We start from the raw sequence: 144179 nt of genomic DNA, 5'->3' as shown, positions 1-144179 counted from the left end.
TGTCTGCACGGAACCACATACAGTCAGGTACATAAATATTGGGACATTGATACAATTCTAACATTTTTGGCTCTATACACCACCACAATGGATTTGAAATGAAACGAACAAGATGTGCTTTAACTGCAGACTGTCAGTTCCATGGCCAGGTGTGTGTTATTCCCTCAACATCCCAATTACAATGAACAGATAAAAGGTCCAGAGTTCATTTCAAGTGTGCTATTTGCATTTGGAATCTGTTGCTGACAACTCTCAAGATGAGATCCAAAGAGCTGTCATTATCAGTGAAGCAAGCCATCATTAGGCTGAAAAAACAAAACAAACCCATCAGAGAGATAGCAAAAACATTAGGTGTGGCCAAAACAACTGTTTAGAACATTCTTAAAAAGAAGGAACGCACCAGTGAGCTCAGCAACACCAAAAGACCCAGAGGACCACGGAAAACAACTGTGGTGGATGACCGAAGAATTCTTTCCCTGTTGAAGAAAACACCCTTCACGACAGTTGGCCAGATCAAGAACACTCTCCAGGAGGTAGGTGTATGTGTGTCAAAGTCAACAACAGAGAAGACCAGAGTTAATACAGAGGGTTCGCCACAAGATGTAAACCATTGGTTAGCCTCAAAAACAGGAAGGCCAGATTAGAGTTTTCCAAACGACATCTAAAAAAGCCTTCACAGTTCTGGAACAACATCCTATAGACAGATGAGCCCAAGATCAACTTGTACCAGAGTGATGAGAAGAGAAGAGTATGGAGAAGGAAAGGAACTGCTCATGTTCCTAACAATACCACCTCATCAGTGAAGCATGGTGGTGGTAGTGTCATGGCGTGGGCATGTATGGCTGGCAATGTAACCGGTTCTCTTGTATTTATTGATGTGACTGCTGACAAAAGCAGCAGGGTGAATTCTGAAGAGTTTCTGGCAATATTATCTGCTCATATTCAGCCAAATGCTGAGGAAAAATGCCCCAAGAACAAGCATCAGGAAAAATGACCCAAGAACAAGCAAGAACTGAAGACAGTTGCAGTAGAGGCCTGGCAGAGCATCACCAGGGATGAAACCCAGCGTCTGGTGATGTCTATGCGTTCCAGACTTCAGGCTGTAATTGACTGCAAAGGATTTGCAACCAAGTATTAAAAAGTGAAAGTTTGATTTATGAATATTATTATGGCCCATTATTTTTGGTCCCTTAACGAGTGGGAGGCACATATGCAAACTGTTGTAATTCCTACACCGTTTAACTGATTTGGATGTAAATACCCTCAAATTAAAGCTGACGGTCTGCAGTTAAAGCACATCTTGTTAGTTTTTTTCAAATCCATTATGGAGGTGTATAGAGCCAAAAATTTTAGAATTGTGTCGATGTCCCAATATTTATGGACCTGACTGTATATATGTTTATGGATATATTGTAATTATTGATTTGTACACGTGTATCTTTTTATCTTTTGTATTTATGACTCAACAGATGGTTACATTTTATGTATTGAAATGATCATGTGACACTTTGTTAATGATGTGGGTGTATATATTTGATTTACTGAGTCCCTTGTATTGCTTGAGAAAGGCTCAATTGTAGAGCCGAAACATTGCCACACCATGGGTGAATAAAACATTTGGATTTTTGTTTTATCCTGTGTTGGAATGCTGCTCTTCTTTTGCTAATATATATATATATATATATATATATATATTTGTGGTCCTGGCTACGGCGCGAAGCCTGGTATGTGAGTCTGAACCTAATCTAACTAGGTGGCTAGTGGTGTGCCCTTAGCCACGTGACGAGGGTAGGCCAAATAAAGGGGGCAAAAAATGTGAGTAGGAAATGGTTATTATATAACCCTTTTATTGTAGATGGTAGCATTACAGTACTAAGTCGGAGAAAGCTCTGGCGATCTCAGCTTTTGGATGCAGGATGTACTGTGAGAAACAAGATGACTTCCATCGACCCATTTTGCGTATGATGTGAGCCGGGACCCCGTGTTTAGTGATGTCCCGAACTATTCGCCGGCGAACATAACTTGTTCGCGTTCGCCGCGGCGGGCGAACATATGCGATGTTCGGTCCGCCCCCTATACATCATCACTGAGTAAACTTTGACCCTGTACCTCACAGTCAGCAGACACATTCCAGCCAATCAGCAGCAGACCCTCCCTCCCAGACCCTCCCACCTCCTGGACAGCATCCATTTTAGATTCATTCGGAAGCTGCATTCTCAGTGAGAGGAGGGATGCTGCTGATTCAATAGGGAAAGCGTTAGCTAGGGCAGTGTTCTGTGTCCACAGACTCATTTGCTGTAAGGACAGCGTCCTGACAGCACCCCAAAAAGCCCTTTTCAGGGCTGGTACATCAGTCTGCTTTTTTTATTTTATACATATATATTGCAGTTGCCTGGCTGCCCGTTTGTGAGAGGCTGCAGGCTCAGTCACAGACAGCACTGTGTGCACACCATTCATACAGGGTGTGACAGAAAATACCTGGCAGATAAAAATAAATTCTATTTAATATTTTTCTGTGATATAATCACATTTGCAAGCCCGTGTGTGTCAGGCCCACACAGACTGTATTGTGGCCACTGGCTAGTGGCTAGGCCTCCACTCATACCGTTACAGGGTGTCACTCACTCAAATACCTTGCAAATAAAAAAAATCTATTTAATATTTTTCTGTGATATAATCACAGTTGCAAGCCAGTGTGTGTCAGGCCTACACAGACTGTATTGTGGCCACTGGCTAGTGGCTAGGCCTCCACTCATACCGTTACAGGGTGTCACTCACTCAAATACCTTGCAAATAAAAAAAATAATATTTAATATTTTTCAGTGATATAATTACATTTGCAAGCCCGTGTGTGTCAGGCCCACACAGACTGTATTGTGGCCACTGGCTAGTGGCTAGGCCTCTACTCAAGCTGCTTTTTCCATCTCCCGGTTCCTAAAATCAATTCAGTTTGGTGTATCAGAGTTTGGTCTGTCACTGTGAAGGCAGTCGAAGGTACCCGGCCAAATTTTTTTTTCACAAAAGGCAATCCCTGATATGGGACGTAACAGGGATTAAACTGATGAGAATAGTACTACAGAAAATACCACTCATATCGGGTGTGACAGTAAATTGCACGGCGCAGACGCAGTGATCGTGGCGTGGATTCAAACAAGGGGGAAGGAGCCAGCGTTTTTTTAACCATCTCCCCGTTCGAAAAATCAATTCAATTCACTTTTCGGGGACCCTTGGTGTTGTACATGGCTGGGTGGAGGAAGAAACCTTCAATGACATCAACGGGACATGGCTAGCTTGGTATCCAACCTTGTGCAAATGGGAAGTTTGCGGTTGGGCAAATGGACTGTTTGCGGTCGTTTGCGGTGCATTAAAAGGGGAGTTTGGTCTGTCAATGTCTGTGAAGCGGGCGTAACCCTTACACTACCTGATCGATACAACATCATACCTGATCGTATACACAGAATAAGACCGGCACTCGGATATAGTTGAAGAAAACTGCTTTATTCAAGCATTAGACGGTCCAAAGCAGAGAACAAATGAATAGATTAACAGCGACACGTGTTTCGGCTCTATGAGCCTTTGTCAAGCCTAATACATCTATGTAGACTAGAGATTTACATAGTGCGCCGTATCTGACGCTGAGAGCGTGGTGAGGTCACATCACCATGACTACCAGTATCAACAAATCATTATGTGCAGGAATTCATGTCATTCCTGCACCGGATCGAAATAAAAAGGTATGCTACAATGTCATGACATTGCTACAAACAATTGACACATACTTGAATACTTTGTGTATATATCACCCCATTATGTGGGTATTCTAGACATATATATAGCTATCAAATGAAAAGGTATATTGCAATTTCATGACATTGTTACAAACAATTGACACATATTCAAATGCTATTACATATATATATAACAAGGTTAGATGAATCGATCCAATAGGGAAAGAGAAAGGAAAAAGGAAAAGCAGGTGAGCTGTCAGTGTGAGACTGCTGAAGAAAATTATATATATCACAATTCATGTAGAATAGAATTACATATGACAGTAAACGCTGGCTGTGATCTTGAATTTCTTCTATTTTGGCTTCTATTATTTTTTCTGAGACTATAAAGAAAAAACTATCATGAAAAAATATACATTTTTTGTATATATATATATATATACACACATATACCTAAAAAGGAGAAAAAATAGGAGAAAAAATATTATTCACAGGAATGCATTTAAATCGTACTCTCCATTGAGACCTCTGGGCTCAATGGTCTGTAAAGTATGTATCCAAAAACTCTCACGTTTTTTGAGCATGAGAATTCTATTGCCACCTCTGCGTGCTGGCAACACTTGCTCAATAATTTGAAATCTCAATTGAGATACATTGTGGGAACATCTGTCAAAATGAAGGGGAACCGGCAATAGTAAAATTTTTTTCCTTATTGTAGATTTATGGTTACTGAATCTATCCTTCATTCTGACAGACGTTTCGCCAATGTATATCAGACCACATGGGCACTTTAGTAAATACACAACAAAATTGCTGTCACAAGTAAAAAAACCTCTTATTGGAAACTGCTTCCCAGTGTGTGGATGAGAAAAAGTTTCACCTCTAATCACAGCTGAGCAATGCACACAATGCAAACAGGGAAAAGTTCCCTTTTTTGGAGTGGATAGAAAAAGTTGACGTGGCATAGTGGAACCTCCTATGTCTGCTTTTACAATGGTATCACGAATGTTTTTCGTTCTCTTATAGCAGATCATGGGAGGTTCCCTAAATTCAACAATATCGGGATAGGCCGTACGCATAATTCCCCAGTGCTTATTGATGACATGACGAAATTTATTAATGAAAGGATGGTATTTGACAATAAAGGGTAAACGTTTACCGGCCCTGCTATGCTTGTGAATAATTGGGCTACTACATTTTTGTAATTCCTGCTCTAGAAGTGGCCTAGGGTAGCCTCTTGTTGCAAATTTTTGTGTCATCTCACTTAATCTGATCTGTCTGATGGGTTCATCTGATACAATTCTCTTAACCCGCTGAAATTGTGAGTATGGTAGAGATTTCTTGACAAAAGGTGAGTGATTACTGGAAAAATGTAACAAACTGTTCTTGTCAGTCTTCTTTATGTACAAATCAGTGTGAATCTGATTGTCTTGACCTTTAATCACCAATGTGTCAAGAAAATTAATCTGTGTTAAATCACTTTGGATCGTGAAGGACAATTCTGGCCATATGTTATTCATTTCCTGAGCAAAATTGTGTAATGACTCGATGCCGCCCCGCCATATGCAAAAAATATCGTCTATAAAACGACGCCAAAATATGCAATGCTGTATATATAATGGGTTTGTGTATACAAAATTTTCTTCAAACCAAATCATATAGCTATTTGCATATGGCGGTGCGGCATGCGAGCCCATCGCGGTACCCCGCTTCTGCTGGAAGAAGGTATCCTGGAATAAAAAATAATTCTCTCTTAACACCAATTCAAGTAATTGCAGAAAAAATTCTCGTTCATGTACCGTGTATTGAGATGATTCCAGGATACATTCAACCGCAGTTAATCCTTTAGTATGTTCAATGGATGTATACAAACTGCATACATCCATTGTGACCAGAAGGTCTCCTGTCTCAAGATGTAATTCATTAATGCTAGACAAAAAATGATTAGTGTCTAACAAAAAAGAATGAGAATTCTTTATCAGAGGTGTTAAAACCTTCTCAATCAACATAGCTGGTGCAGACAGTATAGATTCATTAGAGGCCACGATAGGTCGACCAGGGGGCGCTGTCAAATTTTTGTGGATCTTTGGTAAAGTGTACAGGATAGGAGTAACTGGATATTGATTAATCAAAAATTGACACAGCTTCTCCTCGAGACCACATCTGTCCTTATATTTCTCTATAATTAATATCAATTTACGTTTAATTTCAAAAACAGGATCACTATTTAAAGGACAATATGTATCTCTATCAGAGAGCTGTGACAATATTTCAGAGATATAATAATCCCTATCAAGTAAAACAAGTGAGCCCCCCTTATCAGCTGGCTTAAATATAACTGATTTATCATCAAGCAAAGAACGCAAAGCCTGTTTTTCTGCTACAGATAAATTATGCGTAATAGTCAACTCCTCATGTTGAATCCCAGACAAAATAACTTCAAAATCTCTCTGTACCAAGGATATGTAGGTCTCAGTAGGGTGATATGTTTTTGGAGGTTGATAACTGCTTTTGAGTCTCAACCCAAATTGACTCAAAGATAATCCTGTATGACTAGATGATTCTACTGGGGAGACCGACATATCCTGGGAAGCAAAGTGTGCTTTTAATCTTATGCCTCTAAAAAAACGTCGACAGTCCATGTCAAACTGAAAAGTATCAAAGGCCTCAGTTGGACTAAATGATAATCCTTTTTCCAATAATTGTATTTGTAACGGTGTTAAGTTCTTAGAGGATATGTTATATAACAAAGTCTCCTTCATACCTGGGACCTGGTTGTCATCGGTAATTGTCCCTCTCTTGTGATGGCGTCCTGCTCTCCTGGTATTTTTCCTCTTCGGCGTCTTTGTCCTAAAAAAGAAGCCGATGGTCGAGAGTCTATGTTATAATCACTGCCAGATCCTGATGATTGGGAACCTGCTCGTCGTACAAATCGTCTTGTTAAAGGAACGGCTGTGCCCGATGGATCCTGCCACCTGTAGACTCTGTTATTTTGATAATCCTCTAGATCTCTGGTATATTTCTTGCGCTTGGTGATTTCAATATCCTTTTTTAATTCACTGCAATTTTTATCAATCTTCTGTTTCAAAGCCACCAAATCCTCAGCAGTTAAAGAGTCTTTTAATTGTTGTTCAATTGATGTTATATGTGCCTTTGTTTCAACAATTGATGCATTTAAATGTTCAATAGTTAGTACCATTAAATCATGGGAACATTTATTTAATATGTTGGCAAATTGAGTACAATACTGTAAATCCTCACAGAAAAAAGTCGGTCTCAAATTCACCCTCAAGCCACGAGGAATCCTCTGTTGTCTGCAGTATTCAGCCAGCGTAGCTGCATGCAGCTCCCACGCTATCAGCTTCCTTGATTCCTTTTCCCAATCTCTACTGCGTATCTCAGCAGGTGGAGTTTTAAGGAAATCAGTATTGGTCGTGACCTCCGACACAATTTCTCTTGCTCGTTCCTCTGAGTATGCAAATTACATATTTTGAAATGGTTATAAATGAAGGTGCTCGTACCGTATAGCCAGGAAATCCAATATAATGAAGTACGGACGGCACTCCTCGTCTTAAGACGAGGAGTGCCGTCCGTACTTCATTATATTGATCGTATACACACACTGGATGTTTTAAACCACGTTGTTCAAAAAAAAATTAAACTATGTAATTTTCCATGGGAGTTTTGCCATGGATCCCCCTCAGGCATGCCACAGTCCAGGTGTTAGTCCCCTTGAAACAACTTTTCCATCACTACTGTGGCTAGAAAGAGTCCCTGTGGGTTTTAAAATTCGCCTGCCTATTGAAGTCAATGGCGGTTCGCCCGTTCGCGAACATTTGCAGAAATTTGCGTTCGCCCTTCGTGAACGGAAAATGTTATGTTTGCGACATCTCTACCCGTGTTTGGATGCGGCGGAGGTGGCTCCGATCCAGAATGAATGGCCCGAGATGGCCCGGGGGTCGAACCCTAAAACTGATGCGAGGCTGCGCATGTGTTTGATGAACTGCGAGGATAAAAGTGGCCGTGAAGGGAAAGGAAGGAGAGGGCTGGCTGGAGAACGGTCACCCAGGGTAGTTAATAACCTGTTGAGGACGGTCACAGGGCACCAAGGGTTGGTAGTAGGGAAATATTCAATGCATACAGGGGGCTCCCATTTGCGAGGTTTTGGAAATGGGTAAGGTGAAGATGAAATGCTCGTTTCTGCAGGCGAGTTGGCATAGTACGGGGCATGCATTGTGAGGGGAGGTGCTGGTGAATTTCCCGGGCCGGAGAAAGCTGTAGAAACTTAGATAGAGGGCAGTTTTGAGAATGCTGCTTCTGAATGGGTCAAAAGGACTGCCGTCTAGGGAGGATGAGATTTTCCTGAACAAGTCCCCTGAGATGGGTTGCCTGGAGGGTTCGGACTTGTTTGAGCTCTTCTGAATACCCCGCAATGTGGCTTTTATGGCATGGGAGGAAAAAGTTGAGTTGCTGTCTGGATGACAGATCATGAGGTGATGCTGGACCCCTGACAAATACAACCTGATGGTACTGTACGAAAGGTGTAGGTCTTTGTGGCAGTATGCCAGGAAAGCCATGATGAATGTGACTTCGCTCGTGTTGCCCCTAGGATGAAGGTGAGAAAAAACCTTGAATGCCTTCCAACCTGACTGGTAGTTCCTGGTGGAGTTCTCGGACAGGGACTTGCGGATGAGAGACTGAGCCACTGACATGTGCCTGTCTAGTCCAAGATCAGGGAGCCGAAATCCGTGGGGTTATCCCGACTATTTCGGCTTGTGGCATGATCTGAAAAAAAAGGTTTAGATTTAGGCGAGACAATGCATCTGCGCAACGTTCCTGATGCCCTGGATGTGGGCACAAGAGATGTGGAAGTTGTATTTTAGAGCTAGCCAAGTGAGTTTGCGTAGGAAGCGCATAACCTTGGGCGAGCTGAACCTGCCTTTGCTGATGATGTCGACTACCATGCGGTTGTCAGTGATGAAGGATACCGCCATGTTGCTTCATTCTTTGCCCCAGACTTGCGCGGCCGCCACGATGGGATATAACTCTAGGAGAGGGGAGGACTGAATGGCCTGAGGGTCCGAGTGGATTTGGGAGGGCCAGGAGTCCGCGAACCATTGGTGGCCGAATAAGGCACCGAACCCGACGGATGCGGCCGCATCGGAATACACGGTCGAACAGGTGGGACTCCAGTGGGGACGAACAGGGAGATGCCGTTCCATTCTGATAGGAAGACCCTCCATATGGCTAGGTCGGCCAGGGCTTCTCGGTCCAGCTGAATCAGTGAGTCTTGCGTTGTGGCTGTAGGCAACAATTGGAGGAGTCTTGACATGAAGGATCGACCCTGTGGCATGATACGGGTGGCGAAATTGAGAGAGCCCAGCAACGACTGTAGGTTGCCCTTTGACATGGTCCTGGATCCTACGTGAGTGGTGTAAGGGATCATCTCTTTTCAGGGGGGGTCACACTCACAGATATCTCACCAGACAAAGGATTTTCATGTCCAAACTTTGCATTTATTTTGACAGTCTTCTTATAAAGGATAGTCCAGTTATACATCACTGGGTGGGGTGAGGTTCCCGCACCACCAACACTTAAAACACAAATAAACTCCTGCCCGTCTAGGTGCTACCTAAACAAAATACGTCCCTACCTCACTCACTCATACAGCTCAGTTCACACATGGACATTATATGCGGCTTTCCTCAGCCAACATCAATACTGCAACTCCAGTACCTTTTGGGGGAGTGTGGCCCAGTAGTCCTCCAGACGCTGGGCGTGCAACCCTCGTTCTCTAGGTGTCGCTAGGTCCTCCAAAACTCAGGCTATTCAAAGCCTTGTGGCCCCTCAGTCCTCCTGACTGAGACCACACACACAGCTTCTGCTTCACAAAACAGTCTCGCTCTCCCTCCTCAGACTGACCTACTCTGAGGCACTTTATGCAAGCCTGATTACGACAGGCCTCACCTGCGATCACCTCAGGTAAAAAGGAAAACCCATACTGGAAGGGTGTGGACTGGGAACTCCCTTTACCAAGCCTAGCCACCAGTCCAAGTAAAATCCAGCCCAGAAAATTTATACAAAAATGTCTCAGAAAACTATGCTTTGCTGAGACAAATGCCACTCTCTGGATTTTATCTGTCTCACATATCTAAGGTACCTGAAGTAGGACAACAAACCTTCCAGCACTGTTCACATTACCACAGTGGAAATGGACGTTTGGAGCCTGACTAATTTGTCCTCTGGGAGTCTGGCCTCCATTCTGCGGGTGTCTAAAGAGATGCCTAAGAAAGTGATGACCGTGGAAGGGCCATCGACCTTCGATGACGCCACTGGGACCCGTAAAGCGGCGAAAATGCTGAGGAGACTTTCCAACCTGTCGGGCACATGGTTGGGGTTCTCGACCAGTAAGAAGTCGTCCAGGCAATGGATTACTCTAGGACAGTTGCCGTGGTTTACCAGAATCCAATGGAGGGCCTGGGCGAACTGATTAAAGAGCCAGGGGCTGCTCTTTGACCCGAACGTGAGGCGGGTGGCAAAATAGAACTGGTCCCTCCATTTGATTCTGTGAAAATCGTAAATCAAACGCTTTTTATTGGTGTTTCTTTTGCTGACCAGACCGATGGGGCTTACCCTATAGACCTGGAAAGGAGGTTGGGAAAAGGGGCCTATAATGAATCCCTTCTTCAACTCGGCCTGCAGAAGAGAATCCACCGAGGCCAGGTCCTCCATGGCTGACACGAGGTTAAGGGACTCCCATGAACCCCGGGGTAAGGTGACGAGACCGGTGTGGAAGCCTACAGAAAAGGCGGACTGCAGGAATTTGACAAAGCCGGGGTTGTGGTGGGTTTTGAGGAGGGAGACAAGAAGAGGGACATTGATGTCAGCTAGTCAGCTTTTTGCCGCGCGCTGGGAGCAGGAGGATTGAGGTTGGGCCCGAAAGCAGGTGGAACAGATGTGGAGCGCCTTGTTGTAATTGTTGCACAATTGATTTTTTCCTAGGAATACTATAGGGGGGCCTAATTTATCCAGGAGCAGACCTGGCTTTTGGGCAGCTGAAGTGCTGGGCTGCTGTTTGGGCTGGGAGGTGACGTGTGAGTTTGGGCACCAGTCGGACGCGTGCAGTACTGACTGGCAGTTGGAGCAATACGGGGACCTGAGACCGGCAAAATGTCTGCAGAAAAGCTCCATATCTTAGGATGCCCAATTGGTGACATGCTGGAACTGGGCGAGGGCTGCGGTTGCCTTCGCCGAGAATGACCGATGGTAGTCGTAATAGGCGAATCCTCTGTATTTGTACCCGAGCTCCGTGACCCTATATAGGTATGCGTCAAGCTCCTCCCTTCTGGCTGGCTGCGCTGAGCAGATGATGTCCCGATACAGGTTGAACGCAAGCACAAACTCTGGGATTGAGAGTTTTTTGTTGAGTCGAGTGTCTTAGGCCTTCAGTACCACAGACACATCGCCGCATGCGATGGTCCTATTTTCCACGGTGTCATGAGTGAAAATAAGGACCGCCGCCAAATTGACAACCCTGCGCAAGTTTTTGGGAACAAAAAAGGAAGGAGCAATCTCGGGGGCCCCGGAAAACCTACCTGGGGAAGGAGACCGGGAAGTGGAAGGACCTGGGGACCGACTGCTGGGAGCGGAAGGTGACCCGTCCCTGCTTTCGACTGCCTGGAGTCTGGTATTTATGTCGCAGATGGAACTGGACAGGTTGTTGATGGTGGCGTGCAGTTGCATTAGGGACAACTGGATCGTCGACATGGAGACTTGCTCCGTGGACCCCGTGGATGGCTCCGGAAACAAAAGGCGATCTAGTTTGGCCTTACGGGCTGTGGCCGAATGGCGTATCTCTCGCTTGTTCAGTTCGGCGATCATCTTGGGGATTGTCCAAGTCCGGTAGGATGAACGGTTTGCTCGCTCCGACACCGCAGACTCTACGGTTGACAGAGCGTCCTTGAGGTCGGAAACGTGAGACATGTTTTGAGCTGAAAAACAAAGAGGGACATGATGGAAGCTGGAAGGGGATAATTGTGGGATAGGCGCGGGCGGTGCTGCCGGAGAATGCTCGTAGCGAGGTGGAGGGACTTCACCTAAAAAGAACGGTATATGTTGCCATGATTGGCTATGCCGGGAGGCCGAAATAACGAATCGTGCCTTCTACTTACCTGGAAACGGGTACCCACGGGTTAGCTTAGCACCTGAAAGAACAAGACCGTACATATTGACTACATGAACCGTGACTGACACGTGACCAGATGTTCATGGGGTATGACAGTACTGGTGCCAGAAATGAAACGTGTGACTGCTGCGGAGGCGGGCACGGTGTGGGGAATGTGCGGAATGGGCGGAACCAGCAGCATGGAGGCGGTAGTGGAGCATGGACCATGAACCATTGACTGATGGAAAGACTAGCAACAGCGATCCTGGGGGCCGGAGCCAGAGACATGTGAACAAGGGCAAGGAATGGTCCAGGGCGTAACTGGTAAGGATGACTGTTGGGAAACGTGGGGCCTGGGCGTACCAGGCCAGGAGGTTCGTGTGAGAATGCGTGGTGCGGCGCACCAGCGTGAAAAGACATGGGTTGTGTGACCCGAGGAGAAGACAAAGAGAGAGGGATAGGACACAGGAAATAGAAACGACAAATGGAAAGGAGGGAATACAGGGCGTACCTGTGGTGAGACGAGGGAAAGACCCCTGACAAATGGGGCGGGGGGGGTGGTACCTGAGCAACGCAGGCGGGTGGGATTGACATACAAGAAAGAGAGAGGAAAGTAATGTGAAGAAGGCAGGTAGTTCCTGCGGACAGATTATGGAAGATGGACGTGTTGAAAACCTGTGGGTATTTTATTTATTTTTTCGGAGAGGTCTGCTGTGCTGGATTCGACATGCGGTTGGAAGCTGCTAATCGGCAGTGCTGGCCAGACTGGGACCAGAGTGTTCATGGCAGGCACCCTGCGCATGAACATTCCGGAAGGACAGATATGATGTGGAGCACTTGACAGGACTGCTGCACCGATTGGAGACAGGGCGAAAATCTTGTCGCGCCCGTGGCGGAACCTTCAGGCAGCTAGAGACTTCCCCCTGTCACAAAAAGCATGGCGGCCACCACTTAACCGGAATGAGTGACGGCAGCCATGCGGACGCTTGCCGTGACAGCGGATGCCCGGGCAAGATCCAGAGTTGATGGGAGGATGTGACAACTCTGAACTGGCGCCTGGCAGCGGGGTAAATGGGATGGAATGCAACTGTTTATTAAGGCAGTTAGACACACTGTATAGTACCCACGACCCTGGCGCAACTACCAACCACTGGAACCAATGTCGCACCAAAAGGGGTTCTCACAGACCATGAAAACAGGCGCCCCCCCTTAAGCAGCGCCCCGCCCGTCCACGGGACGCATGCGGTACCGGCGGAGCGACCACAGGACAGGTGCAAGTTATGGACGAGCGTGGGCCCCCTGAGGAGCCACCGGCACCCATGACCCCAGACAACCCGACAGATGGGGCACCATGAATGGATGCAGCCGGTGAGCAGAATCAAATGACGGACAGCACAGGTTAATGGCCTCCTGAAAGGCAACTGTCACGCTGATGCAGCTAAACAGGTTAAGCTGCTGGACATAGCAGAGCTGTGTGTGTGGAACATCCAGCCCTGCTACATCTGGGGGTGCGTCATCACCCCAGTGCGCAGAGCCCGATTCGTGGGGTCCAGCGCAGGGCGGTCTAGCGCCGCCGTGGGTGACGCGCAGGCTGCGTGTGGACGCAGGCAGAGCCGGGGTCCCGCGCCTGGAGGGCGGAGCTGCATGGCGGGGGGACCCGTGTCTGGATGGGGGACGACGCTGGGGACCCTGGAAGAAAAATAACTATTCCTGAGCTCCGAGGTACTGGGAGCACGCCCGTACCGTGACGGCGGCTCACGCCGACTTCTGGCTCGCCGCGCGGCGGTCACGTGATGCGCTCCACGCTGGAGCACATGACAGCAAGGCGGAAGCAGTGGGAGAGGCAGAGGACCGGACGGGTTGCGGAGGTACGGCAGCGGGGTGGACAGGAGCTGGAGGGGGGTGAAAAGGACACCGGAGGGTGGGCAACTTACCTAAGAAGCGGCGGGTTCTGGTGCACAGAATCGCCGCACGTGCGGGCAGCTTGGCCAGAAATGAAAATGACCGGTGCAACTCCTCCTACCAACGTGAGGTGAGAGAGGACGAGCACCATGTGTGCTGGGCGGCGGGGCTTAAGAAGCCCCCTATGCCCCTCTCACAAAAGCAGGCTGAAATTCAGCCTGCTGAATATATATAGAAATCAATTTTATTTAGGTAGTGTTAGTGTCGATTTTTGCACGCAACATTTTTGTTTGTGCGTGCATCCTGCAAATTTTTTTCAAACTTTTTTTTCTACTGCTTTTCTCTGTATTTCAAATTTATTACAAGCCCCTTCACTTGTGAAAAAATAACACACTCCTCACACTAAATAAAGGTATACATTTTTCACCCCCAATAAAATAAAAATGGCTCGTCCGTCCCAACGAGTATACTCAGCTGAAGAGGCATACGCCTATCTTGCCTCCGATACTGAGTCTGCCAGTAAGAAGAGAAAAGGAGAAGAGGATGACACTTTCCTTTACCACCTCTAGAAGGTGCCCCAGAACAACAGCTGAAGCAGCCCCCCAAAGTGAGCCCATATAGACCCCACCCCCTGAGAATTATCAGCCCCAAATTCCGGATTTTGAGGGCAGCTCCACAATACAGATAGACTGTGTGGGCTTCACTGAACTAGATTTTTTCTAAATCTTCTTCTCAGAAGATTTTGTAAATTTAATGGTGGCCCAAACCAATTTATATGCCCAACAATTAATTGCTTAGAATCCTACATCACCATACGCTAGACCCCTAGATTGGACCCCAGTAAGTGCAGCAGAGAAGATGAAGTTTTGGGGACTCGTGCTGCATATGGGCGTTGTAAAGAAGCCGAACATTAGTTCGGACATTTTCTACCAGACTTCAATTTACAGTAACACCATGACCTGGAAGTGATTTGAGACAATTCGGAAATTCCTAAACTACAACAACAATACACAGTACCCACCCCATAACGACCCGACATTTGACCATCTGTTCAAGGTTAGGCCTGTCCTTGACAACTGTAACACCAGGTTTGCTGAGGTGTACAACCCTGATAAAAATGTCTGTGTAGATGAGTTCCTATTACTTTTCAAAGGGAGGATTAGATTCCGCCATTAACAAATGGGCAAGATATGGCATTAACCGCCTCCGGACCGCCTAACGCAGGATTGCGGTCCAGAGGCGGTCAATTCATTCCTCCTTGACGCTCGTGAGATGACGCGCATAGCCGGCCCGCGCATGCGCATTGCGGGACCGGCAGAAGTCAAAGGAGGAGTTCGTCACCAGCCTGCCAGCCAATGATCATCGCTGGCAGGCTGGTGATTTTCGAATCACAAGCCAGTTAACACATTATATTTATAAATATAATGTGTTAAATGGCTTCTGTGCTCCTCTGCTGGTCCTTTTCGTCGGTTGGTCCCAGCAGAGGAGCACAGATCACTGTAAGTGCACAAACACCACACATTTAGCCCCAGATTACCCCATCACCCCAATTAACCCCTTGATCACCCCTGTCAATCACTAGTAAAAGGGAAAAAAGTGATCAGTGTAAACTGTCACTTTTTTTTTTCACTAATATTGACGGTTAGGTTTTAGGTTAGTTTAGGCCCCTTTGTTAGGTAGTTAGCGTCGGTTAGCGCCCAGGCCACTGCACCGCAGTCACTGATTCGCTGATTAGCGTATCGCTAATCAGCATTGGTACTTTTATAGTATCTGTAAGTGATCAGAATTGATCTCAGTCAGATCTATAATAGTATTAGTTGGTTTTTGTAATCACTGCACAACCACTTTACCAGCGCTGCGGCGATAAAAAAAAAATCAGTTTTGATATTTTTTATCAATCGCAGCGGCCTCCGGTACTTCGCTAGCCTCCCATTTGTAATACAGGCTTGCTTTTTTTCTTGGGTAGTCTCAGGGAATACCCCCTAAATTTAGTTGACCAAATGGCAAGTAAGGGGTATTCTTCTGAAGAGGCCTACAGGCTTCTGACCCAGTCGGATGAGGAATGGGAACCCTCATCTGACGAATCCAGCGGGTCAGAATACGAACCTGTAGAAAGCAGTGGCAGTCTGACCCAAAGTTCGGACTGATACCACCAGGTGTACCTGGCCCCGTGTTGCTAGACCACAGGTTGCGCAGGATCCGCTTCAAGGGCAGCAGAGTGGGGCTGGCGCTGTCGGATTACATGGTGAGGCATACACCAGCAGCACAGCCCATCCTGGTCCTAGTACCAGCACTGCCGTAGAACATGGTGAAGTGGCGAGCACCAGAAGGGCAGTTGAAGCTGGTACGGTGACACATGTATTAGTTCCCCCGCACAGACAGGCCCGTAGAGCCCCTAGAGTCCCTGAGGTGCTGGCAAACCCTGATTGGCAGCCCCCAACTATAGCCGCACAAGTAGTTCCCCCTTTCACCGCCCAGTCTGGAGTTCGGGTTGAGAAAGCTCAGATCGGATCGGCACTGGGGTTTTTTGAGCTGGTCTTGACTGCGGAGCTCTTGGACTTAGTTGTGGCAGAAACAAATAGGTATGCCACTCAATTTATAGCCGCCAACCCGGGAAGCTTTTATGCCCAGTTTTTCCAGTGGAAACCCGTCCAAGTTTCCGAATTTAAAACTTTTCTGGGCCTTCTCCTCAACATGGGCTTGACAAAAAAGCATGAATTGCTGTCATATTGGTCCACGAACCCAATTCATCACATACCCATGTTCTCTGCTGCCATGCCCAGGACGCGATTTGAGACCATCCTGCGTTTCCTGCACTTTAGTGACAACAGCACTTCTCGTCCCAGAGGCCACCCAGCTTTTGACCAGCTCCACAAAATTTGGCCCCTCATAGAACACCTTCACACCAAATTTGCAGATTTGTATACCCCTGAGCAAAACATCTGTATAGACGAGTCCCTGATACATTTTACCGGGCGCCTTGGCTTCAAACAATACATCCCAAGCAAGTGTTAAATTTTATTCTATATTTTGTATATCTAGGATTGTAATGAGTTAACTTTTTCTACTTCCAAGTGCCCACCCACCCCCCTCTTTGTTCCAAGACTGGAGAGGAGAGAGAGGGGGGCAAAGGGCTGTGCTGTGGGAAGTGTCTGATTTCTCATCTTTCTACAGGTGTTCCATAGAGTGTCAGGCATTGCCTTATACATGAACAGGTGGAATGCGTAAGCCAATCATATGGCTTGATGATATGTATATATTATTCACTGCCTATAGAGAAGCACCTCTTTGAAGTGTCACATATGACGTAGGCAGTATTCTTGTTAGAATAAACTCCATTACAAAATGGCGATGGTAACCAGATGTTTACATTAGTTCACATTCCAAAGTGGTACTCACTGCGCAGATGTTGAAGTGTTATCTCTGTTTCTCTTATCACTTTTTCCTTTTTGACCAATGAAACAATGTTTTAGCCTCAGAGAGGAATGCCCTCTTCTGAAGATTCAAATACGCTTAGCCCATGTAATAAAGTGAGAGATTGCTTTGACCAACTTCTGTGTCAGTGTCCAGTCTCTCAGCCACGCGTGGATATTAACCCCTGGGGGGGTACATTGATCTGGAACACCAGATTGTATCTAAAATGCCCTAATTTAGGGTGGTTTTAACACAAGCGCACCCGGTATGGGGTCAAATTGTATAAGCTCTGTGAAAGGGCCACAGGCTATACGCACAAATTTCGAGTCTATGAGGGTAAAGTTCAGACCCTGGAGCCGGTCGGTTGCCCTGACTACCTGGGGAGCAGTGGGAAGACAGTCTGGGACTTGGTGTCACCCTTATTTGGCAAGGGGTACCATCTTTATGTGGACAATTTCTACAAAAGTGTGCCCCTCTTCAGGCATTTCGCGACCTAGTTGCCGGGGCTTCCCCCAACGGCTCATTGCCATCCGTCTTGCAAGGAGGGAGACGGCTGCCTTCTGTAACGAAGAACTGCTCGCGGTGAAATGGAGAGACAAGTGTGACGTTTACATGCTCTCCTCCATTCACTCAGACACGACAATACAAATTAAGCGAGCAACCCGTGTCATTGAAAAGCCCCTCTCGGTGCACGACTATAATTTGCTCATGGGAGGGGTGGACTTCAATGACCAGATGTTGGCTACTTATTTAGTGTCCCCCTGCACCAGATGCTGGTATAAGAAGGTTTCTGTATATTTAATTCAATTGGCTATGTACAATAGTTTTGTTCTCTACAGTAAGGCTGTGAGAACAGGATCCTTCCTCAAATTTCAGAGAGATCGTCGAGAACCTCCTGTATCAAGGAGGTTCCATGGCCCCATCCACCAGTGTAGTAAACCGTCTACACGAGCGACATTTCCCCAATGTCGTTGCTGGTACCTCAACCCAAGCGCCACCCCGAAAAAGATGTCGTGTCTGTAGCAGGAGTGGAATAAGGCGTGACACCCGCTATTTCTGTCCTGACTGCCCTGACCACCCTGACCTATGCTTAGGAGAGTGTTTCCGGAAGTACCACACACAGGTACACTATTAGCATAGGGATTGCGTCACATAGGACAGGCACACAGGGCTCTTAGGGCCCTTTCACTCACAGCTGCTGCAAACCTCTCTTTTCACCTGGGACAAAGTGCATAATGTACTTCGCCACATCTCTGGGCGATTTGCGCTTTGCACATTGTCCCATGGGGAAGGAGAGGTTTGTCCTATAAAGGAAAAAAAAAGCAAAACAAAACAAAAATCACCGGTAAGCAAAAAAGTTAATGTTCTGTTCCAAAAGTTCTATAAAGTTTATAAAAGTTAGTGTTCTGTTCAAATGTTATATAAAGTTAATGTTAATAAATTTATTGCGTTGCGGCCTGTTTTTTTTTTTTTTTTTCACCTTCTAGGTGGACCAACTGATGAACCAGCTGCAGCACTGATGTGCATTCTGACAGAAGCATTGCGCTGCTGTCAGATTAGAGTTGTTGCGATACCAAATTTTTGATTCGGTTTCGATACCATGAAAAAGTATTGCGATACTTGATACCATTCGATACCACGCAAAAAAAAAATAAGCCACGTGCATTCCACATTTTTAAAAATGGCGAATCGCGCAGTTTTTATTTATTTTTTTCTGTTCCGGCATTCACCACCTAGATTTTTTTTTATATTTTAATAGTTTGGACTTTTCTGACGTGGCTATATGTAATATGTTTATTATTTATATATTTTATATGTGAAATTGGGAAAAGGGGGTGATTTATACTTTATATTTTGGTGGGGTTTTTTTTTACTTTTTTTTTTTTTTTACACTTTTTATTTAATAACTATTTCCCCCCTTAGGGGCTAGAATCTGGGATCTTTCATCCCTTATCCTATTCAGCCTGATAGAGATCTATCAGGGTGAATAGGACTTCACACTCTCCCTGCTGCTCTGTGCTTTGTGCACACGGCATCAGGGATGTTACCATGGCAACCAGGGCTTCTGTAGTGTCCTGGCTGCCATGGTAACCGATCGGAGCCCCAGGCTTACACAGCTGGGGCTCCGATCAGAAGCTGCCACTGCACCACCAATGAGGGGGAGAGGAGGGGAGAGGTCCCTGTGGCCACTGCCACCAATGATTTTAATACTGGGGGGTTGAGAGGGGGCGGCGCACTGTGCCACCAATGATTTTAATGGGATGAAGGGTTGAGGGGGGGGGCACACTGCACCACCAATGATAATTACCCCTTTATACAGGAGGCGGGTACTGGCAGATCAGCGGCAGTTAACCCCTTAGGTGCCGCACCTGAGGGGTTAACTGCTGCTGATCGCAGCTCCCTGTCAGGGGCAGGGTGCCGGCAATGCGATTCTGCTGCCGACACCTGCCTCCTGTATTATGTGTTAAAGACTGACTACTTTATATGGGACTCCAGACTTTCACTATTAGGCTACACAGAGCGGCGCCCAGCGATGTCTCAGCACTCACCATTAGTCCTGGATGCCGCTCCGTTTGCCCACAGTGTCCCATTACTGTCTCCTCTCCTGCTCCACATGCTGCTGATTACTATCGGAGCGATGGGAGGAGACATCAGCTTCACTAGTGGGCGTTCCTTCTTCCTGGCTGTAGCGCTGTCCAATCGCAGGGCAGGGAGAAGGAACGTCCACTAGTAAAGCTGATGTCTCCTCCAATCGCTCCGATAGTAATCAGCAGCATGTGGAGCAGGAGAGGAGACAGTAATGGGGCACTGCGTGCGAACGGAGCGGCGCCCTGGACTAATGGTGAGTGCTGAGACATCGCTGGGCGCCGCTCTGTGTGGGAATAGTCCTATCATTGGTGGCGCAGTGCGCCCACCCCTCCTCCGCCCCTCTCTTCTCATTGGTGGCGCAGTGCGCCCGCCCCTCCTCCGCCCCTCTCTTCTCATTGGTGGCAGCGGCAGCAGCACAGGGGGGAGGGAGGACAGCTTCCTTCTCCCCGTGCTGCTGAGAGAACATGAGCGCGCCGACAGCAGTGCGCTCATGTTTAGAGATACTAGGCTGCGCAGAAGCGCAGCCCAGTATCGAAAAAACTGAAATCTCAGTATTGTATCGATACCGGGACAAAAGTATCGATTGGGTATAGAAATTTCGATACCCGCAACAACCCTATGTCAGATTACACAAAAGTCGGTATATGCGGCGCTGCAAGACGAGATTTATCATCTGCAGTAAAAAAAGATACGTTTGCCGAGGCATATGAGCTGAGGGGCGGTGTTCATATGCTTTGGCAAACACTTTGTATATATATAAAAAAAAAATAAAATCCCGGCAATAATTTAATCATCCACATCGTTCGACGTGAATGGAGAAATCTTATGCTCTGGCAGATGCCTTTCCCCTCCTTTTTTTTTTTTGTCAGAGATTTTTTCATCCACATTGATCGATGCGAATGAAGAAATCTGTGCCATTCATTTTTTCTTTCAGCCCAGAGGCTGAACGAAAAAAAAATAATCTCATTACCCGTATGCTCAATATAAGGAGAATAGCAGAAACTCCTAATGCTGGCCATACATGTAATGATTGCGGAGACCCTCAAATGCCAGGGCAGTACAAACACCCCACAAATGACCCCATTTTGGAAAGAAGACAGCCCAAGGTATTCGCTGAGGGGTATATTAAGTCCATGAAAGATTTAACTTTTTGTCCCAAGTTGGCGGAAAGGGAGACTTTGTGAGAAAAAACAAAAAAAAATCAATTTCCGCTAACTTGTGCCAAAAAAAAAAAAATCTTCTATGAACTCGCCATGCCCCTCATGGAATACCTTGGGGTGTCTTCTTTCCAAAATGGGGTCACATGTGGGGTATTTATGCTGCCCTGGCATTTTAGGGGCCCTAATGCGTGTAAAGAAGTCTGGAATCCAAATGTCTAAAAATGCCCTCCTAAAAGGAATTTGGGCACCTTTGCGCACCTAGGCTGCAAAAAAGTGTCACACATGTGGTATCGCCGTACTCAGGAGAAGTTGGGCAATGTGTTTTGGGGTGTCATTTTACATATACCCATGCTGGGTGAGAGAAATATCTCTCTAAAATGACAAGTAACAAAGCAGGGAGGGTTAACAGCCAAACAAAATGCTATATTTATTGCCCCGATTCTGTAGTTTGCAGAAACACCCCATATGTGGTCGTAAACTTTTGTACGGGCACATGGTAGGGCGTAGAGGGAAGGGTGCGCCGTGTGGTTTTTGGAAGGCAGATTTTGCTGGACTGGTTTATTTCCACCATGTCCTATTTGAAGCCATCCTGATGCACCCCTAGAGTAAAAACTCCATAAAAGTGACACCATCTAAGAAACTACACCACTCAAGGTATTCAAAACTGGTTTTACAAACTTTGTTAACCCTTTAGGTGTTGCACAAGAGTTATTGGCAAATGTAGATGACATTTTAGAATTTCAATTCTTTGGCATATTTTCCATTTTAATCAATTTTTTCCAGTAACAAATCAAGGGTCAACAGCCAAACAAAATGCTATATTTATTGCCCCGATTCTGTAGTTTGCATAAACACCCCATATGTGGCTGTAAACTACTGTACGGGCACACAGTAGGGCGTAGAGGGAAAGGTGCGCTGTATGGTTTTTGGAAGGCCGATTTTGCTGGACTGGTTTATTTACACCATGTCCCATTTGAAGCCCTCCTGATGCACCCCTAGAGTAAAAACTCCATAAAAGTGACACCATCTAAGAAACTACACCACTCAAGGTATTCAAAACTGGTTTTACAAACTTTGTTAACCCTTTAGGTGTTGCACAAGAGTTATTGGCAAATGTGGATGAAATTTCAGAATTTAATTTTTTTGCCAAATTTTCCATTTTAACCAATTTTTTCCACTAACAAAGCAAGGGTTAACAGCCAAACAAGACTGTATCTTTATTGCCCTGACTTTGCTGTTTACAGAAATGCCCTATATGTGGTCGTACACTACTGTACGGCTACACGGCGGGGCGTATAGGGAAAGAAGCGGCGTGTTGTTTTTGGAGGGCTGATTTTTATGGACCAGTTTATTTACACCGTGTCCTGTTTCAACCCGCCTGATCAGGGCCGGCCTTTGGGGTGTGCGGGCTGTGCGGCCGCACAGGGCGCCATAGCAACAGGGGCGCCGGGCGGCCGACAGCTCGCAGTGTAATATGTGGCAGGCGAGGCGGCACTTGTGTTCTCCCAGCCCCCTCCCCTGTTTGACCTGATTCCCCCTCCCCTGTGTCAGTGGCGGATGCAGGGGGGGGGGCAACAGGGCAATTGCCCCCCCCCCCGAGCTGGCGGCGGCGGCTGGGCACAGGGAGATGAGCGCTTCCATTGTGGAAGCGCTCATCTCCAGTCATCTGTATCGCCGTCCTCAGGACAGCGATACAGATGCCTGCCTGTGCTGCGGTAGGGGAGGGAGAGGCGTGTCCCTTTCCCTTCCTCTGATAGGCTGCCGGCCTAGTGCCTGCAGCCTATCAGAGGCCGGCGCAGGCGGCGCGATGACGTCATCGCGCCGCCTGAGCCATACAGCTTGGGACACAGGCCAGAAGAGGCCTGCATCGCATCACTGACATGGAGGTAAGTATGTGTTTTGTTTTATTTTATTTATTATGTACAATACTTTTACTGGCGGGGACTGTTATTACTGGCAAAGGGGGGCTGTTTGTTATTACTGGCAAAGGGGGGGCTGTTATTACTGGCGGGGGCTGTTATTACTGGCAAAGGGGGGCTGTTATTACTGGCAAAGGGGGGGCTGTTATTACTGGCAAAGGGGGGGCTGTTATTACTGGCACAGAGGGGCTCTTATTACTGGGGGCTATTACTGGCACAGAGGGGCTCTTATTACTGGGGTCTGTTATTACTGGCACAGAGGGGCTGTTATTACTGGGGGCTGTTATTACTGGCACAGGGGGGCTGTTATTACTGGGGGCTGCTATCAATGGCACAGGGGGGCTGCTATTACTGGCATAGGGGGCTATTATTACTGGCACAGGGGGGGGCTGTTAATACTGGCACATGATTGGGGGCACTATAGGGGCATCTACTGAGACCACAAAGAAGGGGTATTTTATATGGTCTCTCTGTACAGTACAATTTTATACTGGGACACATGGTGGGTACTATGGGAAAGGGGGGAGAGGAGTACTATGGGGTCATCTACGGGGGGCACTAAGAAGGGGTATTTTATACTTGCAAATTATGGGGGACACTGAGGGCATCTACTGGAGCATTTTATACTGGTACATTATGGGGGGCACTAGGAGGAAGGAGGGTGTGGAGCACTATGGGGTCATTTACTAGGGGCACTATATAGGGGTATTTTATACTGGCACATTATGGGGCACTATGAGGACATTAGCTCAAATGGGGGCATTACAAGGGGGTATTTTTTGCACTGTCACATTATAAGGATAATTATTACTACTGGGGGGGCATTATGGTGGGCTTTATTACTCCCCCATGGTATGACCCCCTAGTAGCAGCACCAGCCTCTCCCTGCTCTGCTATCCCTTTGCCCCTTCTCCAAATACTTATTATGAAATCTTTCTCATTAGGATAAAACACCTCATCAGCTCCACCGAGCCCCCGGCCAAAGTGTGGAAGTGGCGTCCGAGATCCCCAAGGGCCAAGCCAAGTAACTGTAAGTTTTCATGTGAAATATGTTTGTTATACACATATAGCATACACTGTGCCACACAATATTTTATTTATTTTTTTGAGGGGGGGGGCGCCACAAGGTTAGCTCGCACAGGGCGCCTGAACACCTAAGGCCGGCCCTGCCCCTGATGCACCCATGGAGTAGAAACTCCATGAAAGTGACCCCATCTAAGAAACTACACCCCTCAAGGTATTCAAAACTGATCTTACAAGCTATGTTAACCCTTTAGGTGCTCCACAAGAGTTATTGGCAAATGGAGATGAAATTTCAGAATTTCATTTTTTTGCCAAATTTCCATTTTAACCCATTTTTTGTCACATTGAGTAGTGAAGTCCTTCCGTATCCCCCTCCTGTGACACACTCTGCACTTGTTTTGGGTCCGTCCCTTCTTTCCAGAATGGGGGACCACACCTGGAAAGTGGTAACAGTAGTATAGAAGTATATGACGGCTCAACTGTTCAGTGAAATGGTAGAGGTGCTAGTCTGCTGTTTTGACTCACCCAGTCAAAGGAAATAATAGAAATAGTAAAAAAAAGTAGCAGGCACACTCTTATTTGGTATAAAAGTTGTAGAATTTTATCATTATATTTAAAATAGGTTAAAATCTGGTATAGATTGTAGTGTTTTTCAAGGGAGGTGGTGGGTGAAGATGTGGGGTGGAGGAAGAGTGGTGATGGTAATGGGATATCCGGATACTAAGGCTGGTTTCACACGGGCGTTGCGGATTGGGGCCGGATGCGTTCAGTGAAACACGCACTATTTTGCAAGCAAGTTCAGTCAGTTTTGTCTGCGATTGCGTTTAGTTGTTCAGTTTTTTCCGCGCGGGTGCAATGCGTTTTGATGCGTTTTTCACGCGCGTGATAAAAAACTGAATGTTTACAAACAACATCTCTTAGCAACCATCAGTGAAAAACGCATCGCACCCGCACTTGCTTGTGGATGCAATGCATTTTTCACGCAGCCCTATTCACTTCTATGGGGCCAGGGCTGCGTGAAAAACGCAGAATATAGAACATGCTGCGATTTTCGCGCAACGCAGAACTGATGCGTGAAAAACAACGCTCATGTACACAGATCCATTAAAATGAATGGGTCAGGATTCAGTGCGGGTGCTATGCGTTCACGTCACGCATTGCACCCGCGTGGAAAGCTTGCTCGTGTGAAAGGGACCTAAGTGTGTGCACCAGATAGATTTGGGTTTGGGTTAGTGTGTGGTAACACTATTAGAACATTCCTCTTGTCCTTATATCTGACCAGTAGCATGTTTCCACTGGTAAGGGCACGGGTCTCACCCCTGGGGATAGGTACCTGGAGGGGGTGGGCAGGGAGGCCGTGATGATTTTTCCGCACGGTCCCACAAGCGGACATGGATCTGGCAGCAAGGGACTGGAACAAGGGGATACTAGTATAAAAGTTATCCACGTACAGGTGGTAACCCTTATCTAGCAGTGGGTGCATAAGGTCCCACACAAGTTTCCCGCTAACACCCATAGTTGGGGTACATTCTGGTAGTTGAATACGGGAATCTCGCCCCTCATACACACAAACTTGTAAGTGTACCCTGAGGTACTCTCACAGAGTTTGTACAGCTTCACGCCATACCTCGCCCGCTTTGAGGGAACATACTGGCGAACAATGAGTCTTCCCTTGAACACAATGAGAGACTCATCAACCGCGACCTCCCTTCCAGGTACGTAGGCCTCCAAAAATTTGGCCCTGAAGTGATCACTGACCGGCCTGATTTTGTACAGGCGGTCATAGGCAGGATCACCTCGGGGGGGAAATGCTGCATTATCTGCATATGCAGGCATTTCCGGATGGAGTCAAACCGGGAGCGTGTCATGGCTGTACTGTAGAGTAGGGTCTGGTAGAGGACTTCCCCACTCCAGTACAGCCTGGCACTAGGTTTTTTGACTAGGCCCATGTGCAGCACGAGGCCCCAAAATGTCCTCATCTCGGATGCACTGACCGGGGTCCAGCCACCGGGCCTAGCCAAAAAGAAGCCCGGGTTTTGAGCGACGAACTGTTGGGCGTACAGGTTCGTCTGCTCCACCATTCGATTTACCAGTTGGTCACATAAAAAATGACTAAAAAAGTTGTATTCAGTGAAGCTCACTGTGTAAATCTGGATTCCTGGTTGTCCAACAAAATCAGGAATCACAGGCTCAAATCGCTCTGGGGTACACCAGCCAAGTTCACCTGCAGGGGGCTCAGGTGGACTGACCTGGTGGGCCGGAAAACTAGCATGAGCCCCAGAGCTGCTCGTACTAGGGTGGGCCACAGGGTCCCTAGCATGGGGGTCCTCTCGATCCGCCTGGCGGCGTCTCCGCCGCCTTGGAGGTTCATCATCGCTTGATGATGAGGATGACGTGGATGACAAAAGGAACGTGGGGTCATCCTCGTCCTCACTGGTGCTTTTAGACTCGGAGGCAAGGAGGGCGTATGCCTCCTCGGCCGAGAACGTCCGACGGGCCATAGGGGAGTGTGTGTCTGCATGTGTGTGTGCGTGCAAATCTTTTTTTAGGTGTGCATGTGTGTGGGGGCACGGGTGTTCCCGGACTTTTCCCTAAATCTAACAGGAAAAGAAAAAAAAAAAAAAAGAGAGCCCCAAAAAATGTGAAAAAAAAAAAATTCGAACTCGCTGATCAGCCGTCCGAAGCTGAACAGCGGTGGGGTGGGCGATGCACTAACAGTGGCCGGACGTGCTGGCCACTGTCAGCGTACGCAAAAGAAATAAACTTGTGCCCCCAAAAAAAGGGTGAAGGGGGAGGAGGAAGCTGCAGCACCCCTGTGAGGGTCTAGGGTCACACAACTGTGCTGTGGACCCCAGACACCCTAAGAGGATGATGCAACAGTAAAAACTTTAACTTTCCCTAAAGTCTCCCTGCCTGAACTAAACCTTTCCCTACCCTGTCCCTAAGCTACCTTTTAGTGCCTGATGGCACTGTGGAGGATTCAAAGAGGGGGTGCTAGGCACAGATCAGGGGGTGCACTGTGAAGATCGGGCAGCAGGCTCCTCTCTCTGCGAAGTCCAACGGCCGAATGGAGGAGGAGAGGAGATAACGGGGGAGTTAACCGCCGCCCGTGCAGCCAATCAGAAGAGATTCTGTGAGGTGATGTCACCATCACCTCACAGGATCTAAGGATGGTGATTGGTGGTGTATTATCACACCACCGTTCACCATCCTGTTCCGGGTTATCAGGTCACCAGAGACCCGAATAACCCGGAAACGCAGCAACCCGCAGGTCTGAATTGACCTGCGGTTTGCTGTCATCGCCAATGCGCAGAGGTCACAGGACCCCCCTAGGCATTGTGCCAGAGTGCCTGACAAATTAATTTGGCAGTCACTCAGTTCCGATCACCGCCCGCTGCGCTGATTGGAACTACACAGGACGTACGGGTACTACCTGTGTCCTTAAGTACCAGGACATCAGGGCGTACCTGTACGCCCTGTGTCCTTAATGGGTTAAAGAGGACCTTTCATCTGGCAAAACACTGTGAACTAAGTGTCATGATCTGTACAGCGGGGTCCAGGGATCTCCCTGCACTTACTATTATCCTTGGGCGCTGCTCCGTTCTCCTGCTATGCCCTTCGGTATGTTCGGTCGCTTGGTTATAGTAGGCAGAGACTTAGGGGACTTGGTTATAGTAGGAGGAGACTGCCCTTATTTTGCTTGGCGTCTCCTTCTCCCAGGCTGTGAGCTCTGCGCTGCGATTGGCCAGCGCTACAGCCTAGGAGAAGGAGACGACCAGGAGAACAAGGGCAGTCTCCTCCTACTATAACCAAGTGACCGAACATACCGGAGGGCATAGCAGGAGAACGGAGCAGCGCCCAGGGAAAATAGTAAGTGCAGTGAGATCCCTGGGCGCCGCTGTACAGATCATGACACTTAGTTCACAATGTTTTGCCAGATGAAAGGTCTTCTTTAGGCCATCTTTCCACCAGCTGAAGCTCAACAGAAGATGGGTGTTGCAACAGGACAACGACCCAAAGCATAGAAGTAAATAAACAACAGAATGGCTTAAACAGAAGAAAATACACCTTCTGGAGTGGCCCAGTCAGAGTCCTGACCTCAACCCGATTGAGATGCTGTGGCATGACCTGAAGAAAGTGATTCACACCAGACATCCCAAGAATATTCAGCAATACAGCAAAGCAGCCCCAAACCATGACGCCCTCACCACCATATATCTGTAAAGAATAAATCAAGGTAACTTAAAGCAGACAGGGATGTGATGTTTATTAAAAATCCTTTTGAGTTTCTCAGACACCCCAGCTAAATATGGGATAACCATATTCTTGCGTCTGTCATGCTTCTCGCCCTCACTGGTAGTCTTGGTGCTCTTTCTTCTCCTTCCTTATGTTTTGACAAAGGCCTAATCTGGATACCAACAAGTTTTAAGTGCCCCTCTGAGGTGTTTGAATTCCTTCGCCTTGGCCTCTGTACTGGTGGGGATTTTCTCTGCCCCACCACCATACTTCACAGTTGGGATGAGGTTTTGATGTTGGCGTGCTGTGCCTCTTTTTCTCCACACATAGTGTTGTGTGTTTCTTCCAAACAACTCAACTTTGGTTTCATCTGTCCACAGAATATTTTGCCAGTACTGCTGTGGAACATCCAGGTGCTCTTGTGCAAACTGTAAACGTGCAGCAATGTTTTTTTTTTTGGCCAGATGTGGCTTCCTCTGTGGTATCCTCCCATGAAATCCATTCTTGTTTAGTGGACACTACAGGTGTGTGTGCTGTAAATTTGTAATTAGTGAGAGGCCTCATGCACACGACAGTATTTTTTCACGGTCTGCAAAAACGGGGTCCGTAGGTCCGTGACCGTTTTTTCGTCAGTGGGTCTTCCTTGATTTTTGGAGGATCCACGGACATGAAAAAAAAGTCGTTTTGGTGTCCGCCTAGCCGTGCGGAGCCAAATGGATCCGTCCTGAATTACAATGCAAGTCAATGGGGACGGATCCGTTTGACGTTGACACAATATAGTGCAATTGCAAACGGATCCGTCCCCGATTGACTTTCAATGTAAAGTCAGGAGTCCCTATTATACCATCGGATCAGAGTTTTCTCCAATCCGATGGTATATTTTAACTTTAAGCGTCCCCATCACCATGGGAACGCCTCTATGTTAGAATATACTGTTGGATATGAGTTACATCGTGAAACTCAGATCCGACAGTATATTCTAACACAGAGGCGTTCCCATGGTGATGGGGACGCTTCAGGTTATAATATACTAAAAAACTGTGTACATGACTGCCCCCTGCTGCCTGGTTAGTTAACACATTGGTGGCCAGTGCGGACGCCCCCCCCCCCTCCCTCCCCTGTAGTTAACTCATTGGTAGCCAGTGGGCCCCCCCTTCCCTCCCCTGTAGTTAACTCGTTGGTAGCCAGCCCCCCCCTGTTTTTAACTCATTGGTGGCCAGTGCGGCTGCCCCCCCCACCCCCCCTGTAATTAACTTATTGGTGGCCAGTGCGGCCTGCCCCTCCCCCCCGTAGTTAACTCATTGGTGGCCAGTGGGCCCCCCCTCCCTCCCCTGTAGTTAACTCGTTGGTAGCCAGCCCCCCCCCCCCTGTAGTTAACTCGTTGGTAGCCAGTGGGCCCCCCTCCCTCCCCTGTAGTTAACTCATTGGTAGCCAGCCCCCCCCTCCCTCCCCTGTAGTTAACTCGTTGGTGGTCAGTGGGCCCCCCTCCCTCCCCTGTAGTTAACTCATTGGTAGCCAGCCCCCCCCCCTCCCTCCCCTGTAGTTAACTCGTTGGTGGTCAGTGGGCCCCCCCTCCCCTGTAGTTAACTCATTGGTAGCCAGTGGGCCCCCCCTCCCTCCCCTGTAGTTAACTCGTTGGTAGCCAGTGGGCCTTCTCCCCTCCCTCCCCATCCTAATTAAAATCTCCCCCCCTATCATTGGTGGCAGTGGAGAGTACCGATCGGAGTCCCAGTTTAATCGCTGGGGCTCCGATCGGTAACCATGGTTACTTAGCAATTTGTAGAAGCATCATACTTACCTGCGAGCTGCGATGTCTGTGTCCGGCCGGGAGCTCCTCCTTCTGGTAAGTGACAGATCATTAAGCAATGCGCCGCACAGACCTGTCACTTACCAGTAGGTTACTTTACACCTGTAGTGTCCACCATCAGACAGGGGAGGGAAGAAACCCCATAACTAGAGTGTGCCCCCCAACTGGGGTTTCTTCCCTCTCCTGTCTGATGGTGGACACTACAGGGGTGTGTGCTGTAATTAGTGAGAGTCTGATTATCTAAAGTTAAAAAGAGATGCCAGCAGTGATAAGGAGGGCGCCCCTTCCTTCTTTTGGGGGGCACACTCTTGTTTTGGGGTTCCCCCACCCCTTCTTATATGACAGATTAGGGGAACTTTTACACTTGCGGCAGGACGGATCCGGCAGGCTGTTCAGCCTGTCGGATCCGTCCTGCCGCTATTTCGCTGGACCGCTCCTCTGTCCCCATTGATTATGATGGGGATGGAGGCGGAGCTCCGGAGCAGCTCATGGCGGTGGGAGATCTAGGATGGGTGTTTGGGTGGGAGCTCTGGAAGGAATGATGGGAGGCCCGATAGATATGTGGGGGTGGGAGATAGGGGGAAGCCATGAATGTTTTTTTGCTATGGGGCCCATGCATTTCTAGCTACGCCCCTGGAATACCCCTTTAAGTTTCCAGGTCTTCTCCCATTTTCCGGTAGACATGCCGGTTAGTGTTTGGGAGGATTATGGGCCTGCGTTGCTAATGGTTACAGCACCTCGCCCAGCACTGAATGATGGCTGACAGGAAACCTCAGGTCTGCGAGGTAACAGCTGCCGGGCACAGAGAGGGCACTGACCAGACACATACAAGGAGAAGGGACAGCTGGAATAAGGACGGGACAGCTGCCGGGGAAGAGACAGCCCAGGAGGAGGGGGGCGTCTCTTTAAGAGGCGGAGGAGAGGGAGGAACTGGGAGAGACGGGCAGAAACAAAGGAGAGAGAGAGAGACTTACAGGAAGCAGAAGAGACGGCAGCTGGACACGGGGAGTAGTCCACGTGGGGAAGAGACAGAGACTGAGCACGCCATGGAGGAGACCGCTGTCTGAGAAAGAGGCTGTCAGACCCTGGAGAACTGCAGAAAAGACTTCATTGTGTTGTGAGTGACCCGGAGAGCCCACGTTATGGACTGGCGGAGGACGTCTCAGTGAGTGTCTCTTCTCCCGGTGACTGTCACTTTTCCGTTCTTTGCAGAAGTGCGGGCCGCCTTTGTTTGCTCGGCTGTCACTCGACCTCTCTCACTCCTGTTCCCCCGAGCTGTCTCTTATTTCCATGGCCGCCCTCAGCAGCCCAGGCTCCGGCCCCCATCCCACGTCCCCCCGGGTCTACTTCCAATCCCCAGGAGAGACAGCTGTGGAGCCGGAGAGACGACACCCGGGCAAAGTGACAGTCAAGTATGACCGCAAGGAACTGAGGAAAAGACTGAGGCTGGAAGAGTGGATCCTGGATCAGCTGGTGGGGCTGTATGACTGCCAGGTGAGGGCAAATCCAGCCACCCCTCATGGGGGAGTGCCCCCCTCCCCCTGGCACACACTTCCTAGTAATTAGATGAGCTAATCCCGGGCTGAGGAGTCAATGAGATTAGAACTGGCCATATCCTAGGACAAAGGGGGAGCTCAGCTGGCACACTGGGTGGGCATGGCTGTCTAATTGATATGCCCCCCTGGCCTGGATGGTATTGGATGTGGCAGGGGGTGAGGCGGCGGCGCTCTGATGCCACCCCGAGCCCCAGGAACAGCTGAGGACACCTGTCGTCAGCATGTGACAGCCATAAATCGGGAGACTGAGGCGGGGTGGCATCACATTTACAGGAGAATTCTCGAGAGATCAGATTGTGGATCTGCCCATACACAAAGCTCTGACGTGATACAACCGCTTACATAGCAACTTCCCTCATCATGGCCATGATCTCATCCTGCTGGGGCGGGAATCCCAAAATCCCAGCTTTTTCCCACAGACCAGCAGACCCCGGGCTATAGGTTAGGATCTGTCAGAAATCCGCATCGGGACCATAGGGGCCCGTTCACACAGAGTATTTCCTGGGCTTAAAATAAAACCTGATGTGAAATGCGCATCTGTTTTATTTTATTTTTTATGTTTTTTCCTGATGTGTTTTTGGCATGGATTTTCATTTCTGCCCATTTGCTATGGGGATTCTGGACACAGAAATGGCGGACAAGGCTCTTGTTATTTCCATGGTGCAGTTTATAAAACCGCAGGTGGAAAAAGGCGTTATTTGAATTGACATGCAGATTCCCCATTGAAATCAGTGGGGAAGGTCTGCATGCGTTTTGGTTGTGGAATCCGCTCCAAAAAAAAACCACTTTTCTCATCAATGCAGGCACATATGACCATGGGACCAACACGGGTGCCCTCAGCCGCCAAGTGCACGTGTCATGGGTGCAGATCTGCTGACTGAGGCCTGTAATGGGAAACAAGAAACAAAGCTTATTTAAAAGTGCAGAGACAGTGGAGGGTTGGCGACAACGTAGATGTCCACGCTACATTGCTACAAGGGGGCAGCCAAGGCCCAGCAACAGATGGAGCATTTCCTGGCTAATGTTCCACAAGAAACTGCTTTCATAGCCATTCCCTGACCCTGACATTATCCGCAGGCTTCAGGCATGTTCCAGTCGCTCTGTAAGCGCTTGTTATGGGCAGTACTTGTGCAGTATAACTTATGGCTAACCATGTGAGGTCCTCTGCCCGTGCCTAGGCTATTCAGACGTAGGGGCCGTGCTGCCATGTGCGTGTTGCAGTTTTAGGGTACTTTCACACTTGCGTTTTTCTTTTCCGGCGCTGAGTTCCGTCACAGGGGCTCTATACCGGAAAATAACTGATCAGGCATATCCCCATGCATTCTGAATGGAGAGTAATCCGTTCAGTTTGCATCAGGATGTCTTCAGTTCAGTCGTTTTGACTGATCAGGCAAAAGAGAAAACCGTAGCATGCTACGGTTTTATCTCCGGCGAAAAAAACTGAAGACTTGCCTGAATGCCGGATCCGGCATTTTTTTCCATAGGAATGTATTAGTGCCGGATCCGGCATTCAAAATACCGGAATGCCGGATCCGTCATTCCGGTCTGCGCATGCGCAGACCTTTAAAAATGAAAAAAACGGATCCGTTTTGCCTGATGACACCGGAAAAACGGATCCGGTATTGCAATGCATTTTTCTGACTGATCAGGCATTTTTCTGACTGATCAGGATCCTGATCAGTCAGAAAAATGCCTGATCAGTCAGAAATAATGACATCCGTTTGCATACAGTTTGCCTGATCAGGCAGTCAGTTCAGGCAACGGAACTGCCTGCCGGAATCAAACAACGCAAGTGTGAAAGTACCCTTATTGAGCATCACCTGTGCTATAGCTGCAATTCGCTGCTATACTGCTTGCAGTCTTTGCTGCATGGTTATCGCCACAAGGCATTAACGACGACATAACCGCTATGTGTGAACGTACCCTAAGCCTAGGTTCATGCGTCCGTATACTGGATGTGCGTTGAGGTCCACTCTCGGGATGTGGTGTGTGTGTGGTACTGGACCACATTCACACCACCATGTTACAGTATACAGTACAATAGTAATTCACATGTGGCAGCGCTCATAACGTTCCTGAATATCTATATGTACGGGTTGCTGGGAGTCTGTGGATACGTGAGTGTGACTGAAGGAAAGTCGTTTTTGCACACAATAGAATTACCAATAGAGCCGTACTTTACACTGTCTAGGAATACTAACCTCGGGCTACATGCACACGACTGTGCTGTTTGTTGCGGTCCGCAAAAAACATAAGCCGCCTGTGTGCCTTCCGCAATTTGCGGAACGGAACGGGTGGCCCATTGTAAACATGTCTATTCTTGTCCGCAAAACTGACAAGAATAGGACATGCTATATTATTATTATTATTATTTTTTTGGGGGGCCTCGGAACAGAGCAACGGATGCCGAAAAACGGTCGTGTGCATGAGGCCTTAGGGGCCGTTCACACTGTGGCTTTTTTAACCCTTTCCATCCTCCCAGCTGCTGAGCTCCTACCCTTCTGTGAAGCCGTGGTGCCCTTCTGTGAAGCCGTGGTGTTCACTTCTGGGTGTACTGAAGTCACTGGAGGCATCATAGACAGCGAGGAGGATGGAAAGGTAAGTATCATCTCCTCCACTGTCCCCAATGAGTGCTGGCACCTACATACAGGCCACAGCCCATGGGCTAAAACACACTGCCACCAATGATGCTGGACCTCCGCACAGGCACCAGAAGACATGTCTCGTCCTGTCAATCAGAGGGGAGGGCGAGTACACAGAGCACCAAGGGGTGTAGCAGTAGAGGTGCTCCAAGTGCTCCAGCTGGCCCCCTCGTGCTCGAAAGAGGTACCGTAATTTACATGAATACAAAAAGTATTATACCATGGCAGCTATTAAACCTACAGACAAAAGAAGGGTATTATTTTACTCAGCATGGTCAACCCTATCAGGCAATATGCCTGGTTTAATAGGGTTGGTCATGCTGACAGATTCTTTTTAATCAAGACTTGATGTAGAATTTCTTCATTTGTTTCCTATTTATGATGCATTGGGGCAATACAAATGGTTGGTAAAGGGAACATATGCTTTGAATAGAAGTTTTTGCGTTGACATTGTTACCTGTAAGTCGCATTAAATTTGTAGCATTACCGCACTGCGACCACAGGGTTTATGAGGATCCAGGCCGTGTCCAACCTTCTGACCATTGCTAAGAATCCTGCAAACACGTTGTCTATGTGGAGGTGAGGGGATCTCTGTGTCCGGGGAGCAGGGACGGAGTTTACTCCATTCTTCGAGGTGTCAGGCGCCATAGATCTGACATCACTGACTTCTGTATACATCAGTGTACACCCGTCTGACTCCAGAGTGTTAGGAGCGCTGCTCTTGTCTATGTAATACTGCCTGAGATGTTTGCTTACACTATGATAGACGTGGTAACGTAGGGCATACATACAGTATTCAAAGTGTTCAGGAAACTCTTAACCCTTACATTCAGTTTGCACATTCTCTGCTGGTGCGTCTCGCCTGTCGCCTACCACATCCGTAGAAACGTACAAAAGTCATGCAGTTAGTGGCTCCTGGTGAACACAGAAAATACATTCACTGCCTTAAAGGGGTATTCTGACCTTAAACAACCCCTTCTCATATGGGAGCTGACATCGATCAGCAGTGTCTGGTCACATTTAGTATTACATGGCGTCCGTTCAGATTGTTTGCGGCCAATCTGCAATAGCCCAAGCTAGTAGGGCATAGGGAAAGGGGTCGTCCACAAGGCATATCTCCTCCAATGGGAATTCCTATTTCTCCATCGTTGGACATGTTTTATCTGTATGAGGTTATTATATTTGTGAAATTCTGCAGCAGACAAGAGCTCTGTGTGGTCCCAGACATAAAACCAATAAAAAGGGGGAAGCAATTCAATTTCTTAGCAGAGTTGTTTGCTGCATATATGTGGCCCATTGGTGACGACACGGTCTCCTGCAGAGCTCTGCCAATGTCCCCCTCGCAGAGCAGCGAGCAGACAGCTTTTCTGTAAGGGCAGTGTGGGCCTATATCGTCACACAGCGGAAATGCTCTTTAATCCCCTCTCTTAATTTATGCATCCAATGTCATATTCTCATGTCGGCGTACTACAGACTGCTGTAAATAGACAATTAGACTAGAAATCAAACCTGAATAGTGGAATGCTGTTATATCCAGTATTGCCAGTGGCTATAGCCACCAGTGAGAGAGCCTATTGAGGGCACCAGCAGTATCATCCTGTCATACATTGTCTTTGTATTGCTGGCCACATGACTGACGGTGCGTGTGCGGAGTCTCATCAGGACACATTCTCTGTCTGTGAATGTGTTTAGCTAAACAGTCTGATGCTGTAAATGCTTTAATGAGCTGAGGAGTCGCGTCACCAGCATCGCTTCAGTCTACACGTCACACGGTAAGGCTACTTTCACACTAGCGTTCGATCGGATCCGTTCTGAACGGATCCGATCATAATAATGCAGATGGAGGCTCCGTTCAGAACGGATCCGTCTGCATTATTTTAGCATATAACAGCTAAGTGTGAAAATAGCCTCGTACGGATCCGTCCAGACTTTCAATGTAAAGTCAATGGGGGACGGATCCGCCTGAAGATTGAGCCATATTGTGGCATCTTCAAACGGATCCGTCCCCATTGACTTACATTGTAAGTCTGGACGGATCCGCACGGCCAGGCGGACACCCGAACGCTGCAAGCAGCGTTCAGCTGTCCGCCTGTCCGTGCGGAGGCTGAACGCCGCCAGACTGATGCAGTCTGAGCGGATCCGCTCCATTCAGACTGCATCAGGGCTGGACGGCTGCGTTCGGGTCCGCTCGTGAGCCCCTTCAAACGGAGCTCACGAGCGGACCGACGAACGCTAGTGTGAAAGTAGCCTAAGACAGACAACAATGAATAATACATTTTCTAGATGTAATTTGGTCACTGAGCGGCATAAAGGGGCTCTGTGGATTATGGGACTGGCCCGTACAGACAACCCCCTGTGCCACGGATCATGGGTACTTGTCCTGTCCCCTGCCGAGAGCTCTGCTCAGTGATCACGATTATTGTATAGTGTTGGACTCATAGGGTACCTGCACATAAATGCAGATTTTAAAACACAAAATCTGCACCAGATCTGTGCCAAAAAATGTCATTAATTACTTAATGCTTTTGGTGCAGAGTTCATGCGCATGTTCCACAGATCATCCCCTTGCATTGAAAGGGGTAAAATCTGAACACAAAAAGTTGATTTCAAAATCTGCCCAGAAGAAAAAGACGGCTCCGGCCTCTACATAACCTCAGCGTATCCACAGCCAGTCTAAATCTATGCCAGCTTCCGTGCTGGCATAGATTTGGAACATTTTCTATAGTTAAAATAGAAAATGATAAATGAGACAGGCCTGACTGCCCGCCCAGGCCACACCCCTTTTGTAGATCTGGCGCGAACGGGGAAAAGTCGCAGATTGAGGCGCAATTAACCTTTGCACAGCAATCTGTGAGAGGTATACGCCAGAAAACTGGCATATATGAGTTGGTAAATGACCCCCAAATTTTAAATTAGATTTGTTTAATCTCATACTCTTTGCTGGTACCATATTACACTGCGTTTTTTCTGTGCAGAAAAAACGCACATAATCCACACAGTGTGCAGGTGGCCATAGAGCTGTTTTAAGCTCAAAAGCAGCCTGACAATGCATCCAAATAGTCTGTTCAGCAATTGCCTTTTTTTTTTTGTTGTTGTTGTTGCATGATTTCCTTTTTTATAGGAAAAGGAAAATATATACCTCTCTCTGGTGTCACTATCTTGTAGAGGTGTGTGGAAAAATACATTCGTAAAAAATGCCTTGCAAAAACACACATAAAAATGGCACACACATGTGAATATCTAGGACAAAAACAGAAAATGAGGGAAAAAATGCCAAACCCAGAATATGGCGCCATTATACCCTTCCCCCCACAAAAAAACTAGCAAAAAAAAAAAAGCACCTCAAGTGTTCGTGCCATGCTTAATATTTCCCATAGACTTCCACGTAACATCTGGAGCCGGCATTTTTGCCAGTAACAAAATGCACCAGAAATTGTAAAACTCCCTCATTGCTGGGCAGTAGTTAGCCTTTACTCAGATATTTTGGTGGATTCCTCCTAGCATAGTCTTTACCGCCACAGAGCTGACTCATCGCCACAGGAACTCCGAGGGTCAGCTGGACAGATGTGAACCTACTCCGACTTGTCGTCTCCTCTCACCACATCAAACCAGGGTGGAACAGGAGCTCACAATTCTGTACATATGATTCGCCCACTAAAAGTTCTATTTAGTAGGTATCTGATAATTAGTGTGGCTACTGTTATATTGGCATTTTTGTGTATTAGCCACGTTGTTTATATGGCACTGACATATTCTTCAGCACTGTACATAGAATGTTATCCATCGCAATCAAATTTCTGCGAGCTCTCTGCCTGCTTCAGCTTCCTTTAACCTACTGCGCATGTGCAACAAGATGTCACTTGAGCACCCGCACGGTCTCCTCTGCCAGCGCCAGATTTAACCTACTGCGCATGCGTAACAAGATGTCACTCGAGCACCCACATGGTCTGCCAGCTCCAGATTTAACCTACTGCGCATGCGTAACAAGATGTCACTTGAGCACCCACATGGTCTGCCAGCTTCAGTGCAGCACAGTATGTTAAGTGAAGCCGGCGGAGGGATTGCAGACTGTGTGGGTGCTAAAGTGACATCTTGTTGCGCCTGTGCGAGATTACAGTGCAGGGTCTGCTTGACGTCAGAGGAGCTGGGAGGGGACTTCAGGATGAGGGGAGGTGCGGGGCTCAGGCAGAATAGGCGCAGCTCCACTAACCGCTAGGGCAGGCCTTTGGGCTCTTTTTCACAGGTAAATAGCATAAATATAAAATATCAGATGTGAGGATCACTTACATTATGTGGAAATGAATAACGTACTCAGCTTGTATTCTATAGAGCTGGATATGGTTGTAGTATCGGGCCATGTGTGCGGTGATCAAATCTGCCATGAATAACTTTAGACAAAAGAGGTTACAGCCAGCTCACCTATAACATCCTGTGTAACGGTGCACGGGGCGGACCCAAGCCAGTCCTGATGTAGATCCACATGAACAGAAAAGAAGCTCCAGAACCAGAGGTAGACGTTTCAACAATCCCGGTCTTTAGTCACCAAAATATTCCAAATAGATACAGCAAACAGTGGCACTGGTTCCCACTTACTCCCAATAGATTTACGTGTTTCGAACAACAGTGTTCTTAGTCATAATAACTTTACCCACTCTCACAAGTAAAATGGAGAATATCGAAAGTCCCACTATATGTTCTACAGTGATGTCTGTGTATTACGTGGCCGCCCGTCATTCATCCACATCCAGGCTAACCTTTGAGTAATTTGCACTTAAACAATTGTATACGTTTTTATTTTTTTATTTTCTATATGTTTTCTGTAGAATACTGTCCATACTGTGACAAACCATTGCAGTAAGTGAATGTGTTCATTCCATCCTGCAGCCTACAAATCCATGACTACAGGGGTCCGCCACCGCAGGGACCTGCATTAGAACCCTGGAGAGGACTTCCTTAAGGGAAGAGTCTGTAGAATGATTCTTGGAGAAATCTGCTCCCATCTCCCTTGAATAAGTGATTTTTTTTGTCCTGCATTTCTGGGACCCTTTGAACATGTGACGATCACTCCACATATGCTTTGTCTCTACCTTCAGCATACTGTGCTTCCTCATCCGAAGAGATTAATGGGTTTTGTGTCTGTTGTTACAGGAAGAAGAAATCCCAGAACTGGAAATTGATGTGGATGAATTACTAGATATGGAAACTGATGAACAAAGGGGAGAGAGGGTAAAGGTTAGTGGTTGGTGTGCATGGCTGAGTGCACCGTGTGTCGGCATTGACCCCCCCCCCCCCCCCCCCGGCTCTGACGTCCCTCTATTGTTTCTTTGCAGGAACTTCTTAATGAGTGTTACAAACCAACTGAGGTGAGTGTACGGCGCTATGTTTTGTGTGTGTCTACATTTACAAACCTGTTGCAGTACTGGCCTTGCATTTTTTTAAAGGGGTATTCCTACCAGAAGTATTTGTCTAGTAGACAGGTCATGAATGCTAAATTAGTGGGCTCTAACAGCTGGGACCCCCCACCAATGGCCAGAAGTCACGACCTTTCCACCTTTCTCCACTTTGATCTTATTGAACTTGCATTGAGACAAAATTCTGGCACACAAGCTATGCCCCACATTTATCAAGTGTTCATGTTGGGACGTCAAAAGATGCGGACAGCACACCGTGTAGTTCCATTCCGCTCCGCCGCAAAAAAGATAGAGCATGTCCTATTCTTGTCCGCAAAATGCGGAACGCACACAGCCGTTATCCGTGTTTTGCGGATCCGTAATTTTCAGACCACAAAACGCGGTCCCATGAACGCACCCTTAAAGGGGTTGTCTTACTTCAGCAAATAGCATTTATCATGTAGATAAAGATACAAGGCACTTACTAATGAATAGTGATTGTCTATATTGCCTTCTTTTGCTGGCTGGATTCATTTTTGCATCTCATTATACACTCGTTTCCACGGTTACGAACATTCTATAATCCAGCAGCAGTGGTCGTGCTTGCACACTATAGACAGAGCGCCAGCCTATGCATACTCTTTTTCATATGCTTTTTCCAATATTTTGCAATTACGGCAACCACTGCTGGATTTCGGGGTGGTCGTAACTAGAGATAAGCGAATTTCAGGTTATGAAATTCATTCACGCTTCGCTTACTGGTAAAAGTCGAATTGCTTTTCCACGGACCATAACGCAGTTCTATGACTGAATGCATAATGGAACGCTTTATGGAATGAATAACGGAATGCCTCCTAAAGGCATTCCGTCATAGAATTGCGTTATGGTCCGTGCTAACGGAATCCATAACGCAATTCACCTTTTACCAGTAAGCTAAGCGTGAACGAACTTCAAAATATCAAATTTGCTCATCTCTAGTTGTAACCACAGAAGCGAGAAGTGTAAATGTGATTGTAAAAATGAATAAAGCCAGCAAAGGAAGCAATATGGACAATAACAATACATTAGTAGGTGGCTTGTATTAACTTTCTCTACATGATGACTGCCATCTGCTGATGTGAGGCAAACCCTTCAAGTTGCAGCACCGTGTACCACACAAGGTAAGCAAACTAATGGGTGGTATAAACAGACTACACAATCTAAAGATGCATGAGGATAAACCGTTGCAGTAGCGATTGTTCATCCCTGTACGGACGGGATGCTTGCTGCATGTAGATGCAGTTTAATGAAGGTTACTGACTACCAGCCAGCCTACGGTAAGTATAGGGTGCTATTATAGGACAGTTTGTGTAATGACTGTGCTCCTTACTATATAGTACTATATGGTTGTAGATATAATTCTGGTACTCCCTATAGAGCTGTATATATAGTTATGGTGCCGTTTGTTTCACTATAGGACTGTGTGTATGCAATGGCTAGGCTCCACATATCACCATAGGGGTGTATATGAAATGGTCATGTTCCATGTTTGACTAGAGCTGTATAACAGGGTTGGGGAGCTCTATCACATTGTCTTCAAGGGTTATTTTATTGTATTTTTCCATTGACATCGTCTAGGCTCATTTACATATTTGTTCTCAATCTTCCCCTGTTATTGGGCTATGTAAATGGGAACTAGGGCATGCTTCTCTATGACCAGATCAAATAGGGCCCTAGAATATGTCAGGACCCAAATTTTCTGCTACACTAGAGAATTAAGAGTATTGTTTGGTTCGGTGGCTGAATTCCTTAATAGGATGAATGATATACTCCGTCTTGAAAGGGGGTGTATGTAAAGAGGAAGTATGAAGCCAAATTTGCAGCAATTTGGGATAAGTGGTTCTCAGCGGGGGCCGAGTCCTCCTCCCTGGGTCTGTATAGCCTTCCCTTGTGCTGGTGGGGGGGCGGACTGGGCAGGACAACAGTATTTGCGTAGGAGTTGGATATGATAAGAATTGAACCAGGTTGGACTGAAGAGTGATCCAGGAGCCCTGACTAAGGCCTCTTTCACACTTGCGTTGTCCGGATCCGTTGTGTACTCCATTTGCCGGAAGTGCCCGCCGTATCCGTAACACCGCAAGTGAACTGAAAGCATTTGAAGACTGATCTGTCTTCAAAATGCGTTCAGTGTTACTATGGCAGCCAGGACGCTATTAAAGTCCTGGTTGCCATAGTAGTAGTGGGGCGCGGGGGAGCAGTATACTTACCGTCCGTGCGGCTCCCGGGGCGCTCCAGAATGACGTCAGAGCGCCCTGCGCATGGATGACGTGATCCATGCGATCACGTCATCCATGCCCTGACGTCACTCTGAAGCGCCCCGGGAGCCGCACGGACGGTAAGTATACTGCTCCCCCGCGCCCCACTACACTTTACCATGGCAAACAGGACTTTAGTGTCCTGGCAGCCATGGTAACCATTCAGAAAAACCTAAACGTCAGATCCGGTAATGCGCCGAAACGACGTTTAGCTTAAGGCCGGATCCGGATTAATGCCTTTCAATGGGCATTAATTCCGGATCCGGCCTTGCGGCAAGTGTTCAGGATTTTTGGCCGGAGCAAAAAGCGCAGCATGCTGCGGTATTTTCTCCGGCCAAAAAACGTTCCAGTCCTGAACTGAAGACATCCTGATGCATCCTGAACGGATTTCACTCCATTCAGAATGCATTAGGATAATCCTGATCAGGATTTTTCCGGCATAGAGCCCCGACGACGGAACTCTATGCCGGAAAAGAACAAAGCAAGTGTGAAAGAGCCCTAAGTGGTTAGGTATAGTTATGGACAGGCCCTACATACATACATGAGAGAGATATAATTTTACCGATTGTCAGATGGAAAGTTTGATGAGATGTGATAAGTTTATTACAAATGGCGGATCGTCTCTTCGCTAGGGGGTGTGGGGATTGGGAGTTTATTTTTTATGGAGGTTTAAGTAATGGCTCTGTTAGTAATATAGCAGGTCAGATAAATGACAATTTGTAAATAAGGAGTCCCTGTTTGTATAATTAAAAAAAAAGCAGTTTTAATAAAAACTATCTGATTTAAAAAAGAGCCTGGTTTGGTAAATGGTTTGAGGAAACCTGTCCATGATATGTGTGTAACAGAAAGGGATACTAATTACCGTTCTTCATCCATCAGGCCTTTATATCTGGATTACTGGAGAAGATACAGGGAATGCAGAAGCTGAGTACTCCTCAGAAGAAGTGATTGACTCATGGAGACGGTGGAACATGGCACCTCCCTGTCATCCTGGTAGAAGTGCAGAATCGCAGGGTCAAGGGCTCCTCCTGCACCCACGGAGTGTGTGCAACTGTTGACAGTCTACTTAGAGGGGTGATGCAGGGGAGCCTTTTTTATATGACTATTTTGTAGAAATCTTTTTTTAACTAAATAAAAATGTAATTAAGTGTTATAAGAATGTGTGTCCATTCTTACTGCGCCGCATTTACAATTTCTGATCTCCCATCATCACAACAAACCTTATATTTTGTTGAATGTCTCAAGAGGCCACTGCCTGGTGATGGCACCCAGGAGACACGCAGAAAACGAGGCACTGTAAACATAAGTTTGACACGTGACACAGTTACTCCACTGCAACCACTGGGTTGTGCTGAAGCCCTGGCAACTAGAAAGTACATTGACTGTTAATGCTTATCTGATCATGAAATTCATAGAAAAGTGAAGCAAATTCCATTGAAGTACAGCAGATTTTTATGGCTATACAGCTCATAATTGTCTTTTTGGGGTAAAAAAACAACAACTGTGGCATAATCATAAAGTGGCCAATGGGTGGTGTAAGGGAGAGCGTTGTTGTGACGATTTGCAATACGAAGAAATCGCGAATGCGGCCTTCACCTGCATACAAAGAGTTAAAATCTTTTTTAAACCCAGAAATAATTTAACTTTAGGTTACTGCTCACAGATCAGAGGTACAATTAACACCTCCTTGCCAAAGACTCTTCCTGCCCTCATGCCAGGTTAAGTACCCATCAATCTGACAACCTCATAAAAACTCCCTTTCTGTAGTCTGAGCGGCTCCAACCCAGCATAAATCCTCACACCTTAAGCCTTGTCTGAAAGCTTCAAAAGAAAAGGACAGATCTGTATCGGACAACGGGATGACACAGTTAGAAAGGTAAATCCATTGCATAGATCTCATATTTTTCCCATATTTCACTCATATTTCATAGGATAGAAAAATACAAAATGAATAATCTCTTCAGAAATTGTTCAGATTATTATAACCCACCCTTCAGGAAATCCGCCAGTCATTCGAAGATTCCCAATCTGAGATATAACGGTTCTCAAGCACACTGTATGGTCTTCCAGTCATATTTGGTATCAGATGATGGGTAAAATTGTACTGATTATACATATCAACTCTATTTCTTGATCTGACTTACGGGTACGGAGAAACTGGCAAAGCAAATATTCTGCCAGATTTTCTCCCAATGGGGCAAAGGACTACCCCTGTTCCAATTACACCAGGCTGGACCTGTACGTGTCATAACCACGCCCCACTTCAGAATGGGTAAAAACAGTGACACACTCAGGTCCTTCATCTACCATCTGACGTCGACTAACATCACGACCGCCCGCGTTCTTCATCTACCATCTGACGTCAACTAACATCACGACCGCCCGCTGGACGCGGGCACCCTGCCAACTTGGATTATTTCTTCAAAGACTTTTTCTGGACTTTACACACACATCTATTCCCTTCCACCTCTTGCCCATTTCTAGCCAACCAATCTGTTTGACTGGCAGGTATATTTATCTGTCAGTTTTAATGTATATATTTTTTGTGTGTAGTTTTTAAAATAAAATTACCGATTTAATCACTCCAGTTTTGCCCTTGTTACTTGATTATCTGGTCTATGCTAAGAACTCTGTCCTCAGAAGAGACATACTACCGCATTGTTTTATTTTTTATAAATTGTTGATGGGTTAGCTAGGTTGCAAATAACAGTTTCTTCCCTTTAGGATTAGCTAGCCGGGGTCTCTTCACCCCGATTCAATAAGAAGGGTGGTGGCAGCAAATTCATTTGATTTTCAGCGTGAAATCAATAATTTTATTTTTCCGATTGTATCATGTATGGGCACACCAACCAATCTTGAATGTCTACTATGCTCACAGTGGATTCGCCACCAGAAGTCTCTAGTGGACGAGACCTGTATGGCAACTGTGGCATATTACGACTGAATTGGCGGGTGGTTGTCACAGCTGTCTAGTATGCCAATGACTGAGCCAAGTTTTTAATAATTTTCAAAAAGTTGCAATTAGAAAGTTTTACAGTCTTTAATAACTAAATATTTAAAGAGGCTCTGCATGATCAACCCTATTAACCCCTTCACACTATTCGCCATACATGTACAGCGGATATCTGGTCTTTAACCCCTTAAGGACTCAGCCCTATTTCACCTTAAGGACTTGGCCATTTTTTGCAAATCTGACCAGTGTCACTTCAAGTGCTGATAACTTTAAAACGCTTTGACTTATGACACTGGTAAAATGAAGTTAAAAAAAAAAACATTTTTATTTATAAAAAATAACAAATTTACCAAAAATGTGTAAAAAAAATTGCAAATTTCCAAGTTTCAATTTCTCTACTTCTATAATAAATGGTAATACTTACAACAATAGTTATTACTTTACATTCCCCATATGTCTACTTCATGTTTGGATCAATTTGGGAATGATATTTTATTTTTGGTGGATGTTACAAGACTTAGCAATTTAGAAGAAAATCTTGAAATTTTTCAGAAATTTTCTAAAAACCACTTTTTAGGGACCAGTTCAGGTCTGAAGTCACTTTGTGAGGCTTACATAATAGAAACCACCAAACCACAAACATGACCCCATTCTAGAAACTACACCCCTCAAGGTATTCAAAACTGATTTTACAAACGTCATTAACCCTTTAGGTGTTCCACAAGAGTTAATGGCAAATCGTTTACAGAAACACCCCATATGTGGTTGTAAACTGCTGTACGGGCACACGACAGGGCACATGGCAGGGCGCAGAAGGAAAGGAATGCTATACGGTTTTTTAGATTTAGATAGACAGTTTTTTTTTGGACACCATGTCCCATTTGAAGCCCCCCCTGATGCACCCCTAGAGTAGAAATTCGAAAAAAGTGACCCCATTTCAGAAACTACGGTATAGGGTGGAAGTTTTGTTGGTACTAGTTTAGGGTACATATGATTTTTGGTTGCTCTATATTACACTTTTTGTGATGCAAGGTACCAAGAAATAGCTTTTTTGGCACGTTTTTTTTTTTTGTTATTTACAAAATTCATCTTAAGATAACAATGAAAAGTCAGTCCTGTGTCCCAACACGGACGATTACTTGCGCTGCTGCTGGTTCCGGAGTAGTGTGGTAGGTAATTCACACTGGAGATGCAGATAATGAAAGTTTTGGAACCGCGCTGCTTGAGACTATGTTCCCCGGTCAACAGTGAATAGCACAGGGCACCGGCCCCTCTCCTCTTCACCCAACAAGATCCGATCTTCCACAGACCTTCTCCTCTACAGGGTTTAAGAAGATTGGCAGAATAGTGAAGCACCCTTTTGCAAGATGGTTTAAAAAGTTTTATTCTACTCACAAGAGTTAGTAGACAAAAGGCATATAGTAATATTAAGACCGTCACGTTCCTGCCCGACCCGGGTTTCGCTGCCTTGCTTCTTCAGGGGGCAGAGCCTAATGCATTGAAATTATGTCACAATTCTGGATAGGTTATCAATAGTTATCTCCTGAAAAAACACTTTTAAATACTTTGTCTGCTAGGATTATTCTACCATGATTCCCCAAGTGGCTCTTGGAATCGTTGCTCCATTATAATTCCCGCGGCCTAGTAGAGGGCAACAGGGAAACTACAAAATGGCCTCATTGAGGTGAATGAAACAGAGGCAAGTAGAGTCACATAAGGTTTTGTTCACACGTAGCAGATTTGTTGCAGAAATTCATCTGAAATCCATCTGAATGGGATTTGCAAAAATCCAGGCACATACTACAGAACCAACCCCATTTAGTTGTAAAGAATGGATTTTCCAGTCACAAAAATTTCTGCAACAAATCTACCCACATGTGAGCATGCCCCAAGTCTGGCAAAAGCAGATTGAGAAGGGTTGGACAAGTTCTGAAAAAGAAGATGAAAAGGTGACTGGTGATCTTCCATCCTTTCTTAGCTAATTCTTCACCGATTCTGGCACAATTTTTTCTTCTATATCTTCTGATTGCTTGACACAACCCCTTAAGCCTACAAACTATCAAAGCTGCACAGTATATAATCCTCAATCCCGAAAGAATTTTGTAAAATACACAAAGGCAAATTAGTATTTTGACCATATCATAATTTTTATGCATGTTTTTCAACTCTAAGTTGTATAAACCTGAATGCTTATTGGATTAAAAAATATCATGTGGTGTGTATTTGTGTAACGAGGGAGGGTGTAGCCTAAGGAGATCAAGATATATCAAGGTGTGCATAATTATAAGCCAGCTTGTTTTCCTCTTGCAAAATGGGCCAAAAAAAGATTTAATTGATTCTGAAAAGTCAAAAAATGTAGCACTCTTTAAATTGCTAAGACAATGGGGCGTGATCATAGAGCCATCAAATGTTTTGTTGCAAACAAGACAGATAAGTTGAAATGTCAAGACTGGGCCAAGGAATATCTGAAGACAGATTTTTTTCCCCAAAGGTTTTATAGACTAATATTTACATGGCCACCTTCATAACCTGACCTAAACCCTATTGAGAACTTGTGGGCCCTTCTTAAACGGGAGATTTACAGTGAAGGAAAACCTCTCTGAAGAGTGTCTGGGAGGCTGTGGCTGCTGCTGTACAAAAAGTTGATCAACAGATTTTGAAACTGACAGACTCCATGGATGGAAGTTTCATGACCGTCACTGAAAAGAAGGGGGGCTATACTGGTCACAATTTTTTGGGGAAATTTTGAGTAGTTTATTTACTATTCTCACTTTAAAGGGATTCTGTCACCTCTTTTTACCCTATAGAGCTGCAGACATGCACGGCTAGATCGCCGCTAGCATGTCCGCAATATACCTGTCCCATATCTCTGAGTGATTTATTGAGTTTAAAAAATGATTTTATACACTCACCTAAAGAATTATTAGGAACACCATACTAATACGGTATTGGACCCCCTTTTGCCTTCAGAACTGCCTTAATTCTACGTGGCATTGATTCAACAAGGTGCTGATAGCATTCTTTAGAAATGTTGGCCCATATTGATAGGATAGCATCTTGCAGTTGATGGAGATTTGAGGGATGCTCATCCAGGGCACGAAGCTCCCGCTCCACCACATCCCAAAGATGCTCTATTGGGTTGAGATCTGGTGACTGTGGGGGCCATTTTAGTACAGTGAACTCATTGTCATGTTCAAGAAACTAATTTGAAATGATTTGAGCTTTGTGACATGGTGCATTATCCTGCTGGAAGTAGCCATCAGAGGATGGGTACATGATGGTCATGAAGGGATGGACATGGTCAGAAACAATGCTCAGGTAGCCCGTGGCATTTAAACGATGGCCAATTGGCACTTAGGGGTCTAAAGTGTGCCCAGAAAACATCCCCACACCATTACACCACCACCACCAGCCTGCACAGTGGTAACAAGGCATGATGGATACATGTTCTCCTTCTGTTTACGCCAAATTCGGACTCTACCATTTGAATGTCTCAACAGAAATCGAGACTCATCAGACCAGGCAACATTTTTCCAGTCTTCAACAGTCCAATTTTGGTGAGCTCGTGCAAATTGTAGCCTCTTTTTCCTATTTGTGGGGTCTTCTGCTGTTGTAGCCCATCCGCCTCAAGGTTGTGCGTGTTGTGGCTTGACAAATGCTTTGCTGCATACCTCGGTTGTAACGAGTGGTTATTTCAGTCAACATTGCTCTTCTATCAGCTTGAATCAGTCGGCCCATTCTCCTCTGACCTCTAGCATCAACAAGGCATTTTCGCCCACAGGACTGCCGCATACTGGATGTTTTTCCCTTTTCACACCATTCTTTGTAAACCCTAGAAAGGGTTGTGCGTGAAAATCCCAGTAACTGAGCAGATTGTGAAATACTCAGACCGGCCCGTCTGGCACCAACAACCATGCCACGCTCAAAATTGCTTAAATCACCTTTCTTTCCCATTCTGACATTCAGTTTGGAGTTCAGGAGATTGTCTTGACCATGACCACAACCCTACATGCATTGAAGCAACTGCCATGTGATTGGTTGACTAGATAATCGCATTAATGAGAAATAGAACAGGTGTTCCTAATAATTCTTAAGGTGAGTGTGTATATATATATATATATATATATATATGTAAATCAGCCGTGTAAGGGGCTGTGCTAACCATTCTGGAGCCCAGCCACGCCCCTTGTAAAGGAGCCCAGCACCGCCTGTATTGTACTGCATTGAGTCTGTCAGTGCATTACATTGACAGCATGGAGGCTGGGTCTCAGGCTTCTGTAGGAGACAGGCAGTAGCAGCAATCGGGCCCCAATCACTGCAGAGCGGGAACCTTTTTCATTTAGTTACATCATTCAGTACACTAATAGTTGCCCAATGATTTTGCACATATTCTCCTAAGAAAGCCAAAAACTCACTTTTACTTTCTTAAATATTCAGGTTTGAGCTTTATTACCATTTTGGATTGACCGAGAGCACTTTAGTTGTTCAATAATAAAATGAATCCTCGAAAAAACAACTTGCCTAATAATTGTGCACGCAGTGTATATTTAACATCTTAGCAATCCTTTTTGGAAAATTCTATTCGCTAATGAGGAGTCAGGGGGTAGGGATGAACGAATCAACTTTGGATGAAACATCCGAAGTCGATTTGCATAAACCTTTGTTTTAAGGTGAGAGCGTTCCACTTGGAACCAAACCCGAGTAGGGGGAAATGTTTTTTTACAGTAGAAATCAATTTATGAAGTTATTAAGCGAAGTCTTGCAAGGCTTTGAGAAGTAATAACTTCGACTCCTCGGAGCCAATACATTCTAATACTGTAAGAAGCACTCATTCCGTACAGCATTGAAAACAAAATTACTTACCGGTAATTCCCTTTTCATTAATCCTCCATGAAGGCATACCATGAGAGATGACCCACCTCCAACCAGGTAGGGACAGGAAGTATAAATTTGACCCTCCTTCGGCTCTTCCTCAGTGTCTTTCCGGACCGAGAGCCTAGAGAGTCTTATCCTCAGATATAAAGAATTATTATATATAATTTCTTCTTGTCTGTGGAAATTTGATACCACTTTGGGAAGAAAAGAATTGTCCAATCTGAACACAATTCTGTCTGAAAACACGATGCAGAAGGGTTCCACTATCTTTAGAGCTTGAATTTCACTTACTCTACGTGCTGAGGTAATTGCCACCAAAAATAAAGTCTTTAGTGACAAATATCTCAGGGAGGTTTCTGACAGGGGTTCAAAGGGGGCATTTGTCAGACCTGATAGTACTAAATTGAGGTCCCAAGGGGAAACTGTATGTCTTAGAAGTGGTCTTAACCTATCTGCCCCTCTCAAAAACCTAATAACCCATGGGTGCTTTGCAATTTTTTCTCCAAATACAGCACTTAATGCTGATATGTGCACCCTTTATGTATTTGGACGTAATCTATTTTCAAAGCCTGACTACAGGAAGCCTAAAACTGCTTGGACCGAAAACTTCTGGGAAGAAGTTTTTTTTGAACACACCAACTGCAGAACTTTCTCCAAACTTTGCGGTAAATTTTTGAAGTTACATCTTTTCTGCTGGCTGACATAGTGTCGATAATGGCTTCTGATAGAACCTTTGACCTAAAAATGATCCTTTTAGGTTCCAGGCTGTCAGATGTAACCTTTCTATTTTGGGATGGCAGATCGGACCTTGAGACAATAGATCTTGTTTCCAAGGAAGAATCCATGGGCTCTGGACTGACAAAGTCTTCAGCAATAGGAACCAAGTTTTTTTCAGCCATAGAGGGGCTATTAGAATCACATGGGCCCCGGCTAGCCAAATCTTTTTTTTAACCCTGGGAATTAGCTGAAGAGGGGGAAAGGCATATGTCAGTTGAAAATCCAATTTTCGTCTACCCCTATATTTCTGTCGAAAGGATTTAGGGAAAAGAACTTTTTTATTTTTGCATTTATTGCTGAGGCAAATAGATCCACTTGTGGAGCCCCCATAATTCTGTGATTTGGAGAAAAACCTGTTTCTCTAGGCTTCATTCTGTTGATTTTAAAGAAGTTCTGCTTAAGAAATCTGCTTTTATGTTTTGGGACCCTTTTAGATGTATAGCTGATAGGGATCTTAAGTGAACCTCCACCCAGAAGAATTTTTTTCCGTTAACTGGCTCAATGCTAAACTTCTTGTTCCGCCCTGATGATTTAGGTAAGCGACTACTGTTGTATTGTCTGTTCTTACCTGCACGTCTTTGCTTTGTATGTAATGAGCAAACGCCTTTATTGCTTCCCAGACCGCCGTCAACTCCCTTTAATTTGAAGAGAGATTTCTGACTGTCTGACCATTTTCCTTGAGAAGAGAGAGGAGACCAGTGCGCTCCCCATCCCCAAAGGCTTGCATCTGTAGTGATAATAATCAGATGTTCGGGATTCCATGGAACTCCTCTTAACAGATGCTCTGACTGCTTCCACCACTGCAGGGACTGAATTACTAGCAAAGGGATTTGAATTTCCCCCTCTAGTAATTCCGGACTTCTGTCCCAACACCCTAATATCCACTGTTGTAGGATCCGAGTGTGGAACGGTGCCCATTTTACGGCCGGGATGTATGAGGTCAGGGAACCCAGTAGCTTCATTGCCTCCCTGATTGTACATACAGATTGGTTCTGAAATTTTGTCCCTTTTTCGCTTATCCCTATTACTTTCTGGGTTGTAAGAACTGTCTCTTGACAAGTAGAATCTAGACGGACTCCTAAGAAAGTTAAATTCTGAGATTTTACTTTTTCCAGTTTATTAGCCAACCTGTCTGATACAGTGTCTAACAAGTTAAAAACAAATTGCTTTCCAGTGCCTGTTTTGAGTTGCCTACTATCAACAGATCGTCCAGGTAGGGTATAATTAGGATGTTTCGCCTTCTTAAATGAGCCACTACCTCTAGCATTTCTTTGGTAAACACTCTTGGGGAGGAGGTGATTCCAAAGGGAAGTACTTGGAACTGGAAATGACATCGTTTTCCCCCCCAAAAGACTGCTATGTGGAGACACTTATGGTAATAAGCATCTTTTAGGTCTATTGATGCCAAAAAATTTCCTTCTTGTAACAGATTTATTATGGATCTTATCGTCTCCATTTTGAATCTGACATATTTTATGAGTTTGTTCAGGCTCTTTAGGTTTATTATTAATCGGGATTTTCCATACGTTTTTTTTTTGTAGTTTAATAGTAGCCCTTTTTTGTTGTGAGAGGAACCGGAATAATGGCTTTTTGAGTCAATAGATTCTGAATCCCCTTCTCCAATTTTCCTTGTAAGACGGACGATTTCTGGATTGGGGTTATTCTGAAAACGTTTGAGGGAGGAGAAAGCTAAAAAGTAATATCGTAACCCTTTGTCCTGAAAGGAACCCCTTTTTTTAATTATTCGAAAGGGAAATTTTCTTTTATTTGTATCCTTAGGGAAGGACTTTTTTGAGTCCGAGGCCTTCTCTAAATAGTCTCTAAATCTTTGCCAAATATTAAGTTTCCATGGATAGGTAAACTACATTAATCTTGGAACTGAACCAGACCAGGATTTCAGCCAGAGAGCTCTTCTAGCCACCACTGCTAGACCCGTGGCTTTTGCTGCCATTCTGACCGACTCTGCAGTAGAGTCTGACAGAAAGTCAACAGCTTTCACGAGCAGAGGGAAGGAGTCCTTGAGGCTGGGTTCACACCTGAGCGTTTTACAGCGCGTTCCTACGCACTGTAAAACGCTCAACAAGGAGAAACCAATGCTTCCCAATCGGCATGGTCCTCATCTGGGCGTTTTACAGCGCGTACGATCGCGCTGTAAAACGCCCGACGCCCCAAGAAGTACATGAGCTTCTTTGGGGCGTCTTGTTGCGCGTTCCCGTACATAGACTTTCGGGAACGCGCGACAATGGGCGTTCGCTTGTCTCTGTATGCGCGATTGCAAACACTGGTACAATCGCGCATACAGAGCGCTCCATCGCGAACGCTTAGGTCTGAACCCAGCGTTAGTGTGTCATAAGATGCTCCTTCCTTTAGAGGAGCTTCTAACTGTAGCAACCACCTTTTTAATGATCTGGCAGCTTTCTTGTCCATGGGGTCTTTTAGGGTCCCCATGTCTGTAAATGGAAGTGCATTTGCCCCTTGAACTAGCTTAGATAGATACATCAACTTTAGGGCAGGTTATTAGCAGGGCCTCATCCTCTTCACAAAAAGGAAGGCGACATCTCAGTCTTCGGGATAAAAAGTTCTCTATCCAGTTTTCCATTCTCTTTTTAATAATTCCTGCATGTTTTTGTGGACCGGAAAAACTCTTATTTTCTTTTGTTCCAGTCCGCTATACATTTGGTCCTGGACGGACCTCTGCACTTCCCTGATAGCTTTTACTAACTCTTTTGTGTCCTCAGAGGAGAAAAGGAACTTTTTAAATTCGGAATCAGACCCAGATGAATTCCCGGAGTCTGAATCTGATTCTTGCTCCAAGTCAGAAGATGATGAGCCAGCGATTCTCATTTTCATTATCCTTGTTTTGAGCTAATGTCCCAGGAGTAACTACAGGATTCTCTGCTATGGCAGATCTCATGTATTCCCTTATTACATCCCTTAGCTCCTCTCTAATAGACAGAACCAGGAGTTGGCAAGGGTAACATAACCAGCGTTCCCCTCCTCCGGAGACTTTTTACTTACAATAGAGGGTCCATAAGAGGCTTCCATCTGACCAGTACCTGGATCAGACATATTTAAATCTATCACCTCTGATCCCCTTTTAAATACTCTTACTTGCAGACCTCAGATCAGCGGGCGACTTCCGCTATGGTCCTGCGCACCGATTGTATCTCCGCCCCCTCAGCATGCGTTCCACTGACCGGAAGAACCTCTTGGAACGCACGTGAGCCGCATGCAACTTCCAGTGGCATCATTGTGAGTGCCAATACTATCCTATAGCAATGAGGAGCTTACTAACAGACCGGAGGGACTCCCCGAGTGTCCGGTCGCATATGGACCTCCACACCCGACGCGCCGTGCGGGGGTAAGAGGCAGGGATCCTTACAGTCTTCTCAGCATCTCAATACCAAACTAGGGCACAGGTGCTGCCTGCTTCCCTCATGTGTATTAAGGCATTTATTTTCTTCTTACCGCTTCTGCCTGCCTGGAACAGAAACAGGCTCATAGCGTGTGCCATGAGGATGATCCATCTCCTACCTGGAGGGACAGGAAGATACCGAGGAAGAGCCGAAGGAGGGTCAAATTTATACTTCCTGTCCCTACATGGTGGGAGGCGGGTCATCTCTCATGGTATGCCGTCATGGAGGATGAAAGGGAAAACAAAGTTTTATGCGAATCGACTTCGGATGAAACAACCCTGGTCAGGAGGTATTGCTCTCTGTGTATGTCCATGCTATCATTGGATGACCCTTCTTTCAGTAAATGGTTCAAAGCGAATAATCCAGCTAACACTTCTACTTTAAGCCTAAAGGGATTATCCGGGTATACATTTTTCCCTTTCCCTGTTCTTCAACTCCCAGGCCTTGCAACTTACCAATGCACTTGCGCTACTTTTTCTGTCTCACTCCGGAGATCAGGAGAGTGGTCACGTGACTGTGCCCTCTGTGGAGACTGGATTTCTGATGTCACCACAAGGCCTCCCATGAAGCCCTGTCAGAATCGCCGGCTGAATGGTTGTGATGTCAGACCCATGTGATCTTGATCCACAAGATGGGTAGGCAGAGTCAACTGCTTGTCATATCAAAGCTGTGTGGGAGGAAACATTAGGAGGAGGCAGCAAAGAGATGGAGGGTGTAGTGGATGGAGTTTTTGGCCAAGGGTAGGGTGTAGTGGGCATGTACATTTCTGCCAGATCTTGCAGCAAACAGCCCTATAGGAAGAGTTGTGTCTGCGGCTCATCTACGCCCACAAAGTGAAAGTTCAGATTGTAAACAATGGAGCAGGGAGACTAAAGTGAAGACTATCTAAGGGTCCATTCACACATCCGTAGTGTGTTGCGGATCTGCAATACACCCGGCCGGCATCCCCATAGAAATGCCAATTCTTGTCCGCAGTTGCGGACAAGAATAGGACATGTTCTATTTTTTTTCCCGAAAACGCGGACAAGAAGATCTACGCCGCGCTCCGTAAATGCGGATAGCACACTGTATGCTGTCTGCATCCATTCCGTCCCCATAGAGAATAAATGGGTCTGCACCAATGTGGACCCGTTATTACGGACGTGTGAATGGAGCCTAAGGAAAAGGTGATAGGCACACTATTATGCTCTGTAGAAGTCTAGATGAGGTTTACACAATGAAATGAAATTTTTTGGGATCCTGCACGGCCACTTTAAATGATCACTAACTTTTCAACCTAGCATAAAGTGGGGGTCTGACTCCCAGCACCCTCGCCCACCAGCTGTATGAACAGAGGAGCGCTGCCTTCTCTTCACTGTTTACCTGCTTGCTCAGCACTACAATGCGAACATCTCACTTGAATGGGATGGAGTGTAACTACAATTGCTCTGTACCATTCAAGTGAAGGGGACGGAGGAGCTGTGATTACACTGCTCGCTGCTGCAATGACAGCAAGCATGAAAGCTGAATTCTCTTCATACAGCTGATTGATAGGGGTGCCGGGAGTTGGACCCTCATCTGACAGTGATAACCTATCCTGAGAGTAGGTCATCAACTTGGGGAAAGTAGAAAACCCCTTTAAAAAAGGGGGCACCAACTACATATGAATGCCTATGGATTTAGAATGAGATGTCCTAATTGTTCCTGTAGGTGGAATGAGTAGAATGTAAATACTTTTGTCAATATATTTTATCTCAGAGAAAAACGCCTTTTTCCCCCCCACTTATGGCTGGTTTATACTGCCCGATTATCGTGCGGATTATCAGGAATGAATGTTACTATGTACACTCATTCCGAATAATCTGCTTCTGTATAGGTGCTGAATATTACCTGAAGAACGAGCAATATGTTTATCAGGTGAATTCATCTTTCATGCGGAAACCTCAACCATCATTCCTGGGCAGCAGACTGTTTCTGCTGCCCGGAAACAATAAGTCAGTATGAGGATGAGCGATGGCAGTAGCATATGCTTCAGTGTTTTACTGCCTCAGTTACTGATTTCACATCTATACTGCTCAGTGCTTCTCTACAACGTCTTACATGCTCTTCTGCTTCTCTGTACATACAAGAATGACAGGGAAGCAAAATCTCCTCTACCTTGTGTGTGCTCTGTATGGGAGACATGGCAGCAGACAGTCTCCGCTCCCAAAAACTCAGGGATAACTGAGAATTACAGAATCTGCAGGGGGAAACTACTAAAAATGCAAGATAAAGGTCATATAATGGTCAGATATAGCGGTATTACTTATGCATGCACACACACATGGACATATTCTAAAAAGAATCACTTGAAAGCGCATGTATCCTTTAAATCTATCCCCCAATTATAAAGTCCCATTTACATGGGTAGATTAGCAACCAATTAAAAGAAAAGGAACGAATGTTCGTACAAACTGTCATTCCCAACAACTGGCCCGTGTATAGGGATGTAGTAATGATTAGTCACCCCCATACAGAGCGGATGATTGCTGCATGTGAATACAGCTTAAGCAAGCAGCCAGTGTTGGGAAATTAACATAGGGTACATTCATGATCATTGCCCTGTGCATCAGCTCATGTAAATGGGCCCATAGCGTGGAGTGCAATCTACAGTCCTATGTAAGCAATGCATTCAGGCTGATGTTAATGTGCTTCAATGAGATTAGCGGTGATCACTGTCCATGAGCTGCAGTAAGCATCTCTGGTTCACTGATCCTTCTACAAAATAATTCTTACCTTAAAAAAAATGTGAGCACAAGTTTTAGTGTTTGTGTTTATTGAGCTTTGTGTGACGCTGCTTTCCCCACAAACAGGACCCCAAACATAGACACAAGTCTGTCCCACAACCCCATCTACAAATCAGTTTTTCTTTCAATCTTCAGCAGTTCCACCTCGAAGATCAGTGTAGCTCCTCCTAATACAGAATGACAAACATTAGTAGAGAGCACAATCTAGATTTACCATTAACTTAGCTTGTGTACTTCATTGGCATGTCATGATGATTTGCACCATGTGGAAGAGACCTGTACCAACAACCAATATCTACTTCCATTTTAGAACTTCCACAGATAAACTGAAATTAGGATGGGTTTTGGCAGTGTGAAGCTGGTCTGAAATTGATCATGGAAATGAGTTCCAATGGAATGCGCTGGCGTTATCAATACAGTTACAATGAATCCATATTCCCATCAATATTTAGCCTTCAGAACAGCATCAGTTCTTCTAGATACACTTACACAGTTTTTGAACGAACTTAGCAGGAGTTTGGTCCAAACTTCTGTGGATGTAGTCTTGCTCAACTTTCTCTTCATGTAATCCCAGACAGACTTGATAATGTGGAGATCAGTGGGGGCCACATCATCACTTCCAGAACGCCTTACTCTTAATGACATTGGCTGTATGTTTGGTTTCATGTCCTGCTGCAGAATAAATTTGGTGCCCATCAGACGCCTCCCTGATGTTACTGCATGATGGATAAGTATCTACCGGTCTCTCTCAGCACTGAGGAGATCAATAATCATGACCAGATTTCAAACTCCATTTTCTGGAATACAGTGCCAAACCTTCAATGAACCTCAACCCTGCTTTACTGTTGCCTGCAGGCACTCATTATTGTACCCCCTCTCCATCAGCAAACAAACTGCCTTATGTTATAGCCAAATATTTAGAATTTTGACTTGCATAGTTAGGCTACTTTCACACTAGCATTCATAGGTCCGTTCGTGAGCTCCATTTGAAGGAGCTCACGAGCGGACCCGAGCGGATCCGCTCAGACTGCATCAGTCTGGCGGCTTTCAGCCTCCGCTCCGCTCGCCTTCGCACGGACAGGCGGACAGCTGAACGCTGCTTGCAGCGTTCAGCTGTCCGCCTGGCCGTGCGGAGGCGAGCGGATCCGTTCAGACTTACAATGTAAGTCAATGGGAACGGATCCGCTTGAAGATGTCACCATATGGCTCAATCTTCAAGCGGATCCGTCCCCCATTGACTTTACATTGAAAGTCTGAACGGATCCGCTCAGGCTACTTTCACACTTAGAATTTTTTCTAAGTTATTAATGCAGACGGATCCGTACTGAACGGAGCCTCCGTCTGCATTAATATGATCGGATCCGTTCAGAACGTATCCGATCGAACGCTAGTGTGAAAGTAGCCTAAATACGGTTGAAAAAAAAAAGAAAAAAAGACGTAAGTGCATGAAGTTCAACCAAGGGATAGGTAGGGATGTGAATCCCAGAAGGAAGTGCGACTCATTTTCATAAACATTAATGTCATATTTCATCTAAGCCCTTTTTAAAACGGTCCACTGATCCTGCTGTTACCACGTCCTATGGCAACCATTCCACAGGTTCTTACAGTAAATAAACTGACACTTCGAGACTGAATTTTTCCTCTCCAGTCGGAGGCAGTGCCCCCTTGTCTTTTGAGGGCATTTTACATGAAACAGCTCTTCACCATATTTTCTGTACGGCCCATTTATATATTTGTATAGGTTAATCGTGTCCCCCCCCTTAGACGTCTCTTTTCAAGACTAAATAAACTTAAATCTTTTAATCTTTCTTCATAACTAAAGACCATCGAGGCCCCTTATCAGTTTAATGTAGGACAATATCCTGGTGGCCTTAGAAGCAGCTGATTGACATTGTATGCTGTTATTTACTCTATCATATATACAAGGACACCCAAATCCTTCTCTACAAGTGACTCTCCCAGTGTTATATCCCCTAGGACATATGAAGCACAGAGATTATTACTACTCAGCTTGTAGTTTATGAACATCTTGCATAGACTGCAGAGTACTACATAGCTTAGTGTCATCTGCAAAAATAGAAATGGTGCTATTAATCCCGTCCTCAATATTAATAAACAAATTAAATAATAGACGACCCAGCACTGAACCTTGGGGTCACCACTTATAACCCAGGACCATTCTGAATAGGAATCATTGACCACAACTCCCTGGACATGGTCCTTCAGCCAGTTTCCAATCCAATTACAAACTATACTTTCCAAGTCTATAGACCTTATTTTACCTATTGAACGTCTATGAAGGCGAGTATCAAAAGCTTTTGCAAAATCCAGAAACACTACATCCACAGCCACCCCTCTGTCCAGGCTTCTACTCACCTCCTCATGAAAACAGATCAGGTTAGTCTGACAACGTCTGTCCCATGCTGGTTATCACTTATGATATTATTTACAGTCACATACTCCTGTATATAGTCTCTTAAAGAGGACCTTTGATGGGTCCAGACATTATAAACTAAGTATCAGGATACGTAGGGCATAGTGCAGGGATCTCACAGCACGTACAATTTTTTTCTGGGCACCGCTCCATTCGCCCGCTGTGACCCCGTTGTATTCTCCCGCCTGGTATGCTAATTTTTGCATCGGAACAATGAGGAGGACACAGTCTCTCTGTGGGGGTCTCCTTCTCCCTGGCTGTAGCGCTGTCCAATCGCAGCAGAGAGAGTCACAGCCAGGGAGAAGGCGAGTTGGTTTTTTCTCCCTGGCTGTGACGCTCTCCGCTGTGATTGAACAGTGCTACAGCCAGGGGGAAGGAGACACCCACGGAGAAAGACCAAGTCTCCTCCTCATTGTTCCGATTCTAAAATTAGCATACCAGGCGGGAGAATACAACAGGGGTCACAGCGGGCGAACGGAGTGGCACCCAGAAAAAAAATTGTACGTGCCGTGAGATCCCTGCACTATGCCCTATGTATCCTGATACTTAGTTTATAATGTTTTTGACCCATGAAAGGTTCTCTTCAAGAGTCCTTCAAATATTTTTCCCACAACAGAAGTTAAAGGATAACTGTCATATATATATTTTTTTTTTTTTGGAGTATTGGATTGTGGTGATTAATATAACCTTGGTGGCCCTATTTCAACCTTTTACTGTGTATTCAATTACCCCTTAATTCCACATTTATGTTCCTTGTACTGCCTACTTTTACCTGTGCTTAAAATAGGGTTGCTAGGGATGGTCCGTCTATCTGTTGATGGAGCACACAGCTAGGGACTGTAAGTAAATGATTAAAGCCAGGTCCTCCCCAGCAGCTGATAACAGTGCCCGGGCTGTGTGCACTTCTCCCTGTCCCTGCGCTTGGCAGACGCGCCCTCATTCAGCAGACATGGACAATGCAGAGTTGGAGCAGCGCAGACCAGGGAAGGGAGATCTGCCGTCTGCTCAGTGTATAAATGAAAGCAACATGTGATAAGAGAACCCCTTTGTGCTGCAGGAGATTAACCCTTTAGGGGGAGGCTCTGGTTACTGACACTTTTGGGGGGCTATTGTTACTGGCTAGTGAGGGCAGGAGGGATTAGCCTCAGGGTGAGGGCAGTGGCGGCCATCTTAACTGAATAGTGAGATTGCAGTTTTATGCAGACTGGTTGCTAAGGGCTGAATCTTATTAAATATGGGGTGAGTCAGTCTAATAGTAACTGATTCTGGAATATCATGTTATTAGTAACTACATATATGTAAATTGAAATTAGGGTCTAAATGTGACAGTTATCCTTTAAACGTACTGGTCTTTAATTACCTGTAGAGGTCCTAGATCCTTCTTTGAATATGGGCACCACATTTGCCTTGCACCAATCACTTGGCACTCTACCAGTACCTATAGAATCTTTAAAAATTCTAAACAAGGGCACAGCAATGACTGAACTGAGCATTTTAAGAACTCTTGGGTGTAATCCATCTGGACCTGGAGCTTAGTTCACATTTACCTTATTTAACTTAGCTTGGACCACATCTACAGTTAGCCAGTTGAGTATATTAATGGATGTACTAACAGCCCTGGCACCACCAATATCCGCTCCTTTCTATTTTGTATATAGAGCTAAAAAAAACATTTAGTAACTCTACCTTATCCTCATCTCCAGTGACTAACTCCCCTTTACCATTACTTAGGAGACCTACCTGCTCAGACCTTTTTTTTTTAGCATTTATATATTAAAAGAAAAATTGGTATTCGTTTTGCTTTTTTTTGCCACCTGCTGTTCGTTTTGTATTTTTGCAGATTTTATCTCCTTTTTACTGATTGAAAACGTCAAAGGCTACAGCTGTCCCCTCAGATCAGTATTTTTATGCCCTTTTTTGGCATTTATGGCCCTTTTTACAAGAGCTGTAAGCCATGAGGGTTTAACTTTAGCTGTTTATACTTGTTACCTAAAGGAATAAAGGCCAAGGACTTAACAGGCAAGAGCAACCGCTGACATTTTTCTGCACCCCAAGTCCCATGTTTTCTGCCTTGTTTCTACGCTGAAAGTATCGCTGTTTGGCCACAATTCTTCCATGAAGACCACTTCTGGCCAGGCTTCTCTGAACAGTAAATAGGTTTACGTGGGTACCACTGGTTTCTGCCACTTCTGAGCTGATGGCATTGTTGGACATCTTCTGATTTCCAAGGGAAGAAAGCATGGTGTGTCTCTACTCTGCTGCAAATGGAGTTGAGCAAACCTACATCCACAGAAGATCTGTAGTTCGTTCTCCAAGATGTTTATAACAACCTCCCCGGTGAGTTCCTGTAAAAACTGTGCAAGTGTACCTGGAAGAATTGGTGCTTTACTTTTTTTTTTTTATCAATTAACAAAACAACAACTATTAAATATTCTATTCTTGAAAGCATTCTGACTTTGCATTTATTTTTTTATTTTTTTTATTTTAAACACCTGCCTTAAACATTTGCACAGTATAAATAAGTATCCACATAGAACTGTCTGATTGATGCAAACCTCAACACGCAGTTTTGTCTCAGGCAGATATGTAAATGATTACAGATGCGGACTGATTAGACAATGGGTTTTACTAGAAGAGCATAAAAAAAAAAAAAAAAAAAATAAAAAAGTCCTTTCCCTGGTGCCCTATAAAAAGGCTATCAAAGGCTACTTTTGGGTACTGCACCTCTTGGTGCATCACTGACTGCTAGACATGTCTCTATCCTCTTCCATCCAGAAACAGGTGGCAACTTCATTACACACCCCTGCCCCTCTACCCAGACCATTTCCAGCTACTTAGCAAAAGGAACTTTGGTGTCACTGCACCCAATACGTGTCCTTTTATTGGCAGCCGGCCACTGTCACCTTTGTTTTCAGTGATGAATGAAAAACATTGACTGCTATGAACTGGAACGGTCCTGTCTTTAGCAACAGATTCAGGTTCTGTGGTAAGCAGTTCAATCCTTCCTTTTGCTCAGGAGCAAGGAGAGAGTTTTACCATGGCCCTCACAGTCCCCTGATCTGAACATCGTTGAAAACCTGTGGATACACCAGTGCAAGAAGGAGGTTCTAGGAGCAATGGGCTCAGCTCTCTCTGCAATGGCAATCCCCCATTGCTCCTAGAGGCTCATATGTAGATATATTAAAACAATTTTTCTCAGCAATGCGGGCACATATGAACATGGGACCAACACAGATGCCTTCAGCTGCCAAGTGCACATGCAACTAGTCAGTCATTTTCATAGGTACGAAGCTGCTGACAGATGCCCTATGGGAGGTTATAACTAGAGATGAGTGAATTTCATATTTTGAAATTTATTTGGTGGTAAAAGCATGATTGCGTTATGGATTCCATTACTACGGACCATAACGCAATTCTATGACTGAATGTGTAACGCAATGCCTTTAGAGGCATTCCGTTATTCATTCTGTCATACCAGAAGTCTATGGCCTTCATAACGGAATGCCTCTAAAGGCATTGCGTTATACATTCAGTCATAGAATTGCGTTATGATCCGTGGTAATGGAATCCATAACGCAATCATGCTTTTACCACCAAACGAATTTCATAACATGAAATTCACTCATCCCTAGTTATAACTCACAAATACAGTCACTGGTAAGAAGTTTACATTCACTACAGGCCAGGGCTCGGTGGAATAAATGTGTATGGCCAGGGCTCGGTGGAATAAATGTGTATGGCCAGGGCTCGGTGGAATAAATGTGTATGGCCAGGGCTCGGTGGAATAAATGTGTATGGCCAGGGCTCGGTAGAATAAATGTGTATGGCCAGGGCTCGGTAGAATAAATGTGTATGGCCAGGGCTCTTTTGAGTGCTATATTTTATGTAAATTATGGGAAATTCCGTAAAATCTATATGTGGGGTGCACCTTACCTGGAATTTTTGGGGGTGCTCCCCTATCTCCATATCCTGAGAAAACAAAAATACAGATATTAGATTCTCATTGTAAGCAAGCAGTATTAACCACTGCCCCTTCACCACAATCCTTACCCAGTTCTGAAGGAATAACCAGCTTCCTTTTCTCTCCCTCACACATTCTAGAAAATAAAAGGTGACAAATATGAAATTTTCTCGTAAGAAATAATGTACAAGACTTCAGGTTTAATCACAAATGCCATGCAGTGCAAAGCAGGACCTGCTAGAATTAGGATAACTGTAATAGTACCATCAAATCATTTAGAGCACTAGACCAATATCCTCTACAAAGTGGAATTCCTCTTTAAACTAATGTCTTCTGTCCGTAACCGTATTTTGGGCCTGTGTCCGATCTGCTTTTGTGGATCGCATGCGGACTCATTCACTTCTACAAGGGGGGTTGCCCGTATCCGTGCAGCTGTTGTACAAATTATAGAACATGTCTTATTGTTGTCTGTGTTGCAGACAAGAACAGGCATTTCTACAATAGGAATTGAGGAAAGTGCGGGATGCACATGGCCGGCACCCATATTCTGTGGATCCACGGTTTGCGGACTGCAAGACGGAAATGGCCATATGCATGACGCCTAAACCTGCTCTTAATAAAATGCTTCTGATGGTCAGGCTGCGGTCAAAGCAGGTTCCTACAATAAAGGGAGGGTGAAATGTCTCGTATTTAGGGACTTCTACAAAGCGACAGGCAGCAGAGTGAGGTCTCCATCATCCTCGGCCTTCTGTGCTGAGCAGACAAGAGGCCTCTATGAGCGAGTGAACAGACCAAGGCCAGCGAGACCAGACTGCGCGGGCAGGAACACAAATTGAGCTCACAGCTATAAATTAGCCCGATTTTAACAGAAGGCATGGAAAATTGGCAGCCAGATAAATGGAGAGGAGATGGGTGCTAATTAAATAGCATTTGGGATCTGCCCACCACCCAGTGTGGAGACAGGAGCACGGGCACTCAGACAGGCAAATTAATGCATATTACTTTCCGTCTGTCACAATAAATAATGCATATTAATCAACTGCTGGATTTATCCCCCATCCCCAGCAGCCTCCACACATGAGGAAGCTAGAGGGTGTAAAAGAATTTTAAAAAAACCTCATTAAAGACGACCTGTCCAGACAAAGCGCATGAAAGCCCCTGTAAATGGGTTTTTCTGCGTTACACAAAAGCTGGCGGATGGGCATTCATATTGTGGGGTGTAGTCGTGGTAGTTTCTACTTCTGATGAATCATAAAGGTGACATAGATAATGTGATTCTTATGAGCGCCCCCACCCCCCTCAGGTATCGGATGGCATATTCTGGAACACATTTCCGACAGCAGTTTTACCAGTAACAAAGCGCCACACAAACTGCTGGCTAGTAAATGATGGAAGGAGCGCACCCTGCTGGTGGACATAAAGAATGCAGCTTCCCAATATTTTCACATACACTGTACATACACTTTATATTCACTACATAATGATTTTGATGCACCAGTAAGATATGTTAATAACTAAACCGTAGATCTAATGAATATCTCATAATGTCATTTTACAACTATAAGTATAATTATCACAAGGCTTCATGTACACAACTATTTTACATCTGTGTGACACCTACATTTCTTTACGGATAGCACACTGGCCCATTCGGTTCTGTGGGGCCATGTACACATCCTTATTTTGTGCTGATTTATGTAGGCGTTCTGCAAATTATAGAACACGCCCTATTTTTGTCCATATTGCGGCCTAAAATAGTTTTTTTTTTATTGATGGGAGTGAGAAAAATGTGGAATAGAGACAGAAGGTATCAGTATTTTGTGGATCCGTTGTTTCTGGGCAGATATACAGACACAGAAAGGTGTGTGACACCTTAAAGGGGTTTTCCAGTAATCAAGATTGCCTACTGCCTGCCCCCTGAAACAGAGGACTCATACCTACCTGCTCCATGCGTCCATCTTCTGATCCCTGCACTCTTCTTCTGGATCAGGCATTCTCAAACTGCGGCCCTCCAGCTGTTGCAAAACTACAACTCCCAGCATGCCTGAACAGCAGCCTACAGGTATCAGCCTACAGCAGGGCATTGTGGGAGTTGTAGTTTTACAACAGCTGGAGGGCCGCAGTTTGAGGATGCCTGTTCTGGATGGTCACATGTATCGTCACCGCTGAAGCCAGTAATTGACTGCAGCGGTGCAAGTGAACATGCCCATGCACCACCGGATGTAAACAGTGCGTGGACCGGAAGATGAGGCAGCATGGTGCAGGCGAGCTTGAATCTTCTGCTTCAGGAGGCATGCTGTAGGCACTTGCTAAAAAATCATAACCGCAAACCCCTTTCTTTGTCTTTCTTATTTGAAAGCACAGCAAGACTGTCTCTTGCTCCAGGGAGTGGAGTCAGAGGTTCACACGCCATGCTCTAAAAGCCACAAGCGATCATTCAACCATCATGGGCAGAATGTAGAGGCATTTTTTCCTCAATAAGAAAACATTGAGCTACAGTAATCCCACAATTTACCCCGACTCATTGGGCTCGTCAGTCTGTGCGCTATCCACCGATTATACAGCCTCTTCGGAGACACAGAACCACATGATCATCAAAAGTAGCTGATTTAGGTAGAGCCAGTGCTGTTAATACATCAAATAATGTACTTAAATGGCTGGATGTACAGCAGATATGGTCTAATCCAAGTTAAAGTAATTGTGAATAAGGTTCCGGGTTCCAATGGATTACACCCAAGAGTTCTCTAAGAACTCCGTTCAGTTATTGCTGTCCTCCTCCCGCTTCCACCCAGGGTCATGGGAGCATCCTTCTTCCTCCCTCATGCTTTTGCCCACCAATCCTTACAGTAAAATGGAACAGTTTTATGGGATTCGTTTGAAACAAAATGCAGAAGCTTCAGATTCATTCAGGGGACAACTTTTTGTGAAATTCGTAATAAACGAACACACTGCACTGACATAAGTAGGCACACCCATTACTCAGTACTTAGTGCAAGCAACTGTGGCAGAGATTATAGCCTCCAGTGTTCTTGGGTATTATGCCAGTAACGTTTTCACATCTGGATTTAGGGATTTTCTGATATTATTCTATGTAGAGCCTCTCATGCTCTGCCAGGTCTGATGGGGCCGTTAGTGGGCAGCCATTTTCAGGTTTCTAAAGAAAAGTTGTCCCTAAGCTACTCCTGTATCATCTTGTGTGTTTAGGGTCATGGTCTTATTGGAAGGTGAACCTTCTGCCCCTCTGTACTTTGCTCCATTCAGCTTTGTCCTGCCGTGTCCAGCAAGCTAGATCAGGGAGCATGTGGGATTGGCGGCACTTACCATGTCATATATAACGGCCTTCAATAGTCTTGTGCTCAGAACAATTAAAGGAGAGTTTCCTTAATCTGCGATGTACAGCCTACACTATTGTGACATACCAAATCTATAGGCGCTACTCCCCAAACAGTCTATGCTCTCAGTAAGCAATATCACTAACCTCTGTCCCTCCCCCAGTTCTTTATCATTGTCATCTTAATTCATCCCGCTTCTATCTCTTACTGCACACAGCACTTGCACAATAAATACACAGTGCTGTGTGCTGAGTATATCCAGGGAAGAAACCAGGGGATAAAGCCATAGTAGGTTTAATGTACACAGATTCTGCAGCATAGAGACAGAGGCAGGAAGGACATGGCCTCTGAGGTCAATGTCATACAGGGGCACAAAGGACACGCCGCCACTTCCTGAAACTTCTTAGACTTCACATGACCAGCAGGAGACAGCAACCTGGCATGAAGGGAGACCCCTAGTGGCCAGCAAGACAGTTATTTTTGTTAAATAAAATCATTTACATTTTTGGTATTTAGGACACCGACACAGTTGTGTGAAAGTGCAGTGACCAATTTTTTTTTTTCTACATGGGTCCACATCCCATTATAGTTAAGTGACATCCAGATCCCATCATACTGCTCTCCAGTCCCCATCATAAAGTGTTCCCACCGCCTGTCCCAAGGCCCTGCAATATTCACACATGTCCCAGACTGGGCCCCCTACGCATCATGACGGTCTCTAGTATCCTCACAGCAGATACTTAATTTACTGTAAATCACGGAACACAAACTATATACACTATAAGAAAACTGTCATGCTGCGCAGGAAGGATAACACAAGAGACAACCTCTCTCCACTGCCTGCAATGCTGCTACTGACTCGGTCAGGCACCACTGGAGAGAGGCTCAGCACAGAGAAGACGAGAGCAGTCTGTGCACTGCGCTCCTCTGTGAGGTACACACTAATCGCTGTGCATGCACGTGAAGTGGAAATCAGTCAGCAGGAAACCTGACACTAAGGCCTCTTGCACACAAAACATGTTCTCTTTCAGTGCCGTTCTGTTTTTTTTTTTTTGCAGACCGTATACGGAACCATTCATTTTAATGGGTCAGCAAAAAAAAAAAAAAAAAAAAAAAAAAAAAAAAAAAAAAACAACACGGAAGGTACTCCATGTGCAAAAAAATAGAACATGTCCTATTATTGTCCGCATTACAGACAAGGATAGTACTGTTCTATTAGGGACCAGCTGTTCCGTTCAGCAAAATATGGAATGCACGCGGATATCATCCGGATTTTTTGCAGATCCGTTTTTGCGGGCCGTAAAATACATACAGTCGTGTGCAAGAGGCCTAACACTGACAGATGCTCAGTCTGTCTGTCCCCTGCAACCTAAATAGTTATGGGTAATAATACAGTTCCTATTTTTGTACATAAAAACATGCTATTTGATAAATTGTACTCTATCGAAGATGTCCATAAATTACACACCGGCAGAATATTGCCATGTTTTAAAAATAGACATGGACTCACTGGATAAGGCCGTAATATTAGCACTTTACAAAGCTTTGGAGCGGCCATGTCTGGAATATACAGTTCAGTTCTGGGTTCCAATACATAGAAAGGATGCCCTGGAGCTAAAAAGTACAAGCAAAACAAGCAAACTGACAACCAACATGGAGGATTCTACCTTTGTAGAAAAATTAAAAGTAGTCTTAAAAATTGACATTTGAGGATGGTGGGGGGGTTGGGACACAATTTTTACAAACCTATAAATGGCCGGTACAATTATTATTTTTTTTTAAATAGTGGACAAAAATTCTCTCAAAACACAAAGGGGCAGTGCCTCCATCTGAAAATAAAGCGGTTCAGTCACCAGAGGAGACCAGACTATCTCAGATGCTTTGTTAAAATGTTAAAGGGGCTGTCCGATACCTAAAGCCTTTTTAATTATGGGAAATGGGGGCGTGGCTTTTAGGTTATGCTAAACAGGTGGTGCCTGCACAAACCACAGGATCACCTGATGAACGAGTGCTTTGCTCATTCATCGGGTAATTGGCGGCACATTTAGATGGCCAGATTATCGGGAAAGAGCTCCCGATAATCTGGACGAATATTGGTTCGTCTAAATCCACTTTAAGAACCAAAAAATGTAATGCCTTCTCGGTGATGCATTCTTTAAGTGCCACTCTCTAAAGTGCACATATTTGAATTATATGAGAATTGAACCAGAAGGGAACCAAAGGTTCTTTACAACCATTGTAAAGAAGGTTTATGCCCCTCTTAATCTTCATCCCTACTGTCAAAACCGCTGCACCCAGCAAATAAATATTTCTCCATCCATCTCCTCAGCTCTGTTTCTTAACATAAAGTCTCTCTCCAAACACACTCAGCCACATCATGCTCTCTCCTACTTCCACCTACTAACACTTTCTTTGCTTATCCTAATTGCTGGCAATATATCTGCAAATTCAGGTGCTCCTCAGCAGATCCCCACCATCATATCTCACTGTCTGCAATAAATGTTCATACATTCATGACCTTTTCATCTCTTACAAATTTTACATTCTAGGTTTAAGAGAAACATGGCTGACACACTCCACTGACACTCTTATAGGGGATTTCATTTTACTCACCCAGAATTTATCATCTACCACCTCACTCAACCCCTCCAACAGACCTATCTATCACGATCAATGGCTCACACTCCCCCCTGGAAACCAAGTCCGCTGCCTTGGAGTAACCTTTGATTCTGCCCCGTCCTTCAAACCGCACATCAAAGCCATTTCAACCACCCGCTGCCCCCAACTCAAAAATCTCTTGCATCTGCTCATTTCTCAGCAAAAATGCTTGTACATACCCTCATCTCCCGCCTAGACTAGACTACTGTAACTTCCTCCTATGTGGCCTCCCAATCTATCCACCTGTGTATGTCATTAAAAGATAGACAGTATCCACTATAACAGTGACATCTACAGTACCCCGTCCCTTTAACAGTGACTTCCACAGCAGCAGCCCCTTTATTAGTGACATCCACAGTACCCAGTCTCGTTAACAGTGATTTCCACAATAACCTGCCCCGTAACAGTCACCTCTACAGAGCTCTGTTCCCTTAAAATGTGACCTCCACAACACCTTGCCCCCCTTAACAGTGACATATTAAAGACAGACAGTGACATAATTATTATTCACGAGCAGCAGAACCCAGCTCCACTTCTGGATTCATTAGCATTAAAAACAGACTAATGTGAACGGTAATGAGGTGCACCTGCTGTCTGTAAAGGGCCCGAGCCTTCTATATACCCGATTACCGCCCTGCACTGTGGTAAGCCACTCGTCACAGACATGCATCGGTGACAGCCATTATGCTCCGGCATATTCCATAAGAATTGTACTTTATGAATTCCAAATTTTTATAGAAAAAGAAAATATATGCATAAGCGTGGTTTTTCCTGGAAAAAATTGCTGCAGTCAGATTTTGTGGTGCATTAGTTTTAAGCCTGTGTCTCTAAGCAATTAATGTTCAAGCTTTCCCACATAAGCTTTTTTTATAGGATACTTGAAAAAAGTACCTGAAGTGGAGCCTTCAGAAATCTATGTGCTTGTCGCTCCATTCAAAGGAAAAGAACAGATTTTCAGTAGCAGAAAATTCTACAACAAAATCCGCAGTGTGAAAAAGCACCCTTATGCTCCAGACTGCAAGCACAGCAACATGGGGCTCGAAGAAGGTGATCCCCATCCTCTCTCTGGTCTCCCTGGCACTCCACTGCCATCTTTCTCAGGGTAAGTTCACACTTGCCCGCAACAGTTTCAACATCTTTCACCATCACTTTTAATGAGAATGCAAAAGTATGCAAAAGCCCATAGCAACCAATCACAGGACACCTTTAATTTAGAACTACTCTGGAAACATGGAACTTGTACTGTGATTGGTTGCAGTGGGCTGCAGTGCAATTTCTGTTAGGCCAGACACCCACAAGCAAGTTGAATGCGAGAAACTTTCAGCGTGTGGCAGTCAAGAGTATCCGCTCAGAACTCTGCTCCTCTGACAGGATCGCAGGATAAAGATTTATAATGCTCTGTCCCTGCGAGACCTGGAACCTACTGAATTACACTGACAGCATTAGGTTATTGTAATTTAGTAGATTCCAAGTCTCTCAGGGTAACACGGCATTATAAATCATTATAATGCTGTGCGGTCCTGTCAGAGAGGTCAGAACAGGATCTCGCACTGCTGCACGCTGTAAGTTTCTAGCACTGAACTCGCTTGTCTGTGTATGGCTTTAGACACTATATACACCCTCCTCCAGTCCCCCCCTCTATATCCACTATATACACACCCTCCTCCAGTCCCCCCCTCTATATCCACTATATACACACCCTCCTCCAGTCCCCCCCTCTATATCCACTATATCCACACCCTCCTCCAGCCCCCCTCTATATCCACTATACAGGTCCTTCTAAAAAAAATTAGCATATTGTGATAAAGTTCATTATTTTCTGTAATGTACTGATAAACATTAGACTTTCATATATTTTAGATTCATTACACACAACTGAAGTAGTTCAAGCCTTTTATTGTTTTAATATTGATGATTTTGGCATACAGCTCATGAAAACCCAAATTTCCTATCTAAAAAAATTAGCATATTTCATCCGACCAATAAAAGAAAGTGTTTTTAATACAAAAAAAGTCAACCTTCAAATAATTATGTTCAGTTATGCACTCAATACTTGGTCGGGAATCCTTTTGCAGAAATGACTGCTTCAATGCGGCGTGGCATGGAGGCAATCAGCCTGTGGCACTGCTGAGGTGTTATGGAGGCCCAGGATGCTTCCATAGCGGCCTTAAGCTCATCCAGAGTGTTGGGTCTTGCGTCTCTCAACTTTCTCTTCCCAATATCCCACAGATTCTCTATGGGGTTCAGGTCAGGAGAGTTGGCAGGCCAATTGAGTACAGTAATACCATGGTCAGTAAACCATTTACCAGTGGTTTTGGCGCTGTGAGCAGGTGTCAGGTCGTGCTGAAAAATGAAATCTTCATCTCCATAAAGCTTTTCAGCAGATGGAAGCATGAAGTGCTCCAAAATCTCCTGATAGCTAGCTGCATTGACCCTGCCCTTGATAAAACACAGTGGACCAACACCAGCAGCTGACATGGCATCCCAGACCATCACTGACTGTGGGTACTTGACACTGGACTTCAGGCATTTTGGCATTTCCCTCTCCCCAGTCTTCCTCCAGACTCTGGCACCTTGATTTCCGAATGACATGCAAAATTTGCTTTCATCCGAAAAAAGTACTTTGGACCACTGAGCAACAGTCCAGTGCTGCTTCTCTGTAGCCCAGGTCAGGCGCTTCTGCCGCTGTTTCTGGTTCAAAAGTGGCTTGACCTGGGGAATGCGGCACCTGTAGCCCATTTCCTGCACACGCCTGTACACGGTGGCTCTGGATGTTTCTACTCCAGACTCAGTCCACTGCTTCCGCAGGTCCCCCAAGGTCTGGAATCGGTCCTTCTCCACAATCTTCCTCAGGGTCCGGTCGCCTCTTCTCGTTGTGCAGTGTTTTCTGCCACACTTTTTCCTTCCCACAGACTTCCCACTGAGGTGCCTTGATACAGCACTCTGGGAACAGCCTATTCGTTCAGAAATTTCTTTCTGTGTCTTGCCCTCTTGCTTGAGGGTGTCAATGATGGCCTTCTGGACAGCAGTCAGGTCGGCAGTCTTACCCATGATTGCGGTTTTGAGTAATGAACCAGGCTGGGAGTTTTTAAAAGCCTCAGGAATCTTTTGCAGGTGTTTAGAGTTAATTAGTTGATTCAGATGATTAGGTTAATAGCTCGTTTAGAGAACTTGGGGAATTTGGGGTTTTCATGAGCTGTATGCCAAAATCATCAATATTAAAACAATAAAAGGCTTGAACTACTTCAGTTGGTGTGTAATGAATCTAAAATATATGAAAGTCTAATGTTTATCAGTACATTACAGAAAATAATTAACTATCACAATTTGCTAATTTTTTGAGAAGGACCTGTATACACACCCTCCTCCAGTCCCCCCTCTATATCCACTATATCCACACCCTCCTCCAGTCCCCCCTCTATATCCACTATATACACACCCTCCTCCAGTCCCCCCTCTATATACACACCCTCCTCCAGTCCCCCCTCTATATCCACTATATCCCCACCCTCCTCCAGTCCCCCCTCTATATCCACTATATCCCCACCCTCCTCCAGTCCCCCCTCTATATCCACTATATCCCCACCCTCCTCCAGTCCCCCCTCTATATCCACTATATCCCCACCCTCCTCCAGTCCCCCCTCTATATCCACTATATCCCCACCCTCCTCCAGTCCCCCCTCTATATCCCCACCCTCCTCCAGTCCCCCCTCTATATCCACTATATCCCCACCCTCCTCCAGTCCCCCCTCTATATCCACTATATCCCCACCCTCCTCCAGTCCCCCCTCTATATCCACTATATCCCCACCCTCCTCCAGTCCCCCCTCTATATCCACTATATCCCCACCCTCCTCCAGTCCCCCTCTATATCCACTATATCCCCACCCTCCTCCAGTCCCCCCTCTATATCCACTATATCCCCACCCTCCTCCAGTCCCCCCTCTATATCCACTATATCCCCACCCTCCTCCAGTCCCCCCTCTATATCCACTATATCCCCACCCTCCTCCAGTCCCCCCTCTATATCCACTATATCCCCACCCTCCTCCAGTCCCCCTCTATATCCACTATATCCCCACCCTCCTCCAGTCCCCCCTCTATATCCACTATATCCCCACCCTCCTCCAGTCCCCCCTCTATATCCACTATATCCCACCCTCCTCCAGTCCCCCCTCTATATCCACTATATCCCCACCCTCCTCCAGTCCCCCCCTCTATATCCACTATATCCCCCCCCTCCTCCAGTCCCCCCTCTATATCCACTATATCCCCCCCTCCTCCAGTCCCCCCTCTATATCCACTCTATCCCCTCCTCCAGTCCCCCCTCTATATCCACTATATCCCCTCCTCCAGTCCCCCCCTCTATATCCACTATATCCCCTCCTCCAGTCCCCCCCTCTATATCCACTATATCCCCTCCTCCAGTCCCCCCTCTATATCCACTATATCCCCTCCTCCAGTCCCCCCTCTATATCCACTATATCCCCTCCTCCAGTCCCCCCTCTATATACACTATAGAGGACTGAAGGAGAATATCTAGTGTTTATGTGCAGCCCTCTACATACAGGACACCCCTTCTATATACAGTGCACCACCAACAGAAAAATAAAATGTTACTGCTAAAAAACAATAAGTAATGATTATAATCAATAATGGTAAATAAAGTTCAAATAATGGAGATTATTTTGCCATAATGGCAGCACATACGGTGTAGCGGACACACTTTACATTCTGTGTACACGCCCGGAGATTTGAGTGGTTGGTTAGAAAAAGAAAAGCAGAAAGAGGGTCGCTCAGAGATAAGATTAAAAAAGAAAGGTCTTAGTGCCAAAAAACCTACAAACCCAGGCTTTTACTGGATACGACACTACTTACTAAAAGATATAAAAATAATAAACAAGTATAAAATGAAATATGTCCTTTACAGAAAAAAAACTGCACCTGCAACGCAATACTGCCTCACAATCTGTCCTCAGACACGGCTAGCCTTTTATTATGATTTTCTGCTAGGCTTATCAGAGACGGCTTACACAAGGCTATGAGGGTTATCTGGGCAGGAATGCAGCACGGGCCAGGTGGGGCCGGGGGAGATGTAAACAGCACCTCCTATCTTTGGGTTATGTGAGCTTTTGTTTAGTATTTTTGTCACGATTGTTACTTTTGTCAGAGCTTTCAGTCAAAACGAATGTAAAGTGAGCACAACCAGGATACGTCTTTACCAAGAAAAAACAGATGTGCAAAAGTAGACAAGACTCATGTTCACTGGATATATATATATATATATTCTAAAACTTTAATAAACCACTAATGGATATGTTTGGAACTTAAAGGAGTTCTCCACCTTTTAGATACCGTTAGGTTAGCAATATCACACCCTTGGCAGTCCACCGGCACAGCAGGCAGATGGTAACTGTAGCCGAGCTGCAGTACGCCGGTATGGCCACTACACAATGGACGCAGCCTTCTGCTTCTGGCTAGAGACTCCGTTTCCAGTGCCAGCAGCTGCCACAAACAGCAGGTCATTAAAAGGAGTTTTCAGCCTTTTTATATCTCGATCTATCCTAGGACCCCCTACTGATCAGCTAAGTTTTGTCATTTTGCCTCTCTGCATTTCAGCAGCCACACGTGGCTATATGAGGCTTTGTTAGATGGGAGAGAAAACATTTTCCCCCATAGTGTGTTACAAATAAGTAATTGAAACTTAGATATTTTTTCCAACTTGAATATAAAAAAAAAAGCAATTTTTTGCTTTTTCTAAAAATGTTTTATACATCATAAACGGCTACATGAATCCACATTGTTATTATGGTCATGTGGACAGGTAATATATGTAGGATTTTTGGATTTATATAAACTATACACTAAATAATGTATTTTATAATATACAGTTGTGTGCCCTAACTGCAGGCTCAGTGTACAGTCAGCCCTGGAGTCCAGTCTAGATCCTTAGGGCCGACTGTATAAGGGTCCCCAGACCCCGATTCATGTCAGCGGGAATCCTGATCCGAGAAGTGCGCCTGCCTCCTTTGATTGCTGCGGTCAAGAGAGAGTGTGGCATGATTAAAGGGTTAAACAGCTGTAATTGGAGGTTTGAGATGATTATTATTATTATATACTTGATGTAACATACATTCTGACAGGAACATGTTAAAGGGCACCTAAATCTTATTTCTATGGATCGTACTTCACATGCTCGAATAGCTGAGCAGAGCCCATGAAAGCCAATGGTGCAGAAGAGGACATTGGTCGGCTGCAGGCGTCACATGCTGTGTACCCAGAAGTCACCGCCACAGTCTGAACAAGCAGCGACAGGAGGACTGGAGCACCAGGGAAGGGAGCCTTAATCATCCCAGACAACCCCTGCAATGTCCAAGCACCCGACGACTCCATGCAATTTACATTTGTATTATGTTAAAATGATGAAAATTTGCCCGTGTGGGTTTATAGGGGTGAGCACTTTATTTTTGAGGGGGGTGAAGAAACACTATGGGGGAGATTTATCAAACTGGTGTAAAGGAAAACTGGCTTGGAGGATAGACAGAATCTGAGGGGTTGCTATGGGCAAATAAGTCAGTTTTGATAAAGCTATCCCTACTATATTAAGCAGCGCTTTACAGACATTAGCAGCCAACTGTCCCCAATTGGGGCTCACAAGCTAAGTTTTTTATTTTATTGATTTTTCCATTTTACTGTGTTTATTACATTTACTATGAGGACACAGCTGATGGAGGAACATATTATCTGTGTTCTGCCCATATACAGATTGCTGCTAACGCATGGTGACAGCCCCCAGATGACTGCTGCTGGTGACCTGCACATACACGCAGAGACCGGTAGACTGCCTCCAGCTTTGAGAACATGAACACCGAGTGCAGGGTTTCTTATAAAGAACTGATTATTTCCATTCCCGGTCACAGTTCAGGACCAGGCTACTGACATGACAGCGTCCGATCACAGCACGTCATGCAGTGCCATTAACCTCATCACGTAAAGAGTCCATTGATTGGTTTGGTGTGGAGGGGTTAAAGGCTGCTGCAAAAAAACATTTTGGTAGCCATTAGGGTATTGAATTTTTTTATTTATTTTTTTGACAAATTACATTTAGCATCTATTTGCAGGATAGGCAATACATTTCTGGTTGCTGAGAACCCCACAGATCACTAAAATGGGGGCTGACGTTTGAAAGATTTGGCTGCATTCAATGTCTATGGGGCTGATGGAAAAAAGCGACTTCCATCAGCTCTGAAGATACTGAATGGAGCGGCAGGGTCTGTTCAAATGCTTCCTCAATGTGCGGAGACAGAGGGCATAGGCCAGTGATGGCTAACCTTGGCACTCCAGCTGTGGTGAAACTACGACTCCCAACATGCTCCATTTATTTCTATAGAGTTCTGAGAGCAGCCAAGCAAGGGGGGCATCTTGGGAGTTGTAGTTTTACCACAGCTGGGGTGCCAAGGTTAGCCATCACTGGCATAGGCCTTGGAATGGCCCCAGTGGTGGGGACCAACGTTATCATCCCTATGGACTGACGGGGCAACGGCTGTGTGCATGAGGCCTTATACTTGATTGTTCATGGTGTGGTGCTGCAGAGGACAGTTACGCTCAGTATGGCCGCAAAGGAATTAGAGAATGACCATGAAGAAAGGATGGATCACTTACATGTTATTAAAGGGAACCTGTCACCATGAAAATGCCAAGTAGGCAGGCGGCATGTTCTAGAGCAGGAGGAGCTGAGCAGATTGATATATAGTTTTGTGGGGAAAGATTCAGTAAAACCTGTATTTTACACATTTAAAGTCCTGCTCATCCTGGTCTTTGAAGTCCAGGAGTCGGTCCTATCAGTGACTGACAGCTCTCTGTATACACAGTCATAGAGGGACGGCTGTCAGTCACTGATTGAAGTCCAGGAGACGGTCCCATCAGTGACTGACAGCTCTCTGTATACACAGTCATAGAGGGACGGCTGTCAGTCACTGATTGAAGTGCAGGAGTCGGTCCTATCAGTGACTGACAGCTATCTGTATACACAGTCATAGAGGGACGGCTGTCAGTCACTGATTGAAGTCCAGGAGGCGGTCCTATCAGTGACTGACAGCTCTCTGTATACACAGTCATAGAGGGACGGCTGTCAGTCACTGATTGAAGTGCAGGAGTCGGTCCTATCAGTGACTGACAGCTCTCTGTATACACAGTCATAGAGGGACGGCTGTCAGTCACTGATTGAAGTGCAGGAGTCGGTCCTATCAGTGACTGACAGCTATCTGTATACACAGTCATAGAGGGACGGCTGTCAGTCACTGATTGAAGTCCAGGAGGCGGTCCTATCAGTGACTGACAGCTCTCTGTATACACAGTCATAGAGGGACGGCTGTCAGTCACTGATTGAAGTCCAGGAGTCGGTCCTATCAGTGACTGACAGCTCTCTGTATACACAGTCATAGAGGGACGGCTGTCAGTCACTGATAGGACCGACTCCTGGACTTCAGAGCCAGAATGAGCAGGAATGTACAGTAAATGAATGAAATACAAATTACACTAAATCTTTCCCCACAAAACTATACATCAATCTGCTCAGCTCCTCCTGCTATTAAAGGGAACCTGTCACCATGAAAATGCCAAGTAGGCAGGCGGCATGTTCTAGAGCAGGAGGAGCTGAGCAGATTGATATATAGTTTTGTGGGGAAAGATTCAGTAAAACCTGTATTTTACACATTTAAAGTCCTGCTCATCCTGGTCTTTGAAGTCCAGGAGTCGGTCCTATCAGTGACTGACAGCTCTCTGTATACACAGTCATAGAGGGACGGCTGTCAGTCACTGATTGAAGTCCAGGAGACGGTCCCATCAGTGACTGACAGCTCTCTGTATACACAGTCATAGAGGGACGGCTGTCAGTCACTGATTGAAGTCCAGGAGACGGTCCTATCAGTGACTGACAGCTCTCTGTATACACAGTCATAGAGGGACGGCTGTCAGTCACTGATTGAAGTCCAGGAGACGGTCCCATCAGTGACTGACAGCTCTCTGTATACACAGTCATAGAGGGACGGCTGTCAGTCACTGATAGGACCGACTCCTGGACTTCAGAGCCAGAATGAGCAGGAATGTACAGTAAATGAATGAAATACAAATTACACTAAATCTTTCCCCACAAAACTATACATCAATCTGCTCAGCTCCTCCTGCTCTAGAACATTCTGTCTGCAGCTGAAATCACCACGTTCAACGTGACAGGTGCCCTTTAAAAGACAACAGGAGACTGGAGCGCTGTCCTCTACTGGAAGCTGTAGCCACTTTTCCCAGCTGATGCAAGGGCGAGCTTTCTTTTCTACCTCTTAAAAAGTCTAGGTCACGTAACCATAAAAAGGGCTTTTTCGCATGGACACCATCCCTCAGTTTTGAATTGCAATGAAATGAGAATAAGGAGAGACGGTTAGGTCGGTTTGTGGGTACTACTTCATTAAAAATCATTAATTTAATGACACTAAATGTTTTGTCTGCAACATATTTTTTACATGTCACTATTATAAAGACAAGTGGCTGAGGAATCAGTAAAATACCCATGAAGGGTTAAAACAGAGAATGCAAGCCAAGATATGATGTACGCTGCTCCAGATGTCCTTCTAAAAATGATGAGTGGGTGGCATTTCAGGGGGAGACCTGTTAGTCAATATATGGAACACTGAAGTACTGAATAACCTAACATGACATGGATCGAAAGGAATACACAGAAGAATGTGGCACTTCTGCTGACATCCATCATCAGCAGAGTCCTATCTTGAAGAAAGGGAGCAGGGCCGATTACAGACAACCATGTGCATAAAGCTCCGGCCCATTACCAGCTCACTGAACATGGACACGGCTTAAATGATTCATTGTGCTGCACTTACCACTGTAGAACATGATATTGTGCTGCCAGCCATCAGGACGCTGCCAGCACTTGAACAGATGCCAGGGCTAGATAGAGCTGGACATGGTCAATTTGAAAATATAGAATAAACGCAAAAAAGGCTAAGAGAGGAATCCATCAGATTTTCATCTGGGTTCCAGTACTTTTTGCTGCAAAGAATTGTGTTCCAGACTGCGCCATTCATAAGAACGTAGATGCAAACTGAGCCTAAGGGAGCATTCACACAACCGCATTTTTTTCTGTGTCCATTCCGAAATTTTTGCGGACAATGCACGGACCCATTCATTTCTATGGGTTTGCCAAAATTGCAGAATGCCTTTCATTGTCATCCATGTGCAGTCCGTTCCGTGTGTCTGTTCCTTTTATTTTAGAACATGTCCTATACTTGGCCACAAATTGCGGTCCGTGGCCCCATAGAAAGTCAATGGGTCCGTAAAAAAAAAAAAAAAAAATAACGGATAGCACACGGAAATGTATCCGTATGTAATAATTTTTTTGCGGACCCCTGGACTGATAACATTCTAGGAAACCCCATTTCAGTTTTTTGCAGACCGTGAAAAACGGAAGACACACAGAAGCACCACGTCCGTATTATACGGACTTACCGAATAAAAACTGGAAGATAACTGAAGACATACGTAACACACGGATCCGTGATTTGCGGACCGCAGAACCAACACAGTCGTGTGAATGCTCCCTTACTCTATAGAAATTTCCTTACTGCTTTTTAAGCTATGATTTATATCTGCTATAAAAAAAATATGTTATTTATATTGGATATATAAATACAGCACATTAGGAAATTACTTAAAGGGTTTTTACCACTTCAGCAAATAGCATTTATTATGCAGAGAAAGTTTCCATGGTTACGACCACCCTGCAGTCCAGCAGCGGTGGCTGTGCTTGTACACTATAGAAAAAAGCACCAGCCTACCTGATCTCCCACGGTCCCGGCCACCAGAACAGGAAGAGCCCAGGCAGCGCTGAGACAGCCCCTGGAATGGCTAAGTATCGCTTTCCCTGCCTTTTCCTTAACCCCTTCAAGGCTACTGCATTAACCTCTGCTGTAACCCCTGCTGTCCTGAACCCAAGCATTAACCAATTAACCCTTGCTGGGCTGTATTAACCCTGTATTTCACTGTCCTGCAGGTCCTTAACCCCTGCAGTCCCAGCTAATCCTGCATTAACCCTTGCAGGACCACTCCTACCCCTGGCCTACATTGTGTTCCATGGCCAGTGCTCCAGACAAAAAAAAATTACCAGGAGCCATTGGCTCCTAAACTAAAAAAGTTAGGAGCCAAATTACATTTTTTAGTCGCCAAATTTAAAATGCATATAATTTAAAAAAAAGGACTTTGAGAAGATGAGACGCAGGTCACAGTAGTGAGCCAGCACTACAAATAGGAGAAAACAGCATCACATACCTCTCACATCCAGTGACATCTTCTGGGGGACAAGGTGACTTAAAAATGGCGAATTGCGTGGTTTAGAGTTTTTTTTTTTTCTGTTACGGCCTTCACCGAACGGAAATATTTTTTTATAGTTTAATAGCTCACACTTTTTGGGACGTGGCGATATGTAATATGTTAATTCTTTATTGTTTGTAAATTTTATATGTAAAACTGGGAAGGGGCCATTTAAACTTTTAGTATTTTGGTGTTTTTTTGGTTTAACTTTTTATTTAATAACCATTTCTTCCCTTAGGACTAGAACCTGGATCTTTTCATCCCTTGTGCTATTCACCCTGATAGAGATCTATCAGGGTGAATAGGATCTCACACATCTCCCTGCTGCCCTGTGCTCTGTACACACAGCAGCAGGGAGCTGAACATGGCAGCCAGGGCTCCAGTAGCGTCCTGGCTGCCATGGTAACGATCTAAGCCCCAGCAGTGTAATCTGCCACTGCCACCAATGGAGGAGATGGGACCCTGTGGCCACCATATAACAATGGGGGAGGGGGGGGACTTGTGGCCAGTGATAATGGGGGGGGGGGGGGGGGGGATGAGGCTTTGGGAGGGCCCACTGCACCACCAATGAATGTACAGTAATTAAAGAGGACCTTTCGTGGGTCCAAAGAATATTAACTTATTAGTAGCAGGCTGCATAGAGCGGCGCCCAGGGATCTAAGTGCACTTACTATTAGTCCTGGGCGCCGCTCCGTTCACCCGCTGTGGCCCCCGGTAATTTCAACATTCAGAGCAAGGAGGAGGAGATGCCAGTGTCTGTCCTTCCCCCTGACAGCAGCGCTGACCAATCACAGCGCAGAGAGAGGAAGAAAAAAAAACAACAACCCGGCACCCGGCCTCAATAACAGGGCATGCGATCTGTGGCACCTGAGGGGTTAATTACCGCAGATCGCATGCCGTTATTGAGGCCGGGTGCCGGGTCTGTGATACCGCTGCCTATACTTATGTTTTACATTCATTGGTGGGGCAGTGGCGACAGCTCCTCCCCTCCTCCTCCCTGCTATCTGCCCATTGGTGGTAGTGGCGGCCGCGTCACAGTGGAGAGGGAGGGACTCCTTCCTTCTCCACTGACTGTGCTACGAGAACATAGGCTGCACAGGATCGCGGCGGTACAGTCGCAAATGGCGACAAGACTAAAAAGTCTTGTCGCCATCTGCAAATTTTAAGGCGCATTGGCGACCGTTTTGGTCGCCATCTGGAGCCCTGATGGCCTGCATGCATGTTAACCCTTGCAGTGCCACAATTGTGTTAATCCCTTGTACCCCATACAGACAGTCTGTAGCCAAGTGGGTGGGTTGCTGGTATTTATATGTATGCGAGTAATGTTTAGGTAGATTTTGTGGTGGAATTGTGCAAAATATTGTACTGTGTGTAGTGTAGTTAGGGTTGTGTTTTTTGTAGTGCTATTACTGTACTGTGGCGTGTGCATCTATATGTGTATATATTTAAACCATTGATATGTAAAATATATATATTATAGACTGTAAACTTGTTGTTGTCTTAATATTCCTTTATTACTTATAATACACTGTTTATATTTATTTATTTTTGTAGCTGCCGTAGTAAGTTGCACGTAGTTTAGTTCAGTGTAGTGTGAGGCAATAGAGGTGTAGCTAGTTAGCTAGACAATTAGCTAAGAGGTACTTCCTTTTATTGTATTAATAGGCGGAGTCATCAGACGACTCGTGCCCATTTATGAATATAAATTGAGATTACCCAAAATATCAATAATTAATATTCCCTTTTACACCTGCCGCAGCTGCTGGACGGCACAACAGAAGACCACACAAAGGTGAACTGGAAGAAACGTACTGCAATCCAAGCACCAAACGGATGCAGTACGTACTGACACACAGGAACCAGCACTCCAGCAACAGCTCACAAACTTGACTTTTGGTACACCCCTCCGGGAAACCATGGAGCCCCCTTCCGGAGGAACAACAAACAGGGTACGACTTGCATACATGCCGGACATAAAACACCAACAAGACACGAAACCCTGAACATAAACCCACACAGGTAAGCTAGGTGAACATGGAGGATGGAATGGGAAGACCTCAATGTCCCACTAGGTGGCCCTCACACTGGAAGATGGAACAACCAGACAAGGAGCATAACTCCAGCACACACCAAGGCTGGAGTACAACTGACTCCTGGCCTTAAGCCACAGGTATAAGAAGCACCTAGTGACCACACTCAGCAAGGTAGTTAACCCCTCCAGCACCAGACAGAGGAACCAGGAGAATAAGGCGAGAAAAGCACATACAAGCCGACATCAACACGTTGCCCCTGGCTACCGGAATGTATGGCAACCGTGTCACAGCGCACAACACAGAGGCCGTGACAAACAGTCGTTCCCCCGATCTTTTCCCAGTGTAATCATGCCGACGATCTTCTGACAAACAACCAAACACTCATTTATTGGGTAATTGCATCTTTTATGCCGGATTAAAAATGTTAATTTGAAGGCAGCAATATTGCGCCATGTAAATCGGGGGATGTGCTGCCAAAAAAAAAACAAAAAAAAACTTATGTGGACAAAATCATATTAGTGATCAACTGCTGACAAACGAATGAGTTATTGCATAAACATGCAGGTAATGAGCACCAAATCAGGCAGAATTATCTGTATTTGCAAAAGGACCCTTTAGTCTAGTAAAAATAGTGAATTCTCTTCACTCTGGTGTCATGGGCTCTGTTTTTACAGGATTCGTGGCCCATCAGGGGCAATGAACAGATATTTTTCATTACTGCTGAAAACACTTTGGGGCACATTTATTAAGACCAACGTTTTAGAAGCCGGTTTTAATAAGGCCCTGCACTGATGGTGGATCGGGTAAGTTATGTAGAGGCGCCGGCCTCTACAGAACTTTGGTGTATCCACTGCCAATTCTAAATGTAAGATAGCTTCCTTGCTGCCTTACATCTACCAGGCATAGAAAACTATGAACGAGATGGGCCCGCAGGGCTGTCCCCTTCTCTGCCCACTTTTTTAGACCTGGTGTGAGCGGAGATGTGCAACATGGTGTGCACCAGAATCTGTGCCAGATATATCCCACAAAAGTGGCGTATATCTGTTCATAAATGACCCACTTAATACCTACATATTCACGTGTCAGATAAAACATACCCTAGTAAACCTTGGTCCCAGCCCTTAATGACCTGTCCAGTGCCCAGTGTGAAGGTGAATGGCTGATTTCTGGATACGCTGCTATCAAACTCTGTGCCGTCCTCCAACTTCCCCTGCAAAGAAATAGCAAAAGATTACAGGACTGAGCATATTGGAAGTATTTCTGCAAATGTATAATATTTCAAACCTAATAAAGACGATCTGCCCAATTAGGAAGGATTTAGTAGATTGCTGACAGGTGATAATGCCCAGGAGACCCATCCAGTCTGTTTAGCCCAATTACCATCATAGAACTTGCTTCTCTACCCTCATTTTTATATCGCCTCTGCATATAGTCTGCATAAAACATATTTTTACATCTAGGATGAGGGAAAAAAAATAATATATATAGATTTTTTTTTAAATTTATCTCTTTGCTGACATTTACCAGTATTCAATTAGTGAACCAAGAGTGAATAGAACCTGAACACAAAGTCAAATGTAAGGCCCTGTCCACACCATGTTTAAAATGCCATTAGTTTATTAGTGCATTGTACTCATTATGAGCTATAAATCATTTTTTCAATTGGTCTTCATCACAAATATGGAACCCTTTTCTCTGTACAGAGCTGAGATGCTCTAACAGAGGGATCTGAATTTTCTCTCTGCTCAGTCACTCCTTATCTCTGACTTTATAAATTCTCAGAGCTCAATCCCCATCTTACTGATAAGAATGTGGCTTAAATAAATGTTTATGACCTCTTAGTAATTTTTAGATAAGGGTTAATAGATGATGGCACAAAGTGTAAGTGGGATACACACAGGTAGAAAATCAGTTAACCCTTTGTGACATGATGGCTCAATATTTTTTTCTTTTATAAAGACCAACTACAAAGTTATTTTTAGCCCCCAATGAGTAAAATGCAACAAAACAAATTGCCCTGAAGGTGAACATAGACTAACTATAGGTTTTTATAGTATTTTTTTTTAAACACTTTACCTTAACTGTTCATTCAGATGCACTTAAAAATATCAATTTTTTTTAAAATAATCTGTACAAAAGTCCTAGGAGTTTAATCATCTACGAGTCTGTCTAAAGAGCAGATCAACTCATTGACCACTTGCTTCTCTGTTACTCAGCAGTGAATATGAGATCACATGATGAGTCAATCAGCTGTCAGAATGTAAAGGGAAGTTAATTCATTTATTTTTCTTTACTCACTTATATAGAGCCAACATATTCCACAGCGCTTTATAGACATTAGCATCACTCGCTGTCCCCAATGGGGCTCACAATGTAAGTTCCCTATGAGTATGTTTCTGGAGTGTGGAAGTAAACTGGAGTACCGTGAGGAAACCCACATAAACACGGGGAGAACATACAAACTCCATGCAGATGTTGTGCTTGGTCAGATTCAAACCTAGGTCCCTAAACTGCAAGTCACCAGTGCCTCTTGTCTATAGGCTGGGCCCAGCATTGCTGCTCAGCTATAAAAAATAAAATAAAATAAAAAACCAAAAACAAATATTGGGGTAAAAACAGGATAGTTCATAAATGTTGGGTATGAACAGGTTCCAGAACAGGGCAGAAAATAGGTCAATGTGCTTGGCTATTTTTAGTAGGGCCATTGTAGTGTACTGAGAGATCCACATGTGTTGCCCTTCTCCATTCCCAATGGGACCCCCATTCTGGAGATAGGAGCAGGTCCCAGATGAGAATACCCCTTAAATGGAGTTTCCTGTGATTAGATAATAGGGTCTGCTCCCCACCCCCAAACTGTCTGGCTCTGACTTATGTGGCTGAGCCGCAAACCACCATTCCTGACTGGGAGTATCAGGGACTTGTTCTGGAAACAGGAGGGGTTTCAAGAGGTGTGTATGCCATAAATGTCCCAGATGGGACAAACCCATGGGACAAGGCATGGCAGATGGGACATGTCAGAAGCTTTGAGTGGTGAGGGTTTGGATGCCAAGAACCAGACCAATTGCTGAAACGAAATGGTAGAAGCACTTCTCTAAGTGCTGAGCCCTTTCAGCTGTGGTGGGATGAGCGGTGTACAGACTCACAGTGACAGCTTTACTACTAATGCACCAGAGTTATGGAGGACATGCCTAACACTACAGTTAAAGGGGTTGCCCCATTACAACAACTTATTCCCTATCCACAGGATGGGGGATTTGGGTTTGATCGTCAGAAGTCTAACCACTGGGGCCCTTGTCGATCACTACAAAGGCACCAGTGTACCTGGCCTAGGATGAAACACTGTCAAAATTGTGCCAGAATTTTTGTGAAAAATTCTGGTGCAAAGTAAGCCAACTAATAAGAGCTATAAACTTTGGCGACTAAGCCTTTAAAGGGCTTCTGTCACCCCCCAAAAGTCATTTTTCATTTTTTGGCTACTTAAAATCCTTATACAGCAATTTTTCTATATATAGTGCTCTTAGCCTTTTTCGTTCACTAGTTTCTTTAAAAAAAACCTTTTATAATATGTAAATTACCTCTCTACCAGCAAGTAGGGCGGTTGCTTGCTGGTAGCAGCCGCATCCTGCTTTCAGAAAAACGCCCCTCCTCCTGTTGATTGACAGGGTCAGCGATCGCTCTCGTCCTCTGGCTGGCCCTGTTTGTGTTATAAATCTTGCGCCTGCGCCGTACCGGTCTTTAGTCGGCGCACTGAAAGGAAGACGCTCGCTCGGCCACTCCTTCCTCAGTGCGCCTGCGCCGGGTGTAGATGTGACGTCATCGGCGCATTGAGGAAGGAGCGGCCGAGCGAGCGTCCTCCTCTCAGCGCGCCTGCGCCGACTGAAGACCGGTAGGGCGCAGGATGCGGCTGCTACCAGCAAGCAACCGCCCTACTTGCTGGTAGACAGGTAATTTACAGATAATAAAAGTCTGTTTTTTAAATAAACTAGTGAATGAAAAAGGCTAAGAGCACTATATATTGAAGAATGACTTTTGTGGGGGAGAAAGAAGCCCTTTAAGGGGTTCTCCGGGAATTAAGAAAATGAAAATACGAAATTATTATGATCCTGAATAAAGATAAGATCTTCAGCTGAATCACAGTAGGAATGGAGTTCATGAGGAGACATGTACAGTGGTGATGTGGCTGATGAGCAGCAGCACTTGTATGTAGTCTTTATTACCATCGTCTCTGTACTTCATGTCTCCTCAAACACCATTACCATAGAGATTAAGCTTAAGATCTTTATTCAGGATCATAATCCCTAACAAGCAGAGCAGTGAGGAGGATGAGGCAGCTCTTTAGCGCAGTCTTGTGAAGTAACTTGTCCTGCTGCATGATTAAGACAGGTTTTGTGTGTACTACTAATAGGAAGGCAGCCATTTTATTTCCCCTAAGGATTTCTCTCTAGACAAAATGAGCCATTATGACCAACAAAAGTTATTTGGGAATATATTTATAATAAAGTAATATTTAAGAATTTTACATTTCCTTTATTCCCAGAGAACCCCTTTAAGGTGTGCCAGATTTACCATTCAGTAGCAGCCACTGTGATAAATCTGGACACCTTTAGACTGTCTAGTCTAAAGGCCCCTTTACACTGCCCAAACATCGGGCAGATCATCACTAACAAGCGTTTGTGGGAACACTCATTATCAATGATCTGCCGGTGTAAAGCGGCTGCCGATCACCAGATGAACGAGCAAAAGGCTCCTTCATCGGATCTTCATGGATCTTTCAAGCAATCACCTAAATCATCACTTGCCGGTGTAACGTTACATTACCCTACTTCATGAGATTTCCCTACTTCCTGTCGCAACGGAAATGACGTGTAGAGGCGTTCCTTAGTCTTGACGATCTGCGCATGCGCAAAGGACAGTTTAGGGAAAATCTCACTGTGGAGTTCAGCAGCACACCGGGACACTGCGCATGTGCCGGAGAGCAGAAGTATTACGGCCCATTGCACAAGCGCGGTTAACTCCTGAAAGTTCATCCAATCTCCGCGCCTGCGCAGTGTGGGGGTAGGGAAAAATTACGCCCAAGTGCGCAAGCGCTGAGGGTAGTATAAATATCCATTTCGCAAGCGCTGCTAACCCTTTGCTGGAGCTATATGAGAATAGCTCCAGCAAAGGGTTAGCAGCGCTTGCGAAATGGATATTTATACTACCCTCGGCGCTTGCGCACTTGGACGTAATTTTTCCCTACCCCCACACTGCGCAGGCGTGGAGATTGGATTAACCGCGCTTGCGCAATGGGCCGTAATATTTCCCTAATTTGGCTCTCCGGCGCATGCGCAGTGTCCCGGTGTGCTGCTGAACTCCGCAGTGAGATTTTCCCTAAACTGTCCTTTTGCACATGCGCAGATCATCAAAACTAAGGAACGCCTCTACACGTCATTTCCGGTGCGACAGGAAGTTAGGAGGTAGGGAAATCTCACGAAGTAGGGTAATGTAACGTTACATCGGCAGGAGATCCTGCTGCTGTGCGAGCACACTGTACTGCTGGCAAACAATGATTCTTTATGGGGATGTGTGATGGTATTAAATGCAGAGGTCTTCTCCACCGATGAGCAGGCGACTGTCAGGAAGGAACGCTTCTTTTCCCGACAATTGTCTGCTCAGTTGAACACTGTAAAGGGACCTTAAGTTTGCACTGTCTAAATCTTAGATAGGATTAGTAAATCTGCCCTATAAACTGTGTATGAATCACTGCTCGCCATTCTCTGATGAGAACCGAGCAGGGGCAATCACAGCTGAGCACATTCACCCCTTCATTTCAGTGATCGGTGGGCAGCTCTGCACCTGGACAAGCACCGATTAAACCTTCAGACATATACTATGACATGTCAGAGGTTTAGTGAAATGACAGTAGAAGGGGAAAAAAGGACTTTGAGGACCCTTGGTCTACTGAATATCAATAAGAGCACAGTGCAGAGCAAGTATTGTCCAAAATACATAACTAGATACGGACAGCATATCATGGCGCTTATGAGGACAGTGGTACCTGTGTGTTCACCATCTGACCTGACAGGAGGTCCACTTTTTATACAGCTGACCTTTTCAAGCAAGTTTTTCAAAATCTTTTTGTTGAACAATGCGGTAAAGTCTGGACTCAGGGGATACCAGGAGATATTAGTGGCAGCCCGCCTTAGGAAAGTCTTCATTCTTATTGAGGCACATGAAATAAACAACCATGTTTAGGGTGCTTTCACACACTAGTGGGTTTTTTGGACTTCTGCATTTTGTTGAACTTTTTGCTGTAAAACACCAGCTCCAGATGTAATCATCTAAATGGTCTATGGGAAATATGAAATGCAGGACACACAAGTTGTTTTTTTTTTTGTTTTTTTTTTGGATTTCTTGCTTTTCCTCAAAAAGGCACACAACTACAAAGACAGAAAAAAAACTAGGGATCGACCGATATTGATTTTTTAGGGCCGATACCGATACCGATAATTTGTGAACATTCAGGCCGATAGCCGATAATTTATACCGATATTCTGGGAATTTTCATTTTTGAAAAAAAAAATAAAAAATTCCCACAAATCTGCTGAAAATTAATGTTTATTGTTAATGGGTATTTTTATTTTTTGTAAATCTTTCTTTTTCATTTATATTTAATATTTTGGTGTTTTTATTTTTATTACTTTTTTTTTTTTTTAAACTAACTTTTAGCCCCCTTAGGGACTAGAACCCTTGTCCTATTCACCCTGATAGAGATCTATCAGGGTGAATAGGAGCTCACACTGTCCCTGCTGCTGTGTGCTTTGTGCACACAGCAGCATGGAGCTTACCATGACAGCCAGGGCTTCAATAGCGTCCTGGCTGCCATGGTAACCGATCGGAGCCCCAGCATTACACTGCTGGGGCTCCGATCGGAGGAGCAGGGGAGAGGGAATCCTGTGGGGGGCGCACTGCGACTGGGGTAGGAGGGATGGGGGGGGGGGGGGGCGCACCACTGCTTAATACTGGGGGGGAGGGGGGGCGCACTGCGCCACCAATGCCTAATATTGGGGGGGGGGGGGAGGGGGGGCGCACTGCGCCACCAATGTCTGATACTGGGGGGCTTGGGGGGGTGCACTGCGCCACCAATGAAGCTTAATCCCACATTTATTCATATGCCCCCAATATCCAAGATGGAAATACCGCTTTGAGCGAGTGCATAAACTCCAAAAGGTATGTGCAGATGCACCAGGTGAAGGTGGATATCTTGAACGCACAGCGGGTGGACACATTCTCAGTTTTGATTTATGGGTTAGTATATTTTGCTTATTTGCACAACATGTGGTTCTGGAAGAGTGTTTTGCATATACTTTCATGTATGTTAGTCCTCATGGTGCAATACCCTTAATGACTTTTACTAGCCACTTACTATGTTTTGGACCATAAGACGCACTCGCCTCCAACCCCAAAAGCTGGGGGAAATGGCAGTGTGTCTTATGGAGCAAATACTAATGAGCGCTTTCATTAGCGGTCACCAGTATGCAGGAGGTGTGGCGAGTACTCACCCCTCCCTGGTTATCTTCCAGGTGCCGCACTGCACATAGGCGCACGCATTATTACCTGATGCTGTGCGACGTCAGGTCACAGTGCAGAGCTAGAACGGCAGAAGACCAGGGAGCGGGGGTCAGCGCAGTCCAGAGCAGGAGAGGAAAGTTCATTTATTTTATTTTTTGTCAGATGGAGCTTGGGGGTCTGATCTGAGGAGGAATGCAGTCTGATACAGAGGTTTGATGAAATTTTTATTCTTATTTTCCCTCTTCTATATCTTAGGTGCGCCTATTAGTCCGGTTCTTACACACCCAACAGGAGGCACAGAAGCGGTTTATCTGATAGCATCATATGCGGTTACATTCTCCTAGATTGGCACTTATAGGCATGGCAACTAGACTTTTTTTGAATTATCATGTAGACCACATTTTGAATGCCTCTGTATATGTTTTGGGGGTGCATTTCTGTAGCGCGACTCATTTTTAAAGCGTTTCTATTGATAATTCTACAATAAAGATCACAGATTCCACTTACATTGGCACGTATGCACCATTATCTCTGACATGACTATAAGACCCCTTGGAGATGAATGTTTAAAATGGAGCATACCCATTTAACATCTCAGGGAAGCGGATTGAAAGAACATGGAGACTGGCAGGTCTTTAGGCCCCTTGCAGACGAGCGCATCATGCTGCGAGTCCGCAGCGCAGCTCCCGGCCTGACCTCCCAGCACTGACAGGGTCACATAGCATTATATTGCTTTATGATGCTATGTAACCCTTACAGTTCTGGAATGTATTGGATAACACTGGCAGCATTAGGTCAGTGTCATCTAATACATTCCAGAACTGTAAGGGTTACATAACACCATACATTAATATAATATTATGCAACCCCGTCAGTGCTGGAAGGTCAGGCCGGGAGCTGCTCTGTGGACTCGCAGCATGACGCGCTCGTCTGCAAGGGGCCTAAAGACCTGCCAGTCTCCATGTTCTTTCAATCAGCTTCCCTGAGATGTTAAAAGGATATGCTCATTTTAAACATTTCTGACCTATTAGCCATGAATACCAGGTAGTTTTACATACAAACCTAAATAAAGTTAAAGGGTTTATCCGATGACTAATGTAAAATATTAATATCAGACATCATATAGTACAAAGTCATTCTCTTTGTAACAAAGCTCGAACCAGCCCTGTACCTCACATGGGTCCAGAGATCTCCCCATTCATTGCTCTGCTAGATTTACATCAAGCTGAAAACTCAAGGTAAGTGTCAATTCTGCTGCAGCTCAGGGGGCGTGTCCATGCTCCACCTATCACAGCTCAGGAGACAGTTGAAGCATGAAACTGAGCATGTGCGGCCATGTCAGTGAGAGGGACAAAGAAATAGGTGGTGCTTTACAGATACATTTTAGTGTAAATTTTTATTTATATGCAATTACAAAAATATTCATATCCAAGTGCTGGTTTGAAAACTAAAATATTTTACGTTGAACAACCCGCACCGCCACAGAGGCCCTGCGTCTGGCGGCACAAAAAAAAAAAAAAAAATATATATATTCTATAAGACTTTAGAATTTTTAGAAGAGGTTTTACATCTAATTTCTTGGGGTAGTCAGCAGTGGGGCGATGAAGCAGTCCAATCTCCTCCTGCTCGCCAGCTAAGAACAAGGACTTGTGACCACCCTGTTCTGCCGGACACACAGTAGTAGCCCAATGCAGTGTGAACCCAATCCTGGGTTAGACCACAGAGTGTTCATTTGAAGAAAACAGCATTTTGGTTTTCTTACAAGCCCTGGAATTACATGCTACATAGCTGGAGCCACATAATGTTTTGGTTATACTAAATGGAGAGCACTTCCACAACAAGCATGCCTCCAAATGATAAATATTCCGTTTCTGTACTTACTGTGTAATGCATGTTGAGGGTATCCCCTTTGCGAGATTTAATGGGGCAATTCTCCACTCTCTTCTTCACACCAATCTGTAACTTCTTACTTCCCTCTTTAGCAAGAGTAGGGGGAAGCAGAGAGAAGACAAGTAGGCACCACAGAGGCGTGAATGACAGAGCGTTCATGATGATGGTGGGATGGGCACCCAAACAGTTAACAGTCGCACTGTTTTATTTTCTGCAAAGATAAAAACAATAATATGGAAAGTGATAGTAAGAAGGGGTCTCACTTGTACAACAGCAAAGGAAGGGGAGACGGGACACATGTGGACATAGGAACATGGTCATTGTATATTCCAATGTAATGGATAAACTGGCCCAACAGAGAATCACTTAACTGCATTCAAAAAGACCATCCTTACAAGATCCCTACCAGAAAAATATACTAAGGCTGAGAACATATAGCCGCTAAATAAAGTGATACAACCTGTTACACAGGACTGTCCTCATCTATGTATGGATGGTCAGAGATTAACAAGAGCCAACTAGAACGTTCTAGGTAACAGGCTCTTCTCCTTCATGGGATAGATGAGAGGATGCACCACGGAGGGGAATTCTCGGAATAGGTTACGGCCGGTAATGTTATATTGTAAATAACACTTACCTTGGTTGCTGGCTCTGTTCATATAGTTTAACAGGTAGAATTCATATTTGCCACAAAAAAAGGCAACAGCACCATAATAATATATCAAAAAGTGTCCCTTCCCTAACCTATTTAAAGAAGTCCTTGCAGCCCCGACGTGCCCCTTCCTATACAGGGTGAGGACCCATTAAAGGAACAGCTGCTCAAAGCCCCATAAAGAGGATACAAAATGATCAGCATGCAGTATACAGCACCTGGTTGTAGCACCTTAGAAAGAAATAGGAAAGCAGCACCAGTAAATCTGCTTAGTGCAGTGAATCAATGTGCACCCCTAGAAGTGTCTTGTTCCCCCCAAAAGGTGACAAATTAACAGTTACCCCAATACACCCCTCCCCCTTCCCTTTTAAGGACAGACACGCACAACACGCACACATAACAGTTTAGTGTCTCCTCCATATGATGAGGTACAATACCCCATATGCCTGCTCAAGGTTCACCTCTATCTGAAACCCCAGGTCTAGCACTACGAGGAGTCCACTTAGTGTCATCTGTCATGAAATATGCACTTCTAGGTTTCCGAGGCTCTCTGGGGACCCACACATCCTCCTTTCCTATGGGCCACGCAGAGTCTTCCTTTCCTTCCTCCTGCTCTCTCAGCACCCACACCTCACTACCTGAAACCCTTGGACCATTTTCACTTCTCCTCCCTGCATCTCTCCTAGTCCACTCTCTTAGCACCCACACATCTTGCTGCTTCTGTCCTTCTACTCTTGCCTCCCCTCGACAACCCCAAGCCTGGGCTGTTTTCCCCCTTCTACGACCTGACATTGCTCGACAAGAACCTGCCCACCCTTGCCACCAATTGACCCATTCCTGCAGTTCAGGAGTTTCTCCCATTTTCCCTCCCTTTTTGGTAAGAGGTTCAGGAATGTCTCCTAGGTTCGCACCACCATCCCCATTTCTTTCTCTCAGGTGCTCCCCTACACGAAGAGTGCTACTCATTGAGTAACCACACTCTCGGGAGGGCCCCTCACCAGCTGTATCACTTTCAACATGTGGGGTACCTTCAGAATCCCCTAAATAGAGATGAAGGCACCAGCACCATGTGCCCGTTTCCTCTACAGTTCCACATCCTTCCAAACCTGACTGACTCACGGAGCCCGTCTGATGAGCAGGTGCCGAAGAGTTCTGTGACACAAATTGTAAATGCTGGCAGTTGATAGGGTTGGAATTCTTCTCCTCTGTTTCACACCTACCTAATCCTCCAGAAGGATCTCCACTATGATAATTACCCTGCTCCATTTGAAGACCCTCTGAAGACCCACTACACCCATTTCCTGGACTCCTACATACATAGCTCCCACTGTATTGTGGACACTCTTCATGATGTTCTGCACTTTCAGGAACCTCTTCAATAACGCCCTTCATCATCCCTAGACTATTGTCTGTCTCTTTAGAGAAAAGCAGACCCTCTGTGGTCCCCCTCCCCTCAATCCCCATTGATGTGCATTTATTCCCATTGATCTCATGTCTCAGGTCCACTTCAGATGTCCCTATGTCGGTTGCCTCAGCGCTGCTGCTGCTCAATTCATACTGAGAGTCTTCTCTAATTTTGCCCTCTCCTCTGATGTCCTGCAGCACCTTCTCCTTGTCTAAACTTTGCCCCCTGTACAGATCCTCAAAGCTACTCTCTTCCATGCTCTGGTGACCACCTCCCTGAGCCAGGTCTTTGCAGCCACCATTAGCTTGGCCACGTTTCTTCTCTTTGGAAGATTTGCTCTTCTTTTTTCGTTTCTGCAGCACCTGGCCATCATGGTTGGCCCCCTCTGGGACGGGCATCTCCATCCTATCCTGCATTTTGGCCCCTTCATTGCCCCTGCCATCCTCTCCTACACTGGGCTGCTGCTCACTAATTGGATCCACTTGCCCATGCACCTTGCAGGGTCTTATGTCCCCCCAGGTACAGTCACCAGCGTCCATGCCCTGAGGGGACCGCTCACCTACAGATCCCCGGCTGCCACTTGTCACCTCCTGGGGGAAACTCTTACTAGTGGCCCTTCCCCAGTACTGCTCCTCATCGGTGTGGCTCCTGGTCAGCGCCAGAGGTGCCCTCTCCCCGATCACATAGTGGGAACTGCTGCGCTCCGCGCAACCCCCGACCAGCTCCAGAGAGCCCCGCTCCTGCATGTCCCCGTTCCCCTCACCGGCCCCTTCTGTGCGGCTCGTGTCCCCCTCCGGAGCGCCCCTTGCCCTCCAGTCCTCCCGCATCACCTCCTCCATTCTACGCCCCATAATCAAATCCTGGGGCCCTCTGATTACGTCCCAAGTCACCCTCGCTCCTCCCCGGTGTCTTCTTCTCTCCCTCCCCCGTGCCCCGGCACCCCGTTCATCCCCCGGCCTCCTCATCCCCCTTCCCCGGGCCTCCTGCCCTCACCTCTCCCCTGATCTGTCTGCACGCCGCAGCTTCACACCGACTTAACCCCTCTTCCGCATCCGTGTACGTCACCGCTGAGCTCGTCCAATGACCGCGCAAAGAACATCACCGGCGCTCGCTGATTGGTCAGTCCCGACTGTCGTTGTCAAGTGATCAGGGGCCAGGTCGGGACATGGCGGGATGATCAGGCTTCTTTACACAGAAATAGGGGGAGACAATCTCTGCCGTGTTCATCGAGAAAGCGGAACCCCCCCGAGTAACATAATCCACCAAATAATGGATGAAACATTAGTGCTGTGGCTAAATGGGCGCATACCTCCTGTAAGGAAAGGCGAGTTAAGCCGAAGAATGGGAGCTTGAGTGAAATGTCACCCCTTGAAATGCTGCAAAGTGGCCCGGCCCGGTGTCTAGACTGCAAAACCTAGCTAAACAATGCAACCCGTTGGAGAGCGTCACACTGCATAGAGATAGCTTCTATAAATACACTGCGGTACACGGCGTAGAGCAGGGCGGCCATGGCGGCTGGGGGAGCGGAGGACTGCAGCCAGGAAGCCCCCACAGAGTAGGACAGAGGCTAGGGACAAGTCAGGGATTACAGAGAGAGCTGGGGGAGAGAAGGGCCATTTAGGAACACTTCTACATTGACGCACTATGCCTCTTTATTGTAACTTTTCTTTAGCGCCTGTGCAATTTGTCCCTGGAGTGGCCGGGGTCCCAGCAGATATAATTTTATGCCATGAAAAAGGTGTAAAAGTTGCCCAAAAATGACGCCAGAATTTTTTTTCTGAAAGGCGCAAGGACTACCAAAGATGCTCCTAATTTATGCCCCATAAGGCTACTTTCACACTAGCGTTCGGGCGGATCCGTTCTGAACGGATCCGCTCATAATAATGCAGACGGAGGCTCCGTTCAGAACGGATCCGTCTGCATTATTTTTAGCATAGAACAGCTAAGTGTGAAAATAGCCTAGTACGGATCCGTCCAGACTTTCAATGTAAAGTCAATGGGGGACGGATCCGCTTGAAGATTGAGCCACATTGTGGCATCTTCAAACGGATCCGTCCCCATTGACTTACATTGAAAGTCTGGACGGATCCGCACGGCCAGGCGGACACCCGAACGCAGCAAGCAGCGTTCAGCTGTCCGCCTGTCCGTGCGGAGGCGAGCGGAGCGGAGGCTGAACGCCGCCAGACTGATGCAGTCTGAGCGGATCCGCCTCCATTCAGACTGCATCAGGGCTGGACGGCTGCGTTCGGGTCCGCTCGTGAGCTCCTTCAAACGGAGCTCACGAGCGGAAACCCGAACGCTAGTGTGAAAGTAGCCTTAGGTGCATCTTCTTTCAGCAACTTCAGAGTAAGGCCTCATGCACACGACCGTTGTGTTCCGTTCCACAAAATGGGGTTCCGCTGTTCTGTGATCCGTTTCCGTGTGTCTTCCCTTATTTTTGGAGGACCACCAGACTTAAAGGAATGTAAAAAAAAGTCTAAGACAGGTTTGCCATGCAAATTATAGGAATAAAACGGACGCTGATGACAATGGGTCCGCGAACCGTTTTCCGCGGAAATAATAGGACAGGTTATATTTTGTTGGGACGGACTGGGATCACGGACGCGGATGGCAAACAGTGCACTATCCGCATTTTCAACGGCTCCATAGAAATGAATAGGTCCGCACCTGAAACGCGAAAATCGGCGGAACGGATGAGGAAGCAAGCAACGGTCGTGTGCATGAGGCCTAAGGCTACATGCACACGACCGTTCCATTTTTTGTGGTCCGCAAATTGCGGATCCGCAAAGCACGGAAGCTGCCCGTGTGCCTTCCACAATTTGCGGAACAGAACAGACAGCCCATTGTAGAAATGCCTATTGTCCGAAAAACAGACAAGAATAGGACGGGTTATTTTTTTATTGCGGGGCCACGGAACGGAGCAACGGATGCGGACATCACATGGAGTGCTGTCTGCATCTTTTGCGCCCCCATTGAAGTGATTGGGTCCGCACCCAAGCCGCAAAAACTGCGGCTCCGATGCGGACCAAAACAACAGCCATGTGCATGAGGCCTAAGAGTAACAAAAAATAAATGACTCCCATTGCATTGCAAATCTCTTCCTAAATACTAAATGTATACATTCAGGTCCATAACTATTGGGACATAGACACAATTCTAACATTTTTGGCTCTATACACAATGGATTTGAAATGAAATGAACAAGATGTGCTTTAACTGCAGATGGTCAGCTTTATTTGAGGGTATTTACATCCAAATCAGGTGAACGGTGTAGGAATTACAACAGTTTGCATCTGTGCCTCCCACTTGTTAAGGAACCAAAAGTAATGGGACAGAATAATAATCATAAATCAAACTTTCACTTTTTAATACTTGGTTGCAAATCCTTTGCAGTAAATTACACCCTGAAGTCTGGAACGCATAGACATTACCAGGCGCTGGGTTTCATCCCTGGTGATGCACTGCCAGGCCTCTACTGCAACTGTCTTCAGTTCCTGCTTGTTCTTGGGGCATTTTCCCTTCAGTTTTGTCTGTAGCAAGTGAAATACATGCTCAATCGGATTCAGGTCAGGTGACTGACTTGGCCATTGCATAACATTCCACTTCTTTCCCTTAAAAAACTCTTTGGTTGCTTTTGCAGTATGCTTTGGGTCATTGTCCATCTGCACTGTGAAGCGCCGTCCAATGAGTTCTGAAGCATTTGGCTGAATATGAGCAGATAATATTGCCCGAAACACTTCAGAATTCATCCTGCTGCTTTTGTCAGCAGTCACATCATCAATAAATACAAGAGAACCAGTTACATTGGCAGCCTAACATGCCCACGCCATGACACTACCACCACCATGCTTCACTGATGAGGTGGTATGCTTAGGATCATGAGCAGTTCCTTACCTTCTCCATACTCTTCTCTTCCCATCACTCTGGTACAAGTTGATCTTGGTCTCTTCTATCCATAGGATGTTGTTCCAGAACTGTGAAGGCTTTATTAGATGTCGTTTGGCAAACTAATCTGACCTTCCTGTTTTTGAGGCTCACCAATGGTTTACATCTTGTTGTGAACCCTCTGTATTCACTCTGGTGAAGTCTTCTCTTGATTGTTGACTTTGACACACATACACCTACCTCCTGGAGAGTGTTCTTGGTCTTGCCAACTGTTGTGAAGGGTGTTTTCTTCACCAGGTAAAGAATTCTTCGGTCATCCACCACAGATGTTTTCCGTAGTCTTCCGGGTCTTTTGGTGTTGCTGAGCTCACCGGTGCGTTCATCCACCACAGTTGTTTTCCGCTGTCTTCCGGGTCTTTTGGTGTTGCTGAGCTCACTGGTGCGTTCCTTCTTTTTAAGAATGTTCCAAACAGTTGTTTTGGCCACGCCTAATGTTTTTGCTATCTCTCTGATGGGTTTGTTTTGTTTTTTTCAGCATCATGATGGCTTGCTTCACTGATAGTGGCAGCTCTTTGGATCTCATCTTGAGTGTTGACAGCAACAGATTCCAAATGCAAATATCACACTTGAAATGAACTCTGGACCTTTTATCTGCTCATTGTAATTGGGATAACGAGGGACTAACACACACCTGGCCATGGAACAGCTGAGAAGCCAATTGTCAGAGAGAGGGGAGGGGCTGTGACCACTGCGCCACCAATCATAACTCACTCATTAATACAAATGTAGGCAGCGGCACCTGACGGGTTAACTGCCGCGGATCGCAGCGCCCTGTCATAGAGGTCGGGTGTCAGTGATTCACGATTTAGTTACCTTTTCCCCCAAAAAAATAGGATCGGACTGTTCGATTATGGGCCGGACGCACCATAAAATGCGGAATGTACGCAGCTTTTTGGGTGTTTTATTTTTTTTGTGTGGTATTGAATGGTATCGAGTATCGCAATACTTTTTTATGGTATCAAAATCGAATCTAAATTTCGGTATCGCAAAAACCCTATTCTGAGGGCATCCGAACATTGGAGGTGAAGTGGAATAAGTGTGTTGAAGTCTGGGGGGATTACACTGAAAAGTAGTAAGTTCAATTTTCTCAGAAAATGTTGTTTTCATATTCAGGTAGATAAATTATTGAACACCACTTATAAATGGATGAATCAATGGGTGAATGGAAAGATTATACACATATACAGTGGGATGCGGAAGTTTGGGCAACCTTGTTAATCGTCATGATTTTCCTGTATAAATCGTTGGTTGTTACGATAAAAAATGTCAGTTAAATATATCATATAGGAGACACACACAGTGATATTTGAGACGTGAAATTAAGTTTATTGGATTTACAGAAAGTGTGCTATAATTGTTTAAACAAAATTAGGCAGGTGCATAAATTTGGGCGCTGTTGTCATTTTATTGATTCCAAAACCTTTAGAACGAATTATTGGAACTCAAATTGGCTTGGTAAGCTCAGTGACCCCTGACCTACATACACAGGTGAATCCAATTATGAGCTGAAGCATGGGAGCGTCGGACGTCTTACGCTAGGCTCCGCCCCCTCCGCTGCCCTGGCGCACTGGCTGCTCGCCGCTCGCTGCTCGAACACCTGCTGACTGCCGGACTGCTCTGAAATGGCGTCCGTGAGTGTGGCCACCTGTTCCAGAGGTCCTGGACGCTGATCCTTGTCTGCCTTACCTTACTTACTTTGAGAGGTTGATCCTGCCCGTTGTAGCCGAAGAGGGGTTCTCCCTGGTCCCTGGTTTCTGCTTGCTGCTGCCGCCGACGCCGAGGGGTACACTCGCTGCTGGTATATCCACTGTTCCTGAAGGTCTGCTGTGTGGTGAGCTTTGTGACCGGAGTGAAAATTCGTACACTCGCTGCTGGTATATCCACTGTTCCTGAAGGTCTGCTGAGTGGTGAGCTTTTGTGACCGGAGTGAAAATTCGCGGAGGTGACTGTTTGTGGGGTCGTGGCTGGGTTCGGCTCCCCCGGTCTCCATATGTAACATATGTTCAAAATTCCAACTTGTATGTTTGCTGCCGTGGCGACAGTGGGTAAGATCCCGTGATTATAGCTGATTGGCGGATAGTCGGCCCATTGCTGCTGTTATGATTATAGCCGAACAGTTTGAGGCCGCCACCGATTGAATAGTAGTGGGCGCCGATACCTGCTTTGAGACACCGGCAGGTATTAGAGGCGCTCATGGAGCATGGATCTGCACTAGAGTGAATAGGAACGTGGAGAGAAAGGGAGAAAAAAAAATGGAGAACGTTGGGGGTTTGAACTCCGGGCTACAACCCCTTATAACCCGTTTTTGAGATTTTTTTTTTAAGTATTAAGTTAAACTAACCCTATTGGACTTCCTTGAACTAACTTTGTTTCCCCTGCTTCCCCCGGCACTGCCTGTTTGGATCGCACGCTTGCTGCGCTGCCCGCTGTCCTGTGGGTCCCAGCCTGTGAGACACTGAGACGCCGAGATGTTGGTCTGGTAATGTGACATGCTGGGGGTGCCCCCTGATATTATTCTGTCACTGCCTGGATCCGTTGATTTGTCTGGCAGTCTGTCACTGATACTGTGTCCCTGCTGTCAGTGTGGCGAGTTTGCTGGACTGTTGAGATTGAAGGGGGCTGTTTGGGGGTGGAGGGTGCAGTTGCTAGTCCTCCCCCCTTAGGAATGGATAACCTATTAACAGTTGACTTCTCTAATACTTCCACCCTTAACCCTCCGCTGGATTAAATCTGGACTAACAGACTACTACTTCTACCTACGGTTTTTTTCTCATTTTTATTTTTTTTTCCTATTTTATGTTGAAGATTTAACAGACAAGTGGATACTAACAAAGTTCTGTGTTCTTTTTCCTTAACGTCGGAGGTGACTTCGCGTGTTTCTACGGAAAATAAGGACAGCATCTTTAACTTTGGACGTTTTTTTTAATTTTTTATATTGTTTTCATCCTCCCCCCCCCCCTCCCTTTCTGGTGTTTTTTTTTATTTTTATTTATTAACAAGTTGTGGATATTTTGTTTATTTTGATCTGGTTTCCCGTGACCTGTTGTGGGTGGGCCGACGGGAGCCGAGTAGGAGAGGGAGGTAAGGAGACTCCAAAATGCCACCCAAGAAAGGCCCTACGGGGGGTAGTAATAGGAGATCAGCTACGGGATTGGAGATTGGGCCCAAACAGCAGGGCTTAAATAAATATTTAGCTCCAAACTCGCCTGGTTTTGGGTCCCCACAAAGGGAGAGAAGGATAGAAACAGGGTCTCATGATTTGGTGCAGGATAGTGGGATTCTGGGGGGAGGGGGGGAGAAGGGAACAGTAGCTGCATTCACAGAAACTGATGCAAAGATGATGAAAGACATACTTTGCACTGTCTCGAGGATGGAGAACCTAATGGGGAATATGGTGACCCAGATCGGGGCAGTGCAAATGGACGTTAGTGTAATACGGGTTGAGATGGAGAAGATAAGGCAGCGCCTACATGAGATGGAGGATAAGGTTCCCGTTTTGGAACATTCGGTACAGAAATTGGAGAAAGAGGTGGTTCTGTTAAAGGAAATGAATACTAGGATGGAACAAAAAATAATAAGTCAAGAGGATAGATCAAGGAGATCCAATATAAGATGCATAGGGATCCCAGAGCGCGTAGAAGGTGACAACTGTACCGAATATATGGAGAGATGGATAAGGGAAAATTGTACGGAAGGTGCTCTATCTCCATTGTTTGCTATTGAAAGAGCGCATAGGGTCCCTACAAGAAAGAGGGTTCCAGGAGAATCTCCTAGACAGATATTGGTTAAATGTCTATTAGGCAGGGACCGTGATAGAATATTAACCGATGCAAGAACCTCCGAAAAGTACCAGATACAGGGTGTAAAGATAAGGTTATTTCCAGATTATTCTGCACATACTAACGCCCACAGGAAAGAGTATATTGTTGTTAAGAAAAGATTAAGGGAAGCAGGTTTGAAATATAGACTACTCTTTCCGGCAAAATTAAGGGTGGAATATAAAGGCAGGACTGTTTTCTTTCAGACTCCGGAGGAGGTTAGCGATTGGGCAGATGGGGAGGGCCTATGAGGCCGGGGGATGCGGAGAGGGAAGGAGCTAGTATGCTAAGTTATGGAGTCGCCCCGACTGCTGCATAGCAGGGAGGGGGGCTATTTAGGATGGGAGGGTGTGGGTGGGTCAAGGGAGACGTTTTTTTTTTTTTTTTTTTTTTTCTTCCCCCCTCTGCTAGATGGTTAGGATTGTTTCGCTGAATACGAGGGGTTTAAGGGAGAGAGTGAAGAGGTATGCTATCCTTGAGTGGATGAAGAGGTTTCTGCCAGCCATCATTTGCCTACAAGAGACACATTTGGATAAGGAATCTTTAAGATGGTTGCAGAAGAGATGGATAGGGGAAAGTTACCATTCTGTATACACTACTTATTCAAGAGGGGTCTCAATTTTGATCCATAATAAAATAAAATTTGAATGTTTGACGTGTGAGGCCGATGATTGTGGCAGATACCTCTTCCTATATTGTAATATAGAAGGGGTTAAAATGGTAATTGCAAACATCTATATTCCTCCACCGTATAAGTCAGAGATTTTATATCAACTGTATGGATTCATGTTGGATAGACAGGAAGCTATAATGATTGCGATTGGAGACTATAATGCAGTAATGGATCCACTCAGGGATAGAACCTCTAGCAGAGGGGGAAGAACACAAAAAGTAGATTTTTATAAATTAGCCCATGAATTTAACTGGATTGACGTTTGGCGCCTCCAGAACCCGGATGAAAATATGTATTCCTGCTACTCCAAAACACACCAAACCTGGTCTAGAATAGATATGGCCCTGGGAAATAAAAATCTGATGTCCTATAATAGGATTAAAATAAAGTATCTCCCCATGGCTCTATCAGATCATAATGCCGTGGTAATGGAACTAGATTTGAATAAAAAGAAGGCCTCACTACCGTTTAAGTTTAACTCCCATTGGTTACCAATGATCCCAGATAAAGAAAGCATAATGGAAGAATTAAAAATTTTTTTTAGGGAAAACAACTACTCCGCAAGTAGGTTAATTGTCTGGGATACGGCTAAAGCATATCTAAGAGGATTGCTTTGTAAAAAAGTGAACCACTGGAAAAAAACTACCAGGGAAATGGGGATTGCTTTGGAAAAAAAAGTCCAGGAATTAGCAATAACATGTATGAGATATCCCACTGACTATAATAAGAAAATATGGGAGGAAGAACAGGAAAAGTTAAAGGTATATCATATGGAGAGAAGTAGGAAAGAATTAATTTTTCAAGGGATCCGGTTGGCCACAGAGGGAGAAAAAGTTGGTAAAATCTTGGCAAATATAGCAAGAAATCAAAGAGAGAAATCCTGGATAGGGGCGATTAAAGATAAAATGGGTGAGACAATTAATACACCAGAAGGAGTTAAAGAGGTGTTTCTAAAATATTTCCAGGAGGTATACAAGTCTAGGGTACAATATTCAAAACAAGAATTAGACTTGTATTTAGAACATATTCCTCTTAGGGAGATATCCCAGGCCCAAAAAGTATTTCTAGAAAAATAAATATCAATTGCAGAAATAAATAAGGTTTTAGGGCAGGTAAAATCTGAAAAGGCACCAGGATGTGACGGGCTCCCTTTTGAAATTTATAAAACCTTCTCCCAGGTGTTAGTACCTGAACTAAAAACAACATTGGACGAGGCTAAAAAAATTGGGGACCTACCAGACTCTATGAAAGAGGCAATTATTACACTAATTCCAAAAAAGGGCAAAGAACAACTAGACCCGGGATCATATAGGCCAATATCACTTTTAAATACCGATGTTAAAATTCTGGCAAAAGTTTTGGCCGATAGACTCTCAAGGGTGGTTAAGGGTATAATAAACCTAGATCAAACAGGTTTTATACCTGGTAGAACGATATACTCAAATATAAGAAGGTTGTATTTAAATATTGAAGCTAATAGAACAGAAGCGGGGGAGAAAGCCGTACTATCATTGGATGCCCAAAAGGCATTCGACTGTATTGAATGGGAATATTTATGGGCAGTATTAAAAAGGGTCGGTATAGGGGAAGGATTTATAAGATGGATACAGTTAATATATCAGGATCCGTGGGCCAGAGTGATGGTGGATGGGAGCTTGTCCCTGCCCCTTACCCTATACCGGGGCACTAGGCAGGGATGCCCTCTCTCTCCACTATTATTCGCTATCGCGATCGAACCTATGGCATGTATAATAAGAAACGATAGGGAAATTAAAGGCTTTCACTATGAGGGTGGGGGAGAAAAATTGATAATGTACGCGGATGATATTTTATTATTTATGCACAATACTGGAGACCAGTTTGATAGAGTTATAGATATAATAGATAAGTTTGGTTGTTTTTCTGGATTAAATATTAATTGGGGGAAATCATATATGTTGATGTTGGGAGATGCACAACCACAGGGGTCTTTAAAGGTGCAGGTGTTGGGAAAACAAGAAAACTTTAAATATTTAGGGATACAAATCTCCGGAAACATAGGAGAATATGAAAAATTAAATGTACTTCCCCTAATAAAAGAACTTAGGGCCAAAATACATGTCTGGCGTAGATTACCAATTTCAATACAGGGTCGGGTAAACTTAATAAAAATGGTTTTTCTCCCTAAAATATTATATGTCCTTCAAAATGCCCCAGTCAGGTTGTCGCAGGATACCTTTAGATTGCTTGATAGGTTAATGGGAGATTTCGTTTGGAAAGGTAAGATTCCCAGAATAAAGAGAGAGATACTTCAGCTCCCAGTGAGAGATGGTGGACTCGCAGTTCCGAATTGGTTTTTTTATTATACAATCACACAATATGGTCAAATAAAGAGTAGTTTAGAGGGGTTGGTGGGTAGGCAGGTAGTAAACAGACTGGGATGGAAAGAAGAATGGAACTTTTTAGAGGTGTTGGAATCGGGTACATTGGGGAGAAATAGTATTGGAAATAGAGTTTTAAACTTAATGGAATACATATGGGTGGAGATTAAAAAAATACTAGAGATTAAAGGGTTTTTGCAATACACACCTATATGGAAAAATATTAACCTTAAGGAACTGCAGGGGATTAAAATGTATATAGACTGGGAAAAAAATGGGATGAAATACTTAAACCAGATATTTGAACAGGGTAAATTGAAAGATTTTAATACAATGGTTAGAGAGTTTGGTATACCGCATAAGGACATATATAAATATTTTCAGCTTAGGAATGCATTGAGGTCAGTTATGCAAGAGGATAAATATAAGATGGAAAGATCTGAGCTATTACACAAATTTACTAATCTGGGGGAAAGAGGAGGAATAACGGCAAAAAGATATAAGATACTGATGGGGGAAAAAAGAAACGGGTCACAATATTAGCTAGGAAAAAATGGGAGAATGAACTGAAATTCTTTACGGAAGAAAAATGGAACGATGCATTAAAGAATTATTCTCGAGTCTCAAATAGGGGTTCACATAAGATTTCACAATTTTTTGTGGTCCATAGGTTGCATAGATCCCCATGGATACTGAAAAGAATGGGTGTTTGATGATTGTTTGATGATTGTGTAAAATGTGGGGGAGAGAATGCTGACTTAATGCATTGCTTTTGGAGATGCCCCAGATTGTTTAGATATTGGACAGAAATAACAGATACTATATATCGAATTTTGAAGGTTCAAATATCAGAAGACCCGATGACGTGTATTTTGGGGGCAACCGAACACCTGGGTCTAAATAGAGATATAAGTATGGTCCTGAGTAAGGTGCTATTTCAAGCTAGACTCTTAATACTTAAGAAATGGGTAGGGGTCGACCCTCCAACAGTTCGGCAGTGGAGGACTTGATTAAAGAAGAACGGGTGATGGAGGGCCATAGTAGAAAAGGAAAAACTACGGATGAAATATGGAAGAGGTGGTTACTTTAGGGCTGGATAGACATTTTTTTTTTTTTGTTGTATTACACGTCTCCCTCTCCCCCCCCCCCCCCCCCTAAGGGAGGTGGGTGGGTGGGTGGGTAATTTGGGAGTAAAAATATTTGGGTATGTATAAAATAAGATTGGAATGTTTTTTTCATCTTTTTCTGATGGCTCAAAAAATGTAATTTTTATTCAATCTATAGATGACGATTTTTGAGATGATGGCAATAAAGATATATATAAAAAAAAAAAAAAAAGAATCGAATTATGAGAAAGAGTATTTAAGGGGGTCAATTGTAAGTTTCCCTCCTCTTTTAATTTTCTCTGAAGAGTAGCAACATGGGGGTCTCAAAACAACTCTCAAATGACCTAAAGACAAATATTGTTCACCATCATGGTTTAGGGGAAGGATACAGAAAGCTGTCTCAGAGATTTCAGCTGTCTGTTTCCACAGTTAGGAACATATTGGGGAAATGGAAGACCACAGGCTCAGTTCAAGTTAAGGTTCGAAGTGGCAGACCAAGAAAAATCTCGGATAGACAGAAGCGACGCATGGTGAGAACAGTCAGAGTCAACCCACAGACCAGCACCAAAGACCTACAACATCATCTTGCTGCAGATGGAGTCACTGTGCATCGTTCAACCATTCGGTGCACTTTACACAAGGAGATGCTGTATGCGAGAGTGATGCAGAGGAAGCCTTTTCTCCGCCCACAGCACAAAAAGTGCCGCTTGAGGTGGGCTAAAGCACATTTGGACAAGCCAGCTTCATTTTGGAATAAGGTGCTGTGGACTGATGAAACTAAAATGTAGTTATTTGGCCATAACAACGACCCTAAACACTGCTCAAAATCCACTAAGGCATTTATGCAGAGGAACAAGTGCAACGTTCTGGAATGGCCATCTCAGTCCCCAGACCCGAATATAATTGAAAATCTGTGTGACTTAAAGAGAGCTGTCCATGCTCGGAAGCCATCAAACCTGAATGAACTAAAGATGTTTTGTAAAGAGGAATGGTCCAAAATACATTCAACCAGAATCCAGACTCTCATTGGAACCTACAGGAAGCGTTTAGAGGCTGTCATTTCTGCAAAAGGAGGATCTACTAAATATTGATTTCATTTCTTTTTTGTGGTGCCCAAATTTATGCACCTGCCTAATTTTGTTTAAACAATTATCACACACTTTCTGTAAATCCAATAAACTTCATTTCACTTCTCAAATATCACTGTGTGTGTCTCCTATATGATATATTTAACTGACATTTTTTATCATAACAACCAACGATTTACAGTCATGTGAAAAAATTAGGACACCCTTTGAAAGCATGTGGTTTTTTGTAACATTTTTAATAAAAGGTTATTTCATCTCCGTTTCAACAATACAGAGAGATTAAAGTAATCCAACTAAACAAAGAAAACTGAAGAAAAGTCTTTTCAAGATCTTCTGTAAATGTCATTCTACAAAAATGCCTATTCTAACTGAGGAAAAAGATAGGACACCCTCACATGTATTCCCTCTTAAGTTGGCTCAGATCTCACACAGGTATATCACACCAGGTGCACATAATTAGTAGATCGTTACTCTGCATGTTGAATGAGGCTTGCCCTATTTAAACCTCAGACATTTAGTTTGGTGTGCTCCTGACTGTTGAAGTGAGAGTGAGCACCATGGTGAGAGCAAAAGAGCTGTCAGAGGACTTCAGAAAAAAGATTGTAGCAGCCTATGAGTCTGGGAAGGGATTTAAAAAGATCTCAAAAGATTTTGAAATCAGCCATTCCACTGTCCGGAAGATAGTCTACAAGTGGAGGGCTTTCAAAACAACTGCCAACATGCCCAGGACTGGTCGCCCCAGCAAGTTCACCCCAAGAGCAGACCGCAAGATGCTAAAAGAGGTCTCCAAAAACCCTAAAGTGTCATCTCGAGAACTACAGCAGGCTCTGGCTACTGTTGATGTAGAAGTACATGCCTCTACAATCAGAAAGAGACTGTACAAGTTTAACTTGCATGGGAGGTGTGCAAGGAGGAAACCTTTGCTTTCCAAGAGAAACATCGAGGCCAGACTGACATTTGCCAGAGATAAAGTTGACAAAGACCAGGACTTCTGGAATAATGTTCTTTGGACAGATGAGTCCAAAATTGAATTATTTGGACACAACAGCAGAGGACATGTTTGGCGTAAACCAAACACAGCATTCCAAGAAAAGAACCTCATACCAACTGTGAAGCATGGAGGTGGAAGTGTCATGGTTTGGGGCTGCTTTGCTGCAGCAGGACCTGGTCAGCTCACCATCATAGAATCCACGATGAATTCTACTGTGTATCAGAAGGTGCTTGAAGAACATGTGAGACCATCAGTTAGAAAATTAAAGCTGAAGCGGAACTGGACCATGCAACATGACAATGACCCAAAACATACTAGTAAATCAACCAAAGATTGGCTGAAAAAGAAGAAATGGAGAGTCCTGGAATGGCCAAGTCAAAGTCCAGATTTGAATCCCATTGAGATGCTGTGGGGTGACTTGAAAAGGGCTGTACGTGCAAGAAACCCCTCAAACATCTCACAGCTGAAAAAGTTCTGCATTGAGGAGTGGGGTAAAATTTCCTCAGACCGATGTCGAAGACTGGTAGATGGCTACAAGAACCGTCTCACTGCAGTTATTTCAGCCAAAGGAGGTAACACTCGCTATTAGGGGCAAGGGTGTCCTATCTTTTTCCTCAGTTAGAATAGGCATTTTTGTAGAATGACATTTACAGAAGATCTTGAAAAGACTTTTCTTCAGTTTTCTTTGTTTAGTTGGATTACTTTAATCTCTCTGTATTGTTGAAACGGAGATGAAATAACCTTTTATTAAAAATGTTACAAAAAACCACATGCTTTCAAAGGGTGTCCTAATTTTTTCACATGACTGTATACAGGAAAATCATGATGATTAACAAGGTTGCCCAAACTTTCGCATCCCACTGTATATTGCTGCTAGGTCCATGGTTTTACATCTGGACATGAACACTGGATTTGCATCTTCCTACATATGTGGGATCATTGGTTCCTTTCCGCACCCAAAATATGGTTAAGTAAGTTCATCTTCATGAAATTGTCTGTACATTATGTGTAATTGAGATGAGCATTCTGTATAAGTAACTTCTATCGTACTGTATAAGTTATATATATATATATATATATATATATATATCCATAATAGTATATCTTCACACACATGTATATAGAAACATAAAGAATTGCCGCATGGTGTGAATTACCACCAACACCGCAAGGTGACTTTTTGTTTGAATATCACTGCTTGTTTTGTCACTTGTCTACCAGAGCCAGTCCCCACAATTGGTGGAGAATGCGGGTAAGAGCAGTGAGGCTGGCGTGAACGCCGATATTTTTGGTTTCTGCATTTTTCAGGCACGGTTGTATGTCGTACATTAAACCAGCTGTATTATAACCAGTGCCACACAACAAAATGGAGGCTGTTGTGAAGGCCCTCATGGAGGCTGATCTGCAGTAGCGAGAGACAAACCTGCAGTAGCAGGAGACTAACCAGTTTCTGCCACAACACATGATGGCTTTGCAGACAGCAGGAGCAGCCCTGAGCGTCCATGATGCCCAGAAAGCAGTCCGTGCCGCGATTCCTAAGATGACCCCCGCAGACGACATCAAAACCTACCTGGCGATGTACGAGAAAGTGGCGATCAGGGAAAAGCTACCCCGTGACCAGTGGGCTGAGGTTGTCGCTCCATTCCTGGAATCCGCTTCCCAGCGGGTGTATTTCGACTTGCCAGACGATCAAGCGTCCAACTACCAAAAAGTAAAGGGTGAGAATTTGGCAAGACTGGGGGTGAATGTGTTGGTCCTGGCCCAGTGGGTACATCAGTGGGGGTTTAAGCCGGCTGAGCCTGCAAGGACCCAGTATTAAGACTTACTCTACCTCTTGCAAAAGTGGCTCAGCCTGATGTACTGAGTCCCCCGGCTATGCTAGATAGACTATTAGCCGATATGTTCTGGAGGGCTTTGCCATACTCTCTCCAGCACTGGATCGGTCAGGTGTCTCCTGGCAATGCCCTTGAGATGGTGGACCTGGTGGAACGCTATGAAGCTACCAGGAATCTAAAGGAGGGTCCTGTTGGGAGAGGGTCGGCAAACCACAGAAATCTCCGCCCCAGGCCCAGAGATTTGGGCCGATAAAACCCACCTGGTATGTACCCATGGCGGATCTGGCTCCGATAGTCTTCTGGCGGTGTCAGGAGCCTGGCCATGCAAGGGCTGACTATCCCCATCGGGTTGAGCCCATGGACATTAACTATGGCTACCGTCAGTCGCTATATGCCAGGAGGCTGTGTGCAACAGGTACCCCAGAGTCTCTAGATCACTTGTGCCGGGTGGAAGTGGGAGACACTCCGGCGGACGCTCTGCTGGACTCAGGGAGTCTAGTGACCCTAGTAATGGCTACCCTGATGTGGTCCACTGAGTACACTGGCCGGAAAGTCGGGGAGATGTGCATTCACAGAGACCTAATAAACTACCCCACAGCGCTGGTGTCTCTAACCACGGGGGCCGGTAGATGGACCCACGAGGTGGCTGTCGCCGCAAATCTACATTATGAACTAATAGGGAGAGACTTCCCTTGTGGCCTGCTATGAGAGTGACTGATACCCATGAGACAGGGGTAACCCTAGCAGAGTGGCCCAGCTCAGGGGGGAGACCAGAACCCTGGGAACCTAAGACTGAATGGCTAGCGGTAGGGGTGACCGCCACTTCGGTGGAAGAGGGGGAGACAACCCCACTAAGTGTGATGTGGGAGACGTGGAGGACTTGTCACCGGGTCCTGAATTGGCAGACCTCAATGTCTCTGCGGATAATTTTGGTAGCGCCCAACGTCGGGACCGAACCCTATCCCGCGCCTGGGAAAATGTGTTAATAGTAGATGGTGAACCACAACAATGTAGGGCAGAGTCAGTGTTTCCCCGTTTTGTGGTTCATCAAGATATGTTGTATCGGATAAACCAACTACGGGGTGAGCTTATTGAACAGTTGGTGGTCCCCAAGGCTTATAGCAAGCTTGTGTTATATCTAGCCCACCAACATGTTCTCGGGCGTCATCTGGGGCTGCAGAAAACTCAGGATCGTATTCTACAGCGGTTTTACTGGCCCAGCATATTCAAATGAGGGGTAGAGTTTTGTAAGTCTTGGCCGACCTGCCAGATAACTAGCCCCCAGCCACATTTCCGTACTCCCCTAGTACCTCTCCCAATTATCAAAGTAACCTTTGACCGACTAGCTATGGACCTCATAGGCCCAGTACCGAAGTCCACCAGAGGGCATCAACACATCTTAGTCATTCTAGACTACGCCACTTGGTACCCGGAGGCGGTGCCACTGCGACATACCTCGGCCAAACTCATAGTTAAGGAGTTAATGTAGATGTTTTCCCAAGTAGGACTACCTAAAGAGGTTCTGACCGACCAAGGGACCCCTTTTATGTCCAAGGTGATGAGGGAACTCTGTAAGTTGCTGCACATAAAACAACTACGGACATCCGTTTACCATCCGCAAACGGACGGTCTGGTAGAATGGTTTAACCAAACATAAAAAAAAGTTTAAAAAAAGTAGTGTATAAAGATGGGAAGGACTGGGACCACCTTCTGCCCTATCTCATGTTCACAGTGCAAGAGGTACCCCAGGCCTCTACTAGGTTCTCGCTCTTCGAACTGCTATATGGCAGACACCCTCGTGGTCTCTTGGACGTGGCCAAAGAGGCGTGGGAACAACAACCCACTCCACATAAAAGTGTCATTGAGTAAGTTACCCAGATGCAAGATCGGATAGAGACAGTGTTGCCTCTTGTTATGGAGCATATGGAGGCAGCTCAGCAAGCCCAGAGTCGGATCTATAATAGGCAGGCTCAGGTCTGGATCTTTAACCTGGGTTATCGGGTTTTGGTTCTGGTGCCGACCGTGGACAGTAAGTTCCTGGCTAGGTGGCAGGGGCCCTAATCAAGAAAATTGGAGATATAAACTACAAGGTTTACCATGTGAATTTACTCAAACCTTGGAAAGATAGGGAAACATGTACAGAAGAGAGCCCGTGGCCGGGTTTTCTAGGAGAAGTACCGGCCCCTCAGATGCAAGAGAGGCGGCTGCAACAGTAAAAATTGCTGACAGCCTCTCCTCTAAACAGACTCAGGAGGCCAGGGAGTTCGTTAGTCGGAACATGGATGTGTTCTCGGACCTCCTTGGACCCACTTCCATAATCCAGCATGACATTGTCACTGAGCCTCAGGCAAAAGTCCGATTAAAACCATACCGGGTGCCCAAGGCTTGGCGACAAACCATATTGGAGAAGGTGCAGCTAATGTTGCAGCTAGACGTCATTGAGGAGTCAAAAAGTGAGTGGGCCAGTCCCATAGTATTGATACCGAAGCAGGACGGGACATTGTGGTTTTGTAACGACTTTTGAAAACTTAACGAGGTTTCCAAATTCGATGTGTATCCCATGCCCCGGATGGATGAGATCATCGAGACGTTAGGCCAAGCCGGGTATTTTTCTGTTTTTGACCTCACGAAAGGGTACTGGCAGGTGCCCTTAATGGGGCCTGCCAAAGAGCAAACTGCCTTCATCACACCTGAGGGGCTGTATCAATATAAGGTCTTACCCTTTAGTCTGCATGGCGCCCCCGCCACTTTTCAGTGACTAAAGGACATTGTACTTCGTCTACAATGTCTACGCTTCGGCTTAGCTGGACGATATTGTCATCCACAGTACAGACTCGGAAAGTCACTTACCCAAAGTGCAGGCTGCAGTGGACTCCCTTCGGAAAGCTGGCCTAATTACTAACACAGAAAAATGTGCAATAGGGTTAGAAGAGTCTAAGTACCTGGGATATGTCATTTGGCGCGGAGTCATTAAACCCCAAGTGAACAAAATAGAGGCGATACCGAATTGGCCCCGACCTGTCACCACTAGGCAAATAAAGTAATTCCTGGGACTCTTGAAGGGATGCAAGTCAATGATGGTTTGCTGGGATGATCGGGCGGAAGAGGCTTTCTCCACTTTGAAGACGGCCCTGTGCGGGTCCCTGGTTTTGGTGACGCCCGACTTCAAAAGGGAGTTTATAGTACAGACCGATGCCTCCGAAGTAGGCCTCGGTGCTGTAGTGTCTCAGGAAGTCAACAGGGAGGAGCATCCCATTGTCTTCCTTCGTCGTAAGCTCACCCCAGCCGAGACTCGGTATAGTATAGCGGAGTGTGCCTGGCTATCAAGTGGGCACTAGAATCTCTCTGCTATTATTTATTGGGGAGAAAATTCCGCCTGGTGACTGACCACTCCCCTCTCAAGTGGATGAGCCAGGCCAAGGACAGAAATATCCTGGGTCATCCGATGATTTCTCTCCCTACAAAACTTTAAGATTTCGGTGGAACACAGGGCAGGCTGGTTACAGGGAAACGCGGATGCCCTGTCCCGGGTACACTGTCTGGTGTGTGTTCACCCCCTCAGGGTTGAACAAAGGGGGTGGGGGGTACGTGACACAGTGAGATGTTTGGTCTGGGAAAACAGGTATTTTCTCCCAGCATGTGCTGCTGGGCTGATTTACAGCCAGGTGAGGTCGAATACCGGACCGGATTTTGAATGCAGGTCCGGGTTTTGGCAGGACCTGGCTGTCCTTAAATAGGCAGCTGGGCTCAGAAACCAAATCTCTGAGTTGGGATCTGGGAGCCTTGTATCTAGATGAAGGCTTGCTACCTGTTTAGTGTGAAAATGTGCTGCTATGAGCAAGGACTCTTTGAGGCAGAATTGCCGCATGGTGTGAATTACCACCAACACCGCAGGGGGACTTTTTGTTTGAATATGACTGCTTGTTTTGTCACTTGCCTAAGGTGTGAATAAAACACTGAACTGTTTCATCCAAAGAACTTGTTGTTGCCTCTATACTGCGCCCGCTAATCCTGTCTACCAGAGCGAGTCCCAACACTATCTACACATATGTATGTACAGTTGCAAGAAAAAGTATGTGAACCCTTTGGAATGATATGGATTTCTGCACAAATTGGTAATAAAATGTAATCTGATCTTCATCTAAGTCACAACAATAGACAATTACAGTCTGCTTAAACTAATTGTGGCGAAACCAACCTCTCCACGGTGTTTTGGAGGGGGCTGTTTGAAGGCCTCTTGCCTCAGGATTATGGCCCATAGTAACTTTAAAGGAGAAGACAGACCGGCCGCACAGCTTAAATCTGTCTGTAGAATTGTATTTTATGTTATTATGCATTCGGTTAAATTGTATGTTATGTGAGGGCACCCAGATAGCTAATATTATTGTATTCGTGTATTCTGAGTGCCATTCACCTAATGATATGCACTCAGACTTGAGCTATCTGGGGATATGTTAAATGTCTGTGTTTGCTGTGGGGGGGTGCCATTGTGTGTTTAAATGGTGATGTCTGTCCTGTTGTCTCCACATGTGTATTGGTGACCTATTTTTGTCCTGAGAGATAATTGGATTGCCCTTGGTTGTCTCCCAGGCAGAGAGGAGGAAACCATGATGCATTGTGGGGATATGTTGTATCTGTTCTGTGTCGCAGTCTCCCTTCTGGTCCTCTAGGGGGCGGGAACGATTGGTTGCTGTATTTACATTGTGTGTGTTGTGAATTACTGATTGGTTGGATTTCAAAACCCTGTGGGCAGTACTATGTTTGTTTTTTATGAATAAAAGAGTCTGTATCTGAAGTACAGTGAGAGCACTGCTTGACCCTTAACACGGAGCCTTGTCTCGTTATTGGGGGGATTCCCTGTATGCTGTTGGAGACTGATTGCCAGGAGTGTAAGCTGACTGAATGCTTTTCCTGTTCGTCTGCTGACAGCTATTTGCGAGGTTCCAGTTTGGAGTGCTATTTTGTATCCAGTTCGGGAGGTTGGTGTTCTGCAGTAGCCGTGCCTGTCTCTCAGAAAGGGGCATATCGCCTAAACGGATTTTAACCCCTTGTCTGCTGAAACGGTCCGTTACACTAATAACACACAAAGAATTAAATGTTACCATGTTTTTATTGAACACACCATGTAAACATTCACAGTGCAGGTGGAAAAAGTATGTGAACCCCTAGACTAATGACATCTCCAAGAGCTAATTGGAGTGAGGTGTCAGCCAACTGGAGTCCAATTAATGAGATGAGTTTGGAGGTATTGGTTACAGCTGCCCTGCCCTATAAAAAACACACACCAGTTCTGGGTTTGATTTTCACAAGAAGCATTGCCTGATGTGAATGATGCCTCACACAAAAGAGCTTTCAGAAGACCTACGATTAAGAATTGTTGACTTGCATAAAGCTGGAAAGGGTTATAAAAGTATCTGCAAAAGCCTTGCTGTTCATCAGTCCACGGTAAGACAAATTGTCTATAAATGGAGAAAGTTCAGCACTGCTGCTACTCTCCCTTGGAGTGGCCATCCTGTAAAGATGACTGCAAGAGCACAGCGCAGACTGCTCAATGAGGTGAAGAAGAATCCTAGAGTGTCAGCTAAAGACTTACAAAAGTCTCTGGCATATGCTAACATCCCTGTTAGCGAATCTACGATACGTAAACACTAAACAAGAATGGATTTCATGGGAGGATACCACAGAGGAAGCCACTGCTGTTCAAAAAAACATTGCTGCACGTTTACAGTTTGCATAAGAGCACCTGGATGTTCCACAGCAGTACTGGCTAAATATTCTGTGGACAGATGAAACCAAAGTTGAGTTGTTTGGAAGAAACACACAACACTATGTGTGGAGAAAAAGAGGCACAGCACACCAACATTAAAACCTCATCCCAACTGTGAAGTATGGTGGTGGGGGCATCATGGTTTGGGGCTGCTTTGCTGCATCAGGGCCTGGACGGATTCCTATCATCAAAGGAAAAAATGAATTCCCAAGTTTACCAAGACATTTTGCAGGAGAACTTAAGGCCATGTGTCCACCAGCTGAAGCTCAACGGAAGATGAGTGTTGCAACAGGACAACGACCCAAAGCATAGAAGTAAATCAAAAACAGAATGGCTTAAACAGAAGAAAATACGCCTTCTGGAGTGGCCCAGTCAGAGTCCTGACCTCAACCCTATTGAGATGCTCTGGCATGACCTCAAGAAAGCGATTCACACCAGACATCCCAAGAATATTGCTGAACTGAAACAGTTCTGTAAAGAGGAATGGTCAAGAATTACTCCTGACCGTTGTGCACGTCTGATCTGCAACTACAGGAAACGTTTGGTTGAAGTTATTGCTGCCAAAGGAGGTTCAACCAGTTCTTTAATCTAAGGGTTCACATACTTTTTCCACCTGCACTGTGAATGTTTACATGGTGTGTTCAATAAATACATGGTAACATTTAATTATTTGTGTGTTATTAGTTTAAGCAGACTGTGATTGTCTATTGTTGTGACTTAGATGAAGATCAGATCACATTTATGACCAATTTGTGCAGAAATCCAAATCATTCCAAAGAGTTCACATACTTTTTCTTGCAACTGTATAACCAGCGCTGATACAAAAGAAGGAGAGGTAAGTGCACAAACGACAAACCTCATAGATTTGCGAGATTGGCGATCTGAGCTCCAGGTTAGGAAATAACACTACGCATAGTGCTGGCGATATGAATCATTGATGTTAAATGACTGAAGCAGGACACTGTCATCGGGCATGTCACTAGTGCGGAACTCCTTTCCTGCCTCCTATTGAGTGTTGCGGAGCATTGTAAGCCAGGCAAGACATGGGTACCTGGCATGTTCACCGTAATTGATCAGCGCTTCAACTGGCCAAGACGCTTCTGTTGAATAAATGTGGAGTGACTTATTTTGAATATATGAATTAGGCATCATCAAACATTAGTGGAATCATGGACTAAGTGTTTGATTTTTTTATAGTATAAGGCTGGGTTCACACGGGCGTGACGGATTGGCTCAGGGTGCGTTCAGTGAAACTTGCAAGCAAGTTCAGTAAATTTTGTCTGCGATTGCGTTCAGTTGTCCAGTTTTTTTCGTGTGGGTGCAATGCGATTTGATGCGTTTTTCACGCGCGTGATAAAAAACTGAAGGTTTACAAATAACATCTCTTAGCAACCATCAGTGAAAAACGCATCGCACCCGCTTGCGGATGCAATACGTTTTTCACGCAGCCCCATTTACTTCTATGGGGCATGGGCTGCGTGAAAAACGCAGAATATAGAACATGCTGAGATTTTTACGCAACGCAGAACTGATGCATGAAAAACAACGCTCATGTGCACAGACCCATTGAAATAATTGGGTCACGATTCAGTGCGGGTGCTATGCGTTCACGTCACGCATTGCACCCGCGCGGAAATCACGCTCGTGTGAAAGGGACCTAAAGGTTCACCATAATCATTCTGGTCATCTATATGGTATACAATCATTGTTGTGCTGAACTTGCTTCTTGCTTCCTATTGAGTGTAGCAGAGCATTGTAAGCCAGGTGCACCTGGCCCGTCTACATCAATTGATCAGTGCTTCAACTGGCCAGCGCCTCTGTTAAATAAGACTGAGTTCACACGGGTGAGATTTCCGTGCGGGTGCAATGCGGGAGGTGAACGCATTGCACCCGCACTGAATCTGGACCCATTCATTTTTAGGGGGCTGTGCACATGAGCTGTGATTTTTACGCATCACTTATGCATTGCGTGAAAATCGCAGCATGTTCTATATTGTGCGTTTATCAAGCAACGCAGGCCCCATAGAAGTGAATGGGGCTGAGTGAAAATCGCAAGCATCCGCAAGCAAGTGCAGATGCGGTGCGATTTTCACGCATGGTTGCTAGGTGACAGTCTATTCACTGTATTATTTTCCCTTATAACCTGGTTATAAGGGAAAATAATAGCATTCTGAATACAGAATGCATAGTAGGTGATCAATTAAGGGTTAAAAATAATAAAAAAAATTAACTCACCTTCTCCTCTTGATCGCGTAGTTCCCGGTCTCACGGTGATGGATCATGTGATTGGAGCATGTGATCTGACGTCACCACAGGTCCTTTAGCCGGTAGTTCATCATTAAAGAAGTAAAGAAGAGACCGGGAACTACGCGATCAAGAGGAGAAGGTGAGTTAATTTTTTTATTTTTTTTAACCCTCAATTGATCACCTACTAAGCATTTTGTATTCAGAATGCTATTATTTTCCCATATAACCATGTTATAAGGGAAAATAATAACATCTACACAACACCGAACCCAAACCTGAACTTCTGTGAAGAACTTCGGGTCTGGCTACCACAGTCGGTTTTTTATCACGCGCATGCAAAACACATTGCACCCGCGCGATAAAAACTGAACATCGGAACGCAATCGCAGTCAAAACTGACTGCAATTGCGTACCTAATCACGTGGGTTTGCCGCAATACACCGGGACGCATCCGGACCTGCCCGTGTGAACCCAGCCTAAAAAGTGACCTTTTTTGAATGTATGAATTAGGCACCATCTAAGATTATTGGAATTATGGAATTCTGTTCATTTATATGGTATACAATCTTTGTTGTGGATATTATATGCTAAATACTGTGAACCACTAAGGAAATTATATGGCAATTCTCTACATCCCTGTGTGATTTTGAGTGCTTATTATATAGGCACTCATTTATATATCTATATAGATCTTTATTAATCGATTTATCCATACAGTCATTTATTTACCCTCTTGCTTATAGGCATCTATTCATTTTTTATATTTTTCCATGATCGGTCTATTCATACAATCATGTATTAAAATCAGAATCATGCACTGCAACTGGGAATGAACATTTTTTTATTAATAAATATTTGATCCTATATGCAAAACTAGAAGTAGGTGTGCACACCTTATTTTTTGAGCTTTACACAAATATATGTATTTATATAGACATAAAGAGAAATGTTTATACAGTATATCTCCATATATATACATACACACAGTATATCTACCTATCTACAGGGAGAGACATAAAGGAATCTGCAGCATCGGCACATCAGTTGATGTATAGTACTGCTTTGTTTACATGTTACAGAACACGCAGAGCTGAGGCAGTTGTGTCGGCTGTGCAGCAGGGATATTGCAGACGGATCAATGGGAGGTGAATTGAGGATACTAAGAGAAGTCAGATGAGGACACAGAGAGACCAGTGACTTGAGAAACCTGCAGCTATAGATTTGCCGGCAGGAAATTAGGATGTTAGAAAGAAAATATATACAGTTTACAAATCTATATGAGACGACCACCCCCAGATGAATTGAAAAGTGGTCTTCTGGGTCTGGTGGTGGTGGGGTGATCTTCTCAAAGAAGATGGCAAGTATGAATAATATATGGTGGATCTGAAAATTTGTCACAGTAATTTTAGTCTGGATAGGGGGAAGGTCTTCTGAAAGAAAATACCTCTAATCAGCAAATGGTAGGTGGGGGCCACCTGCAGTGCTAATGCTTAGGGGGTACTTTCACACTAGCGTTTAATTTAATTTAATAATGAGTTCCGTCATAGGGGCTCAATACCAGAAAAAAATGCTTCAGTTTTGTCCCCATTCATTGTTAATGGGGACAAAACTGAACAGAACGGAATGCTCCAAAATGCATTCCGTTCCATTGCGTTTCCCAGACCAGAGAGCAAACCGCAACATGTTGTATTTTGCTTTCCGTTCTGGGATGCGGATGCAAGATGGATCCGGCATTACCCCAATGCAAGTCAATGGGGACAGATCCATTTTCTCTGCCACAATAGAAAACGGATCTGTCCTCCATTGACTTTCAATGGAATAAATGACGGATCCGTCTTGGCAATGTTGAATATATGTTGAAGATAATACAACCGGATCATAACGGATGCAGATGGTTGTATTATCAGTGATAGAAGCGTTTTTGCTGCACCTTGCTGGATCCAGCAAAAACGCTAGTGCGAAAGTACCCTTAGGCCCCTTTCACACGGGCGAGTATTCTGCGCGGGTGCAATGCATGAGTTGAACGCATTGCACCCGCACTGAATCCTGACCCATTCATTTCTATGGGGCTGTGCACATGAGCTGTGATTTTCACGCATCACTTGTGCGTTGCGTGAAAATCGCAGCATGCTCTATATTCAGCGTTTTTCACGCAACGCAGGTTGCATAGAAGTGAATGGGGTCGCGTGAAAATCGCAAGCAAGTGCGGATGCGGTGCGATTTTCACACATGGTTGCTAGGTGACGATCGGGCTGGGGACCCGATCTGTATTATTTTGCCTTATAATATGGTTATAAGGGAAAATAATAGCATTCTAAATACAGAATGCAAAGTAAAATAGAGAGTCCACTTGATCGCATAGTCGCGGATCTCTGTCTTCTTCTGTAATGTTGAACTGCCGGCTAAGGACCCGTGGTGACGTCACATGATCCAATCACATGGTCCCTCACCATGGTGATGAACCATGTGATGGACCATGTGATGAGCACAGTGACTTCATCAAAGGTCCTATTCCTGTGCACAGCAAAGAAGAAGACAGAAGAGATGATGGCTGCGCAATCAAGTGGATTAAGGTGAGTTAAATAATTTTTATTTTTAACCCCTCCAGCGCTATTGTACTATGCATTCTGTATTAAGAATGCTATTATTCTTCCTTATAACCATGTTATAAGAGAAAATAATACAATCCACAGAACACCTAACCCAAACCCGAACTTCTGTGAAGAAGTTCGGGTTTGGGTACCAAACATGCCTATTTTTCTCACGTGCGTGCAAAACGCATTACAATGTTTTGCACTCGCACAGAAAAATCGTGCATGTTCCCGCAACGCACCTGCACTGTGTGAAACCAGTCTTATACATCCCAATTGTCAGGCAGATAATCAGGGACAAACGTTTTTCCGAACGCTCGCTCCCAACAATCTGCCCTTGTAAAGGTGCCGCCAATCACCGGATGAACGGGTGAAACGCTTGTTCATCAGCAGCAGACAAGTAAATTATCGTTTCTGGGCAGCGATATGTATGAGGACAAGCAATGGCAATAGCAACCGCTCGTCCTCATACTGTGGAGGTGATCACTTCATGTAAATGCAGCACTTCACCTCCACTTAAAGGGATTCTGTCACCAGGATTAACGATATGTAGATATTTATATGTGCCCATTAGTCTTCATGCAGTGTTTACAATGATCCCTCTGTTTATGTTCTGTGTGCCTTATATTCTTATAAAAAGCGATCTTATTCAGATGTAAATCATCTCTGTCAGGAGCCCAAGGGGTTGTCTCACGATCTCCTGGAGCCCAGCCGCGCCCATCAATCCGGAGCCCAGCACCGCCTAATACTTAATTTATTCACTGCACTATCCTGACGTCATGTAATCTCTGCTCTGTAGTCTCGCGCAGGCGCAGTGGACACTGTAGTCTGCGTCCGTGCGGACTACTGGCACCGGCTTCAACTTGTCCACTGCACATTTGCCAGCTCCCTGCACACCCTGATCGGACCGGAAAAGACTCTTTCTCTGCGCAAGTCGGTCCTAGGCGGAGGAATCTTCTGCCTGCAATCGCTCCTTTGACAATTTTGACTGACTTGCGCAGAGAAAGAAAGTATTTTCTGGTCCGATCGGGTTGCACAGGGAGCGGCGCATGCGCAGTGGACAAGTTGAAGCCGGTGCCAGTAGTCTGCACGGGGGCAGACTACAGTGTCCACTGTGCCTGCGCGAGACTATGGAGCAGAGATTACATGACGTCAGGATAGTGCAGTGAATAAATTAAGTAGTAGGCGGTGCTGGGCTCCAGATTGATGGGCACGGCTGGGCTCCAGGAGATCGTGGGACAACCCCTTGGGTGATTTACATATGAATAAGATCGCTTTTTATAAGAATATAAGGCACACAGAGCATAAACAGAGGGATCATTGTAAACACTGCTGAAGACTAATGGGCACATATAAATATCTACATATCGTTAATCCTGGTGACAGAATCCCTTTAATGAACAGCCCGTTGTCTGGAAGGAATGCTTCCTTCCCGATAAGATTATAATTTGCTGCTCCTCTGGCCATGTAAACTTGCCAGAAGCGTACTATTTTTACATCTGTGAAAAAATAAAATGTATGGTAAAAATGCATTAACTGTCAGTTTTTCATGGTCACTATGCATTACTGTGACCATCCATTTTGCATCCATATTTAACAAATTTAATTTTTTTTATTGGCTTTTGTTTAAAACTCCTCCCCCCGCAGTATATATTATGTCCTCCCACAGGGCCCTCAGTACATATAATGCCCTCCATAGTGCCCCCTAGTATATATAATGACCCTCTGTAGTACCCCCAGTAGTTCTAAAGGCCCCCATAGTGTCGCTGGTATTTATAGTAGCCCCCAGTATCTATAATAGCCCCATAGTGCCACCAGTATCTATTATAGCCCATAGTTGTGCTCCGAGTATCCATAATAACCCATAGTGGTGCCCCTAGTAGAACTAATGGGTGAAAGTTGTGTTCTCGGTAGAATAAAATGGCCCCCAGTTGAAATAATGGCCACCTGTTGTGCCCCGAGTAGAAATAATGGCCCACATTAATATGCCGCAATGTACACAGAGGAGTGACAAATTTACTAATATTTCACTAGGAAAAGGGCACAAAAGTTGCTGAAAAACTATGCAAGTTAGGGCGCCCTAACTGGCGTAGATTTTCTGGCAGGTGCAAGGACTAGCAAAATTTGTCACTCGGGTGTTTTTACGCCATGTTCGACACATAAGTGGCCAGGGTCCTGGCAAATGTACTAATTTTACACCAGGAAAAAGGTTTTCAAAGTTGCAGAAAAACTACGCCAGCGTAGATTTTCTGGCAGGCGCAAGGACTACCAAAGATTCTCCTAATATATGGTGTTTCACTGACGTGTGCATGAGGCTTAAAGGGGTTCTTCACTTTCATTTAACTGATGATCTATCCTCTGGATAGATCATCAGCTTCTGATCGGCCAGGGTCCGACACCCGGGACCCCCGCCGATCAGCTGTTTGAGAAGGCAGCGGCGCTCCAGCAGCGCCATGGCCTTCTCACTGTTTACCGCCGGGCCGCCCGCCCACTGACGTCACGACTTGTATCAACTAGAGTGGGCGCGGCTAAGCTCTGTTCACTTGAATGGAGCTTAGCCGCGCCCACTCTAGTTGATACAAGTCATGACGTCAGTGGGCGGGCGGCCCGGCGGTAAACAGTGAGAAGGCCGAGGCGCTGCTGGAGCGCCGCTGCCTTCTCAAACAGCTGATCGGCGGGGGTCCCGGGTGTCGGACCCCGGCCGATCAGAAGCTGATGATCTATCCAGAGGATAGATCATCAGTTAAATGAAAGTGAAGAACCCCTTTAAGGCTGCTTTCACACCACCGTTTCTCCTTTCCGTTCTCCAGCTCCGTTGAGCGGACACCGAACAGACCCCATTATAGTCTACGGGGTCTTTAGCCTCCGTTACGCTCAGTTAGGTCTCAGTTATCTGCAGAATCCGTCCTTTCCGTTCTCCGGCTCCTCAACGGAGCCAGAGAACGGAAAGGAGAAACGGTGATGTGAAAGGAGCCTAATTCAAAATTTTCTAACTTTTTCAACTTTTTTCTGACCTATTTATGTAGATGCATCTTTCTTGCAGTCTAATTCCCTTACGTCCTACCAGCAGCACAGATGGGGTTAACTGCCCCCCGTGGACTGGTAGGACCGGCGGAATTTTTTATGAGCCCAAAGAATAACCGATAGAAGAACTCCAGCTCCCTTAAGGGGAGGCGTTCGCCCCCCAGCACACCGTGTTTTTTTCTGTCCTTTGGACAGGTGGACTGGCAAAGCTCTCCCTTTTTTGGGGGGTTCTGGAGACCATTATCACTATGTTTGTTTGGTCTCTCTTCTTTGTCACTTTCATCTTGCGCTTATATTTTGCGCTTATTCCTTTCTATTTTTTCCCCCCAGTCAGCTTTCATAGGCGTTACCTGGGGGCAATGTGTTCCCTTTTGTGCACTGGCTCCCCTCCTGTATGCTTCGGTTCGCCGGATCTCCGGCGTGGTATGGGCGCCGCCATGACCGGAAGTGACGCGTGGTTACTGGCGGCGTCACTTCCGGTTTTTCCGGCTAATCTCGATTTTGTTGCTTTAAGCAAATCAGTCTGGCAGCCGGAGTGTTGTTCCCACAGGGAGTGGAGGCCATTCTAGGGCAGATTAAATGCCTTTCTTTACCTCTGTAAGGTTTTAATGCAGAGTGGCTTCACAGGGACTCCTGGATGAGGGCTGATTACTGGCCCCACCCCTGGGGGGAGCCATTCACCTACTTAAAGGGACACTGACAGGCCCAATAACCATAATTAGCTGTACATATGCATGCACAGGTCTTCTTATGTGCATTAAAAACATATAAGTATAACCCCTGTCCACATTATGAATACAGTAAACTCATGTTTTATAACCTGAACTAATCGCTGTTCTTTCTGCCCAAGGGGCGGGGTTTCAGCTCCACTTGCGCCCAGCCAGCATCAGCCCAACCGCCATTTTTGAAGCGCCGCCCAGCTCATCAATATTCACTTAGCTGGGCGGCTTCTGCTGTCCCCGACCTTCCGAGATCCGGCGCATGCCCAATAGAAAGCTATGGGTGCCGGGCGCATGCAGAAGCTGAAAGCGAGTCCAATGCACATGGCTTTCTATTGGGCATGCGCCGTATCGCGGAAGGTCGGGGACTGCAGAAGCCGCCCAGCTAAGTGAATATTGATGAGGTGGGCGGCGCTTCAAAAACGGCGGTTGGGCTGATGCTGGCTGGGCGCAAGAGAAGCTAAAACCCCGCCCCTTGGGCAGAAAGAACAGCGATTAGTTCGGGTTATAAAAGGTGAGTTAACTGTATTCATAATGTGGACAGGGGGGATACTTATATGTTTTTAATGCACATTAGAAGACCTGTGCATGGATATGTACAGCTAATTATGGTTATTGGGCCTGTCAGTGTCCCTTTAAGCTCCACAGTAGCTTCATTCTGTCTCTGGCTGCACTGCTTTAACAAGCTAGCTACCAGAGTCTCCTGCGTTTAGTGAGAGATATTGCTTTCATCCGATTGCTTTCTATTTCAGCTTTATCATTGTGCTTGACTTCTCCTCTGGTTCGTGCCGCTAGTTAATGTATTTCTCTCCCTTATTTTTAGGGATGCTCTTAAATTTTTTTCTTTCGTTTCAGCTATGGCTTCTCCTAGAGAGTCAGACCAGCAACGGAAGTCAGTGGCCAAGAGGAAACACCTGGCCTGTTACGACTGCAACACGCCTCTGGTTGATAATTGCCCCTTTTCCAGGTGTGACAGCTGCCATACCGCCACTGCTACAGAACCTACTATGCAGGACATGTACCAGTGGGCAAAGACTTACGTAGACGACTCCATTAAGGGGGTCGTACGTCTTCTAAATGAGAGGTTACCAATTCCCTCTCAAACTCCGATGGAGGTGGTCGCCCCCCACTGATAGACCAATGCCTCTTTCTGTGGGGTCATCTTCCTCTGATGAGGAAGAATCAACTTCTTGTTTCTTTCCGCCTGAAAAGACACAGAAGCTACTAAAGTCCATCAGGTCGGGTGACCATGATGTTGACGTAGGGGAGTCTTCCGATCCCGCCTGCCGGACCCAGCGGGTTTTTAAGGCAGATGAGACCCTTCTCTCTGTGATGCGCACAGAGTGGAAGAAGCCGGAGAAAGGTCCAGTCCTTACCCGGAAATTTTAATTAATGTTTCCGATGGCTAAACCCTTAGTGGAATAATGGGGTTTTATTCCTAAGGTGGACATGGCGATAGCCAAACTGTTCAGACGTACTCTGGTTCCTGCAGACGATGGGTCTAGTCTGCAGGACCCTCTAGATAGGAGGGCAGAATGTACCCTAAGAAGGAGTTATTCGGCGGCCGCAGCCTTGGCCTCGACATCCATTGCAGCCACAGAGGTCTCTTCCTTTCTTAGGTCTAGACTGAACCAGATCCAGACGGATGTCGACCAAAGTGTCTCCCGGGACAATATTCTCGCCGCCTTCAAAGCCGTCAATCTGGCCATGGACTTCCTATGCGACACATCCCAGCTCCAGCTAAAGTTGGCGGCCAAAACTATGGCTCTAGTGTCTGCCGCTAGGAGACCTCTGTGGCTAAAGCCCTGGAATGCAGACAATGCATCCAAGTACAACCTCTGTGGGCTTCCCTTTGAACCGAACCGTCTAGTAGCTACCTGCTATCTAATAGACCTCGTTTCTCTCCCCCCAGAAAGAATTATTGCTACGCGCAGTTTTTCGCCAGCCAGACAAAGGGTCATAGAATCCTATATCCAGGACTACCTTTCCAAGGGAGCCCTGGAGGAGGTACCGGCAGGGGAGAGGGGTCTAGGGATTTACTCTCCAGTATTTCTGGTACCCAAAAAGACAGGAGATCTTCGGATGTTCATAGATTTGAGATTCCTCAATCGTTTCGTAAGGAGAACCAGGTTCCGCATGGAAACCATAAGGTCAGTCAGCCACCTCCTCAGTCCTGGGGATGTGATGGCCACTCTGGACCTTAAGGACGCTTACCTCCACATCCCGATCCATCCTTCCTCCCGGAAATTTCTCAGGATCGCGGTCCAGATTTCAGGAGTGCGCAGGCATTTTCAATTTGCTGCCCTTCCCTTTGGAATCTCATCAGCACCACCTTATCTTCACCAAGGTGGTAGTATCGGTGGCGGCATCTCTGAGACTCCAGGGTCTGACCATTGTTCCTTACCTGGACGATTGGCTTCTTCTAGCCTCTTCGATCCCCCTACTTTCCCATCATCTTCATGTCACAATTTCCTTTCTGCTCCACCTAGGCTGGATTATCAACTGGCAGAAGTCGAACGTGAGCCCTTCAACTTCTTTCCATTATCTAGGATTCGTAATCGACTCTCTGGAGATGTCCCTCCAGTTGACACCAGAAAGAACAGCGCGAATTCAGGACCTGGCAAGGTCCCTTTACGTACCACGACGAGTCTCCATACGGCCCCTTATTAAGATGTTGGGGCTCATGTCAGCGGCTGCGGTTGCAGTCCCTTGGGCTTTATGGCACCTCCGACCTCTTCAGTCGGAGGTCTTAAACAAATGGAACGGCAGCCCTGCGGGGCTAGATTCCCTGTGCTCCCTATCCAACAAAACCCGGAATTCCCTGAGGTGGTGGTTCCATCTACCAGCAGGGAAGTCTATGACCCAACCAGTTTGGCTCATATTGACTACGGACGCGTCCCTTGTAGGCTGGGGCGCCCATTTAGACAGATCCCCAGTTCGGGGATCTTGGTCTCCTCAGGAGCGGCATCTTTCTTCGAATCTCCGCGAGATGCGTGCTATCCGGCTAGCCCTCCTTCACTTCGCCCCTCAGATTCGGGGCAAAGCAGTGAAAGTCCAGTCAGACAACATGACTGCCGTGCTCTACATAAACAAGCAGGGAGGCACAAAATCCTTACCCCTTCTTTCAGAGATTGGGGTAATTCTGCGGTGGGCAGAGCTGAACCTATCCCATCTATCTGCCACTCACATTCGAGGCTCCCTCAACATCATCGCGGACCGCCTAAGTCGCGGCTTACCGACCATGGAGTGGTCACTGCATCCGGAGATCTTCAAACAGCTACTCCTCAGATGGGGTATGCCAGAGATGGATCTCATGGCAACCAGGTTCAATGCCAAGGTGCAGAGGTTCTGCTTCCTTTACAGGGAGGACAACCCCCTGGCAATAGATGCTCTGACAATACCGTGGAGGTTCAGGCTGGCGTACATCTTCCCTCCTTTTTCTATGATTCCGAGGGTATTGATGAAAATCCGTCAGGATCAGGCCTCGGTAATAGCCATCATACCATTTTGGCCCAGGAGATCCTGGTTTACCCAGCTCATTCAGATGAGTCGGGGACAATATTGGAGACTCCCCCCGGAGCAGACCCTGGTGTCGTGGGACACTCACCTCTGCCCAGATCTGCACAGATTCAACCTGACAGCCTGGAGGTTGATCAGTTCCTTCCCAGAGTGGATGGGCTCTCCGAGTCGGTCCTGAGAACTTTGTCGCATTCCAGAGCAGAGTCTACTAAGAAGGCCTACTCCCGGATCATCATGATCTTCACCTCTTGGTGTAACTCCAACCAGGTGGCGTCTGCAGATCCGCCCCTCTCAGCGATCTTACAATTCCTTCAGGATGGGATAGACAGAGGTCTCTCCCCATCTACCCTGAAGGTCCAAGTTTTGCCATCTCGGCCTGTCTCAACAGGCCATATTCTCGGGACACTCACCTCTGCCCAGATCTGCACAGATTCAACCTGACAGCCTGGAGGTTGATCAGTTCCTTCCCAGAGTGGATGGGCTCTCCGAGTCGGTCCTGAGAACTTTGTCGCATTCCAGAGCAGAGTCTACTAAGAAGGCCTACTCCCGGATCATCATGATCTTCACCTCTTGGTGTAACTCCAACCAGGTGGCGTCTGCAGATCCGCCCCTCTCAGCGATCTTACAATTCCTTCAGGATGGGATAGACAGAGGTCTCTCCCCATCTACCCTGAAGGTCCAAGTTTTGCCATCTCGGCCTGTCTCAACAGGCCATATTCTCGGGACCCGCTCATCAAACGCTTCCTTAAGGGAGCGGAAAGATTGAAGCCTACAATACTGAAACCCGTTCTTCAATGGGATTTGTTAGTTGTTCTCAGGAGGTTAGCATCTCCCCCCTTTGAACCCTTGGAGGAGGTAAGCTTTAAATTTCTAACTCCCAAGGTGGTCTTTCTTCTGGCCATAACCTCGGCCAAAAGAATTTCGGAGCTGCAAGCTTTTTCCGCTCTACACCCATACACCATTTTCCTACAGGATAGGGTCCTTCTAAAATTTCTACCTTTTTTTAGACCTAAGGTTCCAACCTTTCAAAATATCAATCAGGTAATCTCTCTACCTTTTTTTTTTTTTTTTTTTTTTTGTTTTATATATCTTTATTATTTTTTTTCGAAATATGAACAAGATAAAACAGATATCTAGTCACAAGAGATAAACACGTATAGCAAATCATTTAAAACAGTGTATCACTTCCATACCAGAGAGCATGCATATGTAGAGACACATCTATAATCAGGATAGCTCAATTTTAGCGTCAATTCTCTGGCATAAATATCAAAACCCAAGAACCCATCCCCCCCCCCTCATCATCCCCCCACCCATCCCGTCTGGCTTGGTGCGGCCGCCACGAGGGGAGGCGAGGTCCCCCTACTCCTTTCTGGGGTATTTCTCCGAGCGTTTTATCAACTCCACCTAGTGTGGACAGTGCTGGTAGAGTTTATTGTTTAACCCCTTAAGGACACATGACGTATCGGTACGGCATGTTTCCCGAGTCCTTAAGGACACATGACGTACCGGTACGTCATGTGTTGTTCCGATCACTGCCGTGCGGCCGGCTGTGATCGGAACAAGGTGCCTGCTCAAATCATTGAGCAGGCACCTCGGCTAAATGCGCGGGGGGGTCCCGTGACCCCCCCATGTCCGCGATCGCAACAAACCGCAGGTCAATTCAGACCTGCGGTTTGTTGCGCTTTCTGCAGTTTCTGATCGCTGCGGTCCCTGACCGCGGCGATCAGAAACTTTAGTGTGGCGAAAATATATATTTATTACCCCCCCTGCACCTCTGAATGATTTTAGCCCGGTGGGAGGTGCAGGGGGGGTGTTGCGGGCGGTGGGGGCGGTGCGGGAGGCGGGCGGTGCGGCAGGCGGGATCGCGATCCCCCGCCCGCCTCCTATTGCGTAATCGTTGGTGTACAGTGGGTATACCAGGGTGCCAGCACATTGCTGGCACCCTGGTATAAACGGCTGACATCGGTGATGCGATGTCAGCCGTTTAACCCTTTCCATACAGCGGTCCGTACGGACCGCTGTATGGAAAAAGTTAACAGTAAGAGGGAGCTCCCTCCCTCTCCGATCGGGGGGCTGCAGTGCCTTTGCAGCCCCTCAATGGAGAGGGAGAGACCCCCCAGACAGCCCCCCCAGAGCCCCGTCCTTACCCTTCCCCGTCTGCGCAGTTCTGACCATAACTGAGCAGACGGGGAAGGTTCCCATGGCAACAGGACGCCTCTCAGGCGTCCTGCTGTCCATGGTGCTGAACAGATCTGTGCTGAAAGCATAGATCTGTTCAGTGTAAGTAAAATATAGTACAGTGCAATATATATTGTACTGTACTGTATTATACAGACATCAGACCCACTGGATCTTCAAGAACCAAGTGGGTCTGGGCCAAAAAAAAAGTGAAAAAAAGGTAAAAATCAAAAAACACATTTATCACTGATTAAAAATTAAAAAAATAAAATTCCCTACACATGTTTGGTATCGCCGCGTCCGTAACGACCTGATCTATAAAACGGTCATGTTACTTTACCCGAACGGTGAACGCCATAAAAATAAAAAATAAAAAACTATGATGAAATTGAAATTTTGTCCACCTTACTTCCCAAAAAAAGGTAATAAAAGTGATCAAAAAAGTCGCATGTACGCCAAAATTGTAACAATCAAACCGTCATCTCATCCCGCAAAAAATGAGACCCTACTTAAGATAATCGCCCAAAAACTGAAAAAACTATGGCTCTTAGACTATGGAAACACTAAAACATCATTTTTTTTGTTTCAAAAATGAAATCATTGTGTAAAACTTACATAAATAAAAAAAAAGTATACATATTAGGTATCGCCACGTCCGTATCGACCGGCTCTATAAAAATATCACATGACCTAACCCCTCAGGTGACCACCGTAAAAAAATAAAAATAAAAACGGTGTAAAAAAAGCCATTTTTTGTCATCTTACGTCACAAAAAGTGTAATAGCAAGCGATCAAAAAGTCATATGCACCCCAAAATAGTGCCAATCAAACCGTCATCTCATCCCGCAAAAAATGAGACCCTACTTAAGATAATCGCCCAAAAACTGAAAAAACTATGGCTCTTAGACTATGGAAACACTAAAACATCATTTTTTTTGTTTCAAAAATGAAATCATTGTGTAAAACTTACATAAATAAAAAAAAGTATACATATTAGGTATCGCCGCGTCCGTATCGACCGGCTCTATAAAAATATCACATGACCTAACCCCTCAGGTGACCACCGTAAAAAAATAAAAATAAAAACGGTGTAAAAAAAGCCATTTTTTGTCATCTTACGTCACAAAAAGTGTAATAGCAAGCGATCAAAAAGTCATATGCACCCCAAAATAGTGCCAATAAAACCGTCATCTCATCCCGCAAAAAATGAGACCCTACTTAAGATAATCACCCAAAAACTGAAAAAACAATGGCTCTTAGACTATGGAGACACTAAAACATTTTTTTTGTTTTAAAAATGAAATCATTGTGTAAAACGTACATAAATAAAAAAAATTGTATACATATTAGGTATCGCCGCGTCCGTGACAACCTGCTCTATAAAATTACCACATGATCTAACCTGTCAGATGAATGTTGTAAATAAAAAAATAAAAAACGCTGCCAAAAAAGCTATTTCTTGTTACCTTGCCGCACAAAAAGTGTAATATAGAGCAACCAAAAATCATATGTACCCTAAACTAGTACCAACAATACTGCCACCCTATCCCGTAGTTTCTAAAATGGGGTCACTTTTTTGGAGTTTCTACTCTAGGGGTGCATCAGGGGGGCTTCAAATGGGACATGGTGTAAAAAAAAACAGTCCAGCAAAACCTGCCTTCCAAAAACCGTATGGCATTCCTTTCCTTCTGCGCCCTGCCGTGTGCCCGTACAGCGGTTTACGACCACATATGGGGTGTTTCTGTAAACTACAGAATCAGGGCCATAAATAATGAGTTTTGTTTGGCTGTTAACCCTTGCTTTGTAACTGGAAAAAAAAAATTAAAATGGAAAATCTGCCAAAAAAGTGAAATTTTGAAATTGTATCTCTATTTTCCATTAAATCTTGTGCAACACCTAAAGGGTTAACAAAGTTTGTAAAATCCGTTTTGAATACCTTGATGGGTGTAGTTTCTTAGATGGGGTCACTTTTATGGAGTTTATAATCTGGGGGTGCATCAGGGGGGCTTCAAATGGGACTTGGTGTCAAAAAACCGGTCCATAAAAATCAGCCCTCCAAAAAACAAACGGCGCACCTTTCCCTCTACGCCCCGCTGTGTGGCCGTACAGTAGTTTACGGCCACATATGGGGTGTTTCTGTAAACAGCAGAGTCAGGGCAATAAAGATACAGTCTTGTTTGGCTGTTAACCCTTGCTTTGTTAGTGGAAAAAATGGGTTAAAATGGAAAATTAGGCAAAAAAATGAAATTCTCAAATTTCATCGCCATTTGCCAATAACTCTTGTGCAACACCTAAAGGGTTAACGACGTATGTAAAATCAGTTTTGAATACCTTGAGGGGTGTAGTTTCTTAGATGGGGTCACTTTTATGGAGTTTCTACTCTAGGGGTGCATCAGGGGGCTTCAAATGGGACATGGTGTAAATAAACCAGTCCATAAAAATCAGCCTTCCAAAAACCAAACGGCGCACCTTTCACTCTACGCCCCGCTGTGTGGCCGTACAGTAGTTTACGGCCACATATTGGGTGTTTCTGTAAACGGCAGAGTCAGGGCAATAAAGATACCGTCTTGTTTGGCTGTTAACCCTTGCTTTGTTAGTGGAAAAAATGGGTTAAAATGAAAAATTAGACAAAAAAATAAAATTCTCAAATTTCCTCCCCATTTGCCAATAACTCTTGTGCAACACCTAAAGGGTTAACAACGTATTCAAAATCAGTTTTGAATACCTTGAGGGGTGTAGTTTCTTAGATGGGGTCATTTTTGGGTGGTTTCTATTATGTAAGCCTCGCAAAGTGACTTGAGACCTGAACTGGTCCCTAAAAATTGAGTTTTTGTAAATTTCTGAAAAATTTCAAGATTTGCTTCTAAACTTCTAAGCCTTATAACATCCCCAAAAAATAAAATATCATTCCCAAAATAATTCAAACATGAAGTAGACATATGGGGAATGTAAAGTCATCCAAATTTTTGGGGGTATTACTATGTATTACAGAAGTAGAAAAACTGGAACTTTGAAATTTGCTAATTTTTCCAAATTTTTGTTAAATTTGGTATTTTTTGGTGCAAAAAAAATAATTTTTTTGACTTCATTTTACCAGTGTCATGAAGTACAATATGTGACGAAAAAACAATCTCAGAATGGCCTGGATAAGTCAAAGCGTTTTAAAGTTATCAGCACTTAAAGTGACTCTGGTCAGATTTGCAAAAAATGGCCTGGTCCTTAAGGTGAAATAGGGCTGTGTCCTTAAGGGGTTAAGGATGCATAGTAGTTTATTAAATTATAGTTAGGCAGTAGCCACAGCCAGTAGGTGGTCATCAGTTTCAATCAGGGTGTTTCCTCTCGCTATTTCCCCTCTCTATACGCCCATTCATATGGCATAGCTCACCCCGCGTCGTTTCATGCCCTTAAAGTGTGTTATTCTCGTCATTAAGCTTTGCCATTCATTTATTGTTGGTGGTCTATCTTTCACCCACTGTCTCAGGATTATCACCTTAGCCAGAAGAAATCCCTTCAACCAGTACGCCTGTTCATTTTTGGTGGTTCTATTTTTGTACTCGGGGGGAAAGAGTCCAAGCACAGCTACTTGGATAGTAAAGGGGTGGTTATTCCTACTATTTACCGCCATGGTCTGAAATATACTGCCCCAAAAAGTCCTAATGGCAGGGCAGTCCCACAACATGTGTACAAACCCTGCGGCTACGAGAGAGCATTTCAGACAGCTAAATTCCTGACCCTTATTACTGTACATTTTGGATAAGAGACTCGGGGTAACATATAGGCGATGTATTATTTTAAATTGTATCAATCGGTGTTGTCGTGAAAGGGAAGCCTTCTTAATGTTTTGGTATATTTCCCGCCATTGTGAAGGATTACATTCCCCAATATCCGTCTTCCATTTATCTACACTTTTAAATTTAGTGGTAGTGCTTAGTTCCTCAATGAATCTCCTATATATTAGTGAAATCTTAACTTTGTTCCCTACTATGTTATAGCAAAATAATAAAAACCCCTGCGTGAGTCTTATCAAAGGTGTTTTTTTAAGTGTGCATACTAATGCGTGTTGTAATTGGCAGTATCTATAGTGCTCTAATGCAGTTATTGGTGTCTGTTGAGTCAATTCTCTTATTGATTTAATTTTCCCTTTCGTGTATATATGTGAAATTAATGTGATACCTCTACGAGTCCAATATTCATTTTCGTTAAGTGTCAGGAATTCTGTTAACGCGGGGTTATCCCATAACGGGGAAAAGTCCAGAATTTGGGGAGCCTGAATAAGTACCTTAATTTTATTCCAGGACTTCTGTAGCGCAGCCCCAATGGGGCAGAAATAATCTGCGCGCTGAAACAGCCCAGTTTCCAGTATACTAAAAATATTATTTACCTGCTGTTGGCGTTGACCTAGGATATGGGATAGTAGTGCTCCGTCCCCAGTATTAACACACCATTGTAGTTGTGCACACAGATAATAGATTTGAAAATGGGGTAGGCCTAGGCCTCCATTACTTGCCGCCATTCGCAAATATTGTAATTTAATGCGGACCCTTTTTCTGCCCCATATCAGGTCATTTATCAAACGATCAATCAAATTGAAAACACTATCCTCAATCCAAGCTGGACAGGAGCTAACCGTGTACAGTATCCAAGGCAGCAGAACCATTTTAATTAGCGCAATCCTGTTAATCTGCGAGAGCGGAAGTTTCTGCCAAACCCTTATTTTTTCTTTTATCTTCCCAACTAAAGGGGTAATGTTTAGCTTATTATAATCCCTAATGGTATTGCTGATTTTTATCCCAAGGTAGTCTAAATGGTCTGTGGGGGCAATGGTTCTGATCCTAAGATCGTTCAGGGGAGGCATCCGGTTCAGGGGGAAGAGTACAGACTTTGTCCAGTTTATCTCATATCCGGCAATTCTGCCGAATTCCTCTGTTATCCGCATAACAGCAGGGACGCTTCTCCATCCGTCATTCAGGTAGAGTAAGACGTCATCTGCGTATAGACAGATCTTATCATCCGTCCCTCTCCCCCCGAAGCCCACTATACCGGTTTCAGCCCGTATCCTGCAGGCGAGGGGTTCCATAAAAATTGAAAAGAGAAGTGGAGAGAGGGGGCATCCCTGGCGTGTCCCCCGCTTTAGGGAAACGGCAGGGGTGAGCACCCCATTGACCTTAATTCTGGCTGTTGCTTCACTATATAGCAATTTGACCCATCCAATGAATTCCTGGCCCAGATTCATCCTATGCATAACACGCCAGAGGAAGGACCACTCCACCCGATCGAACGCCTTGGCGGCGTCCAATGACAGGATGGAGCGGTCCTCCCCCCCTCCAATCTGAATATTAAGGATGGTCCGGCGTATGTTGGACTGTATCTGTCGCCCGGGGATAAACCCGGTCTGATCTACATGGACCAGGCGGGTTATTACTTTTTTTAACCTGTTGGAGAGAACTTTTGCAACTATTTTATAGTCTGCATTAAGCAACGATATAGGGCGATAATCCTCAACTTTATTGCCCATTTTCCCTTTCTTAAGGATCAGTGTGACCGTTGCTTCAGTCAAAGAAGGGGGCAGCCTTCCACATTTGCTAGACTCATTTAGGACCTGTAACAGTCCGGGCAGAAGCACCTCCGCATGGCACTTGTATATGCCAAATGGGAGCCCATCCGATCCGGGCACCGAGGAGCCCCGGGTCCCATGCAAGGCCGCCTGTAGCTCCTCCAAAGAAATGGGGGTGCTCAAGGGGGCTGAGTCCGAGTCCGACAGCACCGGGATCCTAACCTGTTCTAGATAGTCGTCTATTTTAGTCACTGTATCTATCACGCCGGATCGATATAAATTGTCAAAGTACTTAAAAAACTCTCTCTCCATCTCCACTCCTCCTTCCAATCTACGCCCATCACCCGTCAGTATTTGTCTAATTCTTTGGGGGGGTTTTTGATTCGCTATAATGGAAACCAATAGTTTACTCGGGGTACCTCCCTCACAGAAATCTTTATAGCCCCTAAAAAATAGTTGATTCTGCGCTTTTTTCCTCATAAAGGTAATATAGTGATCTTTAGTGGATTTTAACTTGGTGCGCATATTCACATCATTCCGTACACGGATACAACCCTCCAGATATGAAATGTTTGCCTCCAATTTTTTTTCTTTTTTATTCTGGAGAAGTAGAGCCCGCGCATAAATGCCTTCATGGCATCCCAAACAAAGTGGACATGTGCTGTGCCATTATTCTCTTGCCAAAATTGCAAAAGTTCTCTGTCTATCCCTGCAGAGTCATGTAGTATAGTTAGCCAATGTTCATTCAATCTGAACGATCTGCTAATCCCAGCTTGTTGTCCGGTCTTCATCACCAGTAAAATCGGTGAGTAGTCGGATATGCCATGGATCTCATATGTCATTTTTAAGATGGAGTCAAGCATCTGCTCATTAGCCAAGGCCATATCAATCCTGGACATAGCACTGTACGCTTTACTAAAGCAAGAGAACACCTGTTTGTTACCATAGAGCCATCGCCAAACATCTGTTAATCCTATCTCCTCACAGAACCCGCGAAGTAGGGCGTGTTTTCCCTGCGCACTATTCCGGGCAGCTGAAATTCTATCCAGCGCCGGATCAAGCACGCAGTTAAAATCACCGCATATTAATATCGGCGATCGCTCTATATTATGCATAAAAAGCGCCAGCTGTTTTAGGACTGTCATTGTAAACGGTGGCGGGATATACAGGAAAGCAAGGACGCACTTTCTGCCGTTCCATTGGGCATAGAGGAAGATGTATCTCCCGTCTGTATCAATCAACTGGTCCAGCAGAATAAAGTCAATGCTTTGATGTACATACACACTGATCCCTCGGGAGTATGTCGAGAAGCCGGAGTGGAACTGATGCCCCGCCCATCTCTTTATTAGGTATTCAGGGATATTAGGTGTAGCGTGCGTTTCTAATAGGGCAACTATTGCAGGGAGGTGTCGAATAATCAGATCAAAAACCACTACCCGTTTTGTTCTATCGGCCAGTCCACGCACATTCCATATCATGACTCTATTATTGGTCATATTATGAGTTATAGAGGAGGCGTCCATCGCCCCCCAAAGGCAACCGCAACCAAGCCAGGATCCTCCCCCACCCACTACCCACCCACCCCCTTTGACCCCCACCCCTCATCCCCCTTACTGGTTCACTGATGCAGAGCATCATTGTAAACCTCTTACATTTCGCCCATCCGTCCATGGGCCGCCCCCTCTGTTCCCACACCCCCTTCATTGGGCAGGTCTCCTGCCACCAAAACCCGACGTCTAAACCCTAACAGAATCTAACCATTCTAAGGTTTCTCTAGGTGAATGGAAAAACATTACAGTATCTCTGTACACCACTCTTAGCTTGGCAGGGTATAACATAGAGTATTTGATATTTCCATCCCGTAATCTTTTCTTAATATCAAAATACTCCCTACGCTTACTTTGAGTATCCTTAGAAAAGTCGGGGTATATCTGTATCAGGTGTCCGTCGAGGGTGGTCTCAGCTAAATCCCTCTTGCGTCGAAGCACCCAGTCTCTGTCACTGGAGGATAGTATCCTAATTAAGAGGGCACGAGGGGGGCCACCCGGCGGAGTCTTTTTTGTAGGAATTCTATGTGCTCTCTCCACACATAGTGCAGGAGTATCTCCGTCTGATCCTAGCGTTTCAATCAGCCATTTTTGCATAAACGCCGCAGGGTTCCCCCCCTCTACCCCCTCTGGGAGGCCCACTATTCTGAGATTATTACGGCGTGCTCTATCCTCCATATCGGTTAGTCTTGCATTAATCTCTCTACCTTTATTATTCTCCACCTCCTCCTCTGATGTTCCAGTCCAACATCCACTGGATATATTGAGATGCCTCCAGATCTATGTGGATAGATCTAGAGAATTCAGGATAGATGAGAACCTCTTCATCCTGTTTGCCGGTAAGTCTAAAGGCCGTAAAGCGTCTAAAACTACTATTAGTCGCTGGATCAAGAAAGCCATTAGGGAGGCTTTCACCTCCCAATCCTTAGATCCTCCAGAGTTTGTGAGGGCCCATTCTACAAGGGCCGTAGCTACCTCTGTCGCGGAGAGAAGTCTTCTCCCCCTAGAGTTGATCTGTAAGGCAGCTTCCTGGAGCTCTGAATCAACCTTCATCTCCCATTATAGAATAGATGCTAAGGTAGCAGAGTTTTCGGCTTTTGGGCAGACAGTCCTTACTTCTGCCAAGCATGAGGACCCTCCCTAGGGGATTCTTCTTGCTATCTCCCCATCTGTGCTGCTGGTAGGACGTAAGGGAATCGTTAATTTCTAACAATAATTTTTTTTCCCTTAGTCCTAACAGCAGTACACAAATTTCCCACCCTAAAGTACTTTCTTGTTACAGACACGGTGGGCTGGGGGGTGAACCCCTCCCCTTAAGGGAGCTGGAGTTCTTCTATTGGTTATTCTTTGGGCTCATTAAAAATTCTGCCGGTCCTACCAGTCCACGGGGGGCAGTTAACCCCATCTGTGCTGCTGTTAGGACTAAGGGAAAACAAATTATCGTTAGAAATTAACGATTTCTACACCCCTCCAGGGCTGGTGTACTGTTCTTTGTCTTTTTTGAGTGGTGAAGTGGGACTTTTTTTGCATTAAAAGTCGCACTTTCCGGAAGACATGCGACTTTTCGTTCCACAGATGCGACTTTTTTCATGTGCAAATAAATTAGACCAGTTTAAGTGAATATGAACTTGTCCTACTGAAAAACAACCACCAGAGGTCAGACTAATAAAAAATACACCTAGTCTAATTCGTGAACTGTTGTGTGACTTTTAATAAATGCTCAGCAAAGAAAGACAGCCGAATGAGATCCGCCTGTCTAATTTTATGCATAAAAACAGGCGAGCTTGATAAATGCGCCCAGTAAGTGCATGCACTTTTCAACTGCATCACAACAGAGCTGTGTAGGGTGAATTAGGCCTTTTTGTTGTAACTTATTTTAGCATAGCCCATTAATATCAGATCAGAGAACACAGCTCTCGTGTGAACGCTGTCATCTTCTTACTTTTTACCTGCTCGCCGTCGACATTGCAGCAGTGAGCAGTATAATTACAACGCCACTGTCCCCATTCACTTCAATGGGATGGCTACATTCACATTACATTAAAGTTAACATTAAATGGTCTAAATTTTAACCCCTTAAGGACTGAGCTAATTTTCATCTTAAGGACCAGGCCATTTTTTGCAAATCTGACGTGTTACTTTATGTGGTGATAACTTTCAAACGCTTTTACTTATCCAGGCCATTCTGAGAGTGTTTTCTCCTCACTTATTGTACATCATGACACTGGTAAAATGGAGTCAAAAATTTTTATTTTTATTAATTAAAAATATCAAAATTTACCACATTTGCTAATTTCCAAATTTTTATTTCTATTTTTTTTATAATAGATAGTAATATTTCCAAGAATTGTTATTACTTTACATTCCCCATATGTCTACTTCATGTTTGGATCATTTTGTGAATGCCATTTTATTTTTTGGGGAAGTTACAAGGCTTAGGCCTAGTTCACACGAACGTTTTTTTTTGCGAGTGTACGGGCCGTTTTTTTGTGTTCCGTATACGGAACCATTCATTTCAATGGTTCCGCAAAAAAACCTGAATGTACTCCGTATGCATTCCGTTTCCGTATTTCCGTTCCGTTGAAAGATAGAACATGTCCTATTATTGCCCGCAAATCACGTTCCGTGGCTCCATTCAAGTCAATGGGTCCTCAAAAAAAACGGAACACGTACGGAAATGCATCTGTATGTCTTCCGTATCCGTTCCGTTTTTTCGGAGCCATCTATTGAAAATGTTATGCCCAGCCCAATTTTTTCTATGTAATTACTGTATACTGTACATGGCATACGGAAAAACGGAACAGAAACACAGCTGAAACAAAAACGGATGCGTGAAAAACGGACTGCAAAACACTGAAAAAGCCATACGTTCGTGTGAACTAGGCCTTAGAAGTTTAGAAGCAAATCTTGAAATTTTTCTGAACATTTCTAAAACCCACCTTTTTTCAGGACCAGTTCAGGTCTGAAGTCACTTTGTGAGGCTTACATAATAGAAACCACCCAAAAATGACCCCATTTTACAAACTACACCCCTCAAGGTATTCAAAACTGATTTTACAAACTTTGTAAACCCTTTCGGTGTTCCACAAGAATTTATGAAATATAGAGATAACATTTCAAAATTTCACTTTTTTGGCAGATTTTCAATTTGAATCCATTTTTTCCAGTTACAAAGCAAGGGTTAACAGCCAAACAAAACTCAATATTTATGGCCCTGATTCTGTAGTTTACAGAAACACCCCATATGTTGTTGTAAAACTGCTGTACGGGCACACAGCAGGGCACAGAAAGAAAGGAATGCCATACGGTTTTTGGAAGACAGATTTTGCTGGACTGTTTTTTTTACACCATGTCCCATTTGAAGCCCCCCTGATGCACCCCTAGAGTAGAAACTCCAAAAAAGTGACTCGATTTTAGAAAGTACGGGATAGTGTCGCAGTTTTATTGGTACTATTTTAGGGTACATATGACTTTTGGTTGCTCTATATTACACTTTTTGTGAGGCAAGGTAACAAGAAATAGCTGTTTTGGCACCGTTTTTATTTTTTGTTATTTACAACATTCATCTGACAGGTTAGATCATGTGACATTTTTATAGACCAGGTTGTCACAGATGCGACAATACCAAATATGACTACTTTTTTGGGTTGTTTGTTTCAGTTTTACATAACAAAGCATTTAAAAAAAATATATTCTTTAGTGTCTCCACATTCTTAAAGCCATAGTTTTATTTATTTTTTTGGCGACTGTCTTGTGTAGGGGCAAATTTTTTTCGAGATGAGATGACGGTTTGATTAGCACTATTTTGGGGTGCGTACGACTTTTTGATCGCTTGCTATTACACTTTTTGTGATGTAAGGTGACAAAAAATGGCTTTTTTTTTACACAGTTTTTATTTTTTTACAGTGTTCACCTGAGGGCATAGGTCATGTGATATTTTTATAGAGCAGGTTCTTACGGACGCGGCAATAGCTAATATGTATACTTTTTTAAATTTACTTTAAGTTTTACACAATAACAGCTTTTTTTAAACAAAAAAAAGATGTTTTAGTGCCTCCATATTCTAAGCCATATTTTGTTTTTTTTCAGTAGGGCACGTTTATGTCTAATTTATGTGTAATTTATTTAGAGTGTGTGAACTCACTAAAAGCACAAAACAGAGGGCACCCCTACAGGCCATACAGCCCAAAGAACCGCTGGAAGTATTGATATCTCTTTGTGGGACAATCAGCCAGAGGCCTACAGTACTGCTTGGTCATGATTGACCACTTCTCCAAGTTTGCAGTGGTCACCCCAACTCCGGACCAGACGGCTGAGTCCGCAGCTCAGGCTGTCTGTCAAGACTTCATCCAGGTCTACGGGTGTGCGAAGTGGATTCACTCAGATCAAGGAGCCTGTTTTCAAGGGAAAGTGATGGAGAAGCTACACCGACTGTATGGCATTGAAAAATCCAGGACAACCCCATATCATCCCCAAGGGAATGGGGCCTGCGAACGCTTTAACCAGACACTGCTTCAAATGCTGAGGACTCTAGAGGAAGACAAGAAGACGCACTGGCCTGACTATCTGCCTGAATTGGTCTGGGCTTACAATAATCGGGTCCACACCACCACCAGTTACACCCCATACATGTTACTGTTCGGAAGAGCTGGTTGGGAAATCGTTGAATTGAATCTAGAACAACCAGAGGACCTAATAGAACAATCGACCACCCCATGGGTGAAAGAACACCGTCAGCGCTCCAGACCATCCGCCGGTTAGCAGATCAGCGGTTGCACGAGAGAACACATACTGATCGTCCTCTAATTCAAGAGGTTCCGGTTTTAGCTTGGGGACCGGGTACTGGTGCGAGAGAAACGTCCCAGAGGCAAGTTGAGCGAGCGTTGGGAAGTACAGCCATACAAAGTGATCAAGAGAATGTACCCCAATGGTCCGGTCTACAAAGTACGGGTTGAAAATGAGGAGTTTGCCTTAAGGACTCTACATAGGAATATGCTACGGCCATGCCAGTCTGAAGATCCCACACCTGCTCAGAGGACACCTCCTTCTGTCCCGTCCTCAGAACATATTATCCCAGATGAAAACTATAGTGAAGACTGGTGGACTGTTCCTAACACTGAGGAAAGTTCCCAGGCCGCAGGTGATGAAGCTCCTACCACAGAACCAGTACTGGCTCGCAGTGAGGAGGAACCCTCGACCACATCCGAATCTCCTATTGTAGTGGATGACTCCAGGTTGGCAGCTCCCAGTGGGGAGAGTCAGGTTTTAACAGATAGTCAAGACCTCCGGAGATCTAGTAGGCTTACTGCAAGGGTTCCACCAAACAGGTTTCTTCAGTGACCAGCCTGCTTTCTTGATCCTCAATTTTTTACACATTAGTGCTGAGTTGATGGAGGCTTGTAAAGTATCAAACCTTTTGTTAAAGAGTGGCAATAGTAAACTAGTGACTTCCTGCGCCACAGCCGCGGCCTGGGTGTTGTCAGCTGGCGACTGATAAGACGGGCTGTGTGGAGGCGAGAGGTTTGTGGGTATGATATCCTCTGAAATCATCTCTTGTGAAGCGAGTGGCGACTCCGGAGCTGGTTCATTCATCCGCGTCGACGAGGGTATCTGCTTGTTACTCAGCACGAGTTTATTAAGAGTTTTGGACGGCTGAGATTTGGAAGCCATGTGGCTCCATTGCGATTTACGTTGTTGCTTTTGTGGTTGAGGTCCCATAAGGAACTTGTCCATTCCTAAGCCCTGGTCAGAGAGGAATAAGGCTATTAGTTGAGGGGGGCCTGAAAAGAGTTAGTTTTTCTTACATTGGGAAGTGGAACTGAACCCCCGACATAGCTATTTCAGTATGCGCTTGCAGGATAAGCTCAGACAGAGGGAATTCGCTCCAATATCAGTCGTGCTACATCCAGCAGGAGCTGGTGAGGCCGCAAGAACGTTACAGAAATAATGTCACAGGTAGGGTTGTTATATTGCGGGCTCTGGTGCCCTCTGTCCCCAAGTTGGAAGACAACTGTGGCTAGTCAGGCCGCTGAGGTTTAGAAATAGAGGGGAGGGGGGTGCAGACTTAATTTGCAGAAAATGGCAGCAGGTCCAATCTCTGTCCCTTCCCCAGCTTATGAGTGCCAAGCCTTTGGGTTATATCTGTACGGGGCCCCCCTTAGCGGGAGTATGGCGGATCGCCCACCTTCACCTGGAGAGTCCCGAGGTCCTTCTGAGCCGCAGCCACTGCACGTCTGGCCCATGTCTGGTTGTTGGACCCTGAGGCCGGCACTCGCCCGATGTGGGCCTAATTCTGGTAAGAGCGGGGGTGGGAGAGTGAGACTACAGCCCTAGATTGCCGTGGGCACCTCAACCCTGTGTGCGGAGTCTCTGGCTTTTCCCGCAGTGGTCCGACGGCTGCGCAAAGTGGCAGGAGGCGCGCTCCTCCGGTCAGGTCACTTCACGGAACAGGCGGCCTTCCAAGAAGTACCCAGGCGCCTGAGGTCTCTGTGCGGTCTCTTTAGCGGCACGGAGCGGGTCCCGACTCCACAAGTGAGTTCCGCGGCAAGCAGGCCTTACTCCACCGCGCGGCGTGGCCAGTCACTTCCGCGCTCACAAAAGGAGCTTCTTGTCGCAGGCACGGGCTCCGGGGCTTCAAGTTGGGGCGCCCCCCAAGCTGTCCGGGAGGGATTAGGGCAGATTCCCGGAGTTGCAAGAAGAGCGCTACTAAAACGCAGCCATGCTGGATGCCCCGTCCCCGGAAATCTGACGGATCCGTTTTCACTGACACAATATGGCACAATAGAAAACGGATCCGTCCTCCATTGACTTTCAATAGTGTTCAAGACGGATCCGTTTTGGCTATGTTAAAGATAATGCAAACAAATCCGTTCTGAACGGATGCATGCGGTTGTATTATCTGAACGGATGCGTTTGTGCAGATCCATGACAGATCTGCACCAAACGCGAGTGTGAAAATAGCCTAAGATAGGACATGTGATTTCATGGGAGGTGGAGATAGGTAGATTAGTGGAGTATAAGAACAAGGAAGGATATTTAATTAATATATCGGTGACTTATTTAATGTTAAAGCTGATATTAAGATTCCGTGCTAATTAGATGGTTTTAGAATTATTATGTATGCTTTTAATGTTACAATTATGTGAATAAAGGCTGAAGAAACGTCCACAATGGCTTGAGAAATAAGCAATCAGGATGAGGCCACAGGTGCCCCTAACGAAGTAGAAGCGAAACCCGGGTCAGGCGTTTTATGAGAGGACGTGCATATTTTTAAATTACTGTTATTTTATAGATTTTGTGAGTACAATAAATT

The 144179-nt window shown here is 45.3% G+C and overlaps 2 protein-coding genes across 4 annotated transcripts; one reads left to right on the top strand and one right to left on the bottom strand.

The window, feature by feature from the left end:
• The first annotated feature begins 30871 nt into the window (after window positions 1–30871).
• PPP1R14B (protein phosphatase 1 regulatory inhibitor subunit 14B) lies at window positions 30872–42977 on the top strand. 2 transcript variants are annotated; one of them, XM_044270409.1, is made up of 5 exons: window positions 30873–31059; window positions 31155–31436; window positions 39289–39372; window positions 39471–39503; window positions 42704–42977. In XM_044270409.1, the coding sequence occupies exons 2-5, from the start codon at window positions 31233–31235 to the stop codon at window positions 42770–42772; spliced, it is 390 nt and encodes a 129-aa protein (XP_044126344.1). In that variant the 5' UTR covers window positions 30873–31059; window positions 31155–31232; the 3' UTR covers window positions 42773–42977. The 2 variants fall into 2 exon arrangements, with proteins under 2 accessions (XP_044126342.1, XP_044126344.1); XM_044270407.1 differs by having other exon boundaries at window positions 30872–31436.
• A 13645-nt stretch (window positions 42978–56622) lies between these two features.
• On the bottom strand, window positions 56623–95030 carry FKBP2 (FKBP prolyl isomerase 2). Of its 2 annotated transcripts, none has more exons than XM_044270357.1 (6): window positions 94896–95030; window positions 91837–92056; window positions 83502–83614; window positions 63095–63141; window positions 62978–63013; window positions 56623–56777 (listed from the first exon to the last, which is right to left on the bottom strand). In XM_044270357.1, the coding sequence occupies exons 2-6, from the start codon at window positions 92002–92004 to the stop codon at window positions 56716–56718; spliced, it is 426 nt and encodes a 141-aa protein (XP_044126292.1). In that variant the 5' UTR covers window positions 92005–92056; window positions 94896–95030; the 3' UTR covers window positions 56623–56715. The 2 variants fall into 2 exon arrangements, with proteins under 2 accessions (XP_044126292.1, XP_044126293.1); XM_044270358.1 differs by lacking the exon at window positions 94896–95030 and adding an exon at window positions 92483–92619.
• Window positions 95031–144179: the final 49149 nt, after the last annotated feature.

Source organism: Bufo gargarizans, chromosome 10 (assembly GCF_014858855.1).
Source record: "Bufo gargarizans isolate SCDJY-AF-19 chromosome 10, ASM1485885v1, whole genome shotgun sequence".
NCBI classification, from domain to species: Eukaryota; Metazoa; Chordata; class Amphibia; order Anura; family Bufonidae; genus Bufo; species Bufo gargarizans.
Note: the sequence above shows the minus strand (reverse complement) of the source record. Positions and strands in the feature narration are given on the sequence as shown.

Coding starts and splice junctions, on each gene's coding strand:
- PPP1R14B (XM_044270407.1), top strand. CDS start 31,233: ATGGCCGCCCTCAGCAGCCCAGGCTCCGGCCCCCATCCCACGTCCCCC. Junction 39,373..39,470: donor AAAGGGGAGAGAGGGTAAAG/GTTAGTGGTTGG, acceptor GTTTCTTTGCAG/GAACTTCTTAATGAGTGTTA. Junction 39,504..42,703: donor AGTGTTACAAACCAACTGAG/GTGAGTGTACGG, acceptor TTCATCCATCAG/GCCTTTATATCTGGATTACT.
- FKBP2 (XM_044270357.1), bottom strand. CDS start 92,004: ATGAACGCTCTGTCATTCACGCCTCTGTGGTGCCTACTTGTCTTCTCT. Junction 83,615..91,836: donor CCCTCAACATGCATTACACA/GTAAGTACAGAA, acceptor ATTTCTTTGCAG/GGGAAGTTGGAGGACGGCAC. Junction 56,778..62,977: donor AGCACCCCCAAAAATTCCAG/GTAAGGTGCACC, acceptor ATTCTGTATTAG/GAGGAGCTACACTGATCTTC.